Source organism: Diceros bicornis, chromosome 26 (genome assembly GCF_020826845.1).
Source record: "Diceros bicornis minor isolate mBicDic1 chromosome 26, mDicBic1.mat.cur, whole genome shotgun sequence".
In the NCBI taxonomy this organism is placed as follows: domain Eukaryota; kingdom Metazoa; phylum Chordata; class Mammalia; order Perissodactyla; family Rhinocerotidae; genus Diceros; species Diceros bicornis.
The window spans coordinates 45037349-45180386 of NC_080765.1; the positions used below are offsets into that span (position 1 = coordinate 45037349).

Below are 143038 nucleotides of genomic sequence, written 5' to 3' on the forward strand. Positions count from 1 at the left end.
AAAAAAAAAAAAAACTGTTAAAATAACTTACTACGTTCAAAAGACTGAGGTCTCTCTATTAAGGCTTTTGGACTGTTAATGCTCTGTTTGCTTTGATTGTTTATATTTTTGACAAGCTCCACCAAAATTCATATCTTAAATAAAGTCTTTTTTTTACTTTTTCTTTGAGAATTTTCAAAGGGCCCTGGAACTTCTCAAAGAAATTTGCTCTCTTCCTATAAGGGGAAAGATACTAAACTTATTAGGCTTATTCAATATGTTCAATTATATGGAAAGCATTGTCAGACCAGTGATAATAAGCCTGCTTAGGTGCTACTATGTGGGCAAATGTTATTGACATAGGTGTTTTAAAATTGTATAACATTACTAAAATTCTGATCTGTCCTGGTTATCAGTCATAATTCTGGTTATTATTATTTTAAAGTGTTGTATGTCACAAAATTAACCAAATTTCCTTGCCAATTGCCATTTTGAGGTCTTATTGTTTACAGACTTATTTCTTTGCTCTAATACTTTTGCAAAATGTTTCGACTTCAGAAAAATTCATGGAAAGGACTCTGACATTTACACTGGAGTACAGGTTTCTGACAAACTTTCTGATGATAAAACTGAACTGGGTAAAAAAATTATAGAAATCTGATGGAGAGACTGATAACTTCATAAAGCTGCTAACAAAAAGATTGGGATCAAGAATGGATTACACAGGACTGAACCAACTGATAAAGATGATTATAATTTTTATGATTTTTCGTTTGAAGTATTGCTGAATTTTTAATGTTTTTTCAGATTTAAGAAAAACTTTTTCTCTTTTCTCCTGAGCTAGCTATGACTTATAGCAATTTGGTAAATGATACTTTTATAAGTAAAATTGAAATATTTATCTTTTTCTCTCTACCTGATCCCTCGAATTTAGAAACTCTTAGTGAGTAAATATTGTTGTTTTCATGGCAATATAGTTATTTGCATAAGTTCAATAAGAATCTGTTCTCCTTATAACAGGACACAATTGGAAACACTGGTTCTATTACCAAGGTTGTGACTAGAACATCATATTTACAATATAACCATACAGCTTTTGAGGAATGAAGATTAGACTTTATAGAATAAAGCCACGTAAGAATATTGGCCTGGTACCTTATGTTCCAAGCAGCACTTACCAGGATAAGTGAAGAATGTCACTTATCTGGCAGGTACAAGGAACCTTGAAATATTTTGGGGAAACCTCGGAATAGAAGAATTCACCCAAATTTATAGATATTGCAGACAAAGTCTGATGACAAAATCCTTGGCTTGGCTTTCCTGGCCTCGAGAGACCTTTAAAGTTCAATGTGAGATTCCTTAAAAAGTTCCAGCAAAGCAGATTTAAAAGAGCCTATGTGATCAACTGCTATTCTTGCTGTACTTATGTAAATAATTGAGCCAACTCTATTGGAACTAGACTTATTTTACAAACTAGTTTTAATTTTGCTATCTTAATAAAAATGAGGGTGATTTTAGAGAAAAAAATTATATTTCAGTAAAAACTATTTCAGTATAAATTTGCGGATATTAGATCCTAGTTTTGTTGCCTTTTGAGGTTTTTGTTTTATATCTGTTGACTGGACTGGATCCTGATTTCTTCTAGTCTCCTAAAATATCTGGCTACAGATGTCCAAACTAACGTTTTTGATTTTTTCCATCATTTTCATTTGAAATCACTGAGAACTGAACCTGCCCTTTTTCCTGAAGCCTTACAAACTGAAGCTGATGAACTTGATATAAACTTAAGAGATGACCTGACGACACCATCAGAGACATTTTAAACTGCAAAAGATACTTTGACGCTGACATCTAAAATTCTTCTTCACTGGCAGTCCTCTGAACTCAAAAACTGGTTTACAATTTGCTCTAACCATTAACCTTGTTTTTCTTTCGTTTACACAAATATGCTTTTAGAGTCTGCCATGCTGTTGGCACAATTTGGAAATCCTGTGGATTCTTAACTTCTGCAGGAACTCCTATTGCTAATAGACACTTAATTGCAGCCTTATTACAAGCTATTCACCTTCCTTCAAAAATTGCCATTGTTCATTGTTCAGCCCATACTAAAGAGACTGATGTCATATCTTTAGAGAATGACAGGGCTGACAGAGCTGCTAAATATGCAGCTCACTATGGACCCCCTTATCCGTTTTCCACCCAGTTCTTAAACCTGCCTTTATCCCTGACTGATGTTATTAACTATCAGGCAAATGCCCCACAATCTGAAAAAGACAATTAGATACAAAAGGGTGCCAAACAATTATCAGATGGATTATACATTGGACCAAATGGACTTCCAATAGCTCCTTTTCTTTTGACTTTTTGGCTTGCACTTATCTCCCACCAAATGGGACATATGTGCAAACGGGGGATAGTTAAGGAACTGAAAGACAATTGGTTTTGCCCTGGCATCCATAAAATTTCTGACCAAATCACCTCCCAGTGCACAACTTGCAAATCTTACCAAGTCTCTGGGAGAAATCAGTGTGATCCAGGAAGTCCTCCCAGGCCCACGTTGCCTTTTGCGGCACTCCAAATGGATTTTATAGACTTCCCTTCAGCTTTAGGTTACTCTCACTGTTTGGTTATTGTCTGCATGTTTAGTGGATGGACTGAATGCTATCCGACCAGACATGCAGATGCCACAACAGTGGTAAAGAAATTAATAACTGAAGTTATTCCTCGCTTTGACATTCCTTTATGGATTGAATCAGACCAAAGAACTCATTTTACAGCAGAGATAAACCACTTGCTTGCAAAAACTCTGGGGTATTCATTAAAATTTCATACCCCATATCACCCTCAGTCATCAGGGCAAGTGGAACGTAAAAATCTAGATATAAAAAGAACTCTAGGAAAAATCTGTCAAGAAACTGGACTTAAATGGCCAGAAGCTCTGCCCTTGGCCCTTATGAAGATTCAAAATACTCCAAATAGAAGGCATGGACTGACTCCTTTTGAAATAGTTTTTGGACGTCCGATGCCTACTGGCGTCTCTAAACCTTCAATTCCTGGATTAAATGAATATTATGGGAACTTAAGTGAACAATTTGATGCTATGACTTGTTATATACAAAAATTAACTAGTATACTTGAAGCATATCATCAACAGGTAGAAGAGGCATGGCCACCACCTTCTGACAAGCCTTGCCATCCCTTTCGACCAGGAGACCGGGTGTACATCAAGGTCTTTAGAAGAAAACACGCACTGTCACCTCGCTGGGAAGGACCTTATGAAGTTTTACTGACGACCTGCACTGCCATCAAAATAAAGGAAAAATCTTCCTGGATCCATGCGAGCCACACCAAAATAGACCCAGAACATCGCTCTCAAGACAACTGGGAGATAATCCCCACAGGAGACCTTAAACTAAGGATTTCGAGGGCCAAAACCCAGGCCCCAGAAGCAGCCGACATCACGAAGTAGACAGCTTTTCCCAAGATCACGGATCAAGAAAACCTACTTTGACCCATTTCCTCCCCCTTGCTTCAAAACTCCCTATATATATACACACTCACACACACAAACTATTAGTGGATATATATATATATATATATTTTTTTTTAATCATTTAATAGAAAGCTGACTGGAGAGTGCTAGTCTCTATCTGTCCCTCTTCCCCTCTCTAAGTCTCCGCTAAGGGCTCTTTTCCCATCCGTGTCTTGCTTTTACTAACCCTCTCCTTTTCAACAGGTCGGGCACAGACCAAACACCCCCTTATGCCAGTTTACCAAGCCCTAGCCACGCTAACTAATCAATCTGACTGTTGGTTATGTCAACAGCTAGATAGTGCAAAAGAACCTGAACTAGTCTTTGTTCCTGCTGATATGAACACCTGGTGGACTAAGTACGGAACATGGACGAGTAACAGAGTATGGTATCCGCAAGAAGGGAAACTTCACTCTGCTTCTTCTCCTGGTGAGTCACTTGGGCCCCAGAAAGATTACTTAGAAGGTCAAGGACTGTCCCTTGCCCAAGCACAAACAATCAGTGAAAGTTTTTCCCTCTGCATTGAAAGTAAACATGGCACTGGACCTTTCCTGGGTGATATACCGAGACAATATTGCCGTCAAACTCTGTGGTTTGATTCCGCAGGTGGCATCTTCAGAACTCTCAAGGGAATTGTAAGTGACTCTATCACTACTCCCTCTGGCACAAACATTTGCCAAATCACCAAGTGCTCTGGATGGCCTACGAGCCACCCGTGTGCAACTTGGGGTATAGCAGCTATCCGCATGGTTAAGCTGCCCAATGCCACAGACTATATATGGGTGGATCAAAAATCTGGACTCACCTGGTCCAGCTCATCTGACAGCTATAAAGCTGTCAGAATCAGACTGCAGGCCTCCTGTACCAGCTATTCCGCAATCTGTTCTGTTCTCGCAGACTGACTGGAGTTCATGGAAAATGGAGATGTTTAGGTAGTAACAGTGCAAGTGGCACAGATCATGAAATAGTCCAGATCCTGGGAACTACAGACTCAATTCTAACCTTGTCTTTAAACTACACTGGTCTTTTCATTTTATGCGGCAACAAAGTGTATAAAGGATTCCCACCTAATTGGTCAGGACGATGCGGACTTGGATACCTGGCTCCTTCTGTCACCAAACACTCCACCTTAAATGCTAGCCAAATTACAAACTTGGGTTCGTTTGTTCATAAGATTGTGCCACATAAACGTGCCAGTCGAGAAATCGTGGAAAATCCACTTGTGTATCACAACTCCAAGTTCTTTTCAGCCTTGAGAGTCCTATTCCCCGGCTTTGGAGATTATGAGTTAGAGAAAGCAATATTAAATCTCTCTATGGTAATGGAACAAGAGTTCAACACCACCATGCAAACCTTAAACATACTCCAGTCAGAGATTAACAGCCTAGCATCTGTGGTGCTCCAAAATCGGCGTGCTCTGAACGTACTCACTGCCCAGCAAGGAGGAGCATGCGCAATCATTGGAGAAAAATGTTGTTTTTATGTGAATCAAACAGGTCAAGTAATATCTAACTTAAATCTATTAAAAGAGAAGATTGACATTTTTCATCAGATAAACGAAGCTCACACATTTTATTGGACTGACTTGTTTCCAGGATTGGGGGACTGGTTTAATGGAGTGTGGGGAAATGTGCTCCGATTTGTTCTTTTCTGCTTGTTCATCCTCATTCTAATCTATGTTCTTTTCTCTCTTTGCAGACTTCTTATCACTCGGGTACTAACACGATTTCTCTCTCCACAGTCACCAGCTCAGCTTTTAATATGTGAAACTTCTAGGGAAGTTTCAGAGGAGGGAACTGATGGTGCTCAGGGCAAGCTGCCCCAGGAAGCACCACTCTGGTATGCGGATTATTTCGAGCTGAAGACAATAAGGACTCAGAGAGCTCAGGAAAAATATTTGAATTTCCCCTCCCAAACTGCCTAAAGAATTTAAAACCAAAAAAAATCTGTTTTAGGAAGGGGTTATTATCATGACTGCTATAAAAGATAATTTAGGATAGAGGTTACAATAGAAAAGGCACCAACAAGCCCATCTTATCCGGAGTCCTGTCTCTCTGGCCACATTCTTTGGATGGCCCTGCAGGAGTTGCCAGACAATCATTTACATTTATAAGGGAAATCTCCATTTGTAAAGGTATCTCCCTCTCTGTTTGGAGAAGAGAGGGGGGGTGAGCTCATTTCTAGTAACTTATCAATGTGGAAGATAAGGCCTTGGGGCTGTATAATAAACCTTACTCTTGTTTACTGTGCTTTAGTGGTAATCTCCTGTAATTGACTCCCCCACCCCCAAAATCCTCCTTTGTCATTGGCTGAAAATGATAGTTAAGACGAGAATTTCTGCTATTGTGTTGAGAAACGCAGTGTCCCTGCTTTCTCCCATGTATACATGTTATTAAACTTGGTATTATTTTCTCCTGCTAACCTGTCTTGTTGATTATTTGGCCAGCCAGAAGAACCTTAAGGGAAAGGGCAGAGGGAGATTAGCCCTCTTCCCCCGACAGTGTTCTTTAGGCTATCATTGCTAAGAGAATGCTCTCAGTGGAGTTGAGAGCCAGGACAAAAAAAGAAAAGAAAAATCACCTGTAATTCCATCACATATCCACATATTTTGCCAAGTTTTGTAGCTTTCTGGGAGCACACTTTATTATCCAAATAACGACATGAGATTTCTTCTTGCATGGCTGCAGGATGTTTTTTGTTTTGCATTTTTCTGCAACTTTTTTTTTTCACTAGACATTTGTTAACATACATCCAAGTTGATGCATATAGCTGCACTTCATTCATTTTTATTGCTGTATGGTATTCCGTCACATGACTACCACAAATTCATTCATCTATTTTCCTGTTAGTGGACATTTGGGTTGTTTCTGGCTTTTGATTATATAAACAATGCTGCTGTGAACGTTTTGTACATGTAACCTGATGTACTTGCAAAAGACTTTCTTTAGGGTATGCCGTAGAGAACGAGGTCATCAGTATGCACACCTTCAACTTTGCTAAATAATGCTCAAGTGATTGTACTGGTGCCCCCACTCCCCAGCAGTATAATAGAGTTCCTCTTGTTCCCTATCATTTTAAACACTTGATATATTGTCAGACTTTTCAATTTCTGCCAGAGGGAATAAAAGGATATTTCACTGTGGCTTCAATTTGAATTTCCCTGATTCCTAATGAAGCTGGGCATATTTTCCTATATGATCAACCAAATACATCTCATACTGTAAGAAATTTAGACCTCAAGTGTTTCTGAGATTTCCTGAAGAATGCTTTCACTTTCCCAGTTGTCACTTGTCATCTCATTCTCCGTACCACTCTAAGTCTTCGCTTTTCACATTTGGCGCTTTGTTAACTGTTTTTCTATGCTGCTTCCACTCTTTCTTGTCTATTCCTTTGTACATGCAAAGCTTGGACACAATACCGTTTATTTTTCAAAACAAGGTTCATATGAGGCTTCACTGGTGGTTAATAATAATAGGACTCAAAGAATAAAAACCAAACATCAGAGATTACGTCTCATCTGACCACTGGCCATACCTTTTCAAGGGTTCCTCCACTGATCATGTTTTTAGCTTTCAGCTGACATCATTTATGGGGTCTGAACATCTCCTTTACTAAGACCCACCCTTTTAATCTCTTCTGTCTATCCCCCACCTTTCCCAACCAAAGGAAGAAAAGAAGTCAATATTATACTATCTTCGGGATGTATGTTACTTTCCCCCAACACAAAAATTGGTTGGCGATTCCAACCTATTTTCCTAATAGGAAATGTATACATATGTAAACATATATAATGTATGTGTCTTTATACTATTAGGACAATTAATTTTCTCAGTAAAGTCTAATAGTTTTATTTATATTGCTCCTGCATATTTCTTAATTTACGTGTATTTATTTTATTTCTATTCCTTTTGTAAATTAGGTGTTCATTCTAAGTTATTTCTCGTGCATAGGAAAATGTTTTAAAAATGTATATTTATTGATTCCCTAATGGTATATAACTATAGGACAAATATAACTGTAAAAACAACCCCTGATGTGTGTGTATTGTGGAATGGCAGAAATACATTCAGTGATTTATCAGATATATAGATATACATATATATAGAAAGAAACAGAGGGGAACGTGTCTGTGTTTACACCTATATTTATCAATACATCTACCTATATTTATCTATCTCCTACCTCTGTCTACAGAGACAACCTGGGAGCGACCCACCCCAATAGTAATGAGGACACAGTGCACAGATATTGACTTACATCTGCAAATTTTTTACTGATAAAAAATACTTCATGCTTCAAGCTTTTGTATTTTTTCATAAACTATAGGGTCAAGACCCACTTAGTGAATTTCTTCAGACGGAGGACACTGGACAAGCTTCCCTTCCCTGGTGGAGTTTCTGGTGTCTAAGAAGTCTTGACCACCTGAATTTTTGCCAGCATATGCTACAGGTGGGTTCTCCGGTGTTTAGTAAGATGGTAGTTCTGACTGAATTTTTTTCCACATTCATGACATGTAAAGGGCTTCTCTCCAGTGTGAGTTCTTTGGTGTGTGTGGAGATTTGAACTTTGACTGAAGCTTTTCCCACAGCATGAACATTTATATGGTTTTATTCCTTGGTGTGTTGTTAAGTGCTTATTAAGATCTGAACTCCATCTAAACCTCTTATCACACTGCTGGCATTTATATGGCTTCTCTTCAGTGTGAATTCTTTGGTGCTTAATAAGATCAGAGCTAACTCTGAAGCTTTTCCTGCAGTCCTGGCACTTAAAAGGCTTGTCTTCTGCACGCTCTTTCTTGTGAAGATCGATAAGTCTCAGCAGCTCTTCTTTCCAGGGTGAAATTTTCATTCTTTCCTTCTGTGGAAAATCTTGGTGCCATTTCCCCACCCTGTGCGTATCACCATGATTTTCCTTGCCCGTTGTTTTCTGCGGAACTTTCACTCTGGCCTTTTTTGATACTATGTCTCCTGGTGCTTGTATTTCTAAGTCAGAAAGACATACAGGCTGTTGATTTTCAGTGTCATTTCTTAGCTTTAACCCTGCTGGAATAAACATAAGAATCAGCCAACTGATGGCAGATCAAGAAAACCATACGAATGGAGAGAAAAATTCAATGATACTTATTTTTAAAAAAATAGATAAGTAGAATCTTAAAATGTTATATCTTTGCAAAGGTTCTTATCAAGGTATATTTCTTTTCTTCCCATGGTGTATTTACCTGTAGGCAGCTCTGTGGGACTGTCCTTGAACTCCAGGGATCCTTGAACCCAAGGCTCTTCCCCTTGCTCTAGACAGGAAATCACTTGGGGTTTGGGGAGCACAAATAATGCTGTGAAATGGGAAAACTGAGGTCAAGAACTGTTAACAATGGTCCACACTAATTCCAGACTGTTTGAGGAAGAGCAAAGGACACTTTTATAGTTTGCTACCCCAAATGGTGAAATGCAGACTCTCATATCCAGTATCAGGTTTATACCATACTGCATCTGTGGGTGGATATGCAAAGCAAAGATTGAGAAATAAATCTAAGCTGGATCAATCAAAAGGACATAGGGAATGGGAATCCACTGCACGTGCCCCCTCTTCTGCTACCAAGAATACCCAACATTCAATCAAGGTGGAACAAACTCCAGAGATTGCAGGGAATACAGGCTTGTCGTATTAAATCTTTAGGAGGACTCATCCTGGATAAGAGCAAGTCTAGCAGAACCAATGTGAAGGTCAGTGGGTTGGGTATTATATGCATAAGTGATTCCTGTCATGATTATAGTTAACTTTTTATTTAGCTCTCAAGCACCAGACACTGCACTAGGAAGGAGTTCTAAAACTCCTATAACTCACTGGTTACGTACAGGAGGAGGAAATACACTAGAATCACTTAGTGGATTTTCTCTAAATATGGACTGCCAAGTATGGAAAGTATTAATCACTCAGTAATTCAAAAAATATATGTTGAGTGGCTAGGGTTTGCCAGGCACGCTCTATGGGCTAGAGACATAGTGGTGAAAGAGCCAAAGCCCCCTGATTCCATGGAGCTTATCTTCTAGGGGGAGAGTGAGACAATCAAACATCAATAAGCAAATAAAATGTCAAGAAGCAATAAATGTTTTGAAGAAAACTAAAGCACGGGAAGACAGCATTTAAGATTCTGCTTCTGTGAAGCTATTTTAGATAAGGTTGTGTAGAAAACCTCTTAGAGAAAGTGATATTTGAGCAGAAACCTAAAAGTGACAGTTTAGCCATGTGACAGAGAAGTGTGCCAGGTAGAGGAAAGGGGAAAGTAGAAAGGCACATGGCAAGTTCAAGAAGGGCAAGAAGACCAGCATGGCTAAAAGGACTAAACAAGGGCACAGTGGCAGATGAGGGCAGGGAAGGGAGCAGGGGCCAGATCTTGGAGGGTCCTGGGCATCTTGGTAAGAAGTCTGGATTTTTCTGAATGTGATGAGAAGTTGCTGTAAGGTTGTGAAGCAGAAAAATGTCACCATCTGACCAGGTTTTTTAAAAAGAGTCTGGCTGCTGTGTGGAAAACAGACTGTGGAAGGGCAAGAGTGGTGGTGGCAGGTGACAGTTGGAAAGCTACTGAGGTGGACCTGGATAGAGATGCCACTGGTGTAGACTAGGATGCTAACAAAGCAGGAGGTTGAAACACGGCGGGACTCAGAATATACTGTGTAGGTGGAGGCAAGAGAACTACTGATGCATTAGTTGTGGGGTATGATAGTAAGATTAAGGTAAAGGATGACTCTAGGTTTCTTGCTCTGAGCAACTGAGTGAATGGAGCTGCCCTTTGCTGAAATAAAAAAGATACGAGAAGAGCGAGTTTGGGGAGAAAAGAGAAAAGGGAGCCAGAATTCTGTTTAGGATAAGGAATGTGTACTTGGAAAAAGTTCCCAAGGTATCTGGATACACCTTTCCCCTGCCCACACCATCTAGTTGAGAACCAACTAGCTACTGGAACAGAGACTCTTTCATAGGGGTGCATTCCCAGTAAGCTGAGAACAAGACAGATGACTCAACTCCTACCCAAAGGGAGGGGAGAATCTTTACCTAGAGAGATGAGAGTCTCATAGTTTTCTTGCATTACATCATTGTAGAGGGCCTTCTGAGTGGGATCCAGTAACTCCCATTCTTCCTGGGAAAAATACATGGCCACTTCTTCAAATGTCAACAAGCTCTAAAGAAGAGAATGGGCTTCAGCTCAGTAGTTGCCACTACAGAAGCAGCCCTACCATCTGGCCCATGAACTGCATGGCAGGCCAGGCACTGAGGAATTAACAACACATAATTTTTAAAAAGGCAGAGAGGAAAGAGGCAAGGGCTCAGCCTGGGAGGTGCCCAGTTCCCCAGGGAGAACATATGGGCTAACACCCCCCTCTGAGCACCTGCTGGGCAGGGTGGGTCATGGGCAGCAGGGAAAGGCAGCCATAAACAGCTGGAAAGTAGAGCTCACCTGGGACTCAGGCAGAACAAGCTCAGGTGCCATTTTCCAGTCTTTGGTCTTTGTCTGCTCAGGAAAGGCTAGGATCTGGTGAGCAGGCACAGCTGTGGGTGGAAAAGAGCCAGAGGAAATTTCTCTTGCTTCTGTCTATGAACATCCTGAGCTCATTTCTAAAATATAGAAGATCCTGATTCTTTCAGTAGAGATGGGATACCTTTATAAGACATGGTACCTGGAAGTGCTTTTCTCATTGCAAACAAGAATCAAGCATCTACCAGCCCCTGCAACCGGTTCCCAGTTGACTGTCTTCAGTATTATGAGTGAAGTCAATAAAAACAAATCTTGTTTTTTTCCTTACATGACATAAATTGTTCTGAGTTGGGCAAAAATTAGAGGTGTTTGAAAACGCAGTACTCAGAGAGGCCAGCGTTCCAGGCAGAGAAAATGGGAAGGTAGACATTAGCTTTGAGAGTTCAAGAAACAGCAAGAAGACCAGTGTGGCTAAGAGGAATGAACAAGGGCACAAGTGGTAGGGGATGAGGACAGGGAGGGGAGCAGGGGCCAGATCTTGGAGGGTCCTGGGTGTCTCGGTAAGGAGTCTGTATTTTTCTGAATGTGTCAGAAGTCATCATAAGGTTTTGAAGCAGAGAAATGTCATGATCTGATGAGGTTTTTAAAAAAGTCTGGCTGCTGTGTGAAAAACAGACTATGGAAGGGCAAGAATGGTGGCAGGGAGTGCCAGTTAGGAAGTTACTGAGGTGGACCTGGATACAGATGCCACTGGCGTAGACCAGGATGCTAACAGAGCAGGAGGCTGGGACATGGCTGGACTCAGACTATACTGGGAAGATGGAGCCAAGAGGACTAGTGATAGATGAGTAGTGGAGTATGATGGTAAGATCATGGTAAAGGATGAACACAAGTTGTCTGGCTTGAATTATTGGGTGACTAGTGATGCCCATATGGAGATGGGAAAGATAAGAACAGATTTGGAGAAGAGGAGGGAGGGATTAAGAATTTTAGGATAAGGAATGAGCATGTGCACTTGGAAAAAGGGCCCCATGTGATCTGGATCTAACTTTCCTTGCCCACACCATCTAGTTGAGAACCAACCAGCTATTGGAACAGTGAGACTCTCTCCCAGGGAACATTCCCAGTAAGCTGAGATAAGACAGATCACTCAACTCCTACCCAAAGGGAGGGGAGAATCTTTACCTAGAGAGATGAGAGTCTCATAGTTTTCTTGCATTACATCATTGTAGAGGGCCTTCTGAGTGAGATCCAGTAACTCCCATTCTTCTTGGGAAAAATACATGGCCACTTCTTCAAATGTCAACAAGCTCTAAAGAAGAAAATGGGCTTCAGCTCAGTACTTGCCACTATAGAAGCAGCTCTTCCACGTGGCCCATGAACTGCAGGGTACGCGAGGCACTGAGGAATTAACAGCACAGGACTTTTTAAAAGGTGGGAAGGCAGGAAGGAGGCAAGGGATCAGCAAGCAGCCTGGGAGGTGCCCAGTTCCCCAGGGAGAACATGTGGGCTAACACCCCTCTGAGCACCTGCTGGGCACAGTGGGTCATGGGCAGCAGGGAAAGGCAGCCCTAAACAGCTGGAATGCAGAGCTCACCTGGGACTCAGGCAGGACAAGATGAGGTGCCACTGTCCAGTCTTTGGTCTTTGTCTGCTCAGGAAAGGCTAGGATCTGGTGAGCAGGCATAGCTGTGGGTAGAAAAGAGCCAGAGGAAATCTCTTGCTTCTGTCTATGAACATCCTGAGCTCATTTCTAAAATACAGAAGATCCTAATTCTTTTAGGAGAGATAGGACACGTCTACAAGTGTGTGCGGTGTGCAGAAGCGGCTTTCTCATTTTAAGTATCAAGTATCTACCAGCCCTGCCCCTAGAACAGTCTCTCCAGTTTTCATGAGCACAATTAATAAAAGAAAAACCTTTTTTTCCTCCTCTCATGACATAAATTGTTCGGAGTTAGGTAAAAACTAAACATATTTAAAAATGAAGTACTCAGGGACTCCAGTGTACTGTAGATGTAGTTTTTTATCTTTATTTTTCTCCTGGTACACAATTGTTTTCATATTCTGCCAATGACAGCCCATTTCTGGTCCCAATTCCTTCCGTATTTTACAAGAATGAGATGGTCCTAATCCTCCCCACTTTAGTAAAGAAGAGTTCATAATGTTATTACCAGGGTTCTGTGGTTTGGATATTTCTGTACTTTAGGCCAACCTCTACCTTCACCCACAGCTCTGCCACCTAGAGGGGGCACTGTAATTGCTAACATGGCTGCATTTGCAGATCCACAGAGCTGGGCACCCAGAAAATGCTCTCAATGTTCTGGCTGAACAAATGACTATCACAGCTCCCAGGAGAAGGAAATTATCATGAAGCTCCTTACCCCTCTCACACAAAGGCTCAGTTTCTTTATGAGTACTCCTGCTCAGCTGTTCTTGTAGACCCTGGTATGTACTCCAAAATTCTTCATCCTGGGACATGCCCACTGGCTGGGATTCTGCTAACTTCAGATTGAAGCCTGGGGCCTCTGCTGTTTCTCCCAAGAGCACTGCCTCCTTTCCCAGGTCACGAGCTGCAAGCTGGAAATAATTCCCATCCTTGTTACAACAGAACTTACTTTTGGTTTGGGAGCTGGTGGAAGAGGGAGTAAAAAGCATAGAGTCCAGATTGTGAGAAGTGTGAGACACTAAAGGAAATGACAAAAAGACTAAAAGAGGTATTGGGCCACCATTTTCCACAAAGAATTATCTACAAAATCTGGGAAAATTAGGATAAAAAGAAAAAGGGTGTGGCTACTGCCAGCCCTCCAACACAATATCCCCCACCCCTGTGCACAAAGCCCAGCTCAGACCACTAGCAAGGGTGCATAGCTACCTGTTCTCGTGCTGCCTTGACAGGCTTTCTTCCTTGACTTACGTCCCTGCCTCAGTGGTTTTCTGTCTTCTACTTTTCTCAAAAAATTAAGGAACTGAATAACAAAGTTGTTCTGTCAACCAGATTTTCCCCATGGCCAGGGAAGGTTTTCAGAGAATGGAGATGAAATGGAGAAAAAAGGGGAAAGAAAGAGTCTGGCTCCAACCTACCTCCAAATGATTATGAAACTAAACATATGCCTGCCATGTATTCTTCACAGCAGGCCTGAAGACAGTTGTATGTTGGCCCCTGCCCAAGGGCACACCTTGAATCCCCACTAACCAGCAGAGCCAAGGCCAACCACTAAGGGAGAGCAGTGGAGGCTCCTGTCTATGGTACAGAGAACACTATCCCTCTGCATCTTCTCTCAGCTACTCTGTTGGGATTTCTAAATCTTTGTTTCCATTTTTCCTTTGCACTTTTTCTCTTCCTTTGCCGTCATCCCCTAGTTGTTTGGTTTCTCCTTCCCTTTTTTTCTTTTTTTGTAAGGAAGATCAGCTCTGAGGTAACATCCACGCCAATCCTCCTCTTTTTGCTGAGAAAGACTGGCCCTGAGATAACATCCGTGCTGATCTTCCTCCACGTTACATGGGATGCCGCGACAGCATGGCCTGACAAGTGGTGCATTGGTGCGCACCTGGGATCCAAACCCGGGCTGCCAGCAGTGGAGCGTGCGCACTTAACCGCTGTGCCACGGGGCTGGCCCCTCTCCTTCTCTTTTTCATTTTCATTTTGGTCTCTAAGTGTTCTCCCTTTTTTGTTTGTTTGTTTGTTTTTTTGAGGAAGACTGGCCCTGTGCTAACATCTGTTGCCAATTTTCCTCCTTTTTTTCTTTTCCCTTCCCAAAGCCCCAATACATAGTTGTGTATCATAGGTGTAGCTCTTCTATGTGGGACACCACCTCAGCATGGCTTGAGGAGTGGTGAGTAGGTCTGCGCCCAGGATCTGAACCCTGGGCCACCAAAGCAAAATGCGCCAACTTAACCGCTACACCACTTGGCTGGCCCCATTTACCTTTTTTGAATCTCCCCCTTCTTCTCCACCTCTTAGTGCCTTTTATTTGTTTCTAAGAACTTAAGACCCGCGTCCTTGGCCAAGCCAGACTAGGCTTACCACGCTCAATTCACCCTGGCTCCAAAGAGGGCAAAAAGCAACCCTTTCTCTAAGGCCAGGAAGTCTCTGCCAGGATCCCCGAAACCTGTGGAATGACTATTGCTATGGGTCTGTGGTTTCAGGTCCTGCCTTAGATGTCCTATGGAAAAACAGAACAGTGACCTAATTCATCTTATTTCTTAAATAACTACTTCCAACCCCCATATATCTACCTTTATCCTAATTCATGCTACATATCTGGAATTTTTCTTCTCATCCCATTCCTTGTTTGATCAGATTCCCTCTGCAAGTGTTCTACCAGGGCCACAGCCTCCTCAATACTCTGTAGATGGTGCTTCTTTATCCCGGTCTAGGTGTCCCCGGGCAGAATGGTCAAGAACTACTCTAGCAGCAGCAGTTCCAAGATCAGCTCTTTTGAGTGTATCTCTGGCCGTAGCCACCAACGGCATAATTTGTAAAGTTGGCCCACAGCCTTACGGGCTTTAGCGCCTCAAGACAGTGGGAGCTCCGGAAATGCTAGCGAGAACTCTTGGAACTAAAACTGCTGACTTTACATTTGTGGGGTATTTTTCTTACTCTGGCTGGAGCTTTCTGTCACACGTCCCTTGGTCTCCCATAGAGCCTTGTTCTGAGGGTTCAAATACTCAGCCACTTCAGACCTACCGTCATCATTCTCCTCTAGGAACTGTTTTGCTCCTGTGTCAGACACCGCACGAGCACCACCTTTGACAACTGAGGTCCAGTTTGCTCTGGAAGAAAATCAATAAAAGGATCTTCTTCCTAAGGCAATGAGGACATGAAAAAAAAAGTGCATGTCAATAAGAAAGTCACATGAACTTTACAATTTGCTACAAGATTATGAGAGAAAAATGAACAGGTCTCGACTTGCCTACAAATGCCAACTGATGACTTTCTCTTTAAAAAAAAAATAATAATTTAGGAAAGGTTGCTGAGAAAATTGGCACCCACTGGCTGCAAAGAGTTTTGGGATTATCCAAAGCTTTAATTAATATGCTTCCTATCCCATCTTGCCCATGTGAAGGGAAGATCAGGAGAACATTCTGACTTTCTCCTATATTTTAAGCTATCGACCTAGTCTTCTGTCTTTAGTAAGGCAATACAACTTCTATGATTCTTCATCCTCTTGTGAAGATGGAAGCTTTCACTCTGTGGGAGATTTGAGTTGCCTTTCCATTCTATGAATACTGGCAGGAGAGCTGAGACGGTGAGACCAGAGTAGAAAGAAAGTAATTAGGGAAAAAGCAGCCTTACTCTTCTTAGACAGCACCCCCCAATTAAGTAACTAGATGCTCAACATTCTTCTTTTGCACGTCTTTGCAAGACGTATGAAGAGCAGTACGCAGAAGACTCACAACTGTATTTTTATGTTTCTCTTTACTTGACCTAGAAAAACTCACAGCTGATCTCTGTTTACAAAATCATCTAAACGCTAAGTCGCAGAAAAGCAGAGAATGGGAGTGGGTGATCATACGGTGACCCTTCTGCTGACTTTACATTTCTTCAAGGGTATTTAGACCTCCAAGCGAGGCTGAGGAGAACCATGAGCCTCCCTTTCCCTTAGGTGATCCAGAAGAAACGGCAACGAAATCTGTCCAGGATGCCAGGTCATTCACAAATGGCCAGCGCCTTGTCGCCTACGCCAGCTCAGGCGGCACGAGGACACTTGCTATACTTTTGCATCAGCAGAAGTTGACCTCTCTGAGGCCGACCTGCCCGGTTCTCCCGCGGTAACAGCAGCCAGCAAAGGAAACGCCAGCGGAGGCGGGAAAGTGGACGTGACTGCTCGCCCCGCCCCCGCCCCCGCCTCCGGACGGCCGACGGGCGCGCCCGGGAGCACGGTGTGAACGGGCAGTGGTCGAGCGGCTCCAGCCCGGCCCTGGGCGGTGTCTGCGCAAAGGGTAGAAAGAGGGGCCGCCGGAGCCTGCCGGTGGGCCTCGCCCCAGGCCGTCCCGCCGGACTCCGGGCGCCCGGCCCGGACACGCCGCCGCCCACGGAAAATGGCTGCCTCGCCTCGTCCGCCTTGCAGCGGCCGGCGTCTCTCAGGCGCTCGGGAGCCGACGCCGAGGAGGAAGGCGCTTCTTGTTACCTCAGAAAGCTCGGCTTCGTGGACGCCTCTCTGTTTTCCTCGGGCTCAAGTGCAAGTCGCCGCCCTCCCGGCGCCGCCCTGAGGCGCGCAGCTCTCCGCCCCGCACCACTCACAGGCGGCTCGCGAGCGGAGCCCGAGGGTTCGGAGGCGCAGGCCAGGTTCCACCACAGGCCCTGCGGGCTCCTCACGCTCGCCGGTACCCGCCCACCCGCGCGCGCGCCCGAACCGGAAGCGGAAGTGCTGCACCTTGGGGGAGTGGCTCCGTGCAGCTTGGCTGCGGGCTTCTCGGGAGGAGTCGGCGTCCTGTCCCGGTTCAGCTCTGGCGGCAGGAAAGAGTTAAAGCCACCGAGTCTGTAGGGCCACCAGGCCTAGAGGGCCCTGCGCGCGGCTCGGCGCGTGGATGTCGCCGTCTCGCGTCCCGGTTCTGGGAGGCGTTGCGCGTCCAGGTCGTTCCTCCGTCGCTTCAGGCGGCCCGCGGCGCCCGGTAGCCGGTAGCCCCGCCCAGTGAGGGTCGTCAGCCCTTGCACGCGACGGGCTCTCGGCCTTCCCGCGGCGCAGCCGAGCTGTCGGCCGGGGCTCGTGGCAGCCTCCGGGAGTGAGAGGCCGTTTTGTCCCGGTCAGGCTCAACGGCCCCTGAGGGCTTCGTACCCTTCTCTGGGCCGCGCATCCCTCACCACGATTCTGTTTTTTCTTGTGAGGTAGGTTTAACCTGTGAAATAGGTTCCATTTACAGTTCTTCTTGACAGAGAAATTGAGCCAAGAAGTGACTTGCTCAGGGTCACATAATTTACCAGTGGCGGCTGCTAGACGGGCATTTAGGTCCCCTGTTGTCCTTTCTTCTGCTTTTTCTGCTGCAGCATGCACCCCCCGGCCCCCGGAGGATGGGAACCTTCTTTTCATCTCGTATCTCCTGCAGTGTCTGGCAGTTACCGCGGTAAGACAGGCGTTCCATAAATATTTACTGAGTCTCATTTATAAGAATCTGAGTATTTCGGGTTGTCGGTGTTCTCCTAATTAGGAGTGTTTTCGTAGTGTCAGCCTCTACCAATCCAGTGATTCTTTACTAAGTCTGCTATGTGTAGCTCGCGTTACAGAGCCTGTAAGACAGTGTCTTTGATTGAAGCAATCTAGTAAGAGGACTGAGGCAGTGTCACCAATATCAGTAACACAAGGTAGGAAAAGGTAAGACATGAGCTGAACGGCTGTGGGAATTCCAAGGAAATGAAAGTTGATTTTTGGTTGGGGAAAATTATAAACGACCTTGAGGGATTTGCTCAGAGCAGAGAGTGGGATCACATTCCCGGCAGAGGGAAAGGTAAGAGCGAAGAGCAAAGCCTTGAAAGCTGAAAAGATTAGAGTGAGAGAAAATCTGTAGTACATTTCTAGTAAATGTAATTGGGCTACACATTTAGAAAAAGAGTTAAAGTTAGAAAATGAGTTCCTGTGGACCTATTATGGAGTGCTTTGAATGGGAATGAAGAGGTTGCATTTAATAAAGTAAATCCTGGAGCATTATTGAGGGTTTTTGAGGGAGTTTCTTTCTAGGGCAGTTCATCTGGAGATAAGCTTAAGGCAGGAATGAAAATGGGATACCGTTACAAGGCCATTATGCTGTTTTTGCTTTTAGATAGAATGGTGTTTCACTCCTCTGTGCTCTAGGTTTAGATCCCTTTTCAGTGAGAGAAAAGGATTAAACAAAGGCAATAGTAATGAGCATCTGCCTAAGTCTCTTGAATATGTTTCAGATCAGGTTTATTTCCCTAGAATCTCTGTCAGGTTGGGACTTAGTTTCTTCAGATTAATTATTGTTTCCAGTCTCTCAGAACCAGTGGACAGTAATGTTCTGAGCATTGAGATCTTCATCATCTGGCCCAAGGCTGAGCGTATAATTGGAACTTATTAAATTGAATAAATGAAGTTCTGCCAGCAGTGCCCTTGGATGTCATTGGCAGGCCTGATTCATAACATGGGTAGAAAGTTGTTTAGGGACGATGGGGAGAAGAAAGTGGGAAAACAAACCCAGTGAAAGTAAGAAAAGGAAGCAAGTCACAAATGGTGAATAGTGAATGAGGGCCACTGATGATATTCATTGTTTGAAGTTTGGTGTCATAGTGCTTACCCTTGCCGCAGAGCCCACAAACGTCCCCTGAGTCTTTCGTTTTGATTTCACCTTCCCCTGCCTGTGCACTTTTTGAGAAATGATGAATGTACAGCTGAGAAGCAATGGAAGCAAAACATGAGACACCACACAACTGCTATAGCGTGCTGAATATTTTTGGTGCTGCTGTTGAGTAACAAATACCTTGTTTTTTCTTTTTCCATTTATAATAGTTATCACTTAGTAATTGCCTTAGTTGTAGCTGAGTCTTTTAGAAAGTTGCATGATCTTAGGCTATCATTATCTCTGCATCCTTTTATCTATCATATTCTTTCAGGATCCCCTTAGTGCTCCATAAATGATTTGGAGATCCAGACTAGGGTGAGGGAGCAGTGCCCAGAAAATGCCAAGGAAGCTGTGGCTCTGGTTGAAGATGTACAGAGAGCGCCTGGGCAAACGGTGAGAAAAGGAAGGCAGAACCTTGTGGTTTTGGTTATGAAAAAGTTGGTGTGAGGAGCACAGGAATCCAGTTACGGGAGAGGTGCTCTGTTCAGAAATGCACAGCAGCCGTCTGCCAGCCACCAGAAGGTATTAGCTGTCTTGGGTTGGCCCTGTGTGCTTAATCTATGGGAAGAATTTCTCATTTGCTGAAATAACTTGGACATTCATATAGTCAGTGAATGTTTAGAGTCCATAATTAAAGCAGTAAAAACACTCAGAAAAGTTCTCCAAAACACAGCCAGGGGAAGGACAACTATGCCCAGGTCAGCAAAATTGGAGATGTTGGTGAATTAACATCTAATTTCTCTTGCTAAAAGGTTCCTTGAAGGCAGAGTGCCGTGTGTTGTACACTAAACAAAGTTTTATTAGAGCTGGTCCTTGCTGCCTGGATAAAGTGATCAGTCTAGGACATGGGGGGTTTCCCAAAATATCCACTCGTGGAGATAGTGGGGCAAGGTCTCTCCAAGGGAGCATTTGAGCTGAGATGTGAAGGAAAAGAAGCAACCAGTTGTGTCAAGAGCTGGGAGGGCTGAGGGCACAGCACCCTCCAAGAGCCTCAGGTGGGAGAGGACTTGGCTGATGTTTGAGAAAGAAGTGGGGACTTGTGGCTGGAGCTTCAGGATCAAGGAGAAGAGTGGTATGAGAGAAGATGAGAGAGGAAGGCAGTGGCCACTTTATGCTGGGCCTTTCAGGCTGCAAAGAGGAGTTTGGCTTTTATTCTACATGCAGTGGGAAGCCACTGAATGGTGTTAACATGGATGGATGTGATCTTACATTTTACAAGATCTACTGGATTCCGTGTAGAGAGTATGGGTTAGAGGATCCAGGAGCAGAGAAGATGCAGGGTGGCAGTTAAAAGGCAATGACCACAGTCCAATCCAGACAGAGGATAGTGTCCTGGACCAGACTGGAGGGTGCGGAGAGGGAGAGAAGAGGATCGATGCAAGGGATCTTTTGAAGATAGAACTGGCTGGACTTGGTGATGCATTGGATTTGAGGGGAGAGGAAATGGCAGTAGTGCTGAGATCACAGGAGCTCTCTAAAGAGAAAGCTGATGTTCTCACTTCTAACACGTGTACACTACTTTTAGCACTTCTGGTGTGTTGGGCTCTGTGCTAGGTGCACGCATGTAAATGATCTTACTCACTTGAGACTAAGTTATTGAGACCAAATTCTGTTCATTTTTATTTTATTACATTGGCCCTGAGAATATTTCTCTTCTACTTCCTTATGTCTTCTATCACTTTTTTTTTTTTTTTTTGTGAGGAGATCAGCCCTGAGCTAACATCCGCCAATCCTCCTCTTTTTTTGCTGAGGAAGACGGCCCTGGGCTAACATCGGTGCCTATCTTCCTCCACTTTATATGGGACGCCGCCACAGCATGGCTTACCAAGCAGTGCGTCGGTGCGCGCCCGGGATCCGAACCAGCGAACCCCGGGCCGCCGCAGCGGAGCGCGCGCACTTAACCGCTTGCGCCACCGGGCCGGCCCCTTCTATCACTTTTTAATGCCACTCTTAGGGGTTGTAAAGTCCAGCTTAGGCAGGAATTTGTAGTGACTGATGATAGGGTCTGTTCTAGGTCTTGGATTCTGGGAAAGACTTGAGAGTGCTTTTTGAGGAGATGGCCCCTTTAGGAGGAGCCACTGAGATCCCACCTGAAACAGGGAGTTCATCCAGAGGAACAGACTTTGAAGGGGTCACGGAGCTCACACCATAGACCATGTGAACAGTCAGAAGGTAAGCAGAAGCCTCTGCCCTCAGCCGAGGTCGGGGAGGAACCATCATCTATTGGAAATGCAGGTCTGAGTTTGAGTCTGCCCCTGGGTTCCAGATTAAATGCCTTTGAAATATAGGCAAAAGACAAGATTTCAAATTTTATTTAATGGTAATAACACTTGAAATAGGGGTGGAGATTATTTATGTGTTAGCCTAATTCTCTTTTATTTCAATTTAATTCTTTTCCTTCTGAATCAGGCATATTAAAGAGGAACATGTTTACCCTCACCTTCTGCATAGCAGTTCTTCATATACTTAAAGACATTAAACCCCCTTTCCCATCCAGCTTAAGTTCTTCCAGAACAGATTTCTCCTATTATTTTTGCTTTTCTTCCAAAGTTGTATTTGTTATTTATAATGGTCCTAAGTATTTTAGAAAAATTTTTTTGATTAAAACAATTTTTTTTAATTGAAGTGACATCCACATAACATAAAATTAGCCATTTTCAAGTGAATGATTCAGTTGCATTTAGTACATTCACAGTGTTGTACAATCACCACCTCTATCTAGTTTCAAAACATTTTCATCCTCCCAAAAGGAAACCCTGTACCCATTAAGCAGTTTCTTGTCATTCTCTCTCTGTGGATTTGCCTGTTCTGGACATTTCATAGAAACAGTTCTACGATATGTGACCTTTCGTGTCTAGCTTCTCACTTAGTGTGTTTCAAGCCTGTATCACTGCTTTGTTCCTTTTTATGGCTGACTAATATTCCATTGCATTGCCACACCAAGGCTCTATCTTTAGAGGTCTCTTTCTGTGAAGCACTTTGGCTGCATACATTTCTGGACACCTAAAGGCCACTGCTGCCTTTCCTGCTTAATTGAAAGCTGCCATTACAGGTTACTAAGTAATTTTTAAAAGCCAGCTCATCTTTATATAACTAAATCCTAGAGGAAAACATTGCGTTTTCATGCTGTTCAAATTGGCAAGCTACTATTGATGACATGGAAAATAGTCTAAGAGGTTTATTTGCTTTATATTTTTTTGTGTCTGTGTGAAGAATATTGGCCTTGAGCCAGCATCCATGCCCATCTTCTTCTATTTTGTGTGTGATGCCACCACAGCATGGCTTGATGAGTGGTGTGTAGGTTGGCACCTGGGATTTGAACCTCGGAACCCCAGGCTGCTGAAGGAGAATGTGTGAACTTAACCACTACGCCACCGGGCTGGGCCCACTTTTGTATTTTTTGAGCGAAGTAAATACTCTTATCTAATTATCTTTATAAACTTTGCCACTTAGCATTTATTTCCTTTCCTTGGGAACACATTTGCTCTGTGGTGTGTGGTTTCTGAGGCTTTAGGGTCTGTGAGTAAAGAGGGGCAGGAGTCACTGTTCCAGGTGTCGCCCTCCGCCTCCCCCCCGCCCCCCCACTCACCATGGCCATGGGCTGCTCAGATCCCAAGTGTTGTAACCTCCCCGGGGGTCACAGAACTCTGAGTGTCCTCTGAAGTTCATCAAAATGAACCACTTTGTTTGTAGACTTCTTGAAGGTGGGGATTTGGGAAAGAGTATATTATTTTGGTCTGAAGAAAAATAAAAGGTTTGAGTTACTGTGGTATTTTTAAGTGTACTGTGGTTATCTCTGGGTGGTGGGGCTATAGGAGATTCTCTCCCATTATTCCGTTAAAAAATTTTTTTCTATAATGTGCACAATTTCTTTAGCATGAAATAACTTTTTTTTTAAAGCTGTTATGCCAAGAAGAATCTGGTGAAAGGAACTTCTAAACACATGGAGAGTCCATTGCCTATGGCAGTGGTCCTCAAACTTGAGTGTGCTACAGACTTATCTGGGGCGTGTGTCCAAACAGATTCCCAGGCAACACTCCCAGCATTTCTGATTCAGAGGATCTGAGGTGGGACCCAGGAATATGCATCTCTGATGGGTTTCCAGATGCAGCTCAAGCTGCTGGCCCAGGGACCCCATTCAGAACCACTTCTCTGTGGCTATTGTGTAGAAGCTGCCCTCTAACAGTGGCTGTTTCTCCCCCAGCCTGGCTTACTCCGCAGGCTCCCAGGAACCTTCCTCAGACGAGGGGTCGTCAAGACCAGGAGACAGGTGCTGTGGTCTGGATAGAAGGTGCCCAGGTGAGCTGTGGTCGACAACTTTTGTCTCTTCAAATTCCCTTGTCACCTTGCACTCACTCTCACCTTAAAACCCCCTCTTTTCCAGAGATGTTAGCAAGATGTCTTAGGTGGTCCATTGAGCTTCTCTTGCCTTGTTTTCTTATTCTGTCTACTGTGCCATCATCACGTGGCTCCTTACTCACTCTGATCCTTGCCTTAGAGGCCTGACCTCCCTCTGCCTTGCTTTGCCCTTGATCTGATGACTGTGGTCCTGTTTCTGCCCCACCCCGGGCTAGAGTGGTGCTATTTTATTGGTAGCAGCAGACCCTGGTATTGTTATGGGCACCAGTCATGTGTGAGGATGGAGCCATATCCCTGTCAGGAAAGACAGATGTACCATGTTCCTCTACGTGGGTGTTGCACAGAAGAATGACCGAACAGAAACATCTCACTGGGTAAGGATCTGTATTCCCTTTAGGTCCAGAATGGATGTGTTCAGTTGTTCAGAGAGAAAGAGAGAGACTGAAAGAATCCGAGAAGGAAGGAGGCACATACAGGCAGTGGGGAACCTGTTAGGTAGAGGGAAAGAAGGAAATAAACAGGAAAATACTGAGAGTAGGCAGGAGACACAGAGACAGGAAGACACAGACACTGTGACAGAGACAGAGAGACACAGACAGAGACTGAAAGAAAGGGAAAGCAAGAGAGTCAGAGGGTTCACGACAGGGATGGACAGCATGTGTGACAGTGAGCAAGAACAAGAGAGAGGGTGTGAGACTGAAAGCAATGGGGACAGAGAGTGCAGGGAGATAAAGGATAGAGGGGGAGGGGAGACAGAGAGACAGCAAGAGAAACACAGCACAGGAGACAGACAGCAGCCATAGGCTGTGGGAGGAACAAATGAGAGATGAATGAACGTGTGCCCACGCACACAATGTGCTATGTCCTGAGTGGCAGAGGAGATTAAAAAACAAAACAACCTGACTGTGACAGTCTACTTCTGTGTCCAGGCCCTTTGGGAGGCACCAAGAGCCCTTTTTCAGAGTCTCAGGACTGATCTCTTGCCTTCCTCAAATGACTTCTGTCCCATCTGAGCTGCTGCTCCTCGGTGCAGCCTCCCTGACCGTCAGATTCACAGACAGATGCTCTGCAGCTGGCTTGGGCCTTGATGTCTCCTCCCTGCTTCTTCACTTGTAGGGTTTCCCAGTCATGGTCCACGTGTCATCTCTGGGCTGGATCAGAAAGAACACTAGGGACCTGTACCCCCCATATTCACAGCTACAGAGCAAGGAAGAGTTTTGAGTTGCACAAGTGAGACTGGAATGGAAGCCCATGAGACACCAATAGAGGGGGAAGAAAAAATCAGGGTGACGCAAAATAGCTGGCCTCGGCAGACAAGAAAGTGGCAGTCTGGGCCTCTGAGAAAGCCGGGACTTTCCTGTGTGTTCTCAGTGAGCCTCGGTTTTATGAGAAACTCCAGGTGCACCAGTAAAGCAGCCAGCTATGCGGGGAAGTCACTGAGCTATTGTGTTAACAAGGTTTCCACCAGACTCTGGAGCAGTGTTGAACCAAGTTCAGAAGCCTCTGGGTCAGTTCCTGTCGAGCGAGGCAAAGCCACAGCCCAGAGCACTGTGCCTTTCAGGACGAGATGGAAGCTCTGCTGGCCTCACATGGCTCCTCCAGTTCTCCCAGGACCTTGGCAGATCGGGCTGTTGAGGCCAAAGGGCCAAGTCAAGGCCCATGGAAATGGAAAGAGCTGGGGTACAGGGACATGGTGGAGGGCTCAGATAGCTACCCATCTGACAGCAGGCAGCCAGTCCAGGAAAGTGGGAGCCCCAGCACATGTGAGGACCTCTCTGCACATGTGTTCTGGTACTGATCACCTATAAGCAAACTTCCCCTCACGGGGCCATGTCTTCCAACTCTGAATCGAGATGGTTCCTGTTCCCTCACTGTATGGGTACGTTGGGATAAAGGCTGTAGTGGATACCAGTGTGAAGCCATTCATTTGGCCATGTGCAGATTACACAGAGGGAAAAGTAGTACCTAAACTTCTATGTTGTCTGGATAATCCAGGGAGTTTTCTTTTGAGTTTTGAAATTGGAAAGCCAAAGCCAGGTGTGTTTCTATCATGAAAGTAGTGAATTGTCTGGCTAGGTGCTATATCTAGATTTAGTCACTAGAACATAAAAGAATGAAGATGATGTTAGCCTGGGGAATGAGTGCTGTATTCTCTATGGAAAGTAGGTGATGTCCTAGCAGGTGCCATTGTGTGAATTTAAGAGGCTGTCATTTTAGTCTAGTTAACAGGTTCCATTGCAGCTGCAGGACAATGGAGCAGAATAAGAGTGATCAAGAGTGCAGGGGCAGAGGGTGGGTTGCAGTTTTTGTTTGAGTTGTCAGAGTAGTCCTCATTGAGAAAATGACATTGGAACGAAGACTTGAAGGAGGAGAAGGAACAAGCCATGTGGCTCTCTGGGGGAAGAGTGTAACACACAGAGGGAATGGCCAGTGCAAAGGCTCTGAGGCTGGAGCGAGTCTAGGCAAGGAGGCTAGTGTGACTAGTGCAGATTGAGAGAGGATGAGAGCAATAAACAAGATCAGAGTCATGTCACATGGGGCAGTGCTATTGAAAGTGACATGAACTGAAATGGAGAGGAAGCGTTTAGAAATTTCATCACTGTACATCACTGTACTATCCAACTGCATGTTTATTATATTTCTAAAAATAATAAAAAAAAACCTGGTTCTTCGCAGATAATTTGAGAAGCACTGTTTCAGGCCTTGTGGCCCTACATATAGAACTTTGTAAGGACTTGGACTTTTTCTGAGTGAAATGGGGTGGCTTTGCAAGGTTTCTGAGCAGAGGAGTAACACTTTCAAAAGGATCACTTTGAGTATTTCAATGTATTTGGCTCTTTACCTAAACATTTGTTTGTGTCTCCTTTTTGTTACACAGATTTTCATAGGACTGTGGCCTCCTTGAAGGCAGAATCCATGTCATGTTGATACTTGCATTTCTCAGTGGCATAGTAGGTGCTCATACATGTTAGTTGAATTGAGTGAAGGAGGTGGCCCACTTTGACAGCTGGGTTGAAAATAGACTGTAGGAGGTCAAGAGTAGAATCAAGAAGACTGGATAGGTGGCTACAGCAGTTATCCAGGTTTGAGATGATGGCTCAGAGCAGAGTGGAGGAGAGAGGGTGATGAGAAGGGGCTGCTGCGTGCCCTTTGGAGCATCATGACCAGATGTTATCAGAACCCACTTGCCGGGACAGCTCTAGACAAATGAGCCCTCACTGACCGGCCCAGACAGGCACCCCTTTGAGGAGTGTGTGCAGTGGTCTGGAGCAACTAGCCATCTTGTCTGCTCCATTCAGACGTTTACTTCTTATTCTCAGCTTGGGATAGTAAGTGCTGTAAGTTAGTTTCTTGCATCTACACTGATGACAGGAGATATAAACAGTCGGGGATGGGTCAGATCAGGAGGTACTCGGGCATCAGAGGTGGCAGTAGGCAGAAGTATCCTATAACCAGCTCTTCTCTCCTCTGACTCTTTGCTTCCCTCCGAGTCTCGCCTGTTCACCATGTCCTCTTATGCGGCCGTAGGCCCTCAGGGATTCCCACAACCGGAGGCAGGCAAGCACTACCCTTATCGTGAGTCATATCATAGGGGAAATGAGTGGGATTCAGGGTAAAGAGAAATAAAAAAGGCCGCTTTATGTCTGCAACTCCTTCTCAGCTGAAGAGGATGTCTTTTCCACTACACTGAAAGTTTTTGTTTTAGGAAAAAAGCCCACAGTGAGATATGTTCCCAGGAATGACAGCAGCCAGTTGTGGCATAGTTTGAGAAACTAGGATGTAAGTTCTTGGGCTGCTAAAAGCCTGCACTGTGGTATCTGGTCCTCTCTTATCTGATCGCTGTGTTTCTTGTGCCCTGGCAGCAGGTGTGCACTGGGGCTATGAAGAGACCAAGACACTCCTGGCTGTTCTCAGTAATTCTGAGTTTCATGAAAAACCCCAGATCCATGAGCAGAACATCCAGATCTACAGGCCGCAGCAGAACAAGTGCAGGAGCAGGGCTTTCTGTGGACCCCAGAGCAGTGTCGCACTAAGGTCAAAATCCTACAGTCGCATTACCGCAAAGTGAGGAGAGGCCATGTGCCTGAGCCTTGTATCTTTCATGAGGAAATGGATGCCCTTTCAAGCTCCTGGGCCTCTGCAGCAACTGTGGCAAGTGATGCTGTTCCTGGCCAAGAGGGAAGTGATATGGAGGCTGGAGAGCTGAGTCTGCAGAACAGGGAGCCCACAGAGGTTGGAGAAGGTACCACTGTGGGTGCTGCAGCAGGGGATGAAAAGGACTTCAGGGATCCTGGCCAGGAAGTTAGCAGATTTGACCTGTCAGTCCTGTTCCCAAACAGACTTGGTAAGACTCTTGGCTCTGACAGTCAAAGGATGGGAAGTCCACTTAGAGACCATTAGCCTGGCAATGAACAAGGAGCCATTTCTGCTCCTGGCCTTGCCGTCATCTTGGTGTTGACTTGATACAGGCCAGGGAGTCTTGGTTTTCATGGTGTTTGAAGATTCTTTCCCTTGCTCTTTAGACTCCAATTTTGCCTTTGCCAGCCTCTTTCACAGAGTCCATGCCATTTTTTCCCATGAAGTTCCACATACTTTGCTTCCTTAGATTGCCACTTAGGCCCCCAGCCCAGACTCTCTCTCCTTCCCTCCTCCTCCAGCACTGATCCTCCTTTCATGATCTAAGGCTGCACTTGCTAGCTACTCAGCAACTTGCTTTCTTCATGTTTGAGCTGGCCGTTCAGGGTGGCCTTTTGTTTTTCTCTTCACAAAAACTTGGCCATTCAGGAATTGAGGATACATGTACAGACAGATTGACAGATGACACAGAACTTGACTCTTTGCTTCAGTTTTGTCATTGTGTCAGATCATCCAAGAAGAAATAGGAGAAAAGTTGGTGGAGTTTAGGGTATATTTGCCTGTGACCACAAATTTGGACCTTAAAAATATTGCAATTGGGGGCCGGCCCTGTGGCTTGGTGGTTAAGTGTGCGCGCTCCGATGCTGGTGGCCCGGGTTCGGATCCCGGGCGCGCACTGAGGCACCACTTCTCCGTCCATCCTGAGGCCGAGTCCCACATACAGCAACTGGAAGGATGTGCAGCTATGAGATACAACTATCTACTGGGGCTTTAGGGGGAAAAAATAAATTAAAAAAAAAAAATATTGCAATTGGAAAGAGAAACTTAGGCTTTTAATTAGCAGAAGACTGAATCACATGAAGAAATCCAATTAGGTATTTCTTCTTAATCAAGTTCAATTGTAAGTTTTTTCTCATTCCATTTGTTTCCTTCTCTCCAGTCCGTTATATTTCTGTTCTTTCAGATTTTGAGATCAAGAATGAGATTAAAAAGAAGAATCTGAAATGGAATGACTCAGAAGAAGCAGACATGAACAAGGCTTTACAGAGAAATTCTAGTGAAGTTTTTTGGCACTCTGAGCTAAAAAGAGGCTGAAAGGGTGAGCCAATGTCAAGAAGGCAACGTAGATGTTCCCCAGGGGATAGTGACGAAGTAACCCCCATCCCAGGAGAGGATGAGTCACTAGAGACTTCCTACTTGGAAGAAGGCCTGTGCACATCTCCTGTGTGGGAGAAAGTGTTCTCAGAGTTCTCCCTCTCACCACCAGCCAGCTCCTGAACTGGAAAAAACTTCTCAATGTCACGAATGTGGGAAAAGCTTTAGCCGAGGTTCTTATCTTGTTCGGCATCAAAGAATCCACACAGGAGAGAAGCCTCACAAGTGCAGTGAATGTGGGAAGGGCTTTAGTGAGCGCTCCAACCTCACGGCACACCTAAGAACTCAGGGGAGAGACCCTATCGGTGTGGGGAATGTGGGAAAAGCTTCAACCAGAGCTCCAGCCTCGTTGTCCACCAGAGGACGCACACTGGGGAGAAGCCATATCAGTGCACTGTCTGTGGAAAGAGATCCAACAACAGTTCCCAGTTTAGCGCCCACCGGCGAGTGCACACTGGGGAGAGCCCGTACAAGTGTGTGCAGTGTGGGAAAAACTTCAACAACAGCTCTCACTTCAGGGCCCACCAGAAAACCCACACTGGGGGAAAGCCTTACAAGTGTTCTCACTGTGCAAAAAGCTTCACTAAGAACTCTGCCCTCGTCCGCCATTGGGGGGTACACATGAAAGAGATACTCACATCACAGGAAGGAGCAGAGATGCCATGAGTGTGTAGGAAACCTGACAGATCAATTCTTTAGGTGAACATATTTTCCTTCGAGCTTCCTTCTGCTTATGGAGAGTTCTACTAGCCAATCCCTGGCTTAGCAGTAGAGTGATTGACAACCAGTTAAGCACTTAAGAACCCTGCCCAGCAGTAAGAATCAGGATAAGAATGATGAACTCTTTCTAGCTCTGTGTATGACTCCAGAATCCTGTCTCACTGTGGTCCTCAGTTTTGCTTTGAATGAAAGAAGGCTGTAGAATCCACAAGTCTTGTGGGGAAACCATGGTATCTTTCTTCTGAACAGATGGTGGGTGGCCAGTGTCCTGAAAAGTGTTTCTGGTCCGTGCCAGAGAAGAAATTCTTCCTCCTGGTTAGCACATCTAGAAGTTAACAGCCTGGATCTATTCTAAACCCATAATTGACCTCTAGGCACCTACTGTTATGTACTACTGCTACCTTCAGAGCAGATCACTGCTCTGTAACCCAGCCACCACCAAAATGGGAACAAAGGAGGGAAGGATAGGTTAAGCAAATGTGTAATACTAAATCTAAGTGACTTAATCTTAGAGCAAGGGTAACTTCTAGGGTAATATTTGTAAGATTTCTCATCTTACTATCACCTCCACCCCAGTTACTGGTTTCTTTTCTCTTATGGTAAATGGTTTCTACAAGTTTATATGCATTACTATTTCTGCTGTAAATAAAGGTGTTTCTCCCTCCACTTTCCTGGCCTTTGGTTGTAATTTTCTCCGTTAGAAACGTTATGCAGAAGCCTGCAGGGTCCTGAAGAGGATCTAAGTATAGAACCTTCATCAGGGCGGTAGGACATGGCAGAGAAAGATTAAGGGGCAGGAAATGGGGAGAGGAGGAATAGAATTGGGTTGGGAAGACGTTGAGGTATCACTGAGAAGGGCGATCACAGGAGTAAGGAAAATACAAGGGCTACTGGAGGTTCTGACTACAGGTGAATGGAAGAGTGAGTGTGAGGAACACTAAGAACCAAATTTAAAACTTATCCAGAACAAGGCATAAATATTTAAGCCTTTGTGAAATCACCATGGAGAGAAAGTGTTAAGAGATGGGTGTGTCGTTGATGGTTCTTGGCCTGTGCATGCAGTGTGTTAGTTCCTTAATTAAGCTATGGTGAAAAGCAAGTGTCATGGTGTCTGCACGAGGCTTTTTGTTGTCGTCGTTTTGTTTTTTTGAGGAAGATTTGCTCTGAGCTAATAGCCATTGCCTATCTTCCTCTTTTTGCTTGAGGAACATCTGCCCTGAGGCAACATCCACGCCTATCTTCCTCCACTTTGTATATGTGTTGCCACCACAGCATGGTTTGACGAGCAATGCAGGTCTGTGCCCAGGATCTGAACCCATGAACCTGGGCTGCAGAAGTGGAGCACACCAAACTTAACCACTGTACCATGAGGCTGGCCCCTGCTTGAGCCTTTTGAGGAATTAAATATGAGCAAAGGAGAATGTACATTCTACCTCAGCCCAAAATTTTTAATTTGGGGGAAAAAGGAAAAGCAAAGGCGGGACGTAAGAATATACGTCATTGTTTCCTCAGGTTAAGCCTTGCCTGGGCCACTCCACATTTGCCTGCATACGCTGTCCTGGAGCGTGGCCCTAGGACGAGCTGTGCAGGCCAGTTCCTAGACTCACGTACTTACCTCTGCTCTACACAGAGGGAAAAATAACATCTTTGAAAAGCCTGAGCAAAGGCAGAGAGGTGGGCTTGAATGTGATCTGTTTGGGTCAGCCTGGCATCACTGGAGATTTATGGTGGGGTAATGGGAGACAGCCTGGGGGGTGGATCGATTACTGAAGGGCTTTGGATACCAACTCTTTTGGATATGCCAATCTTTGATGAGTCTAACACACCATCATCACCACTACCACCTCTCAGCCTTCCTGTGTGCTCACCCTCTTCCCAATTCTGGTAAGTGAAACTGCACTCTACATACGTTATTTAACTTTATATAGGCTTTGTATTTATCGTATCATTCCTGCTTTCGCTATGTGTTAGTGTTATTTTAGTTTTTATGTGTTGTTAGGTTATTTTGGGGGTCTGGGAATGCTCAAAAACTTTTCCCATGTGAATTACTGGTAATTGCTTCTTTGCTTTACGCTGTCTTGGCTTACGAAAGGTTTCATAGCAACAATATACTTTTTGTTTGTTTTATTCAGCAACACTCTACTTTCAGATGGGGGTGGGGGGGAAACCTGTACCAGCACCCATCAGGCAGCACCCCCCAATATCTGAGTCCCAGGTCTGCAGGACCTCTCTTGCAAGCTTCCCCATTATGACAAACCCAACTTTTTCCCTATGTGCCCCAAACCCTACGTGTGGTAGCTGCTTCCTACAGTTGATATGTTACCTTAGTGTCTGCCTCCCGTTGCCTAATGCACCCTGATCACTACACCAACCAGTTGAGAATGAGTTTGAAGTATGTATATAAAAGGCAACACCCTAAAGTCTATAGATTTCCTTTGATGTGTAACATTACCCTCTTGGCTTGGTTCAGCCCTTCATATGTCCATTAAAAAGCCAGTTAGTCTTCTCCCTATAAATTAAATACTGGGGCTCTGCATATAGTTTCCACACCTCCTTTTCTCACTGAAACATTTTAACTAACTGATACAGTTCTTCAATTGACACTATTCCTTTTTCACAAGGATTCCTAACCACTTCCCATAGACTGGGTCAGATCTTCTCACAACCCAGAGAAGCAGGGCAAAGCCCTTAGATTGTCATCCTTGTCACACATGTACTGTGTATTCTCAGCCCAAGGTGGTGGATGGATGGTCACAATCAAAACAAGAGCTGGGCCCCTGAAGCCTCCTTAGCCCACTTTCCTTTCCTCTTGCCGCCTCTTCTATGCATCTCCTGTGAGGGGACTGGCTTACCAGTCAATTTGGGAACAGCCCAGGACTTCTGGGATCCTGGGCTAGAGTGTAGCCATTTCATCGCTCACTTTATGGCATGCGAATGCTCACTTTCACCATTATCAGTTCCAGCCTCCTTGCAGTCCTGCTGCTCATCTTTGGCTTGACTTTGCGGTAGAGACAAAGAGAAGGACTGAGCGTTCTTTACTTGTGGAGAACACAGAACTCTAGCAACTACCCTCATGACTCCCTGTAGTAGGATATTTAGCCTGAACAATTTTGAACTTGGTGCTGTCCTGAGCCCCTATGTGATCACTCTCTCATCCAGTGGTAAAGTCCATGGTCCCACCGTGGTCCCACAGAGTGGCCCTGGTTCGGACCCAGTGAGGAGGTCCCGCCCACCAAACACAACAGCTGGTAGGACCTGGAAGCAGACGGTGGCTAAGCTGAGTCTGGGCAAACTGAATGAGCTCCTGGCTGCCGTGAATGCCCATAATATCCCTGCAGTCCTGAAGCGGGGAGCGCATCTCAGTAAGACTATGGGAGCAGGTGGCAGCAGCCCTAAGCCCCTGCGTGACTGCCTTCCTATTCGGTGGGGGACCCCACAGCACTGCTGTGATCTCAAGGAGTGGCCCAGTCTGGGACAGGCATAGCTGACAGGGATTGTGGCAGGCTCAGGTTACACAGCTCCTGCCCCCCACCCCCACCCTAGTGGCAACAGATGGAACCTGCAACCAGATGCTATCACTATGCGTCAGCACATATCCATTCCATCAAATGGTATAAAGAAATATATTAATACTCCAGATCAGAAGGAAAAAGACAAACACCCAGAAATCAATCATGAAGGCACAGAAGTCTACAATATAAATGACAGAATTCAGAACAGCCATCATAAGAAAACTCAACGAGCTACAAGAGAGTTCAGAAAGATGGTTCAATGAAATCAAGAACCAAATTAATGAACAGAGGAGATTCATCACAGAAGAGATCGAAACTATAAAGGAAAACCAATCAGGAATGTTGGAGATGAAAAATACAATGAAAGAGAAAGAAAAATCTGAAGTCCTTAAATAACAGAGCTGATATTATGGAGGACAGAATTAGCAATCTAGAGGATAGGAATACAGAAATGCTTCAGATGGAGGAGGAGAGAGAACTAAGACTGAAAATAAATGCAGAAATTCTCTGAGAAATAGCCAACTCAATTAGGAAATGCAACGTAAGGATTACAGATATTCCAGAGGGAGAAGAGAGGGAGAAAGGAACAGAGAGCTTATTCAAAAAAATAATGCTGAGAACTTCCCAAACCTGGAGAAGGAGCTGGAATTACATGTAAATGAAACCAGCAGAACTCCTGATTAGATCAAGGTAAAAAGACCTTCTCCAAGGCATATATTAGTAAAGTTGGCAAAAGTCAATGACAAAGAAAAACTATTAAAGGCAGCAAGGCAGAAGAAAATAACCTACAAAGGAAGCTCCATCAGTCTTTCAGCTGATTTCTCAGAAGATACCTAAGAGGCTAGGAGAGATTGGAGCGATATATTCAAAATTTGGAAAGACAAAAACTTTCAGCCAAGAATGCTGTATCCAGTGAAAATATCCTTCAGATATGATGAGAAATAAAAACTTTCCCAGACAAACAAAAGCTAAGGGAGTTCATTGCCACCAAGACCCACCCCCCCACACACAAGATTTGATCAAGAAGGCTGTCATACCTGACAAAAAAATAAAAGGGGTTTACAAAGCCTTGAGCAAGGAGATAAATAGGCAGACAAAATCAGAAAATTGCAACTCTCTATCAGAACAGATTAGCAAACAATTGTAACTCTAAAGATAAAGGGAAGGGAAACATGAAAAAGAAATAGAATCACTTGATTTTAACCACAAATTCACAACAGATAGTGGAATAAATTGTGACAATAACGACTTAGAAGGGGAAGAGGAAAGGGATGAAACCTGCTTAGAATTAGGGAATAAGAGGCTATCAGAAAATGGACTATCTCATCTATGAGATCTTTTATACAAACCTCATGGTAACCACTCAAAAAAAAAAAAAAAAGAAAGACACAAATGATAAATAAAAAGAAAACTGAGAAAACCATCATAGAGAGCCACCAAACTGAATTGGCATTCTGAAATACATGGGATGAGAAACAAGGGAAATACAAACAACTGAAAAACAAGTGATAAAATGGCAGGATTAAGTCCTCATATATCAATAATCACTCTAAATGTAAATGGATTGAATTTACCAATCAAAAGACACAGAGTGGCTGGATGGATTAAAAAACAAGACCCAACAATGTGCTTCCTACAGGAAACACATCTCAGCTCTAAAAACAAACACAGGCTTAGAGTGAAGGGATGGAAGTTGATACATCAAGTTAATGGCAAACAAAAGAAAGCAGGGGGTGCCATACTTATTTCAGACAAAGTAGACTTCAAAATAAAAAAGACAATGAGAGACAAAGAGGGGAAGTATATAATGATAAAAGGGACACTCCACTAAGAGGACATAACACTTATAAATATATATGCATCTAACACAGGAGCACCAAAGTACATAAAGCAACTATTAATTGACCTAAAATGAGATATTAATAGCAACACAATAATACTAGGGGACCTTAACACCCCACTTACATCAATGGATAGATCATCAAGACAGAAAGTCAACAAGCAAATAGTGGAACCAAACAAAAAACTAGACCAGATGGACTTAACAGATATATATAGAACACTCCACCCCAAAATAGCAGAATACACATTCTTCTCAAGTGCTCATGGAACATTCTCAAGGATAGACCATATGTTGGGAAACAAGGCAAGCCTCAATAAATTTAAGAAGATGGAAATCATATCAAGCATCTTTTCCAACCATAATGCTATGAAGTTAGAAATCAACTACAAGAAAAAAGCTGGGAAAGTGACAAATATGTGGAGACTAAACAACATGCTACTGAACAACCAATGGATCATTGAAGAAATTAAAGGAGAAATCAAAAAATATCTAGAGACAAATGAAAATGAAAAGACACCATACCAACTCATATATGAGGCAGGGAAAGTGGTTGTGAGAAGGAAATTCATAGCAATACAGGCCCACCTTAACAAACAAGAAAAATCTCAAATAAGCAATCTTAAACTACACCTAAAAGAACTAGAAAAAGAAGAACAAACAAAGCCCAAAGTCAGCAGGAGGGAAATAATAAAAATTAGAGCAGAAAGAAATGAAATTAAAACCAAAATAATAGTAGAAAGGATCAATGAAACTAAGAGCTCTTTCTTTGAGAAGATAAAATTGACAAACCCTTAGCCAGCTTCACTAAGAAAAAAAGAGAGAAGGCTCAAATACATAAAATTAGATGAAAGAGGAGAAATTACAATGGATACCACAGAAATACAAAGGATTATAAGAGAATACTATGAAAAACTATATGCCAACAAACTGGACGATCTAGAAGAAATGGATAAATTCTTAGATTCGTACAACCTCCAAAAACTGAATCAAGAAGTAATAGAGAATCTGAATAGAGTAATCACAAGTAAAGAGATTGAAACAATAATCAAAAACCTCCCAAAAAATAAAAATCCAGGACCAGAAGGCTTTTCTGGAGAATTCTACCAAACATTCAAAGGAGATTTAGTACCCATCCTCCTCAAACTATTCCAAAAAATTGAAGAAGACAGAACACTTCCTATCACATTTTATGAGGCCAACATCACCCTGATCCCAAAGCCAGAAAAGGACAACACAAAGAAGAAAAATTAAAGGCCAATATTGCTGATGAACGTAGATGCAAAAATCCTCAACAAAATATTGGCAAACCAGATACAGCAATACATTAAAAGGATCATACACCACGATCAAGTGGGATTTATACCAGGGACGCAGGGACAGTTCAACATCTGCAAATCAATGTGATATACCACATTAATAAAATGAGGAATAAAAACCACATGATCATCTCAATAGATGCAGACAAAGCATTTGACAAGATCCAACATCCTTTTATGATAAAAAGTCTCAATAAAATGTGTATAGAAGGAAAGTACCTCAACATAAGGCCATATATGACAAACCCACAACCAACATCATAATCAACAGGGAAAAACTGAAAGCCATCCCTCTGAGAACAGGAACAAGATAAGGGTGCCTACTCACGCCACTCTTTTTCAACCTCGTACTGGAGGTTTTGGCCAGAGTAATTAGGCAAGAAAAAGAAATAAAAGATACCCAAATTGGCGAGGAAGTGAAATTCTTGCTGTTTGCGTATGATATCATTTTATATATAGAAAACCCTAAAGAATCCATCAGAAAACTGTTAGAAATAATCGACAACTACAGCAAAGTTGTAGGGTACAAAATCAACTTACAAAAATCAGTTACGTTTCTATACTCTGCTAACGAACTAACAGAAAGAGTACTCAAGAAACAATCCCATGTACAATCGCAACAAAAAGAATAAAATATCTAGGAATAAATTTAACCAAGGAAGTGAAAGACCTATACAATGAAAACTATAAGATATTATTGAAAGAAATCGAGGATGACATAAAGAAATGGCAAGATATTCCACACACATGGATTGGAAGAATAAACATAGTTAAAATGTCCATACTACCTAAAGCAATCTACATATTCAGTGCAATCCCAATCACTATCCCAATGACATTCTTCATGGAAATAGAACAAAGAATCATAAAATTCATATGGGGCAACAAAAGACTGCGAATAGCTAAAGCAATCCTGAGAAAAAAGAACAAAGCTGGAAGCATCACAATGCCTGACTTCAAAACATACTACAAAGCTATAGTAAGCAAAACAGCATGGTACTGGTAGAAAAACAGACACACAGATCAATGCAACAGAACTGAAAGCCCAGAAATAAAACTACACATCGACGGACAGCTATCTTTGACACAGGTGCTAAGAATATACAACGGAGAAAGGAAAGTTTCTTCAATAAATGTCGTTAGGAAAACTGGACAGCCACATGCAAAAGCATGAAAGTAGACCATTATCTTTTGCCATATGCAAAAATTAACTCCAAGTGGATTTAAGACCAGAAGGTAAGACGTGAAACCATAAAACCCCTAGAAGAGAATATAGGCAGTACACTCTTTGACATCGTTCTTAGAAGGATCTTTTCAAATACCATGTCTACTCAGGCAAGGGAAACAAAAGAAAAACAAATGGGACTTCATCAGATTAAATAGCTTCTGCAAGGCAAAGGAAACCAGGAACAAAACAAAGAGATAATCCACCCACTGGGAGAAAATGTTTGCAAATCATATATCCAACCAGAGGTTAATCTCCAAAATATATAAAGAACTCATACAACTCAACGACAAAAAACCAAACAACCTGATCAATAAATGGGCAGAGGATATGAACAGACATTTTTCCAAAGAAGATATACAGATGGCCAATAGGCACAAGAAAAGATGTTCAACGTCACTGATCATCAGGGAAATGCAAATCAAGACTACTTGATCAAAGATCAAGATATCACCTTACACCCGTTAGAATGGCTATAATCACGAAGACAACAACAAGTGTTGGAGAGGATGTGGAGAAAAGGGAACCCTCATACACTGCTGGTGGGAATGCAAACTGGTGCAGCCACTAGGGAAACCAGTATGGAGATTTTCTCAAACAATTAAAAATCAAAATACCATATGCCCCAGATATCCCACTACTGAGTATTTATCCAAAGAACTTGAAATCAAGAATTCAAAGAGACTTATGCACCCCTATGTTCATTGCAGCATTCTTCACAATAGCCAAGATGTGGAAGCAACCCAAGTGCCCATCGACTGATGAATGGATAAAGAAGATGTGGTATATATACACAATGGAATACTACTCAGCCATAAAAAAGGCAAAATCATCACATTCACAACAACATGGATGGACCTTGAGGGTATTATGTTAAGTGAGATAACCAGACAAAGACAAACCCCATATGATTTCACTCATATGTGGAAGATAAACACATGGGCAAAGAGAACTGATCAATGGTTACCAGAGGGGAAGGGGGTTGGGGGGTGGGCATAAGAGGTAAAGGGGCACATTTATGTGGTGACTGACAAATAACAATGCACAACTGAAATTTCACTATGTTAGAAACTATTTTGACCTCAATAAAGTTAAAAAAAAACCCTGTTGTGTGTGTATTGTGGAATGTCAGAAATACATATCAGTTATATAATTTTCAACACTTGGTATTGTCAGACTTAAATTTCTATATAAATAGATATATAGATAGATAGAAATACAGAGGGATATGTGTTGTGTCTATACTGTATCTATATTTATCTCTCTCTCTATTCATCTATCAATCTATCTATGTGTATCCTACCTCTGTCTACAGAGATGACCTGGGAGCAGCTCACCCCAAGAGTAATGAGAACATTTAGTGCCCAGAAATTGACTTCTAAACACCATTTTTCATTGAAAGTAACCAGGGCTCCTTGAGGAAATAGCTGGTCTGGGGTAGGGTTAATAAAAGATAAGCATGGAACATCTTGTGGTTCCAGAAAGCAACGAAGTGCCCAAAGAATATGGGGACAAGTCAAAAAAACACAAAAGCCAGCTTGAATGGGCTCCCACTGATCAAAGAGGGGACAACAATATAGTGATAATAAGTTATAAACCATTGAATAAAATAGGAAACTCTGATTCCATACGATGTTAATAAATAATGAATAAATTGAGTTGAATTAGCAACAGGATATTTATGTAGTTGCAAAGTACTTCACCATAAAATACTTATTAATTACAAAGTGGGGCATAATGGAAAAGACTGGCAGACACTACCTTCATTTAGTGATCCAAGTAACATCATTAGTAACAGGACAAATTGAAATATACACCACTGCCTTAGTCTGCTCAGGCTGCCATAAGAAAATACCGTAGACTAGGTGACTTAAACAACAGGAATTTATTTTGTCACAGTTCTGAAGGTAGAACGTCCAAGAACAGGGTTCCAGCAGGATTCAGTTTCTGATGAGGGCTCCTTCCTGCCTTACAGATGGTCTCTTTGTCCACACGTGGCCTTTCCTCTGAGTGTGTGTGGAAAGAGAAAGGTCTCTCTCTTCCTTTTCTTATAAGGTCACCAATCCTATTGGAGTAGGGGGGCCTACCCTTATGATACCACTTAACCCTAATTACCTCCTAAAGGCCCTGTCTCCAAATACAATCACATTGGGGGTTAGGGCTTCAACGTATGAATTTGGATGTGGGAGACAACTCAGTCCATAGCACCACCTGATAGGCTACAATGAGAAGAATGCAACATCACTTCTGTGGTATTCCTGCCAAAGATGCGTAACCTGAATCTAATTATGAAGAAACATGAAACCCAAATTGAGTGATGTTCTACAAAATAACTGGCTAATAATCTTTAAGTGTCAGGATCATGAAAGTCAAGAAAAGACTGAGGAACCATTTCAGACTGACAGAGACTAGAGACATGACATCTAAATGCAGTGTGTGATTCTGAACAGAATACTTTTGCTGTGAAAGACATTATTGGGACAATTGGGAAAAGCTGAACAGGGTCTGAAAATTAGATAATACAATGTATTAATCTTCATTTACTAATTTTGATGGCTATATTGTGGTCCCATAGGAGAATGTCCTTGTTTGTTAGAGATACACCCTAAGATATTTGGGGAAGACAGAGTATCAAGTTGTCAACTTACTCTCAAATGACTCAAGGGGGAAAAAGTCCTTTGTGTTATGCTTCCAACTTTTCTGTAAGTTTGTGATTATTTCAAAAAAGAAAAAAAAATTTTTTTTTGAAAAAGCACAAGCTTTAGAGTCAAGAGTACTTGGGTTTGATTCCCAGCCCTACCATGGTGTGTTCTTGAGCAAGTTTCTTGTGCTCCAATGTCCTCATCTTAAAATGGAGACAGTATAGGTTATTGTGAGGATTAAATGAGTTGATTCATGTAAAGAGTTTAGATCATTATCTAGCACATGGTAAGTACTCAGTGAAGTTGATATAATCAAATTGTCAATATAGTCAAAAAACTGGACCTTTTCGCCAAATCATTAATGGAGCTTCCAAATTAGTCTGTAATTTAGAGCTCATATACTAGAGCATAAACTCACCAAGCCAAAGTCACTTTTCAATTCCTATTTCTCACCAGCTCCTTTATTCCAACATCTCCTAACCACAGCCATGGAATTGAGCCTGAAGGCTGTGAAGACAGAAAAAGGATTGACTCCGTTCATTGGCAGGTTCAAAATTTGGTCATTTGATTCAGGTATTCAGGTAGCAGACTTTGTTCCCTTACGGGGCAGGGTACGGACCTAGATCGACTCTACAAAAGGCTCTGAGAGATGGGCTCTTAAAAGCTCGAATGCTGTTTTACTAAAGTTGGTGAACCTTCTGTAGGTCTTGAAGTTTTGTTTTTCATTTTTTGAATTTCTAACTGAATAAGACACCAAACATATTTTTTCTTCTTGAACTCTAGAAATTGAACTTCAGAGCCCTTAATAACAAGGAACTTGCCTCACATTTAATTGCTTTTTGCCATTTTTTGACTTTGTTTCATGCACACCATTGAAAATGGAACATGAACATGTGTGCATTTTGATGATGTCATATGTGATCCCCATGATGTATTCATGTCCCATGTTTTCTCTCCTCCCTCTAATTCTCTGTGTCTTACTACTCCCCTAACTACAAGTTAGATTCAAAATGTCCCGTACTTTTCATTGGCAGATCCTGCAGAACTCCAAAGTGTTTGAAGAATGCATGTCTATTTTCCCCCCAAGTTATTTTGCAACTTGAATGATTTAGCTAGAGGACATGACTGTTTAATCTCCTTGGTAGTTACCATTCTCATAAATCAATCAACTGGCATTCTGGTTTATATATCAGCTTTAGGAGCATAGTCATTTTGAGTCTACCTCCTGAGAACGTCATCTAATCTGAGTGTGCTGATCAATAAAGAATTTGAGCCTGCAAGAGTCTAGACTGATCAATTCACCAAGATAATGCCACTAGTTGGCTAGTCCTGGAGACATACTTCAGTATTACTCTGTAAGGAACTGAGAAAATAGGTCATGGCTCTGATCTGCAACTGGAAAAACAAATTAAGGATGGGACAATTTAACTAGATGTCTTTGGGGGGCATTATTGAAATGTGGAAAGGTGGAAATTTGTCATTGTTTGTTCAGCATTGTCCAAGGGACAATATAACCCCAAAGTGGCAAACAGGAAAATGGTTCATATAACAAATTTAGTTCCTAGGATGAAAAACAGAGACTCATGAGGCTTGTTAATTAATTCAATTCACTAAGTGTTTGTTGAGCATCTACTAGGTATAAGGTGGGTATTTAGGTTCTGTGGGGGACACAAAGCTGAAGATTCTTTAGAAACTAGCCCTAAAACCTGCTGACTTCCTTTTCTCTGGTAATGTAGTTGCCAAGAAACTTTCTCACATTAACCTATCTCCTCTGCCTTGGGGAAAGAGTATATGAACTGTGGTGGCAGGTGCAGATTCCCTTGGCAATTCTAGTAATGCACAGAATCACATATCAGCATTTAAATTCCAATACCTGATTTCCTCGATGAGTCATGGTGTGCTGGACTGATTGCGAGATTCCAGGAACTTTAGGGCTGAAAGACTAGATCTTGAGGCAGAGGACATGCTTTATGGATGGATGATCCTTCTTGGCCTCTTAAACTTGCTTAAGGAATCTCAGGGCATTCTATAATCCACCAGCCATATGAGCATATCCAAATGCTGTAGCAAATCTGATGGCTGGGACTTTTTAGGGGGGATGATTTAAATAAAACTATATCAAGGAAACCTATTTGGCTAGAATTGAAAGGAACATGGTCTTAGCTACCTTTTCTCATTAAATATTAGATGAGACAGAAGGGAAAATGGGATGTAGACATAAAGAAGAGGGTAAACAAGATGACAGAGGGACATATGGGTGGGAAATATTGGTAGATAGACTGAAATATTGAGAAGAGGCAAAGAGAGATGGACAACAATGATGGATGGATAGGGTACAAAGATCAATTGTTTGGGTTTTCGTTTGGGGTTAATAATCCCTGGCTTGATTTTATGGAATTATAGTAACATTATACAAGATCCTGCAAGTGGATGTGCTTTCTTTAGAGAAGTACAGAATTCTCTAGAAATACAGTAAATAAACAATTAAATATGTAATATTTATTACATGAGATAAATATATATAAATAACCCGTGGACCACAGAGACAGTGAGCTAGGTCTGTAGTAAGTCAACAACCTCTGAGCCATTGATGACACATGTCTGCCCTGTTATCTGTAGTCCACAGTAGGATTTTTGGTAAATAAGTGTAGAATATTAGAAATAACAGTAACCATGTCGCAACAGCTTAGGGTTGTTGGGAACATGCCTAGTTTGTACCAGGGTTAGTACTCTTCATGTTCACCTGGCCAGAGAGAAAATGAGGAAAAGTGTGTAGAGATGAAGAGGCTATAAATGATGAAGGAGTTTTTTCTTTCTCTCAGTAGACTTCTCTTCCCTTCCCCAGCAGCCTCCTCAGTGCCCCCTTTACTTCCTTGTTCCTCAGAGTGTAGATGAGAGGGTTCACCATGGGCGTGACTACAGAGTAGAAGAGGGAAATGAATTTGCCCTGGTCCTGGTTGCTGGTCTTAGCTGGAAGCAGACACCCATAGGTAGCTGAGTCATAGAAGAGGAGCACCACCACCAGATGGGAGAGGCGTGTGTTAAATGCCTTTCTCCGCCCCTCAACCAAGCGGATCTTCAGCACTGCGTGAGCTATGTAGCAGTAGGAGATCAGGATGATGCTGAGTGGGATGGCAGTGAAGAAGGTGCAGACACCACTGAGCATAGCCTCATTGAGACTTGTGTCTCCACAGGCCAGTTTGATCATGGCAGGCACCTCACACAGGAAGTTGTCCACCCTCCGGTGCCCACACAATGGGAGCTGCAGAGTGAATGTTGACTGGATCACAGAGTTGCCCAAGCCACCCAACCAGGCAATGGCAGCCAGCAGCCAGCAGAGCCAACAGTTCATGATGGTGGTGTAGTGCAGGGGCCGGCAAACTGCCACATAGTGGTCAAATGCCATCACCACCAGCAGGATGCACTCAGTAGCCCCTAGCCAGAGGAAAACATAGAGCTGGGTCACACAGCCACCATAACTGATAATCTTGTCTGGTCCCCATAAGTTGATCAGCATTTGAGGGACTGAGCTAGTAGTAAAGGCAAGGTCCAGAGTGGAGAGGTTGCTGAGGAAGAAGTACATGGGTGTGTGGAGCCGGGCATCCAGGCAGGAAAGAAGGATGATGGTTGAGTTACCAAATAGGGTCAGCAAGTAAGAGAAGAGAATGACCACGAAAAAGACAATCTCCAGCTGAGGATGGTCAGATACACCCACCAGAATGAAGCCCTCCAAGGAGCCGTTGTTGGTCCCTTTCATCTCTGGTTGCCGTTAGTCACTTGAGGAATCTGTCCAGGGAAAACCACTGGGAGAAAAGCAAGTGAAGAAGAAGCTATTGAGAAGGTTGATCTGCGTAAGGGAGGGTCTTCTGGGCTTCACAGTGAAGTAACAATTTAATTTTTATGATTGCAAACTTTCACTGCAATCCCCAACCACTGTCAGTCCCACAATGAATGGAAACTTTATTCCATTTGAATGTCAAACATGAGCTATTACAGAAATGAAGGAAGTGCCTTATGAAGAACAAAAAGATTAGGGTTCTTCAGTTCAGCATGGCATTTACAACAGGGTAGAGGAAGCTGACGATTTAAATTAAATCTGGAAATTCTCAAAATACAAATTTCCCCAGCCAAGGTTTTGATATGCTCAAGGAAGGGTGAAGAAGACCCATTGTGTTTGGAACAGCTTCCCAGAAGTTTCTGATAAATTTCCTCCCCTTTCTTCTATATTCCTCCCTTCCCATGTGAAAGCTCCTGATCTAGAAAGATGAAGTTTGAAGGAGAACATGAATCTACTAAATCATGAAAAAAAATGGAAAGGGTGAATTTAGACTTATTCACCAAATACAGAAGATATGAATATGTGAGTTAAGAGGAGGTAAGTGTAGAATAAACAAAACCTCACATAAGCCCAAGTAAGTTTAGGTGGAACAGGCTAAAGATATAAACAGGTTTTATCCAAAAATGGGTTAAATCAGTTAATGGGTACCCATAAGTAGCAAAGGAAACTAGAAGATTTCAGAGGAGATCACTGATCTTTTGAGGTATATGACCACTATGCCCACTTCTAAACCACTGAGTAATTCTTAACATCTCACAAACAAAAATTAGCTCTTGTTAATAATGGGTGAATTATCATCTCCTTTCATTGGGGAAGACCTAGGCTTTTCTGAAGATCATAAACCAAAGCCTCTCCATCTTCTTTGATTAATGAATAAAATGATCTGAAAAGAAAGAAGAAATAGTCCTTGGCTTAGTTGTCCTCATCTGGGCACTGAAGATTGGGAGTGAATGCTCTGCCTCTTTCTCTGGACAGTGACATGTCCTACAGGAACCCTGGCTGCCACACCTGAAGAGCAGGCTTGATGGGAGGCACTACTCAAGGGAAGTGAGCAGGAGTGCTTAGCTGGTTCTGGTGTACCAGGCAGGGACCACTTGGGTACAACTCGGCTAAAGAACTGTCCTTTTCATCAATAAATAATAAAAATACTAGAGATCCTGATGCTAGATTCCACCCAAAAGTCAGGAGGGAAATCTCTTCTAATTGCCTATTTATTTAGGTCAGCAATGGAGTCCTTCTATTGAGTCAAGGATGATAAGGATTTCAGAGCACTTTTCAATCTTCCTTCATACCTCTACCTAATACCTTAAGAAGACGTGACTACATATTCTTTTCATTTAGAACTTAAGAAAGCTGAGGAATTGAGTTACCAATCTGATAGTCAGCTCATCTTTCCACTCAGAAGTTCTTCCTGATATCCATCTCACTACCTCCTGCTAGTAGAGGTGCTTGTCCCCTTGTATTCCTCTAGGGGAAAGAAATAGACAGACACTGCCTATCTTCTTCCATGATTTGTCTGGTCTCTGGGTGGCTGGTGCTTTGTGGCCGCTCAGTGATGTCAGGATTTCTTGCAGTCCCCACTCTGCATACTGAACAGCTTTTAGCCCAGGAATAAACCAGCCAACATGGAAAAGGAAAATTCATAACTAGAGTGGGAAGCTGTTGACCCCAGCCACTCAGAAAGTTCAGGAGGAAATGCCATACCAACTAGATTCTTGGCCTGAGCTTGACAAACTCCCCAAACCAACATGACTGTAACTTCAAGTCTGAATTCAGCAATTCATCTGCTTTTCAGGGTGTTTTCCTCCCTTAAAGAGTCTCTTCCTTTGGTTCCTAGTTCTCTCATAATCTTGGAATGTTAAATTGATCCAGCACTGTTTGCATTTTAAGAGGACCCTAAAGAGGAAAATATTGATCTCAGAGGATACACCATTTATGGTGCAATTTAGGCATGGAAGCACCCAGATGGAGGTTGTTTGGGTACAGAAAGATTTTTAGGAATCACTCATATGATTGATTGGTTCCCATCTCAGCCTACCTGTAAATTTGGTTTGAACATTCAGGATATTGAGAAAAACAGCCAAGACTTGCTTCTTAAAGAGAATCCTGGATGTTGTAATTGCCCTCCTTCACCCAGTTTTCTGCCCATTCCTCCCTAAATTTTACCATTCTCAGTTGGCCACTTGTGGATTAGCCACAGCAAATCTGGAATTTAGAATTGGCTTCCTCCAAGCACAGAAATTGCTCCTGAGCTGTCGGTACTCCTCACATCTGGTGGCACATTCTCAGAATTCAAGCCTTGCTTTAATATTAGCCAGAGCAGTGAAAGGAAAGGGAATCATAAAAAGTGAAAACAAAGAAACAAACCTAGTCTTGAATTCCTGATCCTGGCAGAGAAGTTCATATATGTGTTTTATTTAAAAATGTTTCGTTTATGTGGGCGATGGTTGACAGATATTCCTGAGAGCTCAGTTTGTGCCTGACTAGCTTGCATGTAAGTTCTAAGTTAATCTTTTCTTGGTGATCTGGACAGAATTGAAGCTAGGGTTTTCAATATAGGATAACATTGTGGCAGTCTGGCAGGCAAGAACCACACAACAGAACAAACTTTGTTTAGATGGATGAAGTCTGAGGTGGAACACAATAAAAACCTCTGCAATCAGGAAAATTTAAGGTATTTGATCAAGTGAACAGGAATTTTACCCCCAAATCTTAGAATTTGAAATGGAGGAGTTTGAACCTTAAAAGAGGTAAATATAGGACCAATAAAAGAAAAAATGACATAGTTCATAGTAAACATCGAAATTAGTACTCCTAAGAGGCATCACAGTTCAAAAATATTGAAATTTAAGAAACATAGTTATAAAGGGAAGTTAAGAGAATCTACACTGTCTGGAGGGGACTCTGACGTTTGCTGTTTGCATCAGGGAAGACAACCAAGCTCCCTTGAAATTGATTTCCGATACAACTGTTGGAAAAAGAATCCTGGCTGCGTGGACCATGAGGCCGGCTCAGGGGGCAGTTCTAGTGAGCACAGGATCTTATAAAATAGAAAAAAGGCTAAGTGGCAGGACATCAAATACATATAAAAATTCAACACCACAAACTCAGAATGGAGAGGCTGGATAAACATGGGTGTTCCAGGAATAGCTCTCCAGGTTACATCTCTCCGCAAGCCGAAGGCAGTTTGCACTGGGTGTCTCCAAGGGAAAAAACCGAGAGGGGCATGTTTGACGTGAGGGCCAGGAAGTTAGCTTTCTGCCCTGTACTGCTGAGGTCATTCCTTATTGGAGAGTCTTACTTGATTTGTCTGGCCTTTTTAAAAGGACATGCAGCGTGTGCAGATTTTTAGAGAAGAGGGAGAAGGGAAAAAAATAGGTCCTATTGAGAATGGCCAAGACATTAACTTGTTTAAGAGTGGTTAGGGGCCAGCCCGGTGGCGCAAGCGGTTAAGTGTGCACGCTCCGCTGTGCCCGGGATTCGCAGGCCCGCACCGACAGACCACTTGGCAAGCCATACTGTGGCGGCGTCCCATATAAAGTGGAGGAAGATGGGCATGGATGTTAGCCCAGGGCCAGTCTTCCTCGGCAAAATAGACGAGGATTGGCAGATGTTAGCTCAGGGCCGATCTTCCTCACAAAAGAAAAAAAAAAGTGGTTGAAGGGGGATTTTTTTTTCCTTCCAGTTAATGTCTTCACTATTATGATGGAATTTTAACGATGTGTGTTTGCAGAGCCGGGGCTCTCCTTATTTATGGAAAGCAAAAATAGGCTTAAATTAAGAGCAAGAGAAATTGCGATTGGCCATTTTGAGATTTTGGCATGATGAAATATTGGTAAACTCTTTGGCAAGAGAAAAAGAAGATGTGCTTAGAGATTTGCCTGCCCAAGGGCACTAGGCTATACCTGAGTCTTCGATGACCTCTGTCTGCTGGAGGATTCTGTTCCTAGGACACAGTTCTGCACACAAAGGTTATTTTTTGGTCAGGTTATGAATTTTTCAGCCTCTTTCCTGGACCATTCTGGAGGTGACTTTTGTTAAAGATTTCTTAATTTGTAGTTTTAAAACTCCCCTTTGCAGTTTAAATATTTTTCCTTCCTAAGGAAGAGCTAAGAAGACATCTCTTAGGTGATGGAGAAGGTCACACATGGGCTTGGGGCTCTAACACCATGTCACCTCCAACCTTTCTCCTGCAGGAAAAATCCAAAATCAGCACCTTTAAAGGGCCATTTCACACTCTTCTTTTTCTCTCTCTTTTCCCCATAAATGCTCTTTCCTTTTCCCAGCTTTTTTCCCTCTTTGCCTCTCTTTCCTATACCCTGGATTATCCATTAATAAAAGTCTGTGGAGGGGCCAACCCCCTGGCGTAGCGGTTAAGTGCATGCGCTCCGCTGCTGGTGGCCCAGGTTCGGACCTCGGGCGCGCACAGACGCATCGCTTGTCAGGTGTGGCGGCGTCCCATATAAAGTAGAGGAAGATGGGCACGGATGTTAGCCCAGGGCCAATCTTCCTCAGCAGAAAAAGGAGGATTGGCATGGATGTTAGCTCAGGGCTGATCTTCCTCATGAAAAAAATAAAAAAATAAAAGTCTGTGGATTGTTTATGGAAATATACCTTTGGCTTCAGGATTCCACCTGAATCCATCATGCTGCTGCTGGTGTTTGGTGGATCAAGTAGGAGAGCAAGTGTGGAATTAGGCAGGAGGCTGTGCTGTGCAGCTGCTCCCCTGCCCATGAGCTGGGAGCACAGGCTTTTAACCTTGGGCTGGCCCTGGCCCTCTGAGGAGCAGTGGCTGTGCCACCTGGAAGCCTGGCTTGCTCTGGCTCTGTCTGCAGAGGCCAGTGGGGGGATCTCTGTCCCCCATAGGCAATTAGCACAAACCACCAGCATGGCCGGAACACAGGAAAAAGGCTGTCTCTGAAGAACTCACTCAATCTTTCACTTGAACTCCCTCCCCAAACACAGATTACTAATTGAAATAGTTATAAGAATAACTGCATTCCTTAAATAATTACTAATTATGTAATTTTATTCTTTTCAAGGTGCTTTCACATGATCTAACAATTCGTAAAATGTTTTCTATGGCAGATGGAGCAGGTGGTCTTATCCCCACTTGGTAGATGAGTAAATCGAACATGAAGTGATTGTATGACTTGCTTAGTGGTCAACAGCTGTGACTCCAGTGTTTGTTTTCTCACTAGGTATAAACAGGCCATTCTATGCAGAGGAAGTTAGTATTTTTGACTCATCATCTGGGAGATGTTGTCTTTGAGCGTTTTTTCAGGGGAAGGGGGAAAAGGAGATTCCCACTATCTCTGGCCCTAATATAAACCATGAATCAAGGGCATGAACCTTAGACACTCATACCACGTTGTGTGAAGAGGAATCACTTACAAATGACATTAAATAAACATGTAAAATGTGACTGGCAAGCTGATTAGGTCGTTAGATGTCACGAAAGATAAATTACCCCCAAAACCGCTGATTTAGAAACCACCTCATTCAAGGAACAGTCACTGAGAGTGAACAGTGTGCCAGGTGCTGGTGGTGTACAGGGGCGAGCAAGATGGGCCTGGCTCCTGCCCAGTGGGGCTCCCTTCCCCATGGGCCTGTCTCTGGCAAGTCACATAAGCACCACTTGCTGGCTTGTGCTATGTGCCAGACACTGTCCTCAGTAGTTTACATTATAACGACAACCACACCAGGCAGATATTATTATTTCTGTTTTACAAGAGAGAAACTAAGACTCAGAGGTATTAGATAACTTGTCCAAGGCAAATAACTTGTAAATGGCAGAGTTGCGTAAACTAGATCTATTTGACTACAGAGTCCACACTCATGAAAAATTGGAGACTCTCAAGATCCATCAGTGGGGAATTCAGTATATTATGGCACCTCTATGGAATACGTACAAACTGTCCTCACTGGTCTCTGCAAGACTTCTCTTTTTTAAATTTAATTTAATTTAATTTTTCCACTGTATTCCCACTCTCCACTATCATTTCCTTCCACTGTCTCATAGGCACCTGCTCTGTCTCATGTATTTGACATGTAAGTGTTTGGATATGTATTGTACCCTCGTAAAACATATAATATTGTTTTGTGTATGTAAATGTTTTAAATTTACATCAGTGGTATTGTGACCTAGCTCTCATTCTGTTTCTTATCTTTTAACTCCGTTTTTTCACAATGTTCTCACTTATGTTTTAAAAGATACGTCCATGTTGTTATGTGTACATTTAGTTTAATGTTTCTAATGCCAAATATACATCTATTATATTTTGTTTGTCCATTCCACTAGGGATGAACATACAGCTTGTCTTAATGTCCCACTGCTACAAACACTGCTGCAATGAACATTCATGTATGTATCCCTTTATGGACCTGGATAAGAGTCTACCACAGATATATATATATTCTGGATTGAGTATGCTGGGTAATAGGGATGCACATATAAGCACTACCAGATTCTTCCAAAGGGTTTTAGCAGTCTGCAACTCCCAACAGCTATAAATGAAGGTTCCTGATTTTCCCTCATCCTAGCTAACACCTAGTATAATCAAATTTTCTAATTTATGCCAATCTGATGGATATAAAATAGTATCTCAGTTTAATTTACATATCTCTGATTACTAGTGAGGTTGAATATTTTTTTATAAATGTGTTGGCTATTTTTATTTCTCCTTCTATAAATTGCCTCAATATTATCTGCCCATTTTTCTTTTAGTTTTTCTTGTTTATCTGTAGTAGTTCTTAGAATAGTCTCAATAAACTTTGCCAGTTATAGACATTGTAAATATTTCCCCCTAATTTAGTCTATGCTGACCTTCTTTGAACAGAAATCCTTAATTTTTATATAATCCAATTAATACATTTTCTACCTTAAAGTTGATCTGTGCTTTTAAGGTTTTAAGAAGTTCTTCCCAATCCCAAATATACAAATATATACCATTTCATTTTCTTCAGGTAGTTTTATCTTTCACTTTTAAGTTTTTAATCCTTCTGGAGTTCTGCATTGTATATAGTATGAGGTAGTGATCCAACATAATTATTTTTTAAGAAAATAGGAAGTTTAATTTTCCTTCATAAAAAGCAAGTTCAGAGATAGACAATTAGGATCTAGTGTGGCACCAGTTCAACGATTGGCTCCGTCTACCTTTCTGCTCCACCATCCTTAACAGTAGCTTTTATCCTGAAGGCCACCTGTGGTCTAAGATAGTGGCAAGTACTCTAGGCATCATGTCCACATTCCTGCAAAGAAAGTGGAAGAAGATGTTTGTGCCTCTTTTGGGAAGCTATCCTAGAAGTTCCACCAAATATCTTCCCCTTACCTCTCATTGATGAGGATATAGTCATATAACTACACCTAATTGCATAGGAGGCTGGGAAATGTAGTTTTTAGCAGGTCACAATGATTACATCACATCACATTATACTACGTTATATTATATCAGGCAGCCCCAACAATGTAAGTGCTGTATTACTAAGAAAGAAATGGAGAGTGGATATTGAGTAGTCAAGCAGTAGTCCCTGCCACAAGATTATTGTTTTTGAAACAGACTTCTATACTGTTTGGCTAACTACAATAAGAATATATACATTAATTTAAAAAATCCAAATAGGAAAGGTTTTTAATGTCTTTTAAATGTTTATTGAGATAAAATTCACAATTTTAACCATTTTCAAGTGTTCAATCCAGTGGCTTTTAGTATATTCGTGAGGTTGTACAATCATTACCAGTGTCTAGTTCCAGAATATTTTTATTATCCCCAAAGAAAACCCTCTACCATTAAGTAGTTACCCTCTAATTCTCCCTTGCCCCCATCCTCTGGCAACCACTAGTCTCCTGTCTCTATGGATTTGCCTATTCCAGATATTTTATATATGGAATCATAATATGTGGACTTTTGAGACTGCTTTCACTAAGCATGTTTTCAAGATTCATCCATGTTGTAGTAGGTATCAGTACTAAATTCCTTTTTATGGATTAATAATATTTCATTGTATGGATATACTAAATTTTGTTTATCCATTCATCTGTTGATGAACATTTGGGTGGTTTATGCCTTTTGGCTACTGTGAACAGTTGCTGCTATGAATATTCGTGTATAAGTTTTTGTTTGAAAACATGTTTTCAGTTCTTTTAGATATATACTTAGGAGTGGCATTATTGGCTCATATGGTAATTCTTTGTTTAACTTTTTGAGGAACTGCCAAACTATTTTCCACAGAGGCTGTACCATTTTATATTCCAACTAGCAATGTTCCAATTTCTCCACATCTTCACCAACACTTGTTATTTTCCTTTAAAAAAACATTATAGCAATCTTAGTGGGTGAGATGTGGTATTTCAATGCAGTTTTGATTTGCAATTCCCAAATGACTTCATGTGCTTATTGGCCATATGTGTATCTTCTTTGGAGAAATGTCTCTTCAAGTCCTTTGCCTAATTTTTAATTGGGTTGTCTTTTTGTTGTAAGAGTTCTTTATATGTTCTGATGCTAGACCCTTAGCAGATATATGATTTATAAATTATTTTCTATCATTCTGTAGATTGTCTTTTCATTTTTCAAATAGTGGCCTTTGAAACACAGAAGTTTTTTTTTTTTTATTTTGATGAGGTCCAGGTTATCTACTTTTTCTTCTGTTGCTTTTGTTTTTGGTGTCATATCTAAGAATCCATTGCCAAATCCAAGGTCATGAAGATCTACCCATATGTTTTCTTTTAAGAGTTTTACAGTTTTAGCTCTTACATTTATGTCTCTCATTCATTTTGAGTTAATTTTTCTATATTGTGTGAAGTAAAGTCTGTAATTTGATTCTTTTGCATGTCCATATCCAGTTTTTCCAGTACCATTTGTTGATGATACTATTCTTTCCCCATTGAATGGTCTTGGCACTCTTGTCAAAAATCAATTGACCATAGACGTATGGGTTTATTCCTGGATTCTTAGTCAACTGATCTATATGTCTATGTCTATCTTTGTGCCAGCACCACAATGTTTTGATTACTGTACCTTTGTAGTAATTTTTGAAATTGGGAAATATGTGTCCTCCAACTTTTTTTTTTTTGCTGGGGAAGATTAGCCCTGAGCTAACATCTGTTGCCAATCTTCCTCTCTTTGCTTGAGGGAGATTTGCTCTGAGCTAACATCTGTGCCAATCTTCCTCTATTTTGTAAGTGGGTCACCACCACAGCGTGGCTGCTGACGAGTAGTGTAGGTCCACGCTGGGGAACTAAACCCAGGCTGCCAAAGCAGAGCGTGCCGAACTTAACCACTAAGCCACGGGGTTGGCCCTGTGTCCTCCAACTTTGTTATTCTTTTTCAAGATTGTTTTGGCTATTCAGGGTCCTTTGCAATTCTGTATTAATTTTAGGATCAGCTTTTCCATTTCTATAAAAGAGGCAGTTGGGATTTCTGCAGGGATTGCATTGAATCCGTAGATCACTTTGGGGAGTATGGCCATCTTAATAATGTTAAGGCTTCCAATCCATGAACATGGGATATCTTTCCATTTATTTTGGTCATCTTTAATTTCTTTCAGCAATGTTTTATAGTTGTTAGTTTACAAGTATTGCATCTTCTTGGTTAAATTTATTCCTAATATTTTATTCTTTTTGACAATATTGTAAATGGAATTGTTTTCTTAATTTTCTTTTCAGATTGTTAATTGCTAATATATAGATACATAGCTGATTTTTGTATCTTGATCTTGCAATTTTGCTGAATTTGTTTATTAACTCTAATAGTGGGGTTTTTGTCTATTCTATATATATAAGATTATGTCATCTGTGAATAGAGATAGTTTTGCATCTTCCTTTCCAGTTTGGATGTCTTTCATTTATTTTTATTGCCTAACTTCTCTATCTAGAACTTCCAGTAAAATATTGAATTGAAGTGATCAAAATGAGCATTCTCTTGTCTTGTTCTTGATCTTAGGAGGAATGCTTTCAGTCTTTCATCAGTAAGTATAATGTTAGCTGTGAGTTTTTTTATAAATGCCCTTTACCATGTTGAGGAACTTCCTTTCTACTCCTGGCTTGTTGAGTGTTTTTATTGGAAAGTGTGTTGAATTTTGTCAAGGGCTTTTTCAGCATCAATTGAGATAACTGTGTGGTTGTGGTCCTTCATTCCATTAATGTGCTGTATTACACTGATTTCCATCTGTTGAGCCTCTATTATATTCCTGGGATAAATTCCACTTGGCCGTTATGTATAACCCCTTTAATAAGCTACTGAATTCAGTTTGCTGGTATTTTGTTAAGGATTTTTGCATCTATATTCACCAAGGACATTGATCTGTAGTTTTCTTTTCTTGTGATGTCTTTGGTTTTGTTATCATAGTAATGTTAACCTCATAGATTGAGTTAGAAAGTGTTTCATTCTCTTCAATTTTTGGAAGAATTTGAGAAGGTTTGGTATTAATTCTTCTATAAATGTTTGGTAGAATTTACCAGTGAAGCCATTGGGTCGTGGGCTTTTGTTTCTTAGGAGGTTGATTACTGCCTCAATCTTTTTACATGTTATAGGTCTGTTCAGATTTTCTATTCCTTCTTGAGTCAGTTTTTGTAGTTTTATGTTTCTAAGAATTTTTCCATTTCATCTAGGTTACTAATTTATTGGTATACAGTTGTTCATAGTATTCTCTATTCTCTTATAAACCTTTTTATTTCTGTAAAATTGGTAGTAATGTCCTCACTTTCATATCTGATTTTAGTAATCTGTGACTTGTCTCTTTCTTTCTTGGTCAGTTTAGCTAAAATTTTGTTAATGTTTTTGATCTTTGCAAAAAACCAGTTTTGATGCCATTGATTCTCTTTATTGTTTTTCTATTCTCTATTTCATTTGTTGCAATTCTAATCCTTATTATTTCCTTCCTTCTGCTACCACTGGATTTAGTTTGCTCTTCTTTTTCTAGTTCCTTAAAGTGGAAAGTTATTGATTTGAGGTATTTCTTCTTTTTTAATATGGGCATTTACAGCTATAAACTTCCCAATGAATACTGCTTTTGCTGCATCTCATAAGTTTTAGTATACTGTGTTTTTGTCTTCATTCATCTCAAGATATTTTGTAATTTTTCTTATGATGCGTGCTTTGACCCACTGGTCATTTAAAGAGTGTGTTATTTAATTTCTATTATTTGTGAATTTTCCAATTTTCCTTCTGTTATTTATTTCTAGTTTCGTTCCATGTGGTCAGAGAAGCTACCTTGTATGATTTAAATCTTTTAAAATTCACTGAATCTTGTTTCATTGCTTGCTATGTGGTTTATCCTGGAGAATGTCCATGTGCACTTGGGAAGAATGTATATTTTACTGTTGTTGGGTGGAGTGTTCTATATATATCTGTTAGGTCTAGTTAGTTTATACTGTTGTTGAAGAACTCTGTTTGTTGATCTTCAGTCTAGTTGTTCTATTACTGAAAGTCAGGCATTGAAGTTTCCAACTATTGTTGTAGAACTGTCTGTTTCTTCCTTTATTCTGTAAATTTTTGCTTCACATATTTTGGGGCTGTGTCGTTAGGTTTGTATACGTTTTTGTTATATCTTTTTGATGAATTGACTCCTTTATTAATAATGTCCTCTTTTGTCTCTTGTAACATTTTTTGACTGAAGGTCCATGTTGTCTAACATTAAAATAGCCACTACTCCATTTTGTAACATTTTGCATGGAATATCATTTTCCATCCTTTCATTTTCAACCTATTTGTGTCTTTAGATCTAAATTGAGTCTCCTATAGACAACATATAGTTGGATCTTATTTTTAAAATCTATCTCTGCCTTTTAATTGGAGAGTTTAATTCATTTACATTTAATGTAATTACTGACAATGAAGAACTTACTTCTACCATTTTGCTATTTGTTTTCTATATCTATTATATATTTTTTTGTTTGTCAATTCTTCCATTACCACCTTTTTAGTGTTGAATTGATTTTTTTCTAGTGTACTGTTTTGATTCCCTTCTCATTTCTTTTACTGTATAATTTTAGTTAGTAGTTACCATGGGAATTACAATAAATATCTTAATTTTTACCAATCTTGTTTGAATTAACACCAACATAGTTTCAATAGTATACAAAACTTGGCTCCTATATAGCTTTCTCCCCTTTATGTTGTTATTGTCAAAAATTATTTCTTTATAATTGTGTGCCCATAAACATAGATTAATAATTATTACTCTATTCATTTGTCTTTTAAATTGTATAGGACAAAAAGAGTTACAAATCAAAAATACAGGAATACTGGTTTTTATATTTACCTATATAGTTATCTTTACTGGTGTTCTGTATTTCTTCATATGGCTTTGAATTATTGTCTGGTGCTCTTTCCTTTCAGCCTGAAGGAGTCCCTTTAGCATTTCTTGTAGGGCAGGTCCACTAGCAACAATCTCCCTCAGCTTTTGTTTATCTGAAAATGTCTTAATTTCTCCTTCATTATTGAAAGATAGTTTTGCTGGATATAGAACTCTTAGTTGACAGGGATATTTTCTTTCAGAATTTAAAATATATCACCTCACTGCCTTCTTGCCTCCATGGTTTCTGATGAGAAATAGGCTGTTAATTTTATTGAGGTTCTCCTGTACATGATGAGTCAGTTTTTTCTTGGTACTTTCAAGATTCTCTCTTTACTTCTGGTTTTAGACAATTTGACTATAATATGACTTGGTGTGGATTCATGCTTGTGGTAGTGAGCTCTCTATTCTTTTCTTCTCCTCTGGTTTGCTTATCTGTTATACAAATTCTATTTTTATTATCATGGCTTTGTAGTATGCCTTAAAATATGGTAGGGCAAGTGTCCCTGCTCTTTGCTTTTCTTTTTCAAAATTGACTTGGCTATTTGTAGATTTTTATTCCTCTATTAAAATTTTCAGAATGTTTTAGAGTTCCTTGAAAACACTGCTGAAATTTTTCTTAGAATTTATTGAATTTCCAGATAATTTGGAGGGGGTGAGAATTGATATCATTGCATGTGAAGTCATCTATCCAAGGACATGTTACATCACTGTATTTATTTGTCTTCTTTTATACCATTTAGCAAGATTAAAATTTTCCCTTAAATATCTTTTGTCTTATTTCTTAGGTTAATTCCTTGATACTGTTGTAATTCTCGTGGTATTGTTTGTTTGCTATTGTGAATGGTATCTTATTTTCTTATATTTTCTAGTTGATTGTTAATGATGGAGAGGAATACTATTGGTTTTGTAAGTTGATCTTGTATCTAGAACACCTGTTGATTTTTTTTTTGAAATTTTAATTCAAAATTTAATTAACAAAATTTACCAGAGGAAAAAAGACATGGTACATACAGAAGAATGAAGAAAAGAATTACTAGAAACATCACAAAAGAAATGAGGCAAGCCAAAAGGAAATGAAAAACCACTTTAGAAAATAATAATAATAATTTTAAAAAATTGACTTCTCATCGCTCTCCCATCTTCCCTCCAAAGCCCTCACACACCTCTTCTCATGGCCTTTCAGCTCTTTCGTCCAGAAACTGCGTGCTTTATGCTGTGGTTAATGTAGCAGGCATCTATTCATTCAACAAAGTTTTTGAACTCCCACTATTTACCATAGAGGGTTATTACAGGAAGGCTATTTCTCTTCTCTATACATACAATTTCCATTGATTTCTCAAGCTCAACTTCAAATGTTTTCTTTTTTTTTTTTGCAGTAACATTGGTTTATAACATTGTATAAATTTCAGGTGTACATCATTATACTTCTATTTCTGCATAGATTACATCATGTTCACCACCCAAATACTAATTACAACCCATCACCACACACGTGTGCCAAATTATCCCTTTCACCCTCCTCCCTCCCCTCTTCCCCTCTGGTAACCACCAATCCAATCTCTGTCTCTATGTGTTTGCTTATTGTTGTTATTATCTACTACTTAATGAAGGAAATCATGTGGTATTTGCCCTTCTCCCTCTGACTTATTTCACTTTGCATAATACCCTCAATGTCCATCCACGTTATCACAAATGGCTGGATTTCATCGTTTCTTATGGCTGAGTAGTATTCCATTGTGTATATATACCACAGCTTCTTTATCCATTGGTCCCTTGATGGGCACTTAGGTTGCTTCCAAGTCTTGGCTATTGTGAATAACGCTGCAATGAACACAGGGGTGCATGTATCTTTACACATTGGTGTTTTCAAGTTCCTTGGATAAATAACCAGCAGTGGAATAGCTGGATCATATGGTAGTTCTATCCTTGATTTTTTGAGGAATCTCCATACTGTTTTCCATAGTGGCTGCACCAGTTTGCACTCCCACCAGCAGTGTATGAGAGTTCCCTTCTCTCCACATGCTCTCCAACACATGTTGTTTCCTGTCTTGTTTATTATAGCCATTCTGACGGGTGTGAGGTGATATCTCATTGTAGTTTTGATTTGCATTTCCATGATAGTTAATGATTTTGAACATCTTTTCATGTGTCTGTTGCCCATCTGTATATCTTCTTTTTTTTTTATAATTTTATTTATTTATTTATTTTTCCCCCAAAGCCCCAGTAGATAGTTGTATGTCATAGCTGCACATCCTTCTAGTTGCTGTACGTAGGACGCGGCCTCAGCATGGCCGGAGAAGCCGTGCGTTGGTGCGCGCCCAGGATCCCAACCCAGGCCGCCAGCAGTGGAGCGTGAGCACCCAACCGCCAAGCCACGGGGCCGGCCCCCATCTGTATATCCTCTTTGCAGAAATGTCTGTTCAGGTCTTTTGCCCATTTTTTAATTGGGTTGGTAGTTTTTTTGTTGTTGAGATGCATGAGTTCTTTATATATTTTGGAGATTAAGCCCTTATCAGATGTATGGTTTGCAAATATCTTCTCCCAATTGTTAGGTTGTCTTTTCGTTTTGTTGATGGTTTCCTTTGCTGTGCAGAAGCTTTTTAGTTTGATGTAGTCCCATTTCTTTATTTTTTCTATTGTTTCTCTTGCCTGGTCAGACATGGTGCTTGAAAATATGTTGCTAAGACCGATGTCGAAGAGTGTACTGCCTATGTTTTCTTCTAGAGGTTTCCTATTTTCAGGTCTTACATTCAAGTCTTTAATCCATTTGGAGTTAATTTTTGTGTATGGTGTAAGGTAAGGGTCTACTTTCATTTTTTTGCATGTGGCTGTCCAGTTTTCCCAACACCATTTGTTGAAGAGACTTTCTTTTCTCCATTGTATGTTCTTGGCTCCTTTGTCAAAGATTAGCTGTCCATAGATGTGTCGGTTTATTTCTGGGCTTTCAATTCTATTCCATTGATCTGTGTGTCTGTTTTTGTGCCAGTACCATGCTGTTTTGGTTACTATAGCTTTGTAGTATATTTTGAAATCAGGGAGTGTGATACCTCCAGCTTTGTTCTTTTTTCTCAGGATTCCTTTAGCAATTCGCAGTCTTTTGTTGTTCCATATAAATTTTAGGATTCTTTATTCTATTTCTGTGAAAAATGTTGTTGGAACTTTGATAGGGATTGCATTGAATCCATAGATTGCTTTAGGAAGAATGGACATCTTAACTATGTTAATTCTTCCAATCCAAGAGCATGGAATATCTTTCCATTTCTTTGTGTCTTCTTCAATTTCTTTCAGCAATGTTTTATAGTTTTCCGTGTACAGCTCTTTCACCTCTTTGGTTAAGTTTATTCCGAGGTATTTTATTCTTTTTGTTGCAATTGTAAATGGGATGGTATTCTTAATTTCTCTTTCTGCCACTTCGTTGTTAGTGTATAAAAATGCAACTGATTTTTGCATGTTGATTTTGTATCCTGCAACTTTACCATATTCGTTTATCACTTCTAAAAGTTTTCTGGTGGATTCTTTAGGGTTTTCTATATATAAAATCATGTCATCTGCAAATAGTGACAGTTTCACTTCTTCCTTTCCAATTTGGATCCCTTTTATTTCTTTCTCTTGCCTGATTGCTCTGGCTAGGACTTCCAGTACTATGTTAAATAGGGGTGGTGACAGTGGGCATCCTTGTCTGGTTCCTGTTCTTAGAGGGATAGCTTTCAGTTTTTCACCATTGAGGATGATATTAGCTGTGGGTTTCTCATATATGGTCTTTATTATGTTGAGGTACTTTCCTTCTATACCCATTTTATTCAGAGTTTTTATCATAAATGGATGCTGTATCTTGTCAAATGCTTTCTCTGCATCTATTGAGATGATCATGTGATTTTTATTCTTCATTTTATTAATGTGGTGTATCACGTTGCTAGATTTGCGAATGTTAAACCATCCCTGCATACCTGGAATAAATCCCACTTGATCATGGTGTATAATCTTTTTAACGTATTGTTGTATGTGATTTGCTAGTATTTTGTTGAGGATTTTTGCATCGATGTTCATCAGTGATATTGGCCTGTAATTTTCTTTTTTTGTGTTGTCCTTGTCTGGTTTTGGTATCAGGGTAATGTCGGCTTCGTAGAATGAGTTAGGGAGCTTCCCCCCCTCCTCAATTTTTTGGAAGAGTTTGAGAAGGATAGGTATTAAGTCTTCTTTGAGTGTTTGGTGGAATTCACCAGGGAAGCCGTCTGGTCCTGGACTTTTATTTTTGGGGAGGTTTGTGATTACTGTTTCGATCTCCTTACTGGTGATTGGTCTATTCAAATTCTCTACTTCTTCTTGATCCAGTTTTGGAAGGTTGTATGATTCTAAGAACTTATCCATTTCTTCCAGATTGTCGAATTGTTTGGCATATAGCTTTTCATAGTATTCTCTTATAATCTTTTGTATTTCTGAGGTGTCTGTTGTAATTTCTCCTCTTTCATTTCTGATTTTACTTATTCGTGCCTTCTCTCTTTTTTTCTTGGTGAGTCTAGCTAAAGGTTTGTAAATTTTGTTTATCTTTTCAAAGAACCAGCTCTTGGTTTTATTAATTTTTTCTATTGTTTTTTTAGTCTCTATTTCATTTATTTCTGCTCTGATTTTTATTATTTACCTTCTTCTACTGATTTTGGAACAAACTTTGTTTGTTCTTCTTTTTCCAGTTCCTTTAGGTGCATTGTTAGATTGTTTATTTGAGATTTTTCTTGTTTGTTGAGATAGGCCTGTATTGCTATAAACTTCCCTCTTAGAACCGCTTTTGCTGTATCCCATAAATTCTGGCATGTCGTATTTTCATTTTCATTTGTCTCCAGGTATTTTTTGATTTCTTCTTTGATTTCTTCGTTGACCCAGTCGTTGTTCAGTAGCATTTTATTTAATCTCCACGTATTTGTGTCTTTTCTGGTTTTCTTCCTATAGTTGATTTCTAGTTTCATACCGTTGTGGTCAGAAAAGATGCTTGGTATTATTTCAATCTTCTTAAATTTATGGAGACTTGTTTTGTGGCCTAATATGTGATCAATCCTGGAGAATGTTCCATGTGCATTTGAAACGAACGTGTATTCTTCGGTTTTTGGATGGAATGCTCTGTATATATCTACTAGGTCCATCTGTTCTAGTGTGTCATTTAAGGCCAATGTTTCCTTATTGATCTTCTGTTTGGATGATCTATCCATTGGTGTAAGTGGAGTGTTAAAGTCCCCTACTATTATTGTGTTACTGTCTATTTCTGTTTTTATGTCTGTTAATAATTGCTTTATATATTTAGGTGCACCTACATTGGGTGCGTAGATATTTACAAGTGTTATATCCTCTTGTTGGATTGTTCCCTTGATCATTATGTAATGCCCTTCTTTGTCTCTTTTTACAGTTTTTGTTTTAAAGTCTATTTTGTCTGATATGAGTACTGCTACCCCAGCTTTCTTTTCATTGCCATTTGCATGGAGTATCTTTTTCCATCGCTTCACTTTCAGTTTGTGAGTGTCTTTAGGTCTGAAGTGTGTCTCTTGTATGCAGCATATATATGGGTCTTCTTGTTTTATCCAATCAACCACCCTATGCCTTATAATTGGAGCATTTAGTCCATTGACATTTAATGTAGCTATTGATAAGTATGTAATTACTGCCATTTTTTAACTTTTTTTTCTCAGTGTTTTAGTAGTCCTTCTCTGTTCCTTTCTTCTTCTATACAGGATGGATGGTCTCTTTAGTTTGACCTCTGTCTGAAAGCTCTACTCTTTAACTCCCCTCCTCCCTCATTTTATGTTTTTGGTATCATATCTATCCTCTTTTTTGTGCATTTGTATCCATTACCCTCTTATCATGGAAATAGATAATTTTTCCTATTTGTGGTCTTCTCTTTTCCCCTTAAATCCGTCCCTTTAACATTTCTTGTAGCACTGGTTTCTTGGTGACAAACTCCTTTAATTTTTGCTTGTCTGGGAAATTTTTGATCTCTCCTTCCATTTTTAATGATAACCTTGCCGGGTAGAGTATTCTTGGCTGTAAGTTTTTTCCTTTTAGCACTTTAAATATATCATGCCATTCTCTTCTAGCCTGTAAGGTTTCTGCTGAGAAGTCAGCTGATAGCCTTATGGGGTTTCCTTTGTATGTAACTTGACATTCTCTTGCGGCTTTTAGGATTCTCTCTTTATCTTTAATTCTGGACATTTTGATTATGATGTGTCTTGGTGTGGTCCTCTTTGGGTTTATCTTGTTTGGGGCTCTCTGTGATTCCTGTACCTGGATGTCTGTTTCCTTCCTTAGGTTAGGGAAGTTTTCATCTATTATTTCTTGAAATAGATTCTCTGCCCCTTTGTCTTGCTCTTCTCCTTCCGGGACACCTATAACACGAATGTTAGTGTGCTTGATGTTGTCCCAGAGGTCCCTTAGACTGTCCTCACTCTTTTTAATTCTTTTCTCTTTTACCTGTTCAGCTTGGGTAATTTCTTCTAGTCTTTCGTCCAGCTCACAGATCCGTTCTTCTGTATCCTCTACTCTGCTTTTGAGTCCCTCTAGTGAATTTTTCATTTCCAGTATTGTATTCTTCATTTCTGATTGTTTTTTTTTTATATTTTCCATTTCTTTGTTGACATTCTCACTGAGTTCATGTATTCTTCTACTCAGATCAGTGAGCATCCTTAACACTCTTTGTTTGAACTCTCTGTCGGGTAGGTTGCTCATTTCTGTTTCACTTAGTTCCTTTTCTGGAATTTTGTCCTGTTCCCTTACTTGGAATGTATTCCTTTGCCTCCTCATTTTGCCTCTTTCCCTGTGCTTGTATCTACGTATTAGGTAGGTCATCTATGTCTTGTGCTCTTGAATAGGTGACCTTATGTAAGTGATGGCTTAGGAGGCCTGCAGTGTGCTTCCCTCAGTTCTCAATGTTCCAGGGGTGACCCCTATGTGGGCTACGTGTGTCCTTCTGTTGTGGCCTGTTTGCTCTCCCTGTAGGCGCCCAGGGAGGCTGACTTATGCTCCTGGCCAGCTGTTGTAATGCTCAGCTGCTTGTAGTTGTTGTGGGCCCTTCAGTCTCTTTATCAGGTGTGGGGAGCCCCAGCACAGTTGGCTGTGCTCTAATAGCACATTTGTGTTGCAGTATTTCTTTTAAGTGAGTAGGCCCCCAGTGTGGCAGGTTGTTAGGCTCAGGGCCTTACAATTGCTATATGCCTCCAGCCTTTAGGTCTCTTGTCAGCTCTCTGAGGATTGCAGCTGGGTGGGGCTGGCCTCAGGCACGGGAACACCCAACAAACCCCCTATGTGGGTCTCTGAGAAGCACAAGTCTTCTGCAGTTGACAAGCCCTGCCGACCACAGGTCCACACACACAGTCAACACAGTCCTGCCCCGTATGTGTGCCCCGACCTCCCAAAGCGGACCCAGTCTCTCCATAGCGGGAGTCCCACACACTCCACCACTGCCCCACACTCTCCACCTGCTCCTTGTGCATGCCCTGCCCCACTGACGTCAGTTCAGTTGCCAGGCTGCGGAGAATCCAGTCACCAATCTATGCAGGCCCACAAGCTGCCCGAGGGCTTGTTGTTGGGTGGGGCCAGTCTCTAAGGTGGGCCGCCTGCCCTGGCTGAGCTGGACCAAATCGGTTCTCTAGTGGGTGGGACAGACCCTGGGCTAGCAGGCTTCAGGGAGAAGTCCAATGGCGTCTGTGTCAGCATGCCCACACCAGGCTACAACAATGACCGCTGCCAATGTCCCAGTCCCTGGAGAGGTCTCACCTCTCACCGAGATGCACACAGGGCCTATTAGGTGAGTCTCTTTTCACCAAAGCACTGTGCACCTTTCTTTCTGGTGATTTTAGTTTGCTTTCTGAAACGGGTGAGTTAGTGCATGGGCCCTTTAAGAGCCGCTTTTAATTTCTTTGTGAATCAGCTTTTCTGGGGGTACTCCCCAATGTTTTGGTAGCAGGCAAAGTCAGATATTATGCCACTCGTCTCGATTGTGCTGGGTCCACAAAATTCTCACAGCCGGGGTGCTCCCCGGCTCAGGGCCCTGCTCCTCCAGGGAGGGCTGTGTACCTTTGGGCTGCTCCTGGGTGGCTGTGAGGCGCTGCGGCTTGTGAAGGCGGTGTTTCTCCTCTCCAGAAGGGAGTTTCTGCCCTTCTACCTCAGTTAGGATTGTCTGTTGTTGCAGGAGTTCCTCTTATCCAGTTTTCAGTTCTGTCTCAGGGGTAATTTTTCCACGAGTAGTTGTAAATTGGCTGTGTCCGCGGGAGGAGGTGAATTCAGAGTCTGCCTACGCCACCATCTTGACTTCCTCTCCAGTTGATTTTTTTTTAGTTCTAATAACTTGTCTGTTAAGTCTTTGGATTTTTTATGTAGGTGATAATAACATCTGCAAACAAATATGAGTTTGTACCTTACCTTCCAATCGTTCTTGTCTTATTGCAATGGTCAAAATCTCTAGTAATATGTAGAGCAGTAAAGGTTATAGTGTATTTTCTTATTTTTTCTTGACCTTAAAGGAAAGAAAGGAAACTTAAGGGAAAGTTTATCTTTAATTGTGAGCTTACTGTAGTATTTAGGTATTTAGTATTTATCAGAGAGGATGTTTGCTTTCATTTTTAGTATTCTGAAAAAAAATTTTTAACTCATAACTGGCTCATAAAATTTATCAAATATATTTCTTGATATAATGATATAATGATGTGATGTTTCTTGTGTAGTCCATTAATGGGATAAATTATATTGAAAGATTTGCTAATATTAAACCTCCCTAGGGCCAGCCCCGTGGCGTAGTGGTTAAGTGCGCGCGCTCGGCTGCTGGCGGCCCAGGTTCGGATCCTGGGCACGCCATGCTGTGGCAGCGTCCCATATCAAGTGGAGGAAGATGGGCATGGATGTTAGCTCAGGGCCACTCTTCCTCAGCAAAAAGAGGAGGATTGGCATGGATGTTAACTCAGGGCTGATCTTCCTCACAAAACAAAACAAAACAAAACAAAACAAAACAAAACACCTCCCTGAATTCTTGGGATAAACTGCACCTAAATATGATGTATTATATATATATATTTTTTTCTTTTTTTGTGAGGGAGATCAGCCCTGAGCTAACATCCATGCTAATCCTCCTCTTTTTGCTGAGGAAGACCGGCTCTGAGCTAACATCTATTGCCAATCTTCCTTCTTCTTTTCCCCAAAGCCCCAGTGGATAGTTGTATGTTATAGTTGCACATCCTTCTAGTTGCTGTATGTGGGATGTGGCCTCAGCATGGCCGGAAAAGCGGTGCGTTGGTGCGCGCCCGGGATCCGAACCCGGGACGCCAGTAGGGGAGCGCACACACTTAACTGCTAAGCCATGGGGCCGGCCCAGATGCAGATGTATTATATTTTAATACATGTTAGATTTTGTCTGCTAATACTTTTTTTTAGGATTTTTGCATCTATGTTTATAAATGAAATGGGTCCATAAATTTGTGTTTTAAGCTCTCCTTATGTGGTTGTTGGATCAAAGTTATATTAGACTTGTAAAATGAGTCAGAGATACTTTCCTCTTATGTTAGTCATGATTTTGTTGTATTGTTGCATAATAAAACATGCCCAAATCTCAGTGGCTTATGACCACAAATATTTATTTTTCCCACAGGTCTGCATGTCACCTGAAGTGGCTCTGCTTCAGACTGCAGGTTGAACTCAGGACTGTCCACGTGTCTCTCATCCTGGACTAATGGCAGAAGTGCAATAGGGGTGAGTGGACATAACTAATGCTTCTTAAGGCCTCAGCTCAGAACTGGCACACTGTCATCTCTGCATTTAGTCCATTGGCTAAAACAAGTCACATGGTCAAGCCCACCATGAAAGTGTTGGGGAAGTACCTGCTACCAAATGAACCATGACAAGGTCAGACAGGAAAGAAAGAATTGTGGGCAAAATAGAATCTACTATAGTCTCTCTCCTGGTCACAAATATCCACTTATGTCCTATATAGAAAATATACCCCTCCTTTTCCCCAAGACATCCCAAAACTATCATCTAATCTTGGCAGTAGGCTCAAAGTCAGGATCTTGTAATTGTCTCTACGTCAGGTCTGAACACGGCTCCTCCTGATCTAGAGACCTAAGAACTGAAAAAATAATGTGCTTTGCCCTACACACCCCCAAAATACATTAGTGAAACAAAGGTAGGATAACCCCAATAAACACTCATTCAAAAAGGGGAAGATTGAGACATATAGCAGTCATTGGCCTAGATTTTCAAGTTTATTGGTATTTTGAAAGTTTATTATATTCTTATTATTTTTATTATATTTGGATTTATTTCTCTTCTTGTAATTGTATTTTGTATAGCAGTTAAAATGAACGTATTAGAACTACATGATTAAACAAGGATAAATCTCAAAAATCTAATATTGAAATAAAACTAATTGAAGAAAAAATCTTATGGTATGAAAATATTCATATAGAAAATTTAAATATGCAAAGCAATGCTATTTCCTGTTTTTTGATACATGCACACACTTACATAATGCTTTGATATAGCCAAGGATGTTCTAGGGATTTTACCTATGTTAATTAATTAATTTTCCTAAAATCCTCACGGTGGGCTTTTTTTGACTTTCATTTTACAAAACAGAAAACTGAGAAATAAAGAGGTTAAATAAATTGCTCTTACTAGCTTACACAGCTAGTAAGAAGTGGAGCTGGATTATGAACCCAGGCAACTGAATTCCTGAATCACTGCTTTGAGCTACAAAAAACCCCACAATGAACACCACTCTCACAGTAGTGTTAATTCTGGGGAAGGAGGGAGAGGAATAACAATGGGAAGTGGTACTCATGATCTTCAGTTGTATTTGTTATGTTTTATTTTATTTATTAAGTTGAGTAGTAGGTATACAAGTATTCATTACATTATTCTATTTACATTTTTTCTGAGTACATTTATTTCATAATTTAAAATTTATAAGAATATAATTAAGTATTTACTGCAAGAAGTTGGAAAAAGAGATAGAAGAAGGAAAAAATGAAGATAAAAAGGAGAAACCAATAAAATATGGAACAACAACAAAACTGAAAGTTAATTTGTTGGGAAGGTTAATAAGAGAAATCAACCTCTGGCAGGGGTGATAAAAAATGGAATATAAAAATATAAAATACAAATTTCAAGAAGGAAAATAAAAGAGACAACAGAAATATTATAAGCAACTATAGAGCAATAAATTGAAAATCTAGATGAAATTATTAAATTTCTGGTGAAAGATAAAATACCAAAATTGGGACATGACAGAAAATAGAATAGAATGATAACCATTGAAGTTAAAACAGTAAACATTAATTTCCTCCCAAAAGAACTCTACGCCTTGAATTCCCTGATTTTGCTGTTCTTCAAAACTGTTGGCTATTTTTGACCTTTTGCTCTTTCACATAAATCTTAAAATCAGCCCTGTTAGGTTCCACAAAAGCTCTGTTGGTATTCTGAATGGAATTGCACTGAATTTATAAATTAACTGAGAGGATTTGGCTTTGTGAGTTTGAGTCATCCAATCCATGAGCAGAGTTTTTATTTAGGTGTTCTTTAACGTCTTTCAATTATGACATTTTTTTTCCCATAAAGGTCTTGCACATCTTTTGTTAGATTAATCCTTGAATACTTTACTTTTTTGGAATAACTTCATAAATTGCATGTTCTAATTTTGCTGGTATATAGGAATATAATTGATTTATAAATTGATCTTATATCCAGCAAGATATTGAACTCTCTTAGTTGTCTATTTATTCTCTATATAACTGCAGGCAGTTATATAATCTGCAAATGATAGTAGTTTTATTTTTACTTTCAGTAAAAGTGATCTTTTTCTTTTTAGAATTTTAACACATATCGATTTGTGTAACCATCACCATATTCAGGATACAAAACAGTTCAGTCACCCCCCAAAACTCCCTCGTGCTATCCCTTTGTAGTCACCCCTCCCCAACCCATTAACCTTGGCAAACACTGATCTCTCTATTCCTACAGAGATGAGAATATCATATAAATTGTCTTTTTGAGAATATCATGTAAGTGGAATCATGCTGTATGTAACCTTTTTTTTTTAATATTTTTATTTATTTATTTTCCCCCCAAAGCCCCGGTAGATAGTTGTATGTCATAGTTGCACATCCTTCTAGTTGCTGTATGTGGGACGCAGCCTCAGCATGGCCGGAGAAGTGGTGCGGTGGTGCGCGCCCGGGATACGAACCTGGGCCGCCAGCAGCGGAGGGCACGCACTTAACCGCTAAGCCACAGGGCCGGCCCTGTATGTAACCTTTTGAACAAGTATAATGCTTTTGAGATTCATCCAAGTTGTTGCATGTACCAAAAGTTTGCTCCTTTTTATTCCTGAGTAATAATCTACTGTATGAATGTACCACAGTTTGTCCATTCATGTGTTGATGTGCATGTGGGTTGTTTCCAGTTTATGTTGATTGTGAAGGGAGCTTCTATAAATATTTGTGTATATGTTTTTGTGGGAACATCTTTTTATTTCTCTAGGGCAGATACACAGGAGTAGAATTTCTGGCTCATACTGTGAGCGTATGTTAAACTTTATGAGAATTGCCAAACCATTTTCCAGAATGGCTGTATCACTTTGCATTCCACCAGCAGTGTGTGACATTTCCAGTTGCTCTGCACCTTCGCTACATTTTTATTTTAGCCATTATACTTTTTATTTTAGCCATTCTAATGGGTGTGTAGTGGTGTCTCATCCTGGCTTTAAATTGCATTTCCCTAATAGCCAATGGTGTTGAATATCCTTTCTTGTGCTTATTTGCTGTTCTTAAATCCTCTTTGGTGAAGTGTCTGTTCATGACATTTGCCCATTTTTAGATTAAAATTTTTAGTGGGATAATTGTATATTCACGTGCAGTTATAAGAAATAATAGAGATATCTTGTGTATATTTTTACCTAGTTTCCCTCAGTCATAACAGCTTGCAGAACTACAGTACACTCTTACAAGTAGGAAATTGTGATACAACCCACCAATCTTATTCAGATTCCCTGCTTTGCTTGCACTTATTTGTACATGTGTATGTGTGTGTATTTTGTTCTCTAAAATTTTATCATGTGTAGGTCTGTGTAACCATCACTAAGGTCAAGATAAAGAAGAGGTCCATCAACATAAGCATCCCTCAGGTTGCCCTTTTATAACCACACCCACCTACCTCCCACTCCCACCTTGACCCCTAGTAACCACGAATCTGTTCACCATTTGTAAAATTTTTTCATTTCAAAAATATAATATAGGGCTGGCCCCGTAGTGTAGCAGTTAAGTGCGTGCGCTCCACTGCTGCTGGCCCAGGTTCGGATCCCGGGTGCGCACCAACGCACGGCTTGTCAAGCCATGCTGTGGCAGCGTCCCATATAAAGTGGAGGAAGATGGGCACAGATGTCAGCCCAGGGCCAGTCTTCCTCAGCAAAAAGAGGAAGATTGGCGTGGATGTTAGCTCAGGGCTGATCTTCCTCACACACAAAAAAAATTGTAATATAAATGGAGCCATATACTATGGAACCTTTTGGGATTGGCTTTTATCACTCAGCATAATTCACTGGAGATTCACCCAACTTGTTGCATGTGTGCATGTATCAATAGTTCATTCCTTTTTATTGCTGAGTATTATTCCATGGTATTTAAACAGTTAAACCACATTCACCCATTGAAAGACATTTGGGCTGTTTCCAGTTTTGTCTATATGAATATAGCTGTTATGAACATTTGTGTATAGTTTTTTCGTATGGCTATAAGTTTTTATTTTTCTGGGTTAAATGCTCAAGATTACAATTGCTAAGTTGTACAGTAATTGCATGTTTAGTTTTATAAGAAACTACCAAACTGTTTTCTAGAGCAGCTTTACCATTTTATATTACTTCCAGCAATGTATGAATGATCCAGTTTCTCCACATTCTTGCCAGCTTTTAGTGTGGTCACGATTTTCTATTTTGGCCATTCTGATATGTGTATAGTAATATTATCTCATTGTGGTTTTAATTTCATTTCCCTGATGTCTACTGATGTTGAACATCTATCATTTATTAATTTTCCCTCTGTATATCCTCTTTGTTGAAATGTCTGCTTATGTCTTTTGCCCACTTTCTTTCTTTCTTTACTTACTTACTTACTTATTTATTTGTGAGGAAGATTGGACCTGAGCTAACATCTGTTGCCAATCTTCCTCTTTTTGCTTGAGGAAGATTGTTGCTGAACTAACACCTGTGCCAATCTTTCTCTATTTTGTATGTGGGATGCTGCCACAGCATGGCCTGACGAGCAGTTTATAGGTCAGTGCCTGGGATGCAAACCCCAGGCTGCCAAAGCAGAGCGCGCGAACTTAACCACCATGCCACTGGGTCAGCCCTTTTGCTCACTTTAAAGTTGGATTGTTTACTTATTGTTGAGTTTTGAGATTTTTTCATATATTCTGGATACATGTCCTTCGTCAGAGAGGTGATTTGTAAATATATCTCCCCAGTCGATAGCTTATCTTTTTCTTCCTATTTTTTATAATAGCTTTATTGATATAATTCACATACCATACACTTCACCTATTTAAAGTGTACAATTGGTAGATTTTGGTATATTCATAGAGTTGTGCAAACCATCTTCATAATCAATTTTAGAACATTTTCATCATCCTCAAATTCATACCTATTATCATTTTTACCCAATCTTCTCCCCCACCCCAGCTCTCGGCAACAACCAGTCTACTTTTTGTCTGTATAAATTTACCTATTCTGGATACTTCATGTAAAAGGATTCATATAATATGTGGTCCTTTGTGACTGGCTTCCATCATTAGCATAATGTTTTCAAGGTTTACCCATGTTATGGCACAAATCAGTACTTTATTTACAAATTTACAAATCATTCCTTTATTTCTGATAGATATTTGGGTTGTTTCCACTTTTGGCTATTATTAATAATGCTGCTGTGAACATTTATGAACTGGTTCTTGTGCGGACATATGTTTTCATTTTTTTTGGATACATACCTAGTTTTGGAATTGCTGGGTCATACAGATATTTAATCTTTTGAGGAGCTACTGCTTTTCCAAAGCAGTCTTCTCATTATTTTAACAGTGTCTTTCATGTGAAATTTAAAAATTTTTAACAGAGTCCAATGTATTAGTTTTTTCCTTTATATATACATTTCTTTTTTGGGCCGGCCCCGTGGCTTAGCGGTTAAGTGCGTGTGCTCCACTACTGGCGGCCCGGGTTTGGATCCCGGGCGCGCACCGACCCACCGCTTCTCTGGCCATGCTGAGGCCGAGTCCCACATACAGCAACTAGAAGGATGTGCAACTACGACATACAACTATCTACTGGGGCTTTGGGGGAAAAAAAAAAAGTTTAAGTGTATATATACTTTTTTTTTTTTTTTTTGGTAAGGAAGATCAGCCCTGAGCTAACATCTGTGCCCATCTTCCTCTATTTTGTATATGGGATGCTGCCACAGCATGGCTTGATGAATGGCGCATGGATGCACGCCTGGGATCCAAACCTGTGAACCCTGGGCTGCCAAAATGGAGCATGCGAACTTAACCACTACGCCACCGGGCTGGCCCCCTTTTAAGGATTGTGCTTTGGTGTCATGTCTTAGAACTCTCGGACTGGCCCAGTGGTGTAGTAGTTAAGTGCGCGCGCTCCGCTTTGGTGGCCCGGGGTTCGCAGGTTCGGATCCCAGCGTGCATCAATACACCGCTCATCAAGCCATGCTGTGGCGGCATCCCGTATAAAGTAGATGAAGATGGGCACAGATGTTAGCCCAGGGCCAATCTTCCTCAGCAAAAAGAGGAGGATTAGCATTGGATGTTAGCTCAGGGCTGACCTTCCTCATAAATAAAAAAAAGGAACTCTCTGCTTAACTCCAAGGTCACAAAGATTTTCTCCTATGTTCTTCTAGAAGTTGCATAGTTTTAGATTTTACACTTAGAACTATGACCCGTTTGGGGTTAATTTTTCTATAACATGTGAGGTTTAGATGGAGGTTCATTTTTTGCATGTGGATCTCCAATTGTTCCCACATCATTTATTGAAAAGACTATCCTTTCTCTACTGAATTGCTTTTGCACCTTTGTCAAAAATAAATTGGCCATAGAAAAAGATACCACAAGAAAAGAAAACTATAGACCAATATCTGTTATGCATATAGATGCAAAAATCCTCAATAAAATACTAACAAACTGAATCTACCAGCATCTTAAGAAGATTATATAGTGTGACTAAGTGGGATTTATCTCAGGAATGCAAGAGGGTTTAACATAAGAAAATCAACTAATGTAATACACCACGTTATAAAACGAAGGGAAAAAAACACATGATCATTTAAATGATGCAGTAAAAGCATTTGACAAAATCCAACACCCTTTCATGATAAAAACACTCAACAAACTAGTAATAGAAGGGAACTTCCTCAACATGATAAAGGGCATTTATTAAAAAAAAAAAAAAAAAAAGAAAGAAAAGCCCACAGGTAACATTGTACTCAACGGTGAAAGACTCAAAGCTTTCTGCATAAAACCAGAAAAAAAAAAGATGTCCAATTTCACCACTGATATTTAGCATTATAGTGGAAGTTCTATAGAGAGTAAATAGGCAATAAAAAAAAATAAAATGCATTCAAATTGGAAAGGAAGAAGTAAATCTCTCTCTATTCATAGATGAAATGACCCTATAGACAGAAAATCCCAGAGCATCTTCCTAAAAACTACTAGAGCTAATAAATGAATTCAGCAAAGTTGTAGGATAAAAGATCAACATAGAAGAATCAGCTGTGTTTTTATTCAACAGCAATGAACAATATGAAAAGGAATTTAGAAAACAATTATATTTACAATAACATCCAAAAGAATAAAATACCAGAGGTACAAGTTTAGCCAAGGAGATGAAAGATTTGTACACTGAAAACTACCAAACATTGCTAAAATAAATTAAAGAAGACATAAATAAAGGAAAAGACACCCCATGTTCATGGACTGGAATACTTAACATTGTTAATATAGCAATACTCCCCAAAGCGATCTACAGATTCAGTGCAATCCCAATCAAAATTCCAGTGGGCCTTTTTTGCAGAAATGGAAAAGCCAATCTTCAAATTCAAATGGGATTGCAAGGGGCCCTGATTAGCCAAAACAGTCTTGAAAAAGAACAAAATTGGCAGATTCATACTTCCCAATTTCAAAACATACTACAAATTTATAGTAATCAAAACCATGTGGTATTGACATAAGGACAGACATATAGACCACTACAATAGAATTGATACTCCAGAAATAAACCCATACATCTATGGCCAACTGATTTTCAATAAGGTTTACAAGACCATTCAATGGGGGGAAGAACAGTCTCTTCAATAAATGGTGCTGGGACAATCGAATAGCCACATGCAAAAGAATCAAGTTGGACCCCTACATCATACCATCCAGAAAAATTAATGAAAATGGATCCATGACCTAAATATGAGCTAAAATATAAAACCTTCAGAACAAAATATATGGGTAAATATCCATGACCTTGGATTTGGAAATAAATTTTTAGATATGACACCAAAAGCAAAAGCAACAAAAGAAAAAATATATAAATTGGACTTAGCAAAATTAAAAAGATTTTGTGTATCAAAGGACATCATCAAGAAGGTGAAAAGAAAACCTACAGAAGGGGAGAAAATACTTGCAAATCATCTATAGGAGAAGGGTTTAATATCCAGGATATATAAAGAACTCCTACAACTCAAAGAAAAACAACCCAATTTTAAAATGGCCAAAGGACTTGAACAGATATTTCTCCAAAGAAGAGAAATGGCTAACAAGCACAGGAAAAGATGCTTAACATCATTAGTCATTGGAGAAATGCAAATCAAAACCACATTAAAATACCACTTCACACTCATTTACATTGCTATAATAATGATATGAAATAGGAAAATAGCAAGTGTTAGCAAGGATATAGAGAAATTGGAACCTCTGTACATGGCTGGTGGGAATGTAAAATAGTTCCGCAGCTATAGAAAAGTTTGACTGCTCCTCAAAAATTAAACATAGAATTACCATATGGTCCTGCAATTCCACTCCTAGGTATACACTCAAAAGAAGAAAACAGGTACTCAAATAAATACTTGTACATGCATGTTTACAGCAGCACTATTTGCAATAGCCAAAAAATAGAAACAACTCAAATGTCCATCAGATGAATGGATAAACACATTGTGGCATATCAATACTATGGAATATTATTCAGCCAGAAAAGGAATAAAGTGCTGATACATGCCACAATATGGATGAACCTCAAAAACATGATGCTAAGTGAAAAAAAACCAGGCCCAAAAGGTCACATATTGTATGATTCCTTTTATATTAAATATTCAGAATAGATAAATCCATAGTGACAAAAAGCAGTTTTGTGGTTGCCAGGGACTATGGGGAGAGGGGAATGAGGAGTAACTGCCTAAAGGATATGGGGTTTTCTTTGGGGGTGGATGAAAATGTTTTGGAACCAGATAGAGGTGGTGGTTGTACAACATTTTGAATGTACTAAATGCCACTCAATTGATTGCTTTAAAATGGTTAATTTTATATGAACATCACTTCCTTAAAATTTGCTTATAAAAATCAATTTGCTATATTTATGTGGGTCTATTTCTGAACTCTTTCTTCTATTCCATTGGTCTATGTGTCTATTCCTTTATCAATACCACACTGTTTCGATTAACGTATCTTTAGAGAAAATCTTATAATCACGTGATGTGATTCCTTCAATTTTTTTTCTTATTTTTCGTAACCGTTTAGCCTATTTTAGTTCCTTTACCTTTTCACCTTGCGTTAAATCTATTGGTCAATCTGGGGAGAACTGACATTTTTACTATGTTGAGTCTTTCAAATTTATGAACATGTATGTCTTTCCATTTATTTAGGACTTCTTCGACTTATTTCATTAAGGGTTTGCAGTTCTCAGCATACATATGCTGTACATGTTTTGTTAGATTTATACCTAAATATTTCATTTTTTGAAGCTACTGTAAATGATATTGTTTCTGGTGTATAGAAATAGAATTAATTTTGTTTGTTGACTTTGTATCCTGTGATCTTACTAAATTTGCTTATTCTAGAAATTTTTGTAGGGTCTTAGGATTTTCTACGTTGACAATTATGTCATCTGTGAATACAGATAGTTTTGTTTTTTTCCTCTCCAATCTGGATGTTTTGTATTTCTTTTTCTTGCATTATTGCACTGGCTAAGACTTTCAGTACAATGCTGAATAGGAATAGTAGGAGTGGGTATTCTTGCCTTGTTCCTGATCTCAGAGGGAAAGCATTCAATCTTTGACAATTAAGTACAATATCAGCTATAGATTTTTACAACAGATGCTCTTCTACAGATTGAAGAAATTCTATTCTATTTCTACTTTGCTGAGAGTTTTTATCATAAAAAATGCTGTATTTTTGTCTCCATCTTCACTACACTGCTCACTTCCAGGTTTCTAGTTGTGTTGAGATCAGGGGATATCAGAGAAAATAAATTGTAAACTCACAGTCAATTCAGTGGTACTTGGAATTCTGGCGTTCTCCAAATCACTCACTGCTATTAACCCTCTGAAGTTGTCAAATAGCTGCTCATTGCGTTCTATCCAGGTTTTATAGTTGTTTTCTATGGGAGAGAAAAGGTGAAGCATGCTCACTCCGTCTCACCCAGAACTGGAACCCTAATACTAATAGTTTTGCTTCTGCCTTTCCAATCTTTATACATTTTCTTTCTTTTCCTGTATTACTGGTCCTCCTCTCTAATACCTAATTCCTGCATCCCCAGAAGTCTTCCTAAATTAGTTTATTTATTTTCAAAGGGTTTACTTAATCTTTCTTTTTTCTTGTCCATACTTTTCTTCCCTATCCCACCTGCTACTATTAGTTACCTGGAAGCCCACTTGTCACCCTCTGCTTTCGTCCCTTCTTAGTCAATTTTTAAATTGAGATAGAAGTCACATATCACAAAATTCACCATTTTAAAGTATAGAATTCAGTGGTTTTATCAGTATATTCACAATTCATCACGACTATTTAATTCCAGAACGTTTTCATCACCCCAAAAAGAAACCCTGTATCCATTGGCAGTCACCCTCCATCCCCCTGCAGCTCCCAGCCCCTGGAAACCACTAGTCTACTTTCTCTCTCTGTGGATTTGCCTATTCTGGATATTTCATACAATATGTGACCTTTTGGGGGTCTGGATCCTTTCACTTAGCATCTTTTCAAGCTTCATCTACGTTTTAGTATATATCAGAACTTAATTTCTTTTTATTGCTATATAATATTCCACTGTATGGATATACTACATTTTATTTACCCATTCATCAGTTGATGGACATTTGAATTGTTTCTAGTTTGGGCTATTGTGAATAATGCTGCTATGTACATTCATATACAAGTTTTTGTGTGGATGTAAGTTTTCATTTCTCTTGGGTATATACTCAGGAGTGGAATTCCTGGGTCAAACAGTAATTATATGTTTAACTTTTTGAAGGACCACCAAAGTGTTTTCTATAGTGGCTGAACCATTTTACATTCCCACCAGCAGTGTATGAGGGTTCCAATTTCTCCACATTCTTGATAACACATGTTATTATCTGTCTCTTTGATTACAGCCATGCTAGTAGATATATAAGTGGTATCTCATTGTGGTTTTGATTTGCATTTCCCTGATGGCTAATGATGTTGAGTGCCTTTCATGTGCTGATTGGCCATTTGTATATCTTATTTTGAGAAATGTCTATTCAGAGCCTTTGCCCTTTTAAAAATTGGGTTGTCTTTCTGTTATTGAGTTTCTTTCATATAGTGTTAAATAATGTTGCTTGAGATGAAGTTTCTGATCATTTTGAGGTTTACAGTTGTGAAAATTTGGGACACAGGGAAAAAACCCTTTGGCGAGTAGAATATAATTGCTTATATACTAAAGTGCCTATAATTTTCTTAGGAGTTTGTTTTGTGTTTCCGTGTTTTATTGAGAATGTATCTAGATTTCTTGTCTCTGGCTTTAATGCTCCAATCATGTCTGTATCTGTAAGATTAAAAAAATAAAAATATTGGAGATGCTCTCCAAATGTGAATGCTAAAGTTCACTCAAAAAAAGTTGAGAGCCTAAGCCAATTCAATCACATCTATTGTTTTCAGTTAATATTACGTTACGTAAGATAGATAGTAGAAGTGTGTTTTTCCTATTCTATTTTGGGGGAGTTGGAGTTGGACCTGAAGATGATGCAGAGTGGGAAATTGACCATGGAAAGCCAATAGGCCAACCAAATGAAAATGATACAAATATTATACAAACTGTTTATTTAAACAATGTAAAAAAGCCTAGAAAATGCCCTCTTTATCCCAAATCCAGCATTCTTTAGAAACAAAAAACAAAACCAAAATGTTTGTAAACATAAAATCCTAGCACCTAAAACAATGCTTGGCACATAGAAAGGGCTCAATAAATATCTTCCCAATGTTAAATGAATGAATGAACATTCACAATGCATATCTTTCCAAAAGTTTTAGGGAGCAAACATCCTCAGGCAGAGATAAAGATAGAACAGTTTTAGGCAGCAGGCGAATAAGTGTCAATTTGGGCATTACAGGTGATAAACAGTAGCTTATGGCAGCAGGAATCCTGGTTGCAAATAACACTTCATTAGCTAAGTAGGCTTTTATAAATGATAAAGTATGGCAAGTATTAACTGGCCATAAAAGGATCTTTCAAAGCAGTTTGTACCACACTTCTTGACTATCAGGGCACTGGGTGTTTGCGTACAGAGTAACTACTTTAGAATAACTCCAGAAAGAGGATCGAGGGAAGGAATGGACACCAACCAAAGAAAAGAGAGAAAATTCCTCATTAAGAGGAAGTATGATACCAAATGGGGGAGAAAAAATAAGTATGATCAAGCAGGAATGCTTAGAGGGAGGTGAATTATAATGAAATATGAATGTTTTTAGTATTTGTTTACACATTATTTCAATAAAAAAATTTTAAGCCAAGGCAAGTAGGTAAATGAGGGCCTTTTGAGCTCCTGGGGAAATGCCCTATATAACTATGTTAGAGGGTAATTATTATTATTATTGTGTTCTTTAGTGGCTTCTGGGAAACCGACAATTAACTGTTGCCACTGAACTCTTTTTTTTTTTTTATTTTATTTTTTTTATTTTTTCCCCCAAAGCCCCAGCAGATAGTTGTATGTCACAGCTGCACATCCTTCTAGTTGCTGTATGTGGGACGCAGCCTCAGCATGGCCAGAGAAGCAGTGCGTCAGTGCGCGCCCGGGATCTGAACCCAGGCCGCCAGCAGCGGAGCGCGCGCACTTAACCGCCAAGCCACGGGGCCGGCCCGCCACTGAACTCTTGAGTGAATCACCCTGGGGCTTGTTAAAAGTGCAGCAGTTGATCATGTAGTTTCAACTTATGAATAAACTGCTCTGGTGATCATTATAGACATCTAGTATCCCTTCGGGACCACTCTCATTATGAGGCATTTGGGTTGCCTGTTGTTCTCATAAATGAATCCTCCAGGGAGGAGGCCAAGAGGGTCCTCTTGCAAAGGCATCTTGAGAAGTTGTTGGTCAAGTTCTGGTTGCCCTCTGAGGGAGGGAAAGGCAGCGCTCATGTTCTCAATTAACCTTGCTTCCTGTGGGAGAGAGGGCCTCTGCTGAATGGGAATTCTCTCACAAAGATGGTTTAGGGCAGAGATTGTCAAGAACTGTTTATCTCTTATAAACTGAAATATTTATGGGTGAAATGTTATAATGTCTGAAATTTGTTTTAAAATACTCCAAAACAAACAGCTCTCCCAAAAGAAATAAAATAAAAACAAAAAAACTGGAGGGGATAAATGAAAAAAGATCAGCAAAATGTTGATTATTGCTGAAGCCTATATAGGGGTTCATCATATTATTCTCTCTTCTACGTATGTTTGATAATTTCTGTAATGAAAACTTCTAAAAGGTGTATATAAAAAGATTGTTCATCTCCTACATATATTATCTTAAATCAGTTATTGCTCTATGTATTAGAATTCTTTCAGTTACAATGAGCAGAAACCCCAATTCACACTGGCTTAAATAAAAGAAATGTATAGATTCATGTAGCTGAAAACTCCAGGGCAGTTCTAGGTATCAGGTGATACTTGATCCTATAGCTCAAGGGTGCCACTAAGAACTGATTGTTTATCAATCTGCTCTGCCCCCTATGGTGTTGGTTTCATCCTAAGGCTCACATCTCTCCTAGTTTCAAGAAGACTGCCAATGGCTACTTGGTGACATGTATCATCCAGCAAGATCTGGATTTGTTCTAGCATTTCCAACAAAAGTCCTGATGGGACCAGCTTAAGGTCATATGCCTACCCTGAGCCATATTCTAAGCAAAGAGGTAGCATCCTCCTCTTATTAACTTAGTTTATGTCACATTCTCCACTCCTAGAATCCAGGGTTGGGAACCTCACAGATCTCCAAATGGAATCAGGGTTGTTGGGAAGGAGGACTGAGGTAATGGTTTCTAAGAGTCAGTCAACAAATGTCTGCTACACTCCACACAGGTAAAACTTCCAGTAGAATAGAATGGAGGACATTGAATATCTTCTAAAACTGCAATATAGATGTGAAGCTATGGTCAGAGATCAGGGACCTGGATAGTCTGTAGAGATAAGATTACCTTAATGAAACTACAAGCAGTGTCTAGGGTTGATGGGAGCGATGGTGAGGAATTCTATGAGGCCAGCATTTCCCTAATACAAAAAACCTGAAAAAGACATTACAAGAAAAAAAAATTATCTCTCATGAACATAGATTCAGAAATCGTCAATAAAATATTAAGAAATCAAATCCAACAATGTATAATAAGAATTATACAGTGGGGGGCCAGCCAGGTGGCGCAAGTGGTTGGGTGCGCGAGCTCTGCTGTGGTGGCCCGGGGTTTGCCAGTTCAGATCCTGGGTGTGCACCGACGCACTGCTTGTCGGGCCATGCTGTGGCGGCGTCCCATATAGAGTGTAGGAGGGTGGGCATGGATGTTAGCCCAGCGCTGGTCTTCCTCAGTAAAGAGAGGAGGGTTGGCAAATGTTAGCTCAGGGCCGATCTTCCTTACACACACAAAAAAAGAATTATACAGTGGGATTTATTCCAGGTATGCAAGGCTGGTTCAATATTCAAAAATAAATTAATGTAATCCATCATATCAACAGGCTAAAGGATATAAATCACACGATCATATCAATAAATATAGAAAAAGAATTTGACAAAATCTAACACCCATTTATGATAAAAACTCTCAGCAAACTAGGGATAAAGGGGAATTTCTTTAATTTGATTAAAAAAATCTACAAACCCCCCACAACTAATATTATACTTAATTGTGAGAAACTAGAAGCTTTCCCATTAAGATCAGGAACAAGGCAAGAATGTTCCCTCTCACCACTCCCCTTCAATATCATACTTGTAAGCCCTAGATAATGCAATAAAACAAAAAAGAACATAAAAGCATATAGATTAAGAAAGAAGAAATAAAATTGTCTTTTTCACAGATGACATGATCATTTATGTATAAAATCCCAAAGAATCAACAAAAAACTCCTGGAATTAATAAAGCACTTGTAACAAAGTTGCAGGTTACAAAGTTAACATACAAAAGTCAATCACTTTCCTATATACAAGCAGTGAACAATTGGAATTTGAAATTAAAAACACAATACCATGGGGGCCGGCCTGGTGGCGCAAGCGGTTAGGTGCGCACGCTCCGCTGCGGCGGCCCAGGGTTCACAGGTTCGGATCCTGGGTGCGCACCGATGCACCACTTGTCAAGCCATGCTGTGACAGTGTCCCACATAAAGTGGAGGAAGATAGGCAAGGATGTTAGCCCAGGGCCAGTCTTCCTCAGCAAAAAGAGGAGGATTGGCAGATGTTAGCTCAGGGCCAATCTTCCTCACCAAAAAAACCCCAAAAAACACAAAACAAAATACCATGTATATATATACCATGGAATACTACTCAGCCATAAAAAAAGACAAAATCGTCCCATTTGCAACAAAATGGATGGACCTGGAGGGTATTATATTAAGTGAAATAAGCCAGAAAGAGAAAGACAAACTGCATGATTTCACCCATATGTGGAAGATAAACCAACACACTGACAGATAGAACTGTTTGGTGGTTACCAGGGGCTAGGGGGGTGGGGGTTGGGCACAAGGGGTGGAGGGATGCACTTATATGGTGACTGATAAATAATAATGTACAACAAAAATTTCACAATAAATAAAAAAAGAAAAAAAATAACACAATACCATGGGGACAGCCCAGTGGCATAGTGGTTAAATTCATGCATTCTGCATCTGCAGCCCGAAAGTTTGCAGGCTCAGATCCTGGGTGTGGACCTACACACTGGTTATCAAGCCATGCTGTGGCAGGCATCCCACATATAAAGTAGAGGAAGATGGGCACAGATGTTAGCCCAGGGCCAATCTTCCTCACCAAAAAACAACAACAACAACAACAACAACAAACACAATACCATTTACATTAGCAGCCCCCAAAATAAAATACTTAGATACAAATTTGACAAAATATGCACAAGATCTATATGAAAAAACTACAAGATGAAAGAAATCAAGAAGAGCTACATAAACGGAGAGATATTCCATGTTCATGGATAGGAAGACTCAATATTGTCAAGATGGCAGTTCCTCTCAACCTGATCTATAGATTCAATGGAATCTCAATAAAAATCCAGGCAAGTTATTTTGTGGATATTAACAAACTGATTTTAAAATATACATGGAGAGGCAAAAGATTCAGAATAGTCAAGACAATATTGAAGGAGAAGAACAAAGTTGGAGGACTGACATTACCCAACATCAACTTGCTCTAAAGCTACAGTAGTTAAGACAGTACAATATAGGTGAAAGGACAGACAAATGTATCAGTGGAACAGAACAGAGAGCCCAGAAATAGACCCACATAAATATGGTCAACTGATTGTTGACCAAAGAGCAAAGGCAACAAAATGGAGAAAAGATAGTATTTTTGATAAATGGTGCTAGAGCAACTGGACATCTACATGAAAAAAAAAAAAAAAGAATCTAGATGCAGATTTTACACCTTCACAAAAATTAACTTAAAATGGATCCTAGACCTAAAAGTAAATGTAAAATGTAATTTTTGTAAATTATATGTAAATGTAAAACACAAAATGATAAAACTCCTAGAAGATAACACAGAAGAAAACTTAGATGACCTTTGGTTTAGTGATGAATTTTTAGATACAACAGTAAAGGCACGATCCATAAAAGAAATAACAGATAAGCTGAATTTCAATAAAATTAAAAACCCCTGCAAAAGACACGGTCAAAAGAACGAGAAGAGAAGCCATAGACTGGGAGAAAATATTTGCAAGACATAGCTGATAGAGGACTGTTATACAAATTATAAAAAGAACTCTTAAAACTCAACAATAAGAAAATAAACGACCTGATTACCAAATGGGCAGAGTGACATCAGCATCATGTCAGAGTGGGCCCTTCCCTTAGTCTCTCTGCCCTAAGATACAATGAAAAGGACATTCATAAACCAACAGAGGACATTCACAAAACACAATAGACGTCTGAGAAATACACAACCATATGTCTGAAGGTGTGAGTGTTGGAACCTCCTAGGAGGCAGTGGAAGGAGGTAATGGGATTGCCTCTCCCTCCTGTGTGGCAGCGACCTAGGGGTGGGACCTCCTGGCAGCCAGTGTGCAACCCTGAGAGGAGAAGGGAGAGAAGGCAGGCCTCCATGGGAATGATTGCACTCTTGCAGTTACTTCCCAGCCTGTGGGAAAGCCCCACACTGAGGCAGTGAAGAAATCATGGGGGTGTCTGCACCAAGCCGGGCAGATAGTGAGCGCAGAACTGTGGCACATGGGATTGCACACATGAAAGAAAGTGCCCCTCCCCCCAACCCTGCCTGGGGCACCGGCTTAGCCCAATGACTGGAGCAGGGGATCCCTGCCAGAGCACCTGCACATGTGTTTGTAAAGCAGCAACGGTGAGCAGGCAAACGTAGACAGGGCCTTCCAGCATAGCTTCCAACAGACAGGCACAGCTGCCATAGACTGGAGGGCCCAGAATACACAGCTCCTGCCCCCCACCCCCGTGGCAGCAGATGGAATTTGCAACCAGATACCACCACAATGCAAAGGCACAAATCCATCCCATCAAATAGTATGAAGAGGTAAATTAATACTGCAGACCAGAAGGAAAATGACAACCACACAGAAATCAATCCTTAAGGCACAGAAATTTATAATCTAAATGGCAGAGAATTCAAAATAGCTATCATAAAAAACTCAAAGAGTTACAAGAAAACTCGTAAAGACAGTTCAATGAAATCAGGAATAGAATTAATGAACAGAGGGAATTCTTCACAAAAGAGAATGAAATTATAAAGAAAACCCAATCAGAAATGTTGGAGATGAAAAACACAATGAATGAGATAAAGAAAAATCTGGAGTCCTTAAATAACAGAGCTGATATTATGGAGGACAGAATTAGCAATTTAGAGGACAGAAATATAGAAATGTTTCAGATGGAGGAGGAGAGAGAACTAAGACTAAAAAGAAATGAAGAAATTCTCCAAGAAATATCCCACTCAATTAGGAAATGCAACATAAGGATTATAGGTATTCCAAAAGGAGAAGAGAGGGAGAAAGGAACAGAGAGCTTATTCAAAGAAATAATGGCTAAGAACTTCCCAAACCTGGGGAAGGAGCTGGAATTATAAGTAAAAGAAGCTAATAGAACTCCTAATTACATCAGTGTAAAAAGACCATCTCCAAGGCATATATTAGTAAAGCTGGCAAAAGTCAATGACAAAGGAAAAACATTAAGGGCAGCAAGGCAGAAGAAAATAACCTACAAAGGAATTCCTATCAGGCTTTCAGCAGATTTCTCAGCAGAATCCTTATAGGCTAGGAGAAAGTGGAATGATATATTCAAAATTTTGAAAGACAAAAACTTTAAGCCAAGAATGCTATATCCAGAGAAAATATCCTTCAGATATGATGCAGAAATAAAAACTTTCCCAGATAAACAAAAGCTGATGGAGTTCATCACCACAAGACCCCCCAGAAGAAATGATCAAGAAGGCCCTCATACCTGAAAAAAAAGAAAGGGTTTACAAAGCCTTGAGCAAGGAGATAAATAGGCAGACAAAATCAGAAAACTGAAGCTCTCTATCAGAACAGGTTAGCAGACAATTAATTATAACATTAAAGACAAAGGGCAGGAAAACATCAAAAATATAATCACTTCATTTTAACCATAAACGTACAACAGAAAATGGAATAACTTGTGACAACAATAACTTAGAAGAGGAAAGTGATGGAATCTGCTTAGACTAAGGAAATAAGAGGCTATCAGAAAATGAACTCTCTCACCTACTAGATCTTTTATGCAAACCTCATTAACCACTAAACAAAAAATCAGAACACACATAGAAATGATAAATAAAGACAAAACTGAGAAAACCATCATAGAGAACCACCAAACTGAATTCCGACAATTACAGTACAAACTGCAGTCTGAAATTCACGGGACAAGAAACAAGAGAAACACAGAACAACCAGAAAACAAGTGATAAAATGGCAGCATTAAGCCCTCATATATCAATAATCACTCTAAATGTAAATGGATTGAATTCTCCAATCAAAAGACACAGAGTGGCTGGATGGATTAAACAGGAAGACCCAACAATATGCTGCCTACAGGAAACACATCTCAGCTCTAGGACAAACACAAGCTCACAGTGAAGGGATGGAAGACGATTCTCCAGGCTAACAGCAAACAAAAGAAAGCAGGGGTTGCCTTACTTATCTCAGAAAAAGTATACTTCAAAATAAGAAAGGCAATGAGTGACAGAGAGGGGCAGTAAATAATGATAACAAGGACACTCCACCAGGAGGACATAACACTTATAAATATATATGCACCTAACACAGGAGTACAAAAGTACATAAAGCAACTATTAATTGACTTAAAAGGAGATATGAACAGCAACACAATAATAGTAGGGGACCTTGACACCCCACTTACATCAATGGATAGATCATCAAGACAGAAAGTCAACAAGCAAATAGTGAAATTAAACAAAACCTACACCACATGGACTTAACAGATATGTATAGAATACTCCATCCAAAAACAGCAGAATACACATTCTTCTCAAGTGCTCATGGAACATTCTCAAAGATAGACCATGTGTTGGGAAACAAGGCAAGCCTCAATAAATTTAAGAAGATGGAAATCATATCAAGCATCTTTTCCAACCATGATGCTATGAAACTAGAAATCAACAAGAAAAAAGCTGGGAAAGTGACAAATATGTGGAGACTAAACAATATGCTACTGAACAACCAATGGATCATTGAAGAAATTAAAGGAGAAATCAAAAAATATCTAGAGACAAATGAAAATGAAAAGACACCATACCAACTCATATGTGAGGCAGGAAAAGTGGTTGTAAGAAGGAAATTCATAGCAATACAGGCCCACCTTAACAAACAAGAAAAATCTCAAGTAAGCAATCTTAAATGACACCTAAAAGAACTAGAAAAAGAAGAACAAACAAAGCCCAAAGTCAGAAGGAGGGAAATAATAAAAATTAGAGCAGAAAGAAATGAAATTAAAACCAAAATAATAGTAGAAAGGATCAATGAAACTAAGAGCTGTTTCTTTGAGAAGATAAAATTGACAAACCCTTAGCCAGCCTCACTAAGAAAAAAAGAGAGAAGGCTCAAATACATAAAATTAGATGAAAGAGGAGAAATTACAATGGATACCACAGAAATACAAAGGATTATAAGAGAATACTATGAAAAACTATATGCCAACAAACTGGACGATCTAGAAGAAATGGATAAATTCTTAGATTCATACAACCTCCCAAAACTGAATCAAGGAGTAATAGAGAATCTGAATAGACCAATCACAAGTAAAGAGATTGAAACAGTAATCAAAAACCTCCCAAAAAATAAAAGTCCAGGACCAGATGGCTTCTCTGGAGAATTCTATCAAGCATTCAAAGGAGATTTAGTACCTATGCTCCTCAAACTATTCCAAAAAATTGAAGAAGACAGAACACTTCCTATCACATTTTATGAGGCCAACATCACCCTGATCCCAAAGCCAGAAAAGGACAACACAAAGAAGGAAAATTAAAGGCCAATATTGCTGATGAACGTAGATGCAAAAATCCTCAACAAAATATTGGCAAACCAGATACAGCAATACATTAAAAGGATCATACACCATGATCAAGTGGGATTTATACCAGGGACGCAGGGACAGTTCAACATCTGCAAATCAATGTGGTATACCACATTAACAAAATGAGGAATAAAAACCACATGATCATCTCAATAGATGCAGACAAATCATTTGACAAGATCCAATATCCATTTATGATAAAAAGTCTCAATAAAATGTGTGTAGAAGGAAAGTACCTCAACATAATAAAGGCTATATATGACAAACCCACAACCAACATCATAATCAATGGGGAAAAACTGAAAGCCAACCCTCTGAGAACAGGAACAAGATAAGTGTGCCCACTCTTGCCACTCTTATTCAACCTAGTACTGGAGGTTTTGGTCAGAGCAATTAGGCAAGTAAAAGAAATAAGAGGTATCCAAATTGGAAATGAAGAAGTGACACTCTCACTGTTTGCAGACAACATGATTTTACATATAGAAAATCATAAAGAATCCATCAGAAAACTATTAGAAATAATCAACAAGTACAGCAAAGTTGTAGGGTACAAAATCAACTTACAAAAGTCATTTGCATTTCTATACTCTAATAACGAACTAACAGAAAAAGAACTCAAGAATATAATGCCATTTACAATCTCATCAAAAAGAATAAAATATCTAGGAATAAATTTAACCAAGGAGGTGAAACACCTATACAATGAAAACTATATGACATCATTGAAAGAAATCAGTGATAACATAAAGAAATGGAAAGATATTCCACACACATGGATTAGAAGAATAAATATAGTTAAAATGTCCATACTAGCTAAAGCAATCTACATATTCAATGCAATCTCCATCAGAATCCCAATGACATTCTTCACGGAAATAGAACAAAGAATCATAAAATTCATATGGGGCAACAAAAGACGCTGAATAGCTAATGCAATCCTGAGAAAAAAGAACAAAGCTGGAGGCATCACAATCCTTGACTTCAAAATATACTACAAAGCTATAGTAACCAAAACAGCATGGTACTGGTAGAAAAACAGACACACAGATCAATGGAACAGAATTGAAAGCCCAGAAATAAAACCACACATCTACAGACAGCTAATCTTCCACAAAAGTGCTAAGAACATACAATGGAGAAAGGAAAGTCTCCTCAGTAAATGTTGTTGGGAAAACTGGACAGCCACATGCAAAAGAATGAATGTAGACCATTATCCTATGCCATACACAAGAGTTAACTCAAAATGGATTTAAGACCTGAAGGTAAGATGTGAAACCATAAAACCCCTAGAAGAGAATATAGGCAGTACACTTTTTGACATCGGTCTTAGAAGGATCTTTTCGAATACCATGTCTACTTAGGCAAGGGAAACAAAAGAAAAAATAAACAAATGGGACTTCACCAGACTAAAGAGCGTCTGCAAGGCAACAGAAACCACGAACAAAATGAAAAGACAACCCACCAACTGGGAGAAAATATTTGCAAATCATATATCCCACAAGGGGTTAATCTCCAAACTATATAAAGAACTCATACAATTCAACGACAAATAACCAAACAAACCAATCAAAAAATGGGCAGAGGATATGAACAGACATTTTTGCAAAGAAGATATACATATGGCCAATAGGCACATGAAAAGATGTTCAACATCACTGATCATCAGGGAAATGCAAATCAAAACTACACTGAGATTTCACCTTATACCGCTAGAATGGCTATAATCATGAAGACAAAGAACAACAAATGTTGGAGAGGATGTGGAGAAAAGGGAACCCTCATACACTGCTGGTGGGAATGCAAACTGGTGCAGCCACTAAGGAAACCAGTATGGAGATTTCTCAAAAAATTAAAAATCGAAATACTATAAAACCCAGGTATCCCATTATTGGGTATTTGTCCAAAGAACTTGAAATCAAGAATTCAAAGAGACATGCACCCCTTTGTTCACTGCAGCATTCTTCACAATAGCCAAGTTGTGGAAGTAACCCAAGTGCCCATTGACTGATGAATGGATAAAAAAGTTGTGGTATATATATACAATGGAATACTACTCAGCTATAAAAAAGAGAAAATCATCCCATTTGCAACAACATGGATGGACCTCGAGGGTATTTTGTTAAGCAAATAAGCCATATAGACAAAGACAAACACCATATGATTTCACACCTATGTGTAAGATGAACAAACACATGTGCAAAGAGAACTGATCAGTGGTTACCAGAGGGGAAGGGGGTTGGGGGGTGGGCATAAGGGGTAAAGGGGCATATATGTATGGTGACTGACAAATAATAATGTACTACTGAAATTTCACAATGTTATAAACTATTATGACCTCAATTTAAAAAACTCATATAAATCTCATCAAATCAAAAGTCTGAAACCTCATTAAATCAGATGCAGATGAGGCTCTAGAAAAAAAAATGGGCAAAATATCTCAACAGATACCTCACCAAACAAGGTACAAAGCTGGTAAATAAACATATGAAAAGTTGCTCCATGTCATATGTCATTAAGGAACTGCAAATTAAAACAACAATCAGGTACCACCATACAACTATCAGAATGGTGAAAATCCAAAACACTGACAACAAATACTGGCAAGGATGTGGAGCAAAAGGAACTCTCATTCATTGCTGATGGGAATGCAAAATGGTACAGCTTTTTCTGTTACTCTCCTGTGAGTCCCAGACCCCTTTGAGCCCTTTGAGAATGATTAGAGGAGGAACTGTCTCCAGGTCCCAGACTGTGTACAGAAATAAGAAATTATTTTGGAGGGCACAGCACCACGGTTAACTCTAAGGGGCTACCCAGAGAAAAAATAGGGTTATTTATGAGAACAAGCGATCATGCCTAAGATAGGCTTCCTGGCCCTTGGGGAGACAGGCAAGAGATCAGAATTTAGTAGAGGGTCATGGCATTTCCTGAGATGTCAGTGCCCCGGTCTCTCCTTCTCCTTCTTCTGATATGGTGACAGCTGATCAGGATGGTGGTGGAATTGAGCTCTGGGAGGCTGTCTCAGAGAGCTGAAGGGGAAGAATGTGTAATAAGGAGTCAGCCAAGAGCCCTGACTCCTAAATCCTGCTCCACAACTGCATGGACAGGAATTTGCTTTCTTATTGGAGCTATCGTATTTAAAGGACCTTGTCATATCTGAACTAGGAACCAGGAAACATCAATTCTCTCACTGCATCTTCTCCAACACATCTTAAGACAATCACTTCCTGCCAGTTGCCTTATATACCTGATCTCTCAAATGGGACTGATGATCCCTGTTCTTCACCCCTCCTTGGGAGTAGGGTAGATGAGATCCTGTAAGATGAACTTTGAAACTGGAAAATGTTACACTAAGTTGGCATCTTTGTAAAAGTGAAGTGCCATTTTCTGAACCCCCATTTGCAAAGTACTCTTTGCCATGGCAGATATTGGAAGCTATTGAAACTGTTCTTGCAAAAACACTTGGATCTTCTACTGGATATAGAAGATGCCAAACGCAAATGCTTGCATTGACCTTGGAAAAGTGAATTCTTCTGCCAGGCCCTTGCAAAAGAAAAGTCCCCAAGTCATCTCCTAGGAGGAGGATGCACGGGTCTTAGTTCTACTTTACCAGCAATATCTAGCCACGAGATCTGAAGCTTCAACTTCCTAATCTGTGTAATGGCGATGCCTGTCACACTACCTGAAAGGCTGTATGGTGTAGAGGAAAGGGCATTTAACCATGAGTCAGGTAGTGTGGGACCTGGCTTTGTTTTACTAAGTCAGCTATACTCTCAGCTTCCTATAATAGTGAAAGGATTAACTAGGTCAGTGTTTCTCAAACTGGTGTTCCACAAAACAGTCTGAGAGAAGTTAGGTGTGACTGTCACACACACCACTATTACTATAAGGGCCTCCACAGTCAAATAAGGCTGGCAATCACTGAACACTTATACTCCTCTCTTTTGATCCCCCTGAGTTTCACATTGTACCTTTAAACATAAATGCTCTGAGAAGTCCTCCTATAACAAAATATTGACTTTATCTAACCCACTGTCCCCAAATTTACTTGGGTATAGAATACTCTTTTCATGGAGTATCTCTGCACATCTCACAGAGTGTTCTCTGAGTACCAGTTTTGGACCCACTGACAGAGTCAGATTTCTAAGGCCCCTTCCAAATCTTTCTACATGCCTCAGTGTTAAGAGTCCGTGGGAGGAGAGGCATCAAGTGCTTGCAATACCACTAGGTCTGTGTGGGCATTCAGGCCCTTGCTACTGGCAAGTGTTGGAAAGCAGACATTGTTGGCATGGGTGCTGGGAGGAGAGGCAACCTGAGTGGAGATGCTTTCCTTCAGGTGCACATGGAATCCAGTCTTCCTATTCTAGGGTGAAGCTCCCTGAGCTCTGGGCTTGAGCATTCGTGCAGATAGAATGATAGCCTTAGACATTCATATGTCCCCAACATGTGAGTTCTGTGTGCTCCTTCAGAGGACCTGCATACTATTCTCTTCCATGTCTCCTGGTAAAGAACAAGACCAGGACTTGTGGCCATCACACATCTGTCAAGCACTCGACACCTGAAGAAGGGAGATCACTGAACCAGGGAATGTTCTGAGTAACCAAAGCTAATGTTCAGGTGGCCATGGCAGTTTTTCTTGTTTGATATATTTTCATTCTTGTGTTTATTACATATTACGATGTGTCAGTCTGGTGCTCAACACTAAAGATTCAAGGGTTCACAAGACAAACAGCCCCTGCCCTTCTGATGCTTACATTTTAATGAAGACTGACAAACACAAGTAAACAAACCAAATGACTCTAAGTTGTGATACATGCTATGAAGGGAATAAACAGTGCTCAGAGTGGTAAGAGCGGACATGATTGACTGGTATATGAGCGAAAGTCAAGGGAAGAGAAAGCCCTTGTACAAGTGTGGATTTTAAAATGTGGGAGCTTTGGAGAGATCCAAGAGGAGAATATTGTAGAAGTGCCTCTTAACTCAAAGAATAAGATTGGAAATATGAACGTCTCTTTTAAGGAGGATAAATAACTTTGATGCTGTGTAATGCTTACTCACCATAGTCAAAAGATGAAGAAAACATTGAAAAAAAAACATTTTCCTAACTCTTCTGTGTAAGAAGAAACTACCATTCCTTAAGCTACTAACATTTTTAAATTTATTGAAGAAGATTTTTCTAAAGTTAAAACTATTTTACTTTTGTCTTTGTGAACATTAAAGATCCTCCACTTTTGGTTTTTTCAAATGCTTCAAAACTGTTCAGTTGTTTGTACAAGTCATGTACAAATGCTTAGCGTGAAAATTATGTTGGAAATATTATATCCATTGGTTTAAAAAAATTCAACAGTAAGCTTTTTTTTTTTTTTGCTGAGGAACATTAGCCCTGAGCTAACATCTGTGCCAGTCTTCTTCTATTTTGTATGTGGGATGCCGCCACAGCATGGCTAGTGAGTAACGTAAGTAACCTGGGCCGCTGAAGTGGAGTGTGTGGAACTTGAACCACTCAGCCACCAGGTCGGCCCCAATAGTAAATCTTACCAAGATTTACCTTAAAGGTGCCGTGTACCCGAATGATATAAAGCTTAATTTTTCGTGTTAGTGCTAAGATCAGTGCAACTGGAGACTCATCATCTTACTGTGGTAGAAATGCAAAGTGATTCTGATAGTTTTGCTAACTCTGAAACTCAACAGAAGTCAAGAACTTGCTTAATTCTTCCCATGAGAGGTAGATGGGGGAAGTCCTTTAAGTAAAGTGCAGGCATTATCAGATGTGGGTGAATTATACAGGAGAAAAGCCTTACAGACGCTTGACTGCGGAAAGCACGTCACTATAGCCAGCATCATTGCCCATTGGAGAATTCATGCATGAAAGAAACCCTACACATATTGTGAGTTTGGTGGATGCTACAAATGGTGTTCCAGCCTTGCTCCTCATTGAACCCACACAAGAAACTATAAAAGTGAGAAGTGTGGAAAAGATTCAGTAACAATATGCTTTTGCACTTGTTTGGAAAGAACCCTAAAAACACAGTATGGGTAAAGCTTCAACATTTCCTACTTGAGGGCACTTTGGAGACTCTGCACAGGAGAGAACTGAAAGAATGAGGAGGCCTTCAGCAAATAATTCACCCTAAGCACTAGAGGGAAAACCCCTGAGAGAAAAGTGATGGGCAGCCTCGATCCATTACACATAAGAGTGGGAACTGGACAGGAAATGCAGAAGGTGCTCAGTAAACACTTGTCGGTGGAGTGACTCAATGAATATTTGGAAAATCCTTTATGGAGTTCAAATCTTTTGTTATCCCAACTGTCCGGTTGGATAGAAAAGCCTGCTTAGCATTCTTACTCTCAAACTCTCCAGGGAATTAATCACTGTTCTTGGTTGCAAAAGCTGATTGAAACCCTAGCAGTCTTAGTTTGATTTCAAGCTCTCCTCTTGCTCTTCCCCTCCAGTTAAAAGATAGCCAAGGTTCTCAAGATCAGCTTGAAATTCCACAGTGCTTAATGGTGGGGAGAACTCTGGGTCTGGGATGATCTCAGCACTGTGGCTACTTAGACCAGTGCAGAGAAGGGGTCGAGGATTTGGGGGCTAAACTGGGTCAATGATGTATTTCTCAAACCAACCTTGGAGCCACTGTAAGGCTGTTTTCTGAACAAACTAAAATAAAGCACCTTCTGGTTTGTCCTAGAAAAATCATCTGGTTGTGGAGGACATATTTGTGAGAACTTTAATATTAATGCCTGAGGTTGAACCTAGGATTGTCTCAGATTTTATCTTTAAACCAAGCCTCAACAGATTTCAAAATCTGTTTTTATGTAATCTGCTCTCATCCTTATGAAAAGACCATTGAAATTCCTTCTTTCAACTTCCACATGTCCACCCCGAATTCCAAGAATAAGTTGTGAGACATCGTGCTGCTGGTTATTGGCTAAGCTAGGAGTTTCCCACTGGAAGCGTCTCATTCCCCAACTGGAGTGTCCTGCTCCTGCTTTCCTGCCCAAGCTTCTTCCCAAATGTCACCCCTTAGTCCAGGAAGAGCAGCCACCTTCCTCTCTACATCAATCCAGACAATTTCCTTCTGCACTATGTCTGTGTTTTTTGAGCCACAACTCACAGAAGGTACGACCATTCCTTGAATAGTACTGCACTCACATGAGGAACGGAAAGCAATCCCTACCCTCTCCCTAGCCCATTGAGCAATAGAAACACATCTTGTGCACGTGGGGCAGCAGAGCACAGGAGGACAAAGAACAAAGTGGAATAAGACCAGAGAGAGGAACAGATGACTGCCTTGTGCACTTGAACAACTGACCTCCCCAGGACTTGTCCCAGGTAAGCAATCAGTCTTTCTTTCCTATCACCTATAGCCTGTAAACTCCTAAGTGTTACATCAATTCAGTGGAGCACCTCGAGGAAGCTGGGTCTCTTCTGAGGGCCAAAAGCCAGGTGGAATGAAAAAAGAAAATGTTCCTGGGCTCTAGCAGAATAGCCGCCTCTATTAAGACAGGCCATGGGGCCGGCCCCGAGGCAGAGTGGTTAACTGCATGCACTCTGCTGCTGGCGGCCTGGGTTTAGATCCCGGGTGGGCACCGAAGCACCACTTGTCAGGCCTCGCTGTGGCGGTGTCCCACATAAAATGGAGGAAGATGGGCACGGATGTTAGCTCAGGGCTGGTCTTCCTCAGCAAAAAAAAAAACAAAAGGATTGGCATGGATGTTAGCTCAGGGCTGATCTTCCTCACACACACACACAACACACACAGACAGGCCAACTTATGCTGCAGAAACACAAAGCACCAATGTCTCAGTGGTTTAACACAACAAAAGTTTATTTCTTGTTGCCACAAAGTCCCTTATAGGTCTGGGGGACTCTCCAAAACAGCTGCCCTCCCATGTGGACAGCTCAGTATTTCAGACCGCTTTGATCTTGTGGCTCCTCTTTCTGTATGTGCTTCCATGAGTGAGGCAGGAAGAGTGCACTGGAGAGTCTTGCACCAACAAATAAATGCTTCAGCCCAGAAGTGAGGCTTCTGCTCACAACTCATCACCCAAAACTATTTCATGACCCTAACTGCAAGGAGCAGAAAAGCGTAACTACTCTCCTTTTTACTGTTCACTAGAATACAAGCTCTAGGAGGGCAAGCATTTTTGTCTCTTTTGTTCATTAACATATCCTCAGTCTAGAACAGTGCCGGAGCACATAATAGGCTCTCAGTAAATTGAATGAATGAATGTAGTGCCAGCAAGAAACCCATACATATCTTGGGAAAAGAGGTGGAGTTCCAGGGGTCTAAGGCTGAGGGTACTGGGTAAGAGCTATGCAGATCAGAGCTTCAGAGCTGGCTGTGCTTAAGAAATAATATTTTGCGTAGCTCATCTTGAGGAATAAAATAAAATCCCACTGAGAGGACCAGACCAATAGCTCAGGTGACTTACACCATAAAGCACGGAAGCCAAGGACCAAATCAACTTAGCATAACCACCACCACCAGTGCTTAGCTCCTGAAAGGAGCTGCAATAGCCACAAATGCATCTGCTTCTTTAATGTAGTCAGTCCACCCAACATCACTGTGGAGCAGGGGAAACGGAAAGAAACACACATTGACTGAGCACCTACTATTGACTAGGCTGTTAGGTGCTTTTCTTTCATCAATCTCTCTAAGCCCTAGAACAACACTGAGTTGAGTGCTATCTCTATTTCATAGAGAAAATGGACACTTAAGAGTATTTCAGTAACCAATCAAGAAACCAGAAGGTTTTATAAGCTAGAAATAGATACAATACAACATCATCCAGCCTGGCTGTGCAGGGATAACATACAAATTAGTCTTGCTAATCCTGCTTTCAGGCCTGACTGATAAAGCTACATGACAGCAAACAGACCCACTAGCTATGGGGCCTTGAACAAGTCCCTGTATCTCTTTGAGCCTTAACTTCCTAGTTTATAAAATGAAAAATTTGGAAGAGATAATTTAACCTCTTTCCAGATACTATCTACAAGTTCTAACAGGAACACATCTGAGTCACTGCAGTAGATAAAAGGGTGAGTTATAAGAAAATGCATAGCCTATAAAGATTTTCAGCAGTCTAGCAAATTTATCATGTAAGGCTGCTGTTAAATGCTGTGCTGGAGAAAACAGAGACAGGTATACCCTCCCTGCTTAACAGTTTACAGTGTAAGACAACCAACATGCATGTGGATTCGCTCAGCCTTGCCCACCACTCAGCATCAGTTCCCAAACCTTTCCTTTGGGAACCTGGTCTTCTACTGACTGGATTCCCAGGACACCATTCCCAGTGAACCACAGCACTGCAGCATACACTCCTGTTCCCAAACATAACTCTCTCCTCATAATTAATAACAAACAAAAGCCAAATTACAAGCAAACAAACAAAAACCTGAAAAGTTGAGCCTGAACTCCCAATAAGTTTCTTTTAGGACTCAGGAAAGTGTTAATTTTTATGGCTGTTTTATCCTATTGACATTCCGAGGTAAGGCAACAATCTAGTTTCTTTTATTGCAGAAAATTCTTCTTTACATCTAATATATACTCCATAACCCGTTTCCATATAATCTCATTAGAGATGTTTTTCTTTTTTCAAACACCACCAATGAGAGGCATAAGACAGTGCACTATTAGTTCTTCTGGCAGATTCCCTAGTGGTAAAGTAAATATTTCATTACAGCAAAAATTGTGCTAATAGGATTCAAGAGCTAAAGTTGCTAAAAAGTTCAAGAAGGAACTCAAACGATGTCCAACACTGTGAACAATGTCCAATGACAAGAGAGGAAGAAAATCCAATTTGGTTCTTGGAAAACTTTATAGTAGAATTAACTTCTGTCCCATGAGATTACTGAAATTGTTAAGCCTGCTAACTTGAAGACAATGGTATGCAATTATACATGCATATTATTGCTTTTTATTTTGGAAGACCAAAAGACCAATGCTACAAATGTTTCTACCATATGTGTTTAAGAGTGGCTGGGGAGATCAATGCAAAACCAACAATATTTAGCTCTGTGACCACAGAAAAGTGACTGATTCATGGCTGCATCTGCTATTTGAAGCTGAATTTGCTATTTTGCCAGGTACAATCCCAAACCACCTTTTTCCCTTATTCAGGATGTTCTTAGAACACCTCTCTTGCTAAGGACTTCCCTGAAAATTATAAGAAAAAACAGTACATATACAACTACCAACACATCCCTGCAGAGTCAACCTTGATTTCTTTCTGTGAAACGTGATGTTTATATCCCCAAACTTTCCACTGATGAAAAATTGTTCATGCTTCATAATTTGGTATTTTTTCATAAACTTTAGTGTCAAGTTTCACCTGGTGAATTTCTTCAGACGGAGGACACTGGACAAGCTCCCCTTCACTGATGGAGTTTCTGGTGTCTAAGAAGGCTTGACCGCCTGCTGAAGTTTCTCCTGCATATGCTACAAGTGTAAGGCTGCTCACCTGTGTGGGTTCTCCGGTGTTTAATAAGATGGGAATTCTGACTGAATTTTTTTCCACATTCATGACATGTAAAGGGCTTCTCTCCAGTGTGAGTTCTTTGGTGTGTATGGAGATTTGTATTTTGACTGAAGCTTTTCCCACACCATGAGCATTTATATGGTTTTATTCCTTGGTGTGTTGTTAAGTGCTTATTAAGATCTGAACTCCACCTAAACCTCTTATCACACTGCTGACATTTATATGGCTTCTCTTCAGTGTGAATTCTTTGGTGCTTAATAAGGTCAGAGCTAACTCTGAAGCTTTTCCCACATTCCTGGCATTTAAAAGGCTTCTCTCCTGCATGCTCTTTCTTGTGAAGATCCATAAGTTTCAGCAGCTCTTGTTTCCAGGTTGAAAGTTTCTTTCTTTTCTTCATTGGAAAATCTTGATGCCATTTCCCCACCCTGTGCGTATCACCATTATTTTCCTTGCCCATTGTTTTCTGGGGAACTTTCATGCTGGCCTTTTTTGATTCTATGTCTCCTGGGGCTTGTATTTCTAAGTTAGAAAGACACACAGGCTGATTTTCAGTGTCATTTTTTAGCTTTAACCCTGTTGGAATAAGCATAAAAATCAGTCAACTATATGGCAGAGCAAGAAACCACAGAAGTGGAGAGAAAAATTCAATGACTACTTCTTTTTCAAAAAGTAGATAAGTAGAATCTTAAAATATTAAGCCCTTGCAAGAGTTCCTATCAAGGCACATTTCTTCCCTTCTCATGGTGTATTTACCTGTAGGCAGCTCTCTGGGACTGTCCTTGAACTCTGGGGATCCTTGAACCCATGGGTCTTCTCCTTGCTCTAGACAGGAGATCACTTTAGGTTTGGGGAGCACAAATAATGCTGTGAAATGGAAAAACTGAGGTCAAGGACTGGTAACGTAACAATGTCCACTAATTCCAGACTGTTTCAGGAAGAGCAAAGCACACTTTTACAGTGTGCTACCCCAAATGGTGAAATGCATAGACTCTCATATCTGGTATCAGGTTTATACTATATTGCATTTACATGGATATGCAAAGCAGAGACTGAGAAATACCTAAATTGGATTAATGAAAAGGATATAGGGAATGGGAATCCAGTGCATATGCCCCTTCTTCTGCTACCAAGAATACCCCATATTCAATCAAGGTGGAACAAACTCCAGAGGTTGCAGGGAATACAGGCTGGTCCTATTAACTCTTTTGGAGGACTTGTCCTGGACAAGCCCAGGTCTAGCGGAGCCAATGAGAAGGTCAGTGGGCTGCGTTTCACATGCACAAGTGATTCCTGACATAATTATGGTAACTTTTTATTTAGCTCTCAAACACCAGACACTGACTGCACTAGGAAAGATTCCTATTACTCCTATAGCTCACTGGTTCACATCTATGTGGAGGAAAGAGACCAGAATCAGTGGACTTTCTCTAAATACAGATTGCCAATTACGGAAAGCATTCGTCACTCAGTAATCCAATAAATATGTGTTGGGTGGCTATGGTGTGTCAGGCATGCTCCATGGGCTAGATATACAGTGGTAAAAAAGCCAAATCATCATCTCTCCCTCATCATCATTTCTCCCCTGATCCCATCAAGCTTATCTTCTAGGGGGAGAGTGAGACAACCAAACATCAATAAACAATTAAAATGTCAAGAAGTAATAAATGTTTTGAAGAAAACTAAAGCAGAGTAACAGCATTTAAGATTCTGCTTCTGTGATGATATTTTAGATAAGGTTGAGTGGAAAATCTCTTTGAGAAAGTGATATTTGAGCAGAAATCCAAAGGTGAGAATTTAGCCACGTGGCAGAAAAGTGTGCCAGGCAGAGGGAAGGGGAAAGTAGAAAGGCACTTGGCAAGTTCAAGAAATAGCAAGAACACCCATGTGGCTAAAAGGACTGAACCAGGGCACAAGTGGCAGATGAGGGCAGGAAAGGGAGCAGAGGCCAGGTCTTGGTGGGTCCTGGGTGTCTTGGTAAAGGATTTGGATTTTATTCTGAATGTGATGAGAAGTTATCATAAGGTTTTGAAGCAGAGAAATGTCACTTTCTGATAAGGTTTTTAAAAGAGTCCAGCTGCTGGGTGGAAAACAGGCTGTGAAGGGCAAGAATGGCGGCAGGCGGTGACAGTTAGAAAGCTATTGAGTTGGACCTGGATAGAGAAGACATTGGTGTAGACCAGGAGGCTAACAGAGAAGGAGGTAGAGACATGGTTGGACTCAGGCTATACTATGAAGGTGGAGCCAAAAGGACTAGTGATGCATGAGTAGTGGCGTGTGACAGTAAGAGCAAGGTAAAAGAGGACCGTGTTTCTTGTTCTGGGCAACTGGATGAATGGGGCTACCCTTTACTGAGAAGAGAAAGATAATGAGAAGGGCAGGTTTAGAGAAAAGTGGGGATAGAAATCACAAATTCTGTTTAGGATAAGGAATGTGTACTTGGAAAAAGTTCCCAAGGTATCTGGATACACCTTTCCCCTGCCCACACCATCTAGTTGAGAACCAACTAGCTACTGGAACAGAGACTCTTTCATAGGGGTGCATTCCCAGTAAGCTGAGAACAAGACAGATCACTCAACTCCTACCCAAAGGGAGGGGAGAATCTTTACCTAGAGAGATGAGAGTCTCATAGTTTTCTTGCATTACATCATTGTAGAGGGCCTTCTGAGTGGGATCCAGTAACTCCCATTCTTCCTGGGAAAAATACATGGCCACTTCTTCAAATGTCAACAAGCTCTAAAGAAGAGAATGGGCTTCAGCTCAGTAGTTGCCACTACAGAAGCAGCCCTACCATCTGGCCCATGAACTGCATGGCAGGCCAGGCACTGAGGAATTAACGTGATTTTTTTTTTAAAGTGAGAAGGCAAAAAGGAAGGAGACAAAAGATCAGCAAACAGCCTGGGAGGTGCCCAGTTCCCCAGGGAGAACATGTGGGCTAACACCCCTCTGAGCACCTGCTGAGCAGGGTGGGTCATGGGCAGCAAGGAAAGGCAGCCATAAACAGCTGGAAAGCAGAGCTCACCTGGGACTCAGGCAGGATGAGCTCAGGTGCCAGTGTCCAGTTTTTGGTACTTGTCTGCTCAGGAAAGGCTAGGATCTGGTGAGCAGGCACAGCTGTGGGTGGAAAAGAGCCAGAGGAAATTTCTCTTGCTTCTGTCTATGAACATCCTGAGCTTATTTCTAAAATACAGAGCATCCTGATTCTTTCACTAAAGATGGGATACCTTTACGAGATGTGACTACCTAGAAGTGGCTTTCTCATTGTAAACAAGAATCAAGCATCTACCAGCCCCTAAAACTGGTTCCCAGTTGACTGTCTTTGGTATCATTAGTAAAGTCAAATAAAGAAATGTTTTTTTTCCTTACATGACATAAATTGTTCTGAGTTGGGCAAAATACAGAGGTGTTTGAAAATGTAGTACTCAGAAGCCAGTGTGCTAGAGAGAGGAAATGGGAAGGTAGAAATTAGCTTTGAGAGTTCGAGAGACAGCAAGACGACCAGTACGGCTAAAGAGGACTGAAGAAGGGCATGACCACCAGGAGATGCCAGGGAGGGGAGGAGGGGTGAGAACTTGGAGGGTCCTGGGTGTCTTGTTAAGGAGTTTGGATTTTATTCTGAACATATCAGAAGTCATTATCATTTGAAGCAGAGAAATGTCACATCTGATCAGGTTTTTAAGAGTCTGGTTGCTGTGTGGGAAACAGATTGTGAAGGGCAAGAGTGGTGGCAGGAGGCACCAGGTAGAAAGCTACTGAGATGGACCTGGATAGAGATGCCCCTGGTGTAGACCAGGATGCTAACAAAGCAGGAGGATGAGACATGGTTGGACTCAGGCTATACTATGAAGGTGGAGCCAAGACTAGTGATACATGAGTAGTGGGATATAATGGCAAGATCAGAGTAAAGGATAACGTGAGTTTTCTGGCCTGAATTACTGGGTGAATTGTGGTGTCCATTACAGAGATGACAAAGATAGGAGAAGAGTAGATTTGGGGGGAATGGAGGACAGATCAAGAATTTTAGATACGGAATGAACATGTACACTTGGAAAAGCTCCCCAAGCGATCTGGATACACATTTCCTCTGCCCACATCATCTAGTTGAGAACCAACCAACTACTGGAACAGACACTCTCTCACAGGGGTGCATTCCCAATAAGCCGAGAACAAGACAGATCACTCAACTCCTACCCAAAAGGAAGGGAAGAATCTTTACCTAGAGAGATGAGAGTCTCATAGTTTGCTTGCATTACATCATTGTAGAGGGCCTTCTGAGTGGGATCCAGTAACTCCCATTCTTCCTGGGAAAAATACATGGCCACTTCTTCAAATGTCAACAAGCTCTAAAGAAGAGAATGGGCTTCAGTTCAGTACTTGCCACTACAGAAGCAGCCCTACCATCTGGCCCATGAACTGCATGGTAGGCCTGGCACTGAGGAATTAACAGCATGTGATTTTTTTTAAAGTGAGAAGGCAAAAAGGAAGGAGGCAAAAGATCAGCAAACAGCCTGGGAGGTGCCCAGTTCCCCAGGGAGAACATGTGGGCTAACACTCCTCTGAGCACCTGCTGGGCAGGGTGGGTCATGGGCAGCAAGGAAAGGCAGCCATAAACAGCTGGAAAGCAGAGCTCACCTGGGACTCAGGCAGGACGAGCTCAGGTGCCACTGTCCAGTCTTTGGTGCTTGTCTGCTCAGGAGAGGCTGGGATCTGGTGAGCAGGCACAGCTGTGGGTGGAAAAGAGCCAGAGAAAATTTCTCTTGCTTCTGTCTACAAACATCCTGAGCTTATTTCTAAAATACAGAGAATCCTAATTTTTCCAGTAAAGAGGGGACACCTTTACAAGTGCATGGGGGGCCTAGAAGTTGCCTTCTTATTATAAATAAGAATCAAGTATCTACCAGCCCATAGAACAGGTTCCCCAGTTCTCATGAGTGAAATTAATAGAAGAAAAACCCTTTTATTCTCTTACATAATTGTTCTGAGTTAGGCAAAAATTAAATGTATTTGAAAATGAAGTACTCAGGGACTCCAGTGTATAATAGGAGATGTTTTTTATCATTTATTATTTTTTTCCTGGTACACAATTGTGTTCACATTCTGCCAGTGACAGCCCATTTCTGAACCCAACTCTTTCAGTATTTGATGAGAATGAGGTGGCCCCAACCCACCCCACTTTTCTAAGGAACAGAGTTCATGATATTATTATCAGGGTTCTGTGGTTTGGATATCTCTGTACTTTACACGAACCTCCACCTTTACCCATAGCTCATTCTATTCTACTGCCGCCAGGGGGTGGGGTGGGGGGCATTGTAATTGCTAATATGGCTGCATTTGCAGATCCACAGAGCTGGGCACCCAGAAAATGCTCTCGACGTTCAGGCTGAACAAAGGACTGTCACAGCTCCCAGGAGAAGAAAATTATTATGAAGCTCCTTACCCCTTTCACATACATGCTCAGTTTCTTTATGAGTATTCCTGCTCAGCTGTTCTTGTAGACCCTGGTATGTACTCCAAAATTCTTCATCCTGGGACATGCCCACTGGCTGGGATTCTGCTGGCTTCAGATTGAAGCCTGGGGCCTCTGCTGTTTCTCCCAAGAGCACTGCCTCCTTTCCCAGCTCATGAGCTGCAACCTAGAAATAATTCCCATCCATGTTACCTCAGTTACTTTTGGTTTGGGGGTTGGTGGAAGAGGGAATAAAAAGCATAAAGTCCAGATTGTGAGAAGTGTGAGACACTAAAGGAAATGACAAAAAGACTTAAAGAGGTATTGGGCCACCATTTTCCACATACAACTATCCAAAAAATCTGGGAAAATTAGGATAAAAGGAAAAAAGGTGTGGCTACCGCCAACCTCTCAACACTGCGGCCCCCGCTCCCCTGCATATAGCCCAGCTTAGTCCACTAGCAACATTGTGCAGGCCACCTGTTCTCATGCTGCCTTGACAGGCTCTCTCTCTTGACTTATATCCCTGCCTCAGTGGTTTTCTGTGTTCTAGTTTTCTCAAAAGATTAAGGAATTGAATAACAAAATTAGCCTGTCAACCAGATTTTCCCCATGGCTAGGGAAGGTTTTCAGGGAATGGGGATGAAATGGAGAAAACAAGACCAGGCAAGAGTCTGGCTCCAACCTACCTCCAAATGATTTTGACACCAAAGATATGCCTGCCCTCTATTCTTCATGGCAGGCCTGAAGCTAGTTGGTGTGCTGTCCCCTGCCCAAGAGCACATCCTGAATCCCCACTCACCAGCAGAGCCAAGGCCAACCACTAAGGGAGGGCAGTGGAGGCTCCTGTCTATGGTATGGAGGACACTATCTCTCAGTCTTTCTTAGCTACTGTTAGGATTTCCAAATCTTTGTTTTCCTTTTTTCTTTGTACTTTTTCTCTTCCTTTGCTGTCTTCCCCCAGCTGTTTGCGTTCTCCTTCTCTTTTTCATCTTTACTCTCCTTTGATCTCTAAGTGTTCTCCCCTTTTTGGAACTGCCCCTTCCTCTCCAACTCTAATTGTCTTTTATTTGTTTCTAAGAACTTAAGACCCATCTCCTTCAACAAGCCAGACCAGGCTTATAACCCTCAATCTACCCTGACTCCAAAGAGGGCAAAAAGCAACTTTTTTTCTAAGGCCAAGGAAGTCTGTGCCAGGATCTCCAAAACCTATGGACTAATTATTCCTATGGGTCTGTGGCTTCAGGCCCTGCCTTAGATGTCCTAAAGGAACAACAGAACAGTGGCCTAATTCATCTAATTTTTCAATTAACTGCCCCCACCCCCAATATATCCACCATCATCCTAATTCACTGTATGTATCAGGAACCTTTCTTCTCACCCCATTCCTCATTTGACCAGATTCCTTCTGCAAGTGTTCTACCAGGGCCACAGCCTCCTCAATGCTCTGTAGATGGTACTTCTTTATCCCGGTCTGGATGTCCCTGGGCAGAATGGTTAGGAATTGCTCTAGCACCAAGAGTTCCAAGATCTGCTCTTTTGAGTGGATCTCCGGCCTCAGCCACCGATGGCATAATTCCTGAAGTTGGCCCACAGCCTGACGGGGTCCAGCTGCCTCATGATAGTGGAAGCTCCGGAAGTGCTGGCGAGAGCTCTCGGGACAGAGACTGTCCGTTTGTGGGGTATATTTCTTACTCTGACTGGAGCTCTCTGTCATAGGTATGTCGGTCTCCCAAAGAGCCCTGATCTGAGGGTTCAAATACTCAGCCACCTTCAGATCTATCGTCATCATTATGTTCCAAGAACAGTCTTGCTCCTGTGTCAGACACCCCGCCAGCACCACTTTTGACAACTGAGGTCCAGTCTGGTCTGGAAGAAAATCAATAAAAGGATCTTCTTCCTGAGGCAATGAGGGCAGGAAAAAAAAAAGCACATGTCAATAGGAAAGGCACATGAACTTTACTACCTGCTACAATAGTATGAGAAAAAAATGAACAGGTCTCGCTTTGCCTTCCCTTTAAGAATCAACTGCCAGGCCCTTTGTTTCTCTCCTTTCTTTCTATTATTCAATTGAAATACAGGACAGCTTATTGAAGACAAATGTCAACTGATGACTTGCCTTTAAAAAAAAACAATAACTTAGGAAAGGTTGGTGGTGAGAAAATTGGCACCCACTGCCTGCAATGAGTTGTAGGATTATCCAAAGATTTAATTGATGTGCTTCCTGTCCCATCTTGCCCATGTGAAGGGAAGATTAGAACATTCTGACTTTAATTATACTTTAATCTATCATCCTAGTCTTCTGTCTTTAGTAAGGCAGTACAACTTCTATGATTTTTCATTCTCTTGTGAAGATGGAAGCCTTCACTTTGTGGGACATTTAAGCTGCCTTTCCATTCTATGAATACTGGCAGGAGAGCTGAGACCGTGAGACCACAGTAGAAAGAAAGTAATTAGGGAAAAAGCAGCCTTACTCTTCTCAGACAGCACCCCCCAATTAAGTAACTAGATGCTCAACATTCTTCTTTGGCACGTCTTTGCAAGACGTATAAAGGGCACTACGCAGAAGACTCACATCTGTATTTTTATGTTTCTCTTTACTTCACCTAGAAAAACCCACGCTGATCTCTGTTTACAAAATCATCTAAACGCTAAGTCGCAGAAAAGCAGAGAATGGGAGTGGGTGATCATACGGTGACCCTTCGGCTGACTTTACATTTCTTCAAGGGTATTTAGACCTCCAAGCGAGGCTGAGGAGAACCATGAGCCTCCCTTTCCCTGAGGTGATCCAACAGAAACGGCAACGAAATCTGTCCAGGATGCCAGGGCATTCACAAATGGCCAGCGCCTTGTCGCCTACGCCAGCTCAGGCGGCACGGGGACACTTACTATGCTTTTGCATCAGCAGAAGCTGACCTCCCTGAGGCCGACCTGCCCGGTTCTCCTGCGGTAACAGCAGCCAGCAAAGGAAACGCCAGCGGAGGCGGGAAAGTGGACGTGACTGCTCGCCCCGCCCCCGCCCCCGGACGGCCGACGGGCGGGCCCGGGAGCACGGTGCGAGCGGGCAGGGGCCGAGCGGCTCCAGCCCGGCCCTGGGCAGTGTCTGCGCAAAGGGTAGAAAGAGGGGCCGCCGGTGGGCCTCGCCCCAAGCCGTCCCGCCGGACTCCGGGCGCCCGGCCCGGACACGCCGCCGCCCACGGAAAATGGCTGCCTCGCCTCGCAGTGGCCGGCGTCTCTCAGGCGCTCGGGAGCCGACGCCGAGGGGGAAGGCACTTCTTGTTACCTCGGAAAGCTCGGTTTCGTGGACGCCTCTCCGTCTTCCTCGGGCTCAACTGCAAGTCGCCGCCCTGAGGCGCGCAGCTCTCCGCCCCGCACCACTCACAGGCGGCTCGCGAGGGGGGCCCAAGAGTTCGGAGGCGCAGGCCTGGTTCCACCACAGGCCCTGCGGGCTCCTCACGCTCGCCGGTACCCGCCCACCCGCGCGCGCGCCCCAACCGGAAGCGGAAGTGCTGCACCTTCGGGGAGGGGCTCGGTGTAGCTCGGCTGCGGGCCTCTGGGGAGGAGTTGGTGTCCTGTCCGGGTTCAGCTCTGGCGGCAGGAAAGAGTTAAAGCCACCGAGTCTGTAGGGCCACCAGGCCTAGAGGGCCCTGCGCGCGGCTCGGCGCGTGGATGTCGCCGTCTCGCGTCCAGGTCGTTCCTCCGTCGCTTCAGGCGGCCCGCGGCGCCTGGTAGCCGGTAGCCCCGCCCAGTGAGGGTCGTCAGCCCTTGCACGCGACGGGCTCTCGGCCTTCCCGCGGCGCAGCCGAGCTGTCGGCCGGGGCTCGTGGCAGCCTCCGGGAGTGAGAGGCCGTTTTGTCCCGGTCAGGCTCAACGGCCCCTGAGGGCTTCGTACCCTTCTCTGGGCCGCGCATCCCTCACCACGGTTCTGTTTTTTCTTGTGAGGTAGGTTTAACCTGTGAAATAGGTTCCATTTACAGTTCTCCTTGACAGAGAAATTGAGCCAAGAAGTGACTTGCTCAGGGTCACATAATTTACCAGTGGCGGCTCCTAGACGGGCATTTAGGTCCCCTGTTGTCCTTTCTTCTGCTTTTTCTGCTGCAGCATGCACCCCCCGGCCCCCGGAGGATGGGAACCTTCTTTTCATCTCGTATCTCCTGCAGTGTCTGGCAGTTACCGCGGTAAGATAGGCGTTCCATAAATATTTACTGAGTCTCGTTTATAAGAATCTGAGTATTTCGGGTTGTCGGTGTTCTCCTAATTAGGAGTGTTTTCGTAGTGTCAGCCTCTACCAATCCAGTGATTCTTTACTAAGTCTGCTACGTGTAGCTCGTGTTACAGAGCCTGTAAGACAGTGTCTTTGATTGAAGCAATCTAGTAAGAGGACTGAGGCAGTGTCACCAATATCAGTAACACAAGGTAGGAAAAGGTAAGACATGAGCTGAACGGCTGCGGGAATTCCAAGGAAATGAAAGTTGATTTTTGGTTGGGGAAAATTATAAACGACCTTGAGGGATTTGCTCAGAGCAGAGAGTGGGATCACATTCCCGGCAGAGGGAAAGGTAAGAGCGAAGAGCAAAGCCTTGAAAGCTGAAAAGATTAGAGTGAGAGAAAATCTGTAGTACATTTCTAGTAAATGTAATTGGGCTACACATTTAGAAAAAGAGTTAAAGTTAGAAAATGAGTTCCTGTGGACCTATTATGGAGTGCTTTGAATGGGAGTGAAGAGATTGCATTTAATAAAGTAAATCCTGGAGCATTATTGAGGGTTTTTGAGGGAGTTTCTTTCTAGGGCAGTTCATCTGGAGATAAGCTTAAGGCAAGAATGAAAATGGGATACCATTACGAGGCCATTATGCTGTTTTTGCTTTTAGATAGAATGGTGTTTCACTCCTCTGTGCTCTAAATTTAGATCCCTTTTCAGTGAGAGAAAAGGATTAAACAAAGGCAATAGCATCTGCCTAAGTCTCTTGAATATGTTTCAGATCAGGTTTATTTCCGTAGAATCTCTGTCAGGTTGGGACTTAGTTTCTTCAGATTAATTATTGTTTCCAGTCTCTCAGAACCAGTGGACAGTAATGCTCTGAGCATTGAGATCCTGGTCATCTGGCCCAAGGCTGAGCGTATAATTGGAACTTATTAAATTGAATAAATGAAGTTCTGCCAGCAGTGCCCTTGGATGTCATTGGCAGGCCTGATTCATAACATGGGTAGGGAGTTGCTTAGGGAAGATGGGGATAAAAATGTGGGAAAAGAGACTATGAAAGGAAGAAGATGAAGCAAGTCACAAATGGTGAATAGTGAATGAGGGCCACTGATGATATTCATTGTTTGAAGTTTGGTGCCATAGTTGCTTACCCTTGCTGTGGAGCCCCTAAAAGTCCCAAGTCTTTCCTTTTGATTTCACCTTCCTCTGTCTGGGCACTGTTTGAGAAATGATGAATGTACAGCTGAGAAGCAATGAAAGCAAAACATGAGACACCACACAACTGCCGTAGGGGGCTGAAGGTTTTTGGTGGGTGACTGGCTGGAGGTAATGGTGCTCCTATTGGCTAATGAATTCCCTCTTTTTTTTTTTTCTTTTCCATTTATGACAATTGCCTTAGTTATTGCTTCCTCTTTTAGAAAGTTTCTTCATCTTAGCCTGTCATTGGCTCCGCACTCTTTTAACTATGCTATTCTTTCATGATCCTCTTAGTGCCCCAGAAACCAGTTGGCATTTCTTGCAACAACTGTTAGAGAAGACTAAGGGTCTGGACTCTTCTGGGTTCCTAGATGAGAGTCTTGTGAGAATTCTATGTAGTTGAGGAATGAATGAAAGCCAGTCAGGCCCTGCCCTACAGGAGAGGAAAATAACTGAAATACCAATCATTTTCCTCATTTGTCTGACATACTTTTCTTTCTTCATAGCACCTGGAATGGATAAAAGTGGCTGTTTTTGTTACTTCCCATGAGGTTCTGTATCTGGAATGAGAACTATGAACTTAATCTAGAGTAGGACATTTCTAAGGAAATGGAATGGCATTGGGCAGCACCAGGAGGACCTGCAAGGAATATTTGAGGGCACAGAGCTACAAAGGTTGTCAACAGAAGAATTTATGGGAAACAATTGATCAGCAACACTAGTAGAGAAACCTTTTAAATTTCTTCAAGCAGTGGAAAAATTGAGTCTTGGTTCAAATTAAGGAAAATCTATACTGAAGAGAAAATCAAATAAAGTCTGAAATATAAAAAGTATGTTGCTTAACACCCTAATGTAAATTTAGGAAAACAAATGAAAGGGCAGATCCTTTTAAAATTTCTTAACTATGGCAAAATGTTTGTAAAACTTTTGGACTCATCTCTAAAAATTGCCATGATTCTGAAACTTGATAATATCCCAAATATGGAACAGTTTCAATGAAAAATAACACTTGAGAATACACCAGACGTACACAAGGATGATCTGAGTGTGGAAAAGTGCCGCTAACTAATAAATCACATACTTTCAGATTACCTTGGTAAATATAAGGAACAGTCAAGTTAAAGCTCAGTCTTTAAGAATGCTGTGCTGAATGCAATAAAAGTTGGATTTCATTCCTATGGAGAACAGAACCTGCTTTCTTCTTCACCTAAGGATACCATACAGCTGTTCCCAAATTCCAGCTCTCCAGATATCCCAGTGTCAGGGTAGATTGGAGTCTCTATCCAGGCAGATGGCCTGCTGCCCAGTGAACACTATGTACAGAGCAATATGAGCACCATTTTCTTTTCTGGCAGTGAGGTAAAATCAGGTCATTTTGGAAGAGGAGAAGCCACACTGCATCTCTGCTACACAAGATTACTCTGTCCTTACCTTTGAGGCTTTCACACTCCCTTCTTCTCAAGCACCACTTTTTATTGAGACTTATCTCACCTGGGTCTATTCTTGTGGGCACATCTTGCCTTCTCTCTTCCTCTTGTGTCTTTTCCTTGTTGAGTTAGGGAGAGTATGCAGGCATTCCTCTTATTCCTGACTGGTGCTGCTATATCTGTCAAGGGAGAGGAGAAGGAGCAGGGGGTTCTGAAAACTGATCATCCATGTCTTACAGGAACAACAGCTAGACAGGACTTTGGCAGTGGCAGCTTTCTGAGCTCATAAGACCTTTACCTCTAGACTAGCACTGCAATCATGAGCCCTTATCCCTTTTAGTCCATTGCCCTTCAGTACAAATGCCTGTGCCTTCTGGGGCTTTGAGCTAGTTTTTGTGGGTTTGTTTTGTTTTGTTTTTAATTTTTTTTTCCAATTCAGTAAGGCTTTCCCTTTTTTTCTCCTGTTGGTTGTTTGAAACCAAATTCAGTATGAATAAGAGAGGGAAATACACAACATTGAATTTAGAGGAGAAAATGAAGGTTCTAAGTAGGATTGAAGCTGGACGGTCTCTTAAAAGTGTAATGGATGAATTTGGAATCAGTAAATCAACATTTTATGACATTAAAAAGAATAAGAAATTGATTTTGGACTTTGTACTAAAGCAGGACATGCCATTAGTAGGGGCTGAGAAGAGAAAGAGGACCACAGGAGCCAAATATGGAGATGTGGATGATGCAGTCTACATGTGGTACCAACAAAAACGCTCAGCTGGTGTCCCTGTTAGAGGTGTGGAGCTTCAGGCTGCTGCAGAGAGATTCGCACAGTGTTTTGGGCGAACAGACTTCAAAGCTAGCACTGGTTGGCTTTTTAGATTTCGAAATAGGCACGCAATTGGGAACCAAAAAGTATGTGGGGAACAAGTCCTAAGTTCAGCTTCAGAAAATGTTGAGCCATTTCGGCAAAAATTGTCCATGCTTATCAAGGAGGAGAAACTGCATCTAGCTCAGCTGTACAGTGGGGATGAAACTGACCTCTTTTGGAAGTCAATGCCAGAAAACACTCAGGCAAGCAGAAAAGATATCTGCCTGCCCGGGAGAAAAATAAACAAAGAAAAGTTGTCTGCTCTTTTATGTGCAAATGCAGATGGAACTCATAAGTTAAAGTCAATCATTATTGGAAAATCGAGGTTGCCCAAAAATGTGAAAGAGGATACAAGTACATTACCTGTGATATATAAACCTAGTAAGGATGTTTGGTTCACCAGAGAATTGTTTTCAGAATGGTTCTTTCAAAACTTTGTTCCTGAGGTCAGGCATTTTCAACTTAATGTTCTAAGATTCCATGAAGAGGACGTCAGAGCCTTGTTACTTCTGGACAGTTCTCCAGTTCACCCTTCCACTGAATCACTAACCAGTGAGGATGGTCGAATAAAATGCATGTTTTTTCCCCGTAACACTTCAACCTTGATTCAACCAATGAATCAAGGTGTGATCTTGAGCTGCAAACGACTTTATAGGTGGAGGCAACTTGAAGAGAGTCTTGTCATTTTCGAAGAAAGTGATGATGAGCAAGATAAAGGAGAAAAAGGAGTTTCCAAGATTAAAATCTACAACATAACAAGTGCAATTTTTAACTGGGCAAAGAGTTGGGATGAAGTAAAACAAATAACCATAGCAAATGCATGGGAAAATCTTCTTTACAAAAAGGAACCTGAATATGATCTTCAAGGCTTAGAAGATGGGGATTATAGAGAAATTCTTGAGAAATGTGGGGAGTTGGAAACCAAGCTGGATGATGATAGGGTGTGGTTAAATGGGGATGATGAAGAAAAGGGTAGTCTCCCCAAAACAAAAGGTGGGATTACAAAGGAAGTTGTTCAAAAAGGAGGAGGAACTGAAGAGCAGACTGCTGAGTTTAAGTTATCTGCAGTCAGAGAGAGTTTAGACTACCTTCTTGACTTTGTTGATGCCACACCTGAATTTCAAAGGTTCCATTTCACACTGAAAGAGATGCAACAGGAAGTAATCAAGAAACAGTTCCAGAGTAGAATCCATTCTAGAATTGGTAGCTTTTTGAAACCTAGGCCTCATAATATTAGGGATTCCTTCAATATGCCTTCAACTTCTGGTTCTAGTAATTAGATTTTGTGTTTAAAGAGTTCTGCAGTTATGATAATATATGATGTAGACCTGTTGTGAATTGTCATGGTTTTTATCAACAGAACTCATTTTGCATATCAATGTCTACTTAAATAGTTTATAAAGTATACAATTTGAAAGTAATAAATTTGTTTCTTTAAATGTATAAATATATTCATTAATCCATATTTTTCCTGTTTTAGACAAGGATCTGAATAATGAGGAATTATTGTCCCAGATTATCTAAGGTGGAATGGATGTGGGAAAGCAGTAAATTTTACCAGTGTATTCACAGCATATAACAAAGAAGCTATACGCTGACTAGTTTAGTTACCTTTAAGAAGATAAGGATAGATTTGGTGTTCTGTTTAATGGTATGACATGTTCTGCTTTCTTAAATTTGTCCACCTATTTAGTGTTTTTTTCCCCTCTTAATGTGGAAGTAACATATGCTGGTTATAGAGGATACATAAAAAACATAAAAAGCATCCAAATTCTATCGACCAATGATTGTCTTGCCTAACACTTTGATATATTTCAAAAATAGGCAGATTACATTGTAAATACAATTTTATATTGTCTTAATATATTTTAGGCTTTGGTATTAATAATGTTAGCATTTGTTGAGACACCTTTCAAGCCTGGGGTAGAAAGGATTGTGGAAGCAGCTCAGGGGGATGGCAGATGAGCATACTGGACAGCTCTCTAGTTTCTTTTAATTTGAGTCATTGCATCAAACATCCTTTTTTTCTCCCCAGTGGTAAAAAATTCCCAGAATAAATGACTGGCAGTCACACTCCTTTCAAAAGGAGTCATTGATTCTGGAAACTTCACGTTGCCCTTCCATGCTAGGCATGGAGTGTAGTGTTGGGCATTTAGACCTGAATTACAAAGAACGACTAGGAACAAACCACCGTTGGAAGTGTAAGAGCTGAGATGCGTATGGACAGGGCTTGGATAGGAGGGGAAGTATCTGAGAGGATCAAGTGTGACTTTTGAGCTGGGCTTTCAAGTTAGTGGGGGGAGGAGAAGGGCAATCCAGGCAAAGGGGAGCGTGAGCACAGGCTGTTCGGTGAGGGAGTGCTTCTCCTTGGGAAGCTGCAAGTTCCCTGGATGGTTGCTGTAGGGGCAGCTGGCAGAGAAAAGCAGGAGAGACGGGGCCCGATTTTCAGTGTCCTTGGGGGGTCGTCCTAAGATTTTAGACTTCGGTTTCGGCCCACGTAAAGTCCTGTCGGCTCTACCTCCTGAATGTCTCATCTCTTGTCTCCGCTTCTCCCTCCTCACCTCTCGTGTCCCGGTGCAGGCTGCCATCACGCCCTCTCTTTAGTCTCCCTGCCCTCCTTTCATGTCCTCTCCCCATCCTTTCCCCACCCTGTAGCCAGCGCGAGCGAACTCAAAAGAGGAGGTGCCTCGCTTGCTCCAGTCCCTTCGTAGGCTTCCCATTGTGTTTAAACAAAGACCCACCCACTGAGGACAGCCTGCAGGCCCCGGGTGGGCCGGCCGAGGCCCGCCCTTTCCGGGTCCTGAGACGCCTCTTTCCCCGGGCCCACCATCACCCAGCTCTGCGCCTGCCTCCTGCTGGACCACGAGAGCCGGCGCGGACGCTCAGCCCCGCTGACGCGTACCTGAAGGACGAAGTTTTGGAGAGTGCTGTTGCGCCGCCCGTATCCGCTCAGGTGGAGGGAGAGAGGAGCCCCGCTCTGTGGCCGGACCTAGCCCTGGGAGGGGGCCTGCGGGGAGCGCGCCTCCCGGACCATAGAGCGCCCGCCGGCGGGCCAGAGCGGCCGGGGCAGGGAGGAGCCGCGGGCGGGGGGCGGGCTGGAGGAGAGGCGCGGCGGGGCGCGGCGTGGGGCAGAGGTGGCGCTCAGGCGCTGGGCGGAAGGTGAGGCAAGGTTTGTCGGGAGCGGCAGCTGAGCGCACCATGGTCACAGCCCTTGCTCCTCCGGGGACCGACTCGGGAGCCATCCTCGTTGGGGCCAGCTGGGTGGAGCAGAAAGGCGGTTTTAGGGGCGCGGCGCCTGTCCACCATGCTGGCGGAAGGCTAAGCTGCGGGAGCCACGGACCCGTTTGCTTTGCCTGAGAAAGGGCCGACGTCCTTGGTTCTGAAATCATTCCCATGGACTAGAGCTCCTCCGACAAACCCAGGCACCTCACTCTTGTTTCGGTGGCAGAGGCAGGATTCCTAAACTTAAACTGGACCTTCTCCCGGGGGAGCGGAGAATCCCCTCAAAGGGCAGCTTCACCTCCAGAACCTGGGAACCACATCCAGGTTCTAGAACGTCTTCCTGCCTTGAGAGGAAGTGAGAATGGAGAGGCAAACACAGTTCCTCATTAAGTTCAAAAACATACCCAACGATTTCGGAAAGAAACGTCTCAATATTTTCTTTCCCCCACCTTTCTGCCTGGGGAAATCTTACTAGCTCCCTGGAGCAGGTCTGGATCCTGGTGAGTCACCAGTTTTGATTTCTGACTGAAGCTTCTGGGACATTCAAAGTGTCTCAGTGATGAATTGAGGACTGTAACTGGAAGATTTGTCAGAAGTTTTTTGTAGTCTGAGCCATTTTTCCTCAACCATTTTGTTATTGTTGAATGTACCTAGACCATTCCCACTGCCTCCTAACGGGGTACCAGTCAGGCAAGACTTAGCCCCTCTTACTAAAAGTTAGATGATCAGAAGGAATTATCAGTCTCCCTTTCAAGAATGGAAGTCAGTTTTTAATCAGAAGTGCTTACAGATTGAAAGCTAAACGAAAATACTTCTAATAAATGCACTTTTGCTTTAATTCATCTTGCTATTCTTGAGCTCTGATAACCAAAGAAGTTAGTCTCCTAGTGGTAACAAATTTGCTAGTTGGTTTCCTGTAACACACCTTAAGACCTTTTTACGTGACTTGTTTCAAATGCTTGTGAAACATTTACAAAAATTACAAGTCTTAAAGCAGTGGTGTGACTTTGTACTTGCCAAAATTGTATCAGTTGATAATGTAATGATTCAACAGTAAACTCTTCCTAAAAGCATGTGGAGTCTAAAACCTCAAATTTCAGATTATGATATTGAGACCCATAAGTTCTTTCATTACTGCAGTAAAAATTCTTAAAGTGGCTTCTGATGGGTTTTTCTGGGGAAAAAACACACAAACAATGTAGTGCTTGTTTTAACACTTCTTGCAGGCTGTGGCATTACAGGCTTTGTCCTCATTGATGGCTACCCTGCTGCCTCTGCCAGGCGTTTCCACATTGCTTAAATGTGGTACTAATTCTCCACCCAGGAGCTATTCTGGTCTCATGTACTACCTTTGCTATAAGGATGTGTGGCTATCGCTCAGTAAGTCCTCATCTCCCAGGTCTCCTTGTACCCATTTGAACTGAGGGGGCAGGGGTCTTTACTGCCCCCAGCGTCAGTCTCCCTTTGACATAAAAGCCAGTTGGAATCTGTTCTGGTTTCTTTTTCAACTGGACTAGCAGGTAAACCTATGAATGTAAAAAGTATGTCTGTAATGTAAAAGTATGAACGTAAAAAGCATACACTTTGCCATCCCTTGCAATGACCTCATGGGTGGTTGCAGTAAGGGCCTCTGACCTGCTCTTTGAAATATGACTACAAGGGAAGAAGTCATCAATCTTGCCTGTCAATAGCATGCAAGATGGCTCTCTGAAATTCCTGCCAGCATGTTCTTACATTGGTCTCAGTGCCAGGTACTTAGAAGGAAGACAATCTTGCCAGTATTACCTGCCCATAGATGGCACAAATAGATGAGTACTTTCTATGTGCCAGGCACTACGTGTTTTACATGCAATATTTTGTGACATCTCATTAAAACAAGGCCGAGAACAGCTCTGCATGTGAAGTTTGCTAGAAGGGGAGCTAGACTGAGGACTAGGGGGAGGCTTCTATTGGAAAGCCTTTTTAGTGACAGGAGTGAATTACCTGGGGATCCTCATTGCTCTGGCCTTAAGCTGCAGTGCTCCAAGTAGGAGCAACACCAGTTGGACCACCTCATAAGATCTGCACGGGTGATATTATTGGGAGGGAGGGGAATGGACAGGGAGGGGTGCTTTCCATTTTCATGAGATTTACAATACACGTAAGTTGCCATTTCAACCAGAGAGAGTACTTAGTAACATCAACTTTACATCATCCACCTATTTCATGGCATCAGTAGCCACATCAGCCCTGCCCTGCTCCTACCACTGTTGATCCTACATTAATCTCTCTCAAATCCTCACCCTCCTTCCCTGCCCCTCAACCCCCACACTACCACTGCCCTCTTGTGGATAAGAGAAACGGAGAGAAATGAGAAAATAAGATTTTTAAAAATCAGCTCAGAAAACCAAGAGAAAAGTCATACTAAACTGAGGCAGGGCTGAGACAAGACTGATAAGGAAGAGGCAGGGCACGTAGGGTAATTTGCCTCACTTAAAATTGCTGTATTTTATTGTATTGTTGCCAATGGAATGTTTCATCTTTTTCTCCCAAAGAACAGCTAGTTACATGTCTTCCTCCAGGGCCAAATCCTGAGATGTTTTCCTGGCATCCAGATTTCCTACTCCTAAAATACTTTCTGGTATTCTACCTCTTTCCCATACATACACACTCCTAGAATTCCTATTCCTGATTCCCCATTGTAAAATGTTTTCCCCTAATAATTTTGCCCTCCCTTATAACTTCCCTCCATTAGTGGGCTATAACTCAGTTATATCAGGACCATCTTTCCTGGGAACCATTTGCAAGACCAAAATATTCTGTCTTTGAAGAGCCAGATCTTCCTTCAGCTACTTTGCAAGAAAGTAAATATTCTAAACAAAGAATCAGATTTTTTTTTACTGTTGTACACTACAGAAGGAAAAAAGCCTTCTAGGAGACCCTTATGACATCATCACCCCAATCAGCCACTGGGCGTGACTTTTTGTTATCAAACAACAGTCTGAGCCTGGAGCTGGCCAGGGCCACACCTTACCTCACCAGACACCCAGCCTGTCTGCTGACACCTTTGTTAGAACCTTCCCGACCAACCCTAAGACCGCAAGGAGAAAGCAGGTCCTCTAACCAAAGCAGACAGAAGACATATCAACACTGGAGGCTAAGACAAAGGCCCTCAAGGAAGAGTCACACACTTTCATGTCTCCAGAAGATATTTATTACCATCCAAACATATTTTCAACAGGGAAAGGCATGATCCTTAATTTCCCTAGGATCCACATTTTCAAAGTCTCCCATGGAACCCACTGAAGACTCTGGAGCTTTGTTTATCTTCCTCTGACAGAGGTGGGGGAAGTCTCGATCTCTGCAAAAGGTAAGCTAATTCAGATTCCAGTTTCCTCTGCCAATTCCTGGGCTGACCTGCAAATTCCATCTTGCTATTTCCCTTAGGTCTCTGGTTCCTTTTTGTCTGAGGTGACATTTACATGCATGGCCTGCCCATGGGCCCTCCTGGGGTTGAGGGGGCCATTGAGGGGTGCTGTGGTGGCTGCCATAGATTGCCCATGGCTTCCCAGCCAGGGCCTTTGTGAGAGCTGCAACTCAACCACCAGTCTTTCATCGCCTCCAGCTGGTTTCCCAGGAGACCTGGCCCCTCTTCTTTGGTCTCAGGGCCTCAGACACCCAAATGCTCCTGCTGCATGTCACAAGTGAGGAAGCAGTAATGGAAAGTCACGTGGATTCCCAAAGTTGTTGGGATAGACACTGGACACAATAAGGCACCGAAATCACAACTTGGCTAAATATACTGAGGGGGTAGGTGCACCCTGGGCAGGTCCCCTTAAAGACTTGCCATCCTCACTAGTTCAGGCAAAATTCCTTTTTAGTTTTATGCTAATCCTGTGCTGCCTCTGTACCTCCCTCACAGTGACCCTCCCCCTGGTTACTCTTTATAATAATTACCTTAAAAACACAGATCATTTGGTCAGTTGAACAAGGAATACCAGCTCTTCACAACAGGACCCTCTGAATATACCACCTTATCTGGGCCAAAAAGAAATCCCATTGTTTCTATCCGGTGTGAGTTCTCTGATGACTCATAAGGCGTGAACTCCGAGAAAAGCTTTCTCCACATTCAGAACATTTATAGGGTCTCTCTCCGGTATGGGTTCTCAGATGACGAATCCGATTTGAGCTGTGAGAGAAACTGTCTCCACATTCATGACAGGTATAGGGTTTCTCTCCCGTATGAATTCTTTGGTGCCTGATTAAGTTGGATCTATGAGAGAAGTTTTCCCCACAAAGGGTACATTTATATGGTTTCTCTCCTGTGTGCGTTCTCTGATGTCTGGTGAGATGCATGCCCTGCCGGAAGCTTTTCCCACAAGTCAAACATTCAAAGAGTTTCTTCTCTGCCTTGTGGGTTCCATGATTTGTAAGAAAGAGAGTGCTGTCACTTATTGCTTCCCCACACTCAGAGAAGGGGTAAAGCCTCTCTTTCTCGTGAGTTCTTTCATGTATGACAAGGTGTGAACTTCGAGAGAAACTTTTCCCACACTCGGCACACTTATAGGGTTTCTCTCCTGTGTGAATTCTCTGGTGCCTAAGGAGGTTAGAACTGTGAGCAAAGATCTCCCCACACTCGGGGCACTTGTAGGGCTTTTCACCTGTGTGTGTTCTCTGGTGCCTGTGCAGATTGGAGTTGCAAGAGAAGCTTTTTCCACATACGTTACATTGATAGGGCTTCTCACCCGTGTGGGTGCGCTGATGGCGAGTCAGGTGAGTATTCTGACTGAAGCTCTTTCCACATTCGAGGCACTTATGGGCCTCTTCTCCCAAGTGTGCTCTGTGTAGTGATAAAAAGTGTGGGTTCCCACCAAAGATTTCACTGCACTCCACACCCATACACAGTCTTTCTGCTACATGTATTCTCTGGTGCCTAATTAGGTTTGAGTTGTTTGAGAAATTTTTGCCACACAATGGACATAAATGGAGCTTCTTCGGCTGCAGTTCCTTTGGTCGCCCCAGTTCCCTGCAACTTTTGGCCCCCACTAAGGACTGCTCCATCCGATCCTCTGGGGGAGGCTCCCAAGGTCCTTCTGCCCTGTCCCGAAGCCTTCCCTGCTCAGGACTCCAGGGCACCTCTCCTCTGGCCTGGCCAGGCAGCAGCACCTGAGGGTGGACACTCTCAGAGGAAACGGACTCAGCAATTTCTTCCTGGTTCTCAAATTTCTCTTCCCCTGTTAGAGCCAGAGAAACCAAACCCCCCCTACATTATTTCTATACTGGAGAAAAGAAAATCCCACATGTCTGCTACTGCCTGTAGGTCAGAAGTCCAGAAGGGCTGGTTCTACCTCCATTTCCCATCTTCCCCGTATACGGAAAGCACTCTAGAGAGGCATCCGGATAAGGTGTGGGGCCATCGCTCAGGAATCAGAGCTCAGACCAGTCTTAAATTCCCTTGTAGGGGCCCCTACCTCCCTCTTCAACTGAGCCTCTGGCTTCTGCCCTTCATAAATGGGTGGGATGGAGCAGGGCTGGGACTAGGGTGGGCCACTGAGCCCAGGAGTGAATGCCTCCTTACATTTTGCATCCTGGGTCCCTCACTGGGATGAAAGTGGGCAGAGGAGACACAGGAAGCAACATACCTCCTGGGCAGCAATGATGGGCTAGCCCTAGACCCATACCCTCAAATGCCTCACTCCCAACAGTGGGAGGCTAGCTGAGCAGGCTGCTCCTCTTCATTCCTTACCTGGAGCTGGGCTTCTTGGGCTCAGGTCCTCCTTGCAAATCTGAACACTGGGATCCCATGGCTTTCCTCCTTGTTCCACCTGGGTGCTCAGGGCCTCCTGACTAGGAACCTGAGACTCTGTTTACAACGACAAAAACAGATTTCTGTGTCACCACTTTCCTCTACCAGGCAGGGGAAACAAAGATAGTCTTGTTCCCTGCCCTCACTGGGTAGATACAGAAGGTGCAGTAAGTCTGACAGCAATTACTCAGAATTACTTAGAATATACACTAAACTGTTGCCAGCAGTTATACCTCTAGAGAAAGAAATCGGGGAAAGGAGACTATGGCTTTTTTCTTTTTACGCTTTTGTAGCACTTGGGGTTTTTTACAAAGAGAATGTATACTTTTGTAATTAAAACAACAATCAAACAAACATGGTCAGAGTGGTCAGTTCCTTGAGGAATTAGTTTAATGTTGTAAAAAGTCTTCACTCTTATGGATAAATATAAAATAGAACTAAGTTTGACTGGACAACTCCAGAAAGAAAAAATATAACATGATGGACAATCATAAAAGGACCTGGAGCTCTGAGAGGACCCTGAGTTTAAACCCAAAAGTGCCATTCCTGTGCTATGCTAAAACAAAACCTCACTCCAACTCCAGCAAACATGGACTTTCAACCGTTTAGTTCCAAGAACTTGTAACCTGAACTTCTCTTCCTATTTAGCACTCACCAAAAGAGCTGTGCTGAACTTAGGGCACCAAGCCATGGCCCAGTGATGGGAGAACCTGGAGAAGGTCCCAATGAAGGGAACCAAACCCAGTAGTGACCCCTTTGCAGAATTAGTGCAAGTGAGCTGATAGCTGTGCTTCTCTTTACAAAAACCTGATGTATGAAAACGAAGTGCAGTGTGACTCTTTTCTACCATGTGTTTGTCAACGTGGCTATAATCGTAATGTACACAGTCCTGTTTTATGCTATTTTTTTTGGTTTGTTTTTTTGTGAGGGAGATTGGCCCTGGGCTAACATTTGTGCCCATCTTCCTCTACTTTATATGGGACACTACCACAGCATGGCTCAACGAGCGGTGTGCGTGGGGGATCCGAACCTGTGAACCCTTGGGCCACGGAAGCGGAGCCCGTGCACTTAACCGCTGGGCCACCGGGCTGGCCCTACGCTGTTTTTTAAGGTTTCCCCCAACTTTGAGAATTTTCATACATACAGAAAAGTTGAACGAATTACACAGTACTTGTACACTCTCCACCTAACACCAACTTCCAGTTTTTTGTCATATTTCATAGGCCTCATTTTTAATCTCTGCATAAAGAGTTCAACACATAGATGTATCTTTAATTATGCTTAATTTATTTAGCCCCTGTTCTGGATATATATATCTCATTTCCAAATTTTCACAAGGCCTTCCCCCGTCCTGAATTTTTAAGGGCTGGGACAGCTGTTAAGCTGGAATGTTGATGCCAGTGCCCCTGAAATTTGTGCTGTGGGAAGGGCCTAGAAATACTAATGGAGCATAGAAAACATAAATGAGGTCAGGCAAATAAGCATCTCGAAATTGCAAGGCATCAAGAACTTAGAGCCCCACAGCATCCTGGGACACAGTGTGTGCGTGATGTGGGGCAGTGGGTCACTGGATTTAATTTGTTCTGCCCTGGGAAGTCCATTAATGCTCAGACTCCCTGCCTTTAGCTCTGGCAGCCGGGGCCCATAAGTGTGCCAACTGTGCCACTTTGCAGATGTTTAACTGATCCTCATCGAGGGAACTTTAGACAAAAGGAGATCTTCTGCCAAACTCAGAACTTACTCCGGGAGCTGATGGCTAAGGGACAGGACCCTAGTCAGAAATGGCTCAGTCTTCATCCCCGGAAAGGAAGTCCTTACCCAGTGAGTCCACATTCTCAAAACGCTCCTGCACCGTGTCCCTGGAGAGGGCCCTCCTACTAGGATCCTGATGCCCCCACTCCTCTTGGGAGACGTACATAGCCATGTCCTCTAAGCTCTCAGGCAACTGAAACAGCACAAGATCTCCTTTAGCCTCTGAGGCACCAAGAACAATTCAAGCAGAATCACAGGTTAAAGGGGCAAAAGTGGGGGTGGGGGTGGTGCAGGCAAGGACACATTTCATGGGGAAGAAGGGAACCAGGCCGCCAACTGAGGTCAGGAGGGAGATGCTCGTGGTCAGGGAGAAAGGCTCCTCTCCAAGTGGCAAAAGGACCCACCCCCACTCGAGCAAGGTGGTGAGGTGCTATTGAGGGGAGACAATGGGAACTTCCACATCACCTGAGGCCCGGTAATCTCCTTGTCTTCCATGTTTCCTTCAGGAGGAAAGAGTGAAAGCCAGGGAGCAGACAATGCTGAAGGTGACAGAAATCATGATGAGAATGGCATTCCTAATTCTTAGCAACCCAAGGATTATGACAACACAGTATCCATTTCCCAACACCCAATCTCTGCTCTGAGGATTAAATACTGAACAAAAGAAGGTAACAGGGGCATAATAATGTGATATCCAAAATCACGGGGTGAGGGTAAAGGAATGCCAGCACTTTTCCCTGCTGGCTTGCAGAATTCAAGCCCTCAATCATTCATCTAGCTCTAAATGTCTCTGTTCTGCATACAAAAGGGCTTACTGAGAAATCCCCTCCCTCCCACCCCGAAAAGAACCCAAACCACCACTTCTAGATCTTTTACTCCACATCTGGGAACCCTGAGGTCAGAAATTCCCTCTCCTTGGCAGTGGTGTTCCATCCTGCTGGTGGCAGGGGCAACCCCGAAGCCCCTCCTCCCTCCCACCTGCCCAAATAACTGTTCCTCACCCCTCTCCTTTACAGCCTGGGGGTCCCTTTTGGGGCTGGGGCCTAGCAGCTCTTGCAGCCTGGGGCCAGGGCTTCGCTCAGTCTCCATTGGCTCCAGCTTGAAGCTCGGTGACTCTCGTGCTGTTTCCAGAGGCAAAGTCTCCTCCAAAAGCACTTCTGTTCCCCGCCCATGGTTTGTGACCTGGGAACCAACCCACATCACTCATCATCACAACAGGGCCTGAGAGGAAGGGAAATTAGCACAGAATTCTGAGGGCAAGCCTTCAACAGAGAACCACTGACGATCCCTTTGGACCCAGCAAGAGAGAAGAATGGTTTACACTACAGTGCTTTCTCATCGCAGGTGCATCCAAGAAAACATGTTGGAGGAGGAGGGGTCCTGCTCCTAGTGCACACCTCCCACACACAGCTCTTCTAACACACCTCACTCTCTCTCACTTTCCCCCACCTTTTCTAGATGCTTTCATTTCTCACTACTGGATAAGTTAAACCTGGGGGGCCCTGGGGGCAAGTGCTCTCAGAACCTGAGTGCCAAACTGTTTTTTCTAAGTCCACTATTAACTGCAACCCAGCTCTACAGAGACCAGACTGCTTACCCTAATATAACAATAACTAACAGCTATTAAGTAATAACTATAAGCCAGTAGTGTGATCAAAACTACATGCTGCTCTTTTTCTAACCCTGAAAGCAACCCTAGAAAGGTATTTCATCATTCTCATTTTACCAGTGGCAAATCTGAGACCCAAAGAGATTAAGTAATTTGCCCAAAGTCACAAAGCTAGTACGGAGCAGAGTGAGGATTTGAATCCTGCGAGCTAACTCCGGGGGTGGGGTGGGGGTGGGGGAGTGGGCACACTAACGCAGAGACACTGCCTCCGTGTGGAAACAGGGCACTCATCACTGCTCACGGTCCATTTGGGGAAAATCTAGGGAATGAATGTTTCTGACTAAACTACAAAAAGGCCTCATGCCCACGTATGGTCTACTCAGATCAAGTAAATTCGTATGGGAAACTGGGCCAGCGCGATGTCCCGGTCCTCGGGGCCAAAGAAATCGCAGATAACTCTTTCTCCCACCTGTTGCCTCGGTCTCACAAGCTCTCTCTGCATATCTTCCACAAGGGTCACCGCTTCCTCGCCGCTCTCCGGATGCAGCTCCTGCACCCTGCTCTGGATCTCCTGGGGCAAGATGGTCAGAAACTGCTCCAACACCAGCAGCTCCAGGATCTGCTCCTTAGTACGCATCTCAGGCCGCAGCCACCCATGGCAAAGCTCCTGGAGCCGGCTGAGGGCTTCCCGGGGCCCAGCGGCCTCCTGGAAGCGGAACCGTCTGAAGCGCAAGTGGGAGGCCTCTGGACTGGGCCCTGGGTCTGGCTGGGGCAGCTCGTGACTCCAGACGCAGTCCTCCTCCAGTTTCACTATCAGGAGCCCTTCACGGTGCTGGGAGCCCGGGCCCGACGCCATCGTCAAGCCCCGGAGCGCCTTGGCCCCGAAACCAGCTGCGCCCGTCTAGGAAGGCGCCCCCGTCCCCGCGCAAGTATGGCCAGCGTCGGTAGATGCCGGGGGGCCTGGTGCTTCAAGTCCCGGTCGAGGACCCCAGCTCCAGCCTCGGCGCAGCCAGCTCCGGGGCCTCGACCCCAGTCAGTCCCGAGCGTAGCCGCGCCGGCCCCCTAGGCCGTCCCGCCAGGACCTCCCTAAGACAGGACGTGAGAGCCGCGGTTTTGCCCTCGTCGCGGACTCACGCAGCACTCGGCATTCTGCTCCCAGCCGGAAGTCTCAGCGCGCGAGTTAGGCGTCCACAGCCAACGGCGCCTGCTCAGGGCCAACTTCCGGGTCACGTTCTGCGAACTCTAGCGTCCATTGGGTCAGGTCTCGCATAGACTCACCGCTGACCAACCACAAGGGAAGATTTGCCTGCGGGGGCGGGACGAGTTAGGGGCCAATTGGAGACGAGAGGCGGGGCCCGAAAGCGCAGAGGCCCCTAGGGGCGACTGGAGTCGCGAGATGGATGTGTGGAAAGTAATAGCAAGGCGGGTGTGACCGGCGGACTACGTGGGTTAGAATCCCTCGGAAAGCTTACTAAAGTGCAGACCCTGGAGCCACGCGATCCAGTGCGTCAGAGTGTCCGGGTGGGCCTGGACATCTGAATTGTTAACAAGCTCCCCCGAGAAATTCTTCCCCCACAGCCAAATTTGAGAATCACTGTCCCGGTCATAACAGATTTAAAGGTAGTCTCCACCCGCTCCGGTTATCCGGGGCTGCAAGAGAGGGCCCCCACTCGTCCCGGCGGCTTTGGGGGAAGTCAGCCGGGTTCCACCGGGCCGCCCGCTCGGCGCCTCAGGGAGGCGGAGAAGCGTGCCGCCCTGCCCGCGTCAGCGCCGCCGCGGGGCCTGCCGGGAGATGCAGTCCACGGCACGGCCCACACCTGCGCCTGCGCCCTGGGCAGGTGCCGGAGCGGCGGAGAGCCGGGCGCAGAGGCAGTGAAGCCGGCGCGGTGTTGGTGGTGTGGTGCTGGTGGCCGGCCAGGGTTCCGCTTCTGGCGGCTGGACGTCCCCGAGGGCCGCTCGGGACCCGGCCCGCGCCACTGGCTTCCAATTTTAAACCGGATTTTAATCTTGCCTGGGACTTGCTGTTCATTGTCTAGCCCTGGGAGGGCGGGATCGTTATTCATCTCCCTCCTAGCTCGGCCTTGAACTCTCATCGTGAGGGGCGAATCGGGGGAAACTCGGAGGGTCGATTCCCTGGCCAGCGCAGTCAGGGGCTTTCTGCCGGTGAGGGAAGGGCGGCCCAGTTGTGAGGCGGGTGTCCACGGCCAAGGTCGGCCCAGCTCCTCCATTCCCTCCAGCGACGGTCAGGCCCGTGGGCTCAGGAGGTAGAAGCATCGTTGGAGTGAATCGTGACAAGCCGTAACCGTTGATTGAGCGCCTGCTTACATGCAACTGGATACATATACAATACACAAACTGTAGGAAGTAGACGCTGTTATCATCCCGTTACAGATAAGGGCACCACTTGCCCAGGGTCACACAGCTAGTCTGTCGCTGAAGTTCAAGCTACCGTGATGGTAAAGGGTGATGTGGGGATGGAGAGGGTCGACTTTGAATGATTGGGTGGAAACAGTCCTGAGTATTTTGGTTTTTTTTCTGTTTCACTCCAGGGAAAAAGACAAGTCTACAAGGTGTTGTAGCAGATGCGGTTCTAGAGGCCTTATAGTGCACAGGCAGGTATAGGTCCATTTCAGAAAACCTTGTTGAGACCTGTGACCTCAGAGTCCTCTAATACCATTTTCATGTTTTAGACATTCGTATTTCAGGAGACTATAGATTCTAACCTCATAACCACTTCTCTGGCATTTACTATGTCATCTCAGACAAGTTATTCAATCTCGCTAAGCCCCAAACCTCAGTTCCCTCATCTGTTTTGAGGGGATAATACTATACCCACCTATAACATGTAAGGTGAGGTGAGGATTAAATGAGCTAGCATATGTAGGATGCTTAGAACGGTACCTAGCACCTAGTATGAACTCAATAAATATTAACTGTTATTAATGCAGAGCAAATTCCTGAAGGCTTACCTTACCCTATCTCATAGAAAAGCCACTAGGGTTATTATCGCAGGATGTGGGGAATGTTTGCAAAACTACGCATGCCTTGAGATGGGAAGAATGAAGGATGAATCATTTGCTAAGTTCTCTTTGATTTTAGGTTATCAGTGGGTACTTAAAGCTAGATGGACTTTCAGAGTTATTCAAAATTTCTCTTAGTATTCCTCCTCCATTTCTTTGAGGCCTGTCTATATTCAGACAGAGAAAATAGTTGATACTTGACTGGGAGTGGGGTTATAGGCCAGCAGATGTATTGGGGTTCATTTGGGGCAGGAGTTCTTAACCTAGGGTCCATGAAATTCTAGAGCAGCACTGTCCAACAGAACTTGCTGTGATGGTGGCTACTGAGCACTTAAAATGCTGCTAGTGTTGCTAAGTGCCACCTAGTGGCTACCATATTGGTCAACGCAGTTCTAGAGGGTCACATGGATGGATCTGGAGATTTTGTAAACCTTTCGATATTGTATGCAAAATTGCATGTGTATGTGTATTTTCTAGGAAGTGGATCCATGGTTTTCATCAAGTTCTCAAAACCACCAAAAAGATTAAGGACCACTACTTTTGGGTTTTAGTGAAAAATAAGTTAAGGGAAGTAAGTATGTCCTCTTGTAACCACTATTGATTCTACTTTCTTATATTTGCTTGTCCTCAGCTAAAGGTGGCTCCTTGACTAATAAAGAGAAAAACAAATCTGAATCTCAGATAAAGAACCTCTACTACTCCTGGTTTTATTTCTCAGGAGTACTAGATTCTGTCTCCTGAGCTGATTTCGGTCCTTATGTAGGTCTTATAGATTCCCTTGGTGTCAAGGCGGGGGTTGTCTGTGCCTGGTTTTCAAACTGGCATTTGATGAAATCTACAGTGTTAAGACTTTCAAGTCTGCTCTTTGGGCTAGGAACAGACAAATGAGCAGTTCCTGTCATTCTGAAATGCTGCTTTCCTGCCTCTCACTTTAAGATATCCTGGCCTCCAGGCTTCTGACACTCTAAGCCTTTGCTGCTGGCCACTGTCCTCAGTTTCGGTTTCTTCCCACTTACTTGACTACAGCTTCCCTGTGATCTAGGGCTTAGGGTTTGTTTTACCTGTACCACATTACACTTTGATCCCACTCTTAGCTTTGAAATCCGGTCATAAAATACTGACTTTAAATGGCATTCCATTTGAAATGCATTTTATTTTTATTAATCTGAAATATATTGCCTTTTCTCCATGAAAATATAAGGTAAAGCATTTTGCTCCACTTCCAGTATTTTGATAAAAAATTCTGGAATTTAAATTTTCCTTCGGATTACCATTAACCAAACTAACTTGCTAATATTGTTTGGTAATGTTAATATTTAAACATTTTCCTGTATTTGGGTCTTAAATCACTATTTACCAACCCACATTTTAATGCAGATCTGTAATCTTTGTCATAGGTGAGGAGGGAGAGGAAGGGACACAAAGAGGGTGCAAACCATAACTGCTGTCAGTGAGGGAGGGGATGGTAGGACACGGCGGGAAATTGATCTGGGGAAAATTTTACTGGTTATCTTTAGATTGCCAGAAACACTGTTAGTTGTTTTGGTTAATTTCAAGATACTCCACTTCTAGACTTCAGCTAAAAGAAACATATAAAGATGGTTTTTACTGGTCACCAACCAAACCCAGTTCAGATACCAATTTGTATTTGAAAATTTCTTAACTGAAATTAATCCAGGACATGGTTCCAAAACTCTGACTTTTACCTCTCTGTTTTCTCTTGGGACTCAATGTTTCTCAGCTTAAATACAGTCAGAATTTTAGGAAGATTTACTTCACATTTTAGACCCAACTTAGATCATTCTATCATCAAAATATTCAAACAATAATATAAAACTAATTTAGTGCATTGACTTTAACATAAAAGTAATTCACTCCTCTTCCATAGATTGGAGAACAGTATCCTAGAGTTGAGCACAAAAAGAGCTTTCCCCTTATTTTGGTTTTGTTTTAATATTTAAAAACTGCCTGACAGAGGCTCCAGGTGAAATAATCCTAACTGAGAAGGAAATAGATATAGACAGGCCATCTGCCCCAGAAATCAGCCTGAATTCAGGAAAAACCAGTGGTGACCCAAACTATCATGCTTCCTTTCTTTTCTTTTTTTTTTTTTGTGAGGAAGATCAGCCCTGAGCTAACATCCATGCTAATCCTCCTCTTTTGGCTCAGGAAGACTGGCTCTGAGCTAACATCTATTGCCAATCCTCCTCCTTTTTTTTTTTTTCCTCCAAAGCCCCAGTAGATAGTTGTATGTCATAGTTGCACATCCTTCTAGTTGCTGTATGTGGGACGCGGCCTCAGCATGGCTGGAGAAGCGGTGCATCAGTGCGCGCCAGGGATCTGAACCTGGGCCGCCAGTAGCGGAGCGTGCGCACTTAACCGCTAAGCCATGGGGCTGGCCCCTTCCTGTCTTTCTTATGGCCAGGATATCCAGTACCACAGCCTGGCCTGAGCTTCCCAGTGGAGCACAGAGAAGAGCCATGGGTGAAGGGATTTCAGGATCCAAAGAAATGAAACAACGATTTGACTTCAAGATAGGTGAGTGTTCATTGGAGAGGAGGGAAGAAAGAAAAGAAAAATTCAGCCTTAATTGGACTAAAAAGCTTTGGGATCTACTTAGGAGTTTCTATCATTTCATTCCTGATTTAATACAACCCTTTTTTCCTCCTCGTTTTCTTTCTCCTTGGAATAGGGTGACATGTTCAATTTCTATTTCTTCTCTCAGGTTTTGAGATCAGGAGAGAAAATGAAGAAGCTTCTTCAAAGCAGAAAAAACTGAGAACTCTGCATCCATTCACCGTTACTTTAGAGGAGAATGCTCTCTATGGTTCTATTTTACAAAAAGACTAAAAGCATTTAGAAGGTTAATGTGTAAATCCTCAGACTTAGCAAAGCTTATAAATCATCATAACAATCTATGGAGAGAGAACCCTGAGAACTCCAACCTGGAAAATCCTCTCAATGTTAGACTTACTGAGCACCAGAGCATTCATTCAGGAGAGGAACCTCACAAGTGCCCTGGCTGTGGGAAAAGCTTCCCTCATTCAGACCTTTATAGACACTAACATCTTCACACGGGGGAGAGACCCTATGAATGCACTACACTTTATGGAAAGCAATTTGACAGTGTTTTAAAAATCTTACAATGTTTCTCCTCTTTGATCAAGCAGTTCCACATCTGAGAAACTATTCTGAGGGGGAAAAACAAAACAAAACAAAACAGCAACAACAAAAATAAAAGTCTTTACACACACACACACAGAACCTCCAAAGGTTCCCCACTGCTCTGATAATAAAGCACAGACTCCTCAACACGGCTATAAAGATCTTCATGACACAGGCCCTGAACTGTGGCAACAAGCACTGCAGTTGACTTCTGCCCCCCACCCCACGTCAGAATCACTTTCTTCTGGGCTCCCATGGTGCTTTGCTTAGACCTCATTGTTAGCACTTAACTGAGTTCACCTTAGCTGGGAGGGTCAGTTGCAATCATACTATGACCTGTGTCTTCCCTGGCCCTTCTAATATACATATATCAACATCCCACACGTGACTGGAGTTTTATAGGGTAGAGAACATCTATTATTCATCTCTTCATCCCTTAAAGTGCCCTGTACATACTAAACATTAATAAATGTAACATTGAATCAATAAAGATGTGAAATAGCTCTGAGAAACTAAGAACATAACATTACATGGATATGCCTAGTTATACTTCTGAGCATTTTGAAAAGATAAAGGCAAAAAACAGTGCCCAACCCATAAGTACTATAAAGATTAAGTGAAATATATTTAAATATAGGCTCTATACAAAATAAACTTTCAATGAATATCAGTGTATTTTATTTCTAGTCTTTGTTGTTTAATGATAAAAGCATTTAAGGTTATGAGTTTTCCTCTAACTGCCGCTTTGGTTACATCCCATAATTTTTATATAGAATATTCTCTTTATTGATGATTTCAAAATAGTTTGTCATTGCAGTTTTTATTTTATTTCCTCTTTGAGCCAAGAGTTGGTCAACTGGTCAAGCTGGTCAAGAAAATTTTCCTCTTAAATTTTTTTTTAATTGCATTGATTAGCAAATAAGATCTGGGGCCGGCCCAGTGGCATAGTGGTTCAATTTGTGTGCTCTGCTTCAGCAGCATGGGGTTTGAGGGTTCAGATCCTGGGCATGGGCCTATGCACCGCTCACCAAGCCATGCTGTGGTGGCATCCCACATACAAAATGGAGGAAGATGGGTACAGATGTTAGCTCAGGGCAAATCTTCCTTGCCAAAAAAAAAAAAAAAAAAAAAAGAAAATGAGATACATTATATTTCTGCTTTGAAAGTTCACTTAGGTTTTCTTGTAGAGTTATATTTGATAAAACTTAAGTATCCTAAAGGCCCTAGAAAACAAGGGTTCTATTTGTAGGACACAAATCTTTTCTAGTCTTGGACTTCTCAAGTACTTTTATATCTTTGGAAGCATCCTTGGTGCTTGTGTGACGGAGAAGTGAGACAGAGGAGTTTGGGTTGCTTCTCATTCTGTCTCCTTGAGTTTTTTTTACTTCCTCTTTCCTGTTAAGAGGTTTAAAAAAAAAACCCTATTCTATGGATTTTATAAAGCAATTGTTAACAGCTAATACAGCTGGCAATAAAAATAGGTGGCTGCAAGACCCAGAAGAGAATTTTTCCTTTTCTTTAGCTGAGACAGTCCTCCCTAAGATGCTATAGTTGTTTGTCTTCTTGAAAGCAGAAAGAACCTGCAGGGGCCATGTTAAGAATTTTGCAATTGTGACTTTCCACAATCTGCAGGGATTCTTTCACAGTGTGTTGAGGATGTTGTCAAGGCTAACATCAAGGAAATCAGGGAATAGACTGGTGAATCAGCTCCCAAAGGGCTCACAATGTAGTGGGGGGGATGAGAGACATTACACTTTGCCTTCCTGCACCTGCATTCACCTTCACATTCCCAAAAAACTATCCTAAGGGCCCTCTAGGAATCTTCATGATCTTTAATTCTGAAATGAGTACCCATCCTGAAATACTCTTTCATTTCTAGCCTAGTGATCTAGGCTGAATAATCTCAGAAAAGACTAAAGCTCAGGCTTAAGCTTCTGAGCCTAGATCCCTGTTTCCTCTCCTCGAGTCACCTGTAAAGATGTGGAACAGGGTGGGAAGGAGACCTCAGCGCTTGGCCTCTCCTTAGCACTTACACTCAGTTTAATCAGCCCCAAATCTGGGTGTTTTAACAACTAGTCTGGGGAGATGTTTTTTCCCCAAATGAGATACAGGTCAGCCTCTGTCCCATCTTTTCCAGTTTGTGTTGTCAGATAGGACTTCTCAGAGGTCTAGCAAAGCCTATCGCCGCATATTTTAAGGCTCCTAGGAAATTAAAATATTATTAAAATTTTGGTATATTTTACATATTTATATTTAACATCTTTAACATCCAACATTAGAACACAACTGGATGTTTTACTAGAGATAACTTTGAAAATCTAAAACTTGAGGCCTTTCATAAAGGTGAGACCATACCAAATGGCCCTGGGAGAGGCCTATCCATCCCTACTTGGCATTCTATCATAACTCTTTAGCCATTTCTCCAAAACTGGGGCCCTTTCCTAGAGGGGAAGGAGAGTTCCCTAAATAGCAGCAAAGAACTAGTAGCTCCTCACATTGGTCTTGAGTGGGGACATACTTCCACTGCCTTATCTCCCAGGACAACACAGTTCCCTTGAGCAGGGTGGAATCTCTCCTCCTAAGATGTTCCTCTCAGGTCCTCCAAATGCTAGAGTCCCCGACATACACCAATGGGAGAAGGAAAAGAGAGTAAAATCTGCTCTTATTATCCCAATTCTTCTACTTTCAAGCTGAGGACCATATATTATACTGAGGAGTCCTTCAATGTTTACTGAATCAATGACCTTGACAATGTCTCCAAGTTTGGATTCTACATCTGTTGTGGTGGTTTTAAAACATGGCTGCAAATTCTTTGCCAGTTCTTCCAGCAAGAGGTGGGATCTATGTCCATGGGTGACATATGTCCCTTGTATCTGAGCAGTTTGTGACTGCTACCAGTGAAATATAATGAAATACAGACGTGGTGTGACTTCCAAGATGAGGTCATAAAATGCCATTCCATCTTGTTGGCTAAGAGAACTTGTTCTGGAAGCCCACGTGAGACATCTGGCTACCCTGAGAGCACCTGTCTTGACGTGAGTACAGCCATGTTTGGCTGTTCCATTGACCTACAGCCACCAGCACACAAAGAAATATAAAGCTGCTTTCTCTATGGTGGGAACTGGCCCTTCTCCCATGGAGAGAGTTGCAAGTTGTAACATTTCAAGGCTCTTTGGGTGTCATAGCACGGGACAGACTGGCCATCTTCCGGGCTGGGACGATAACCAGAGAGAACAATGCATGTACACAACTGCTGGGCTGGGATAATAGCCAGGGGGCTCAGTGCACGTACAACACTGATAACCATTTGTGCATGGGAACACTAAATGCTTGCTCTGCAAAACTCTGTAACTGCTTATATAAACTTCTGGAAACCGAGGCCTGGTGAGAGTTCCACCTGTGGAAGGGACTCCTTGCGCAGGACATGTGATTCCCACCCAGCCATGTCAATGGAAGGGACTCTCCTGGCAGTGGGGCATGGATGTTGTGAATAACCGATCTGATGTGTTTTCTTTTCGGTCAACCTGGTGTTTCTCTTTCCAGTTGATTTGTGTCATTTCCCTTCAGTCGATGTGGATGTTTTCCTTTTCCAGTCGATCTGATGTTTTTCCCTCTCGTTATATGACCTATTCGAATCTGCTGCTATCTCAGCCGATGCGGATGTTTTCCCTTTCCAGTCGAGCTGATGTTTCTCCCTCTTAATATTTGACCTATTCAGATCTGTTTGCGGACTATCGCCTTTACTCTCCCCTATATAATAAAATATACCTTCAGTCCATTTGTTTGGAGGGGAAAGTTTCTTTTACATCTCTGATCGAATCCCCCGAACCTCTCATAACATAATTGGCGCTGTGAGCAGGATTCGATTAAGGAGATGGCTTTCTTGTTCAAACAAAAGGTAACTGAAGCCAAAGTGGAAGAAATTCCAGGATGGGAGGACCCTCCCTTTGCACTCTGGCTGGGGAGTGGACTTGTAGGTCAGGATTATATGAACCTTGGGATGTTCGTCTGCGAGATATGAACCATTGGATGTGACCAAAGCTTTGCAGATGGTGGGAAAAAAAGAGATGATGTTTATTTTCTGGCACGGCGAGATTGATGTTTGTTGACTGCTTATCGTTGGGCTATAGAAGATAGAAATAAAATACAGGGCCGGCCCCATGGCTTAGCGGTTAAGTGCACGCTCCACTGCTGGCGGCCTGGGTTCGGATCCAGGGCACGCACCAGCGCACCGCTTCTCCTGCCATGCTGAGGCCATGTCCCACATACGGCAACTAGAAGGATGTGCAGCTGTGGAGTGCAACTATCTACTGGGGCTTTGGGGGAAAAAAAAATAAATAAATAATTATTAAAAAAAAAAAAAGAAATAAAATACAAAGGGAGAAGTTGCTTTTGGAAAAAGAAGTTTCAGATTTGCAGTCCCGGCTGATGTCACCCAAAATAGGAACACTGTCCTTGCCATGAGCCTGGCATTCTAGTTTTATTTGGCCCCTCTATGCGACAAATAGAGAGCCTGAATAATAATTTGAGAGCCAATAATAATTTGACAGAGCCAGCCGGGAGGCTCTTTGCCCATGGCTCCGCGGCCCTGGGTCGGATGGGATGTCCTAGGAAACAGTCCAGCAGCTGCCTAGGTGATTTGCCCTAGGGACTGCTCCCAGTGCTTTCCATCTAACCCGGCACCACTGACCCTAGGCACATTTTCTTATGACAGGGAAACAGACTCTAGAATTATTTGTTTGTTTGTTTTTGCTTACACCAAAAACTCCCTTCCCTTCCATCTGGGGTCCTATCTCTTTAAGAGGCAGGGCTATGCCTACTGGAATGGGAATAATTGTAGGACTTTTACCCGGAATTTGTTAGATGCATCTATCTGTTCTGTTTGGGATCCCATTTGACTGTCTGTTCTGTATGTTTGTAATTTTGAAGGGGGGGAATTCCATCTGTCCCCAAGAAAAGCCCTCTGGGCCACCTCTTGGCTAAATGGGCTGACTTCAGCTAGGAGCCCATATCCAAGAAGATAATTTTTTTTTTCCTTGTAACACCACATGGCCACAATATTCCATAGACTCCAGAGAAAAAGTGACCAAAATGGGGCAATTTCAGTTTACCAAAACTGATGTATTTGCTCATGCAATTGGAAACAGCCAACTAAAAAGTTAAACAACTAGTGGGAAGCCTATTTTAATCTTTTGAGGTTTCTAAATAAAATCAGGAATACTGTACTGCCTCTTTAAGAGAAAATAATTAAATAATTAAACATGCCAGTAGCCGAAGCTGAACCTGCTGCTCCTCTCCCCTCTCTCGCTGAGCTTCCCGGCTTCAACTCCCCCGGAATTCCTGATCTGAAATTCAGCAAGTGAAAATAAGTAAACTTGTGAAGTAATTTAAAATTGTAATGGCTATTCTGGAAAACTTCTGTTTCAGATGAATTCACCTTAAGGGTCACCCTTAAAAGAGAGGATTAAAAACCTCTCATGATGAAATGTAATCTTTATTTAATACACAGAGACTTCTAAAAGACAAAGTTATTTCAAAAACAACTTCCAAAATCTTTTTGGTAACTTAAAACTTTAAAGTTTTGTTAAATTAAGTTGATAAAAATTTATTGAGTCTCTGGGTCATTTCCACATAAGATAAAACATTAAAAATTTGTTACTAAGCATAGATTTGTCTGCCTTTGGTTTCTTATCTCAGAGAAACTGAAAGATTCTTGGGTTTACTGATAAACATGTTCTGTGCATGTTGAGAAATTTTCTATGAGAAAGTACATATTTCTGGAAAGTCTATATACAAGGAAAGCAAAATGTATGTTGTCCGTAAAAAAGGTATAGAGAATAGAGACATTTTTGTTTGTTTTATTAAGAAAGATAAATTTGTCCTAAAGTACTAAGAAAAAAAAAAGAAAAGAAGGCATGGGACAAATTCTAAATGTAAAAAGTAAGTGACAGAATGTTTATGGAAGTAAAACCCTGAGGAGTTTTATACATGGTTGAGTTGGCTAAAGTAAGCTGGTGGAAAATTAGGATTTGGCTTTCTCTCTTATAAAGGTAATTTTCTTGAACTTTCGGCCTGCTCTTTACATGGAGATTAAAAGGTGTTCCTTTGAGTAAGTCTATATAAAAAACAGAACATCTATGTTTTGTTAAAATAATTTCCTATGTTCAAAAGGACTAAGGTCTCTCTATTAAGGTTTTTGTTTTTGTTTTTTGACTGTTTTAACTCTCTGTTTGCCTTTGACTGTTTCTGTTGTCAACTTGATTAAATGAATAACTAGGCATTGTTTCCTAATTAACCAAGTGTTTTAAAATCTTTTGATATTTTTGATAAACTTTTGCCAAAATTAAAGTTTTTTTAACTTAAAAAGAAATTATAAAAAGACATATGATTATGATGCCAAAACACAATTGTTACTGTATTTCATGTTGATGCTCAGAGTTCTTTAATTTCTACAGAACAAAAATATAATTCTTATGCTGATCAGCTGGTGCAAAGTTGTGCAGTGCACAACCCAGGCTTGGCACAATGGGGCCAGGAAAAGAGTGGACACTTGGGAGAACAAACTTCATACAGGTGGGCACAACAAAGGGGAATCCTTGTCACCCATGATGATATTGCCACTGCAGTACAACAATGTCAATTATGCCAACAGTTAAATAAACAGGGAGTTCCATAGTCCTACCGAGGTCATATTCAAAAGGGATTATTTCCCGCCCATACCTGACAAATAGATTTTATTGGACCATTACCAAATTCTTGTGGATATGCTTATGCTTGCACTGCTGTTGATACATATTCTGGTTATTTATTAGCTATGCCAGCTAAAGCAGCCACCCAACAGAGTGCCATAAAATTCTATGAAACACCAAGGCAGATTCAGAATGACAACTGTTCTCACTTTACAGGTAAGTTGATTCAAACTTATACAAAGGAAAATCATATACAATGGATTTATCATACACATTATTACCCCCAAGCTGCAGGCCTCATAGAATGAATGAATGGATTGCTTAAACAACAATTGAGAAAACTCAGTCATGGCTCATTAAAGGGGTGGCACAACCATCTATGTACTGCTCTAAATATGTTAAATACCAGGCCGTTGGGCCCTAGTGAGACTCCCCTGTCACGATTATTACCAGCAAAGATTACAGAAGTGGCAGCTGCCACCCATGAGCTTAAGACCGTAACCTATTGGCCATTGACTCAGTCTGCTAAACCGCCTTTTCGTGCCACGGCCGAAGCGGCTAAATTGGACTTATCCACTGTTTATTCTATCCAATTGCCCCCTAAGAAGCAATCTATAGTCCCTACTGGGGTAGGGATATAATTTCCCAAAAACACTTTTGGTTTGTTAAAAGGATGCTCTGGACTGGCAGCAAAAGGTATCGATGTACTAGGAGGAGTCATTGATCCAGATTACCAAGGAGAAATAAAAATTATATTACATAATGGTAATGACACAGTACTAACTATAGAGTCTGGGGAACAAATGGAACAATTATTGGTGCTTCCCCGCCTGACTCCAAATGTGTCACAAGGACAACCTCCAACTAAATTAACTAAAAGAGGAATGCAAGGATTCGGGTCTACAAATGCATGGAAACCTGAAACAAAAGTGTGGATGACATACCCTCCCAATGCGGCTCCCTGTGCCGCAGAAGTAATGGCCCAAGGGCCCACTGCAACACTCACAGTCATGTATCCAGGAAATGAACAATTATATCATGTTCCTAAAAATTCTGTTTCTTTACATGAATAGATATTCCTGCTGTGCTTGCTATGCTATGCTACAACTCCATGTCTGCTGCAGACCTACACACCAACTAATGTCTCTGTAGGACAACCTTTGACCCTGCACTGCTGAACCAACTGCTCTACACCAGTGGGGCCTATAACCTGGCTATGAATGGCTGAGAAGTTTGGTCTCAAAAACATCAAGCAACTTCTCAATATAAGCCTATATCTGATAATCACACAAAACTCATTATAATTTCTCTATTACCCTGCATTCTGCTACCCTCCGTGACGGAGGCTGGTCTAGACTTCTACAAGCTAATTTGTTAGGCCTAGGTGTTACCTTATCTAATGTTATCTTTGATGCTGTGCATGATTTGCAAGATCAAGTTAATAATATTTCATATTCTAAGGGATTATTTGATTGGTTACCTTGGGGTTTAGGTCCTTTATCCCAAGATAATTTTGTAATTATTATAATCATTGGATTTTGGGTTCTTGGATGTGCCTTGTGTACTTATGTACGAAGTTCATTGTCTGTGCATATGGTGTCTTATGGTTAGTGGAGATGGCCACAGCTGAAAATGTCTTGACATGAGTACAGCCATGTTTGGCTGTTCCATTGACCTACAGCCACCAGCACACAAAGAAATATAAAGCTGCTTTCTCTATGGTGGGAACTGGCCCTTCTCCCACGGAGAGAGCTGCAAATTGTAACATTTCAAGGCTCTTTGGGTGTCATAGCACGGGACGGACTGGCCATCTGCCGGGCTGGGACGATAACCAGAGAGAACAATGCATGTACACAACTGCTGGGCTGGGATAATAGCCAGGGGGCTCAGTGCACGTACAACACTGATAACCATTTGTGCATGGGAACACTAAATGCTTGCTCTGCAAAACTCTGTAACTGCTTATATAAACTTCTGGAAACCGAGGCCTGGTGAGAGTTCCACCTGTGGAAGGGACTCCTTGCGCAGGACATGTGATTCCCACCCAGCCATGTCAATGGAAGGGACTCTCCCGGCAGTGGGGCATGGATGTTGTGAATAACCGATCTGATGTGTTCTCTTTCTGGTCAACCTGGTGTTTCTCTTTCCAGTTGATTTGTGTCATTTCCCTTCAGTCGATATGGATGTTTTCCCTTTCCAGTCGATCTGATGTTTTTCCCTCTCGTTATATGACCTATTCGAATCTGCTGCTATCTCAGCCGATGCGGATGTTTTCCCTTTCCAGTCGAGCTGATGTTTCTCCCTCTTAATATTTGACCTATTCGGATCTGTTTGCAGACTATTGCCTTTACTCTTCTCTATATAATAAAATATACCTTCAGCCCATTTGTTTGGAGTGGAAAATTTCTTTTACTTCTCTGATCGAATCCCCCGAACCTCTCATAACAGCACCACACGTAGCCACTCCACATGTGGACAGTCCAGAGGTGCCTTGTGTCTTATAAAATAGAAATAACAAAATCATGCAAATATAAAGGCATCATAACATTTATTAATGATGAATGGTGGTTATATAAGTATTTGTTATGTTCTGTGTATTTGAAGTGTTTCATCAAAAAATATACATATCCAAGGAAAGAGGCATAATGGCATAATGAACAAGGTTATCCCATGCAATCTCTGGTTGTTGGTTTGAAGCAGAGCTTGGACTCTAGACACAAGAAGAAATCTCTTTCAGAAACGGGAGGAAGAAAGTCATAGGTTCTACTGTGGGGAGGGTGGTGGGGAACACAAGGGGCAGGAACCTGGGGCCTTGGCTGAGGCAGGTCTTCCTGCCCATCCTGCCTGCTCTGAGATGCTGGGAGTATGCCTCAGACTTTCGCTTTTTTTTTTTTTTTTTGTCAAGACCTTGTTGGCAGACAGACAAGCCACTCACACGAGACTTCTTCTTCCCGAGGGCTCCCCTCTGTCTCCTTCTCCCAGAAACTCAGGGTTTGCCAAGTTCCCTGAGGTTCTATCATTATGCAGCTCCAATGGGATAGAGCTTCCCCTGGGAAGTAAGCAAGCAGCTTGTAGGATTTATGTTATTCCCAAAAGTGCTGTGTTTTCTGTCCTCAGAACCATTTTGCTCACCAAGGTCCTTGAGCAAAGGACTTGCAGGGTAGGAGTTGGACCCAGCACAGGCGGCAGCTGCCCACAAAGATATGTCATCCTTGCAGGTGGCTGTAGCAAGGGGATGAAAGATGCAGCCTCTCTAATTGTAGAGTTCAAGGAGGACTCCATGGGAAACAGGAGTCAGCCCTGGAAAGGTAGGACCCAGCCTTTCACCATCAGTCAAGGCTTTTTGCAATTCTGTGACCAGGTTCACACAGCCAACCCATTGCTTTCTCAACAATAAGGAGCCACTTCTGGAAACTACTGGTGCTCGACCAGTTACTCACAATCTAGACCAGTGGTTCTCAGCCTTGTGCACATCGGAATCACCTGGGGAGCTTTAGAAAATTCTGATGCCTGGTGTCTTAGTCCATTAGGGCTGCTATAACAAAATACCACAGCTTGGTAGTTTATAAACAACAGAAATTTATTTCTCACAGTTCTGCAGGCTGGAAGTCCAGGATCAGGGTGCCAGTATGGTCAGGTGAGTGCCCTCTTCCAGGCTACAGACTGCCAACCTCCGTGTCCTCACATGGTGGAGGGGGCTAGGGAGCTCTGTGAGGTCTCTTTTATAAGATGATTAATCCCACTAATGAGGGCTCCACCCTCATGACCTAAGCAACTCCCAAAGGCCCCACCTCCTAACACCATGATATCGGACATTAGGATTTCAACATATGAATTTTAGGGGACACAAACATTCAGACCATAGCAGCTAGGTAACAATCCCTAGAGATTCTGATGTATCTGGTCTGGGCAGCTCTGGGAACACCAGCCACCATTTAAGAAGTCTGATTACCTTGCGACTGCTATGTTGAGGAAGCCCAAGCTATCTATGCACATGGAGAGAGGCAGATGCTCAGTCATTTCCAGCTGTTGCAGCCATCGCAGCCCAGGCACCACACATATGAGTGAAGAAGCCATTTTGGACATTCCAGGCCCAGGAGACACAAAGGGGAGAAGAACCAAGGAATCACCTGCAGACAGCCAGTACTGAGGCCCCAGGCACACAGTCCCAGTCGATTATAGCCATTCTAGTGATCTCCAGACATTTGAGCCACACCAGCTGAAGCTCCAGTCATTGAGCAGACATGAGTTGACCCTGCTCAAAATCCTGACCACAAAATCGTGAGCATAAGAAGAAAAATGTTTTTACACCAAGTTTTGGGGTGTTTGTTATGCACTGATAGATAACCAGAACAACAGCAATACGTGAACAGTCATTGTACAAGATTCAAAGAATATAGATGTATTCAAAGAAAATGAGGAAATCTTCCCATCACCCCTCGCTTCACTTCTCTCTTTTTTATAGGTAACAGTTGGCTGTACACCTTACCAGACTCCTTCTGATGTATTTACATAGGTATACGTATTCATTATATTTATATATCATTCTATACATATTTTCCCAGATTTTCTTTTATAACTTAACAGTGTGCCTTTGAAACGTATCTGGATCAAGATGAATAGACCTTTCTTACTCTTTACAGCTGCACAGTATGCCATAGTGTAAGTGAGCATATGTGAGGCCATCTTGTTACACTAAATAGCCCCAGCCCCTCCTCTATGTGACTACTCACTGCTCTCCACGTACTCTAAAAAAAATTCACATGCCCTCCTGATTTATGGCCTCCACTTATGTATGTACTCCCAAGTAGTTTGATACATTAAAACTTTTTTCCATGAGTTTCTCTCCAGGAACAGGCTGAACACAAGTGAGGAAAGACACCTACAAGGTATCCATCACAGCTGACAGAAGAATGGAACAATGTGATGCCTGGAGCCTGTCACGCCTGGAGACCAACATCCCTGGACCCCCTCCTTACTACCCATTTTCCCTATATAACTGCTTCAAGATTCTGTAATCCTGGAAGATGGTTTTTTGAGACATCAGTCTGCCGTCTTCCCGATTATGCTGGCTAATTGAATTAAAACTTCCTTTCTCGATCCCTAACTCGTTGTGATTAATTGGCTCAGATCATGGCAGGCAGAGTGAGCCCATTGCTCGGTAACATTAATATGGGTGTACCATAATTGTACTTACTATGTTGATGGATATTTAGGTTGTTTCCAATTCTTGCTTTCATGAACAATTCTGCAACAAACATCTTATAATGCAACTTTGTGTACACTCAATAATTTCTTTAGGATAGAGTCCTAGAAATGGAATAACTGAAGCAAAGAGTATGTGCATTTTTAAAGGTTTCTTTGTTGGTAAAATATACATAACATAAAATGTTACCAATTTAACATAAAATTTACCAAAACTTAACTACTGTTTAGTGTATAATTCAGTGGCGTTAACTGCATTCACATTATTGTGTAACCATCACCACCATCGATCTACTTCATCATCCCAAACTGAAACTACCCATTAGATAATAACTCCCCAGTTACCCTCTCCTCCCGGCCCCTGGTAATCACTATTCTTCTTTCTGTCTCTACGAATTTGACTATTCTAGGTACTTCATATAGGTGGAACCATACAGTATTTGTCCTTTTGTGGCTGGCTTATTTCACTTAGCATAATGTTTTCAAGATTTATCCATGTTGTAGCGTATATCAGAACTTCTCTCCTTTCAAGGCTGAATAAGTGGTTAAGTACATCACTCGGCCAAAGTCACACATCTGGTTAACCGTAGGAACAGTATTCTCAGTCAGGCAGTCTGACTCCAGAGCCTGTGCTATGAAGGCGTATAAAGCACCCACATGACACTTGGTACATACAAAGTGCTCAAGATATGTTAGCTTCAATTAGGAGTGTCATCCACTGCAGTTCCAAAGCTCTCATTTTTGGTATTTTGATACTCCCCACCCCACCACATTAGCCTTGGAAAATGTTTTTGGTGGTCTTTGATGTCCAATTTTAGCTTTGACTCACGCAGTCATTTTTCTCCTAAATACTTCCTGCAGCATTAAGAATCGTTTCCAGCTGCTGGCTTCTGCAGAGGATGATCCTTGCAGGTGGGGTGAGAGTGGGGTGTCCACTGTGCTTCCAGTGGCAGCCCTAGTGACCACACACGAGGTCGCCCTCTACAGGATGGCAAGAGAAATGCCACCTGAGTTTGGTGGGGATGAGCTGCTTGGTACTGTCCCATGGGTGAATGCACTTGTCCAAACAGTAAGGCTTTCCTGGGCAAATAGCCTTTCAGTCATGTAAGTTTATCTCAATCATATTTTAAAAGTTTTAGCTTCTGCTCTTGTAGCTTCAGGGGAGCCAAGGCGTGAGAACTTACGTTCTCATTAAAGAGTCTGCATTAATTTGACGCCTGCAGTGTGCGTGTTTACTTCGGAAGTAGGTCTGTGCTGTGTTTCCTTCAGTATCGGCAAACCTCACATATTGTTCAAAAACTTCACATATTTGTTTCTCTATGGGCACAGTCTGCCTTTTATTTTATTTTTTGGTGAGGAAGATTAGCCCTGAGCTAACATCTGTTGCCAATCCTCCTCTTTTTGCTGAGGAAGATTGTCCCTGAGCTAACATCTGTGCCAGTATTCCTCCATTTCGTACGTGGGATGCCACTACAGCATGGCTTGATGAGCGGTGTATAGGTCCTCGACCAGGATCTGAACCTCCGAACCCCAGGCCACTGAAGCGGAGGGCACAAACTTAACCACTATGCCACTGGGCCAGCCCCACACAGTCTGCCTTTTAAAATCATTTTCCTAATCCTCTGTACTCCAGTGAAAAAATATTCCAGTTAATGAGGTTTTAAATTTTTGTTATAAAAAATAATGAGTAAAACATGAAAGTCTTTTTTTTTTTTTAAGATTTATTTATTTATTTTCCCCCCAAAGCCCCAGTAGATAGTTGTACGTCATAGTTGCACATCCTTCTAGTTGCTGTACGTGGGACGCGGCCTCAGCATGGCCGGAGAAGCGGTGCGTCGGTGCGCGCCCGGGATCCGAACCCGGGCCGCTAGCAGCCGAGCGCACGCACTTAACTGCTAAGGCACGGTGCCGGCCCCAAAACATGAAAGTCTTACTCTGACATTTGGCTTTCTAGATTTTCTGTTTTGCCTAATTATTTCATACTGATAATATATTCACAGACTATGTTTCATGTATTGTAAAATGTTTAAATGCTCATTGAAAAACCCAAAAATGTATAGAGGACATAGAGTGAAAAGCACAACTCCCACCTCTAATTCTACTCTGTAGAGGTTGCCATGTTATGTTTTTGAGTCTCCCTTGAAATACTTAAATTTTTTAAACGTTTTTCTTAT

The 143038-nt window shown here is 42.0% G+C and overlaps 5 protein-coding genes and 1 pseudogene across 15 annotated transcripts; 2 read left to right on the top strand and 4 right to left on the bottom strand.

Moving 5' to 3' along the window:
- Positions 1-7876: 7876 nt before the first annotated feature.
- On the bottom strand, positions 7877-17235 carry LOC131422719 (zinc finger protein 75A-like). 6 transcript variants are annotated; one of them, XM_058570184.1, is made up of 9 exons: positions 17111-17234; positions 15667-15783; positions 13361-13556; positions 12577-12668; positions 12165-12291; positions 10962-11053; positions 10559-10685; positions 8730-8840; positions 7877-8493 (listed from the first exon to the last, which is right to left on the bottom strand). In XM_058570184.1, exons 2-9 carry the CDS (start codon positions 15673-15675, stop codon positions 7955-7957), a joined length of 1293 nt encoding a protein of 430 aa, XP_058426167.1. In that variant the 5' UTR covers positions 15676-15783; positions 17111-17234; the 3' UTR covers positions 7877-7954. The 6 variants fall into 6 exon arrangements, with proteins under 6 accessions (XP_058426167.1, XP_058426166.1, XP_058426165.1 ...); XM_058570183.1 differs by having other exon boundaries at positions 7877-8550; XM_058570182.1 differs by having other exon boundaries at positions 7877-8553.
- On the top strand, positions 16156-30530 carry LOC131422030 (zinc finger and SCAN domain-containing protein 32-like; annotated as a pseudogene).
- On the top strand, positions 17774-112218 carry TIGD7 (tigger transposable element derived 7). Of its 4 annotated transcripts, XM_058570178.1 has the most exons (3): positions 106415-106905; positions 107066-107153; positions 108635-112218. In XM_058570178.1, exon 3 carries the CDS (start codon positions 110045-110047, stop codon positions 111695-111697), a length of 1653 nt encoding a protein of 550 aa, XP_058426161.1. In that variant the 5' UTR covers positions 106415-106905; positions 107066-107153; positions 108635-110044; the 3' UTR covers positions 111698-112218. The 4 variants fall into 4 exon arrangements, with proteins under 4 accessions (XP_058426164.1, XP_058426161.1, XP_058426162.1 ...); XM_058570181.1 differs by lacking the exons at positions 106415-106905; positions 107066-107153 and adding an exon at positions 17774-17808; XM_058570179.1 differs by lacking the exon at positions 107066-107153.
- On the bottom strand, positions 43221-44159 carry LOC131422724 (olfactory receptor 2C1). Its single transcript, XM_058570197.1, has one exon. It carries the CDS (start codon positions 44157-44159, stop codon positions 43221-43223), a length of 939 nt encoding a protein of 312 aa, XP_058426180.1.
- Positions 94563-105796, bottom strand: LOC131422717 (zinc finger protein 75D-like). Its single transcript, XM_058570177.1, has 8 exons — positions 104109-105796; positions 102719-102914; positions 101914-102005; positions 101498-101624; positions 100304-100395; positions 99891-100017; positions 98038-98148; positions 94563-97857 (listed from the first exon to the last, which is right to left on the bottom strand). The coding sequence occupies exons 1-8, from the start codon at positions 104517-104519 to the stop codon at positions 97181-97183; spliced, it is 1833 nt and encodes a 610-aa protein (XP_058426160.1). The 5' UTR covers positions 104520-105796; the 3' UTR covers positions 94563-97180.
- Positions 112219-115947: 3729 nt separating the features above from the next.
- Positions 115948-124227, bottom strand: ZNF263 (zinc finger protein 263). Of its 3 annotated transcripts, none has more exons than XM_058570174.1 (6): positions 123255-124227; positions 122178-122358; positions 121642-121715; positions 121243-121369; positions 119365-119481; positions 115948-118852 (listed from the first exon to the last, which is right to left on the bottom strand). In XM_058570174.1, the coding sequence occupies exons 1-6, from the start codon at positions 123639-123641 to the stop codon at positions 117684-117686; spliced, it is 2055 nt and encodes a 684-aa protein (XP_058426157.1). In that variant the 5' UTR covers positions 123642-124227; the 3' UTR covers positions 115948-117683. The 3 variants fall into 3 exon arrangements, with proteins under 3 accessions (XP_058426157.1, XP_058426158.1, XP_058426159.1); XM_058570176.1 differs by having other exon boundaries at positions 118309-118458; XM_058570175.1 differs by lacking the exons at positions 121642-121715; positions 122178-122358.
- Positions 124228-143038: the final 18811 nt, after the last annotated feature.

Excerpts from the sequence above, each read along its gene's own strand:
- LOC131422719 (XM_058570182.1), bottom strand. Across the intron at positions 12,669-13,360 it reads TGAGCCTTTGTGTGAGAGGG|CTATGCCTGCTCACCAGATC; the intron begins GTAAGGAGCTTC and ends TTCTACCCACAG. Across the intron at positions 8,841-10,558 it reads TGAGACTCTCATCTCTCTAG|CATTATTTGTGCTCCCCAAA; the intron begins GTAAAGATTCTC and ends CCCATTTCACAG.
- LOC131422724 (XM_058570197.1), bottom strand. The coding sequence starts at position 44,159 with ATGAAAGGGACCAACAACGGCTCCTTGGAGGGCTTCATTCTGGTGGGT.
- LOC131422717 (XM_058570177.1), bottom strand. The coding sequence starts at position 104,519 with ATGATGACGATAGATCTGAAGGTGGCTGAGTATTTGAACCCTCAGATC. Across the intron at positions 102,915-104,108 it reads CTGGTCAAATGAGGAATGGG|GTTGCAGCTCATGAGCTGGG; the intron begins GTGAGAAGAAAG and ends AATTATTTCTAG. Across the intron at positions 98,149-99,890 it reads TGAGACTCTCATCTCTCTAG|CATTATTTGTGCTCCCCAAA; the intron begins GTAAAGATTCTC and ends TCCATTTCACAG.
- TIGD7 (XM_058570181.1), top strand. The coding sequence starts at position 110,045 with ATGAATAAGAGAGGGAAATACACAACATTGAATTTAGAGGAGAAAATG.
- ZNF263 (XM_058570174.1), bottom strand. The coding sequence starts at position 123,641 with ATGGCGTCGGGCCCGGGCTCCCAGCACCGTGAAGGGCTCCTGATAGTG. Across the intron at positions 122,359-123,254 it reads TTGTGAGACCGAGGCAACAG|GTCACAAACCATGGGCGGGG; the intron begins GTGGGAGAAAGA and ends GTTGGTTCCCAG. Across the intron at positions 121,716-122,177 it reads CCAGGCTGTAAAGGAGAGGG|CATTGTCTGCTCCCTGGCTT; the intron begins GTGAGGAACAGT and ends TGTCACCTTCAG.